Genomic DNA, 143,093 nt, shown 5'->3' with positions numbered 1-143,093 from the left:
AATATCTCAGATCTCGAACCTAAAATTTTGGACAGCAAATTCATGACACTTTATCATCAATTAATATACCTGAATAATGAAATTTCTATTAATAAGTGGCTTAATGTCCCAGATCTCGAGCCTAAAGTTTCAGATGGCAAATTTGGCAAAACTGGAGTTTGCTGCCTTGGACCTTTCCGGGGACAACTTTTTATCATGGGTCCTGGATGCCAAAATTCATCTACGAGCCAATGGCCTCGGACAAACAATTGTAGATGAGAATGATGCTTCGCCTGAAGAGAATGCGAAGGCCATGATCTTTCTTCGCCGCCACATCCATGAAGCGCTGAAAAGCGAATATGTGGTGGTTGATGAACCGTTGGTTCTGTGGAAAGCTCTAGGTGAAAGATACGATCACCAGAAGACGATGACTCTCCCAAGAGCTAGATACGAATGGACCCACTTGAGATTTCAAGATTACAAGTCAGTGTCCGAGTATAACTCTGCTATGCATAGAATTACCTCATTAATGAGGCTATGTGGGGAAAATATATCTGAGGAGGATATGCTCGAAAAAACTCTGAGCACTTTTCATGCTTCAAATGTCCTCCTTCAACAGCAATACAGACATAGCGGTTTCAAGAGATACTCGGAACTTGTATCTTGCCTCTTGTTAGCTGAGCAGAATAATGAGCTCTTATTAAAGAATCACCAATCTCGCCCAACGGGCTCAGCACCACTTCCTGAAATAAATGCTGCATCTCAGGAAGTGAATGCCACTTCATCTCGTGGTAATATCCATAAACGTGGGCGATGGGGCAAGCGTGGCCACTGGCAAGGAAGTAGAAAAAATCATGGTGCTCGTTTAGAGGGTTTAGGACCAAGGAGTGGTCCATCCACGAATGGCAAATATGCATCCCGTAATAAGGGAAAGGCACAGATGAGTCATGTGCCTAGAAATGTTGAAAGCCCTTGCCACAGATGTGGAGCAAAGGGACATTGGGTGCGCACTTGTCGTACGCCCAGGCATTTGGCGGATCTCTATCAAGCTTCACTTAAGAACAGGAAAGTGGAGATAAATTACATTGATCATGCTCCGCCAGCCACAGATGGCTCATCAGAAATATCACGTCAGCAAAACAAGACGCATCTAGATGTTTCTGATTTTGTTACTAAAAGAGGGAATGAAGGTTATGAGTCCGAATTAGATTAAATCCCTTAATGTACTATTTGTATTAGCTGTACTATTTGTATTAGCTGAAGTGTTGTTTAAATTTCAATCCAATAAAAGTTGTAATGTTGTCTTCTTTTTGATCCCAGCTTATTTTACTTATTTGGTGGCATGGATGTAAATTATGGATGCCCTCAAAACAAAGGCTATAGCAGAGATATTTGTCTCGCAGACAGCGCAACTACTCATACGATCCTTCAAGATCGGAAGTATTTCTCAAAATTAATGCTTACAAAAGCAAAGGTAACAACCATATCAGGTCCTGCAAATCTGATTGAAGGTTCAGGAAGAGCCCAAATTATGTTACCAAATGGAACAATACTGTCCATTCCAGATGCTTTGTATTCATCTAACTCCAGAAGGAATCTGTTGAGTTTCAAAGATATACGTTTGAATGGCTACCATGTTGAAACAAAGATAGAGGAAAACATGGAATATCTTTGTATTACCTCCAGTGATACCCAAAAGCGTATACTGGAGAAGCTTTGTGAGCTCTCATCAGGGTTGTATTACACAACCATACGGACAATTGAGGCACATAGTGTCATGGACCAAGAGTCCACTGGCTCAAATGCTTTTAAGCTTTGGCATGACAGGTTGGGTCATCCTGGATCCACCATGATGCGCAGGATCATCACCAACTCTAAAGGACATCCCTTATTAACTAAACACATTATGTTATCAAGTGACATCTTTTGCCAAGCTTGTTCACAAGGGAAGTTGGTGATCAGACCATCACAACCAAAGGTTGATGTTGAGTCTCCATCATTTTTGCAAAGAATTCAAGGGGACATTTGTGGACCTATTCACCCCCCATGTGGACCATTTCGGTACTTTATGGTCTTGGTGGACGCATCTACCCGATGGTCACATGCTTGTCTTTTATCTACTCGGAACATGGCATTTGCTAGGCTTTTGGCTCAGATAATTAAATTACGAGCTCAATTCCCAGATTATCCCATTAAGTCAATCAGACTCGATAATGCTGGTGAATTTACATCTCAGACTTTTGATGACTACTGCATGTCACTAGGCATAGATATTGAACATCCTGTTCCCCATGTGCATACTCAAAATGGCTTGGCAGAAGCTTTAATTAAACGCCTTCAATTGATAGCACGCACTTTGCTAATGAAAACAAAGTTGCCAGTTTCTGCTTGGGGATATGCCATTTTACATGCAGCATCACTTGTGCGATTAAGGCCCGTTGCCAACAATCAATGTTCTCCCATACAACTCGTATTAGGAAATCAACCAAACATTTCACATTTAAGAATTTTTGGGTGTACAGTATATGTGCCCATTGCACCACCACAACGTACTAAGATGGGCCCTCAACGCAGATTGGGAATTTATGTTGGTTTTGATTCACCATCTATCATCAAATACTTAGAACCCCTGACGGGTGATATTTTTACCGCACGATTTGCGGATTGTGATTTTGATGAGACAATCTTCCCACCATTAGGGGGAGAAAAATCTGTGTCTAAAGAACAAGGCAAACTCATTCCTGAAAAACGATGTGAATTATCATGGAATGTATCCACATTGTCTCATCTCGATCCTCATACTGCTCAATGCGAAAACGAAGTAAGAAGGATTGTTCACCTCCAAAGTATTGCAAATCAGATGCCAGATGCATTTAATGATGCAGCAAAGGTGACAAAATCTCATATCCCAGCTGCAAATGCACCCGCACGGATTGATGTCCATAATGGACAAAGCAATGTGCCAGCAAATGGTTCATCTGCTGCACGCCTAAAACGTGGCAGACCACTAGGCTCAAAGGATTCAGTTCCTCGAAAGAGGAAGTTGATGGACAAAATGAATCCAAATGAAATAAATAGAGAGCCCACAATTCATAATTCAAATGCCCCTAAAGAGGGACATGTACTTCTTGACAAGGAAAACGTCATTGGTGAGACAAGTGCCCCTAAAGTGGCAACCGTACCTGAAAGTCAAGAAATCTCCATAAATTATACGTCCACTGATGAATTGTGGAGTAGAAATGAGATGATCATCGATGATATATTTGCATTCTCAGTGGCTGCTGAAATCATAAAAGATGATGATATTGAACCACGCTCTATTAATGAATGTACACAGAGGCAAGATTGGCCCAAGTGGAAGGATGCAATCCAGGCAGAATTAAATTCTTTGGAAAAAAGGAGTGTTTTTGGACATATTAGTCCAACTCCACCCAATGTGAACCCTGTAGGTTACAAGTGGGTATTTACAAGAAAGCGCAATGAGAAAAATGAGATCTCAAGGTATAAAGCGCGACTCGTTGCGCAAGGTTTTTCACAAAGGCCTGGAATTGATTATGTGGAAACGTACTCTCCAGTAATGGACACAATTACATTCCGTTACCTAATAAGTTTGGCGGTTTCAGAAAAACTTGAAATGAGACTCATGGATGTTATTACCGCATATTTGTATGGAGAATTGGATACAGATATATACATGAAAGTTCCAGAAGGATTCAGGTTGCCTGAAGCAGCCAGAAACACACCACGGGGCATGTTCTCAGTTAAATTGAGAAGATCATTATATGGGCTAAAACAATCTGGACGAATGTGGTACAATCGTCTCAGTAAGTATTTACTGAAGGAAGGATACACAAATGATCCTGTTTGCCCATGTGTGTTTATTAAGAAATCAAAGTCTGGATTTGCGATAGTGGCAGTATATGTCGACGACATGAATCTAATTGGAACTTCTGCAGAGCTTCAAAAGACTGTTGATTATCTCAAACGTGAGTTTGAGATGAAGGATCTTGGAAAGACAAAATATTGTCTTGGCTTGCAGATTGAGCACAGTGCTAATGGAATTTTGGTGCATCAATCAACTTATACTGAGAAAGTATTGAAACGGTTTGGCATGGATAAAGCCCATCCACTTAGCACTCCAATGGTCGTTCGATCGCTTGACACTAAGAAAGACCCATATCGTCCAAAAGGGAATGATGAAATGGTCCTTGGTCCAGAAGTACCATATCTTAGTGCAATAGGTGCTTTATTGTACCTCGCACAATGTACCAGACCAGACATATCATTCTCAGTAAATCTGTTAGCAAGGTACAGTTCTGCTCCAACAAGGCGACACTGGACCGGCATCAAACATGTTCTACGATACCTTCGTGGGACAACAGACATGGGGTTATTCTATTCCAGTGAATCGACCAACGCCCAGAGTATTATTGGTTATGCTGATGCAGGATATCTCTCTGATCCACATCAAGGACGATCACAGACTGGGTATGTATTTACATGTGGAGGAACTGCGATCTCATGGCGTTCAACAAAACAAACATTAGTGGCCACATCTTCCAATCACTCGGAAATACTTGCCCTCCATGAAGCCAGTCGTGAATGCGTTTGGTTAAGATCGGTAATCCATCACATCCGAAGCACATGTGCCCTACCCTCAACAACAGACACTCCAACAATTCTGAATGAGGACAATGCCGCTTGTATTGCTCAGATTACAGGAGGATATATCAAGGGTGACAGGACCAAACACATATCACCAAAGTTTTTCTATACACATGAGCTCCAGAAGAGTCAAGAAATCAAAGTCAGACAAATCCGCTCAAGTGATAACCTGGCAGATCTCTTCACTAAATCATTGCCGAAATATACATTCCAAAAGTTAGTACATGGCATCGGATTACGACAACTCTGCAAGCAATCAAGTTGGAGCATGCAAAATCAGGGGGAGCATTCAAGAGTCCTCTAACATAGGACATATGCACGTTGTACTCTTTTTCCTTCGCTTAGATTTTCCCACTGGGTTTTTCCAAGCAAGGTTTTAATGAGGCAACCAATCTAGGGTCATGTGGTCTCCAAGGGGGAGTGTTATAAAAGTCTTGAAATGGAGCCCACACATACTGTTCATTACTGTTCATTACTGTTCATTTGGCGGCTTTGATAGAGTTTGTCTGTCACGGGTGAACAGTGATGAATAGTGATGAATAGTGATTATTTCAGCCTATAAATAAGAAGAGAAACGGAAAGAAGAAGGAGAAGAAAAAAGGAGAAAGAAAGAGAAGGAAGAAAGAGGAAAGAGAGAGCAGAGAGAAATTCTCCTAGAGAGAAAATTCAGTGAGCCACATATATTGTAAACACTAAACTTGTAGCTCTATCCTTTTACATAATGGAAAAGTTACTGCTGCTGCTCTCCGAGGACGTAGGCATAGCCGAACCTCGTTAAATGCTGTGTCTCATCTACTTTACGTGCAGCTCAGAATTATCGCACATATCCCAGGTTATTTTTATAACAGAACATAATATATTGGGATATCTGGCCAAGCTTGGAAAGACTGGTGGAGTCAACATCCAAGGCTGGCCCCTGAAAACAAGGATCCTAAAATTGCTGGAGCACAATGGTGGAGCCCACTAGACCACGTGAAGGCTGGTCATAACTCCAAGGCCGAAAGTAGTAGTTTTGTTTCCCGGGGTTTGTCCCTACTCAGCAAGTCTTTTTCTAATCTTTTTTTTTCTGTTAGACTTGTTAGACACAAAATTGACACAAATAAAAGTTAGGTATCTTTGACCCAAAAAAAAAACAAAACGAAGTTAGGTATTAATTAATGCAAACGTCGAAGTTCAGCATCAAAATTATAAATACAAAAACCCTTTTTTACTATTTATGAAATGGGAGGAATATATAAATCCCAACAAACTCTTGAGATGTCTGAGTCTCTGTTTCCTACCTACAAAAGAAAAGAGTTTTTGTTTCCAGGTGAGGAGTTCGTAGATATCCCGCTCAAGAAGGTATTTTTCTTCCTTATGTTGAAAGAAAACCTCAATTTCAATATTTCTCCTATTCATTGATACTTAAAAATAATAATAGAAATGGTAATATAGAAACAAGTTATACAGGAGAGGTCTAGTACTATTTATGCAAGCACGAAAAAGTTACATAATTAGTTTATTTCATCAACTAAACACAAAAAAAAGTCCTAACTAAATTTACAATTCATATTGGACATAATTTTGTGTTAACCCGATCGAACCACCCAACCTGATCATAGTGGGTTGGGTTAGCCTAAAAATAATTGAGTTTTGGGTTCAAAAAATTATAAATCGCTATGCATAGATTGGGTTACGGGTTGAAACCAAAACTTAAAAATAAGCTTAATTTTGAGTTAACTTGACCGAACCAATCAACCTGAACAAAAAATTTGAGTTGGATTGAGTTTGCTTAATAATAAGCGGGTCTTGAATTTAAGAAATTATAAACCGCTATATATTGAGTTGGGTTGCGAGTTGGAACTAAAACCGACTGAACCCAACCCATGCCCACCCCTAATCCACAAACAACAACATCATTCCAAGTGGTTCCTTCTCTTTTATAATAGTGTAAAGTGCCGAAAACTCCCCTGAACTATAACGTTTGTTGAAATGTTCATCATAAATTATTTTTTCAGCCAATTTGGTCCTTATAATAAATTTTATCGCCAATTTAACACCGACCGTCAAGTTTCTACACTTCCATCCAACTTTCCGTCAATTATAAGGGTAAATTTGTCATTTTACAGAGTACAATATTTAAAATAAAAATAAAAATAAAAGTAAAAATAAAAAAACAAAATTCAAAATAGAAAAAAGAAGAAGAAAAGTAAACCAGCTAAATTTTATTAGCTGCTGTTCGCTTTTTTAAAGCCAAAATGGTCGGCAGAACCCCATCTTACTGCTGACCCAATACTAGCTGCCTCATTTGTAATTTTGGCATTGCAACAACTCATCTCAAGAGAGGTTGATCCCCTCCATAGCCAAGGACTCGAGAAGGCTTGAAAGGGAATTCTGACACATTACAATTTGTTGACAGTAGTTTGGTTCCTTCTGAGAGCCCTTAAGCTTCAAGCGGTTTACAAGCAGGAGATTCTCTTTACTCCGAGAACCAAAAGGCAGGATCAAGATATAAAATCCATATGCCTTCTTCTTTAGTTTACTCTTTCTAGCAATAGCTAAGTAGAGACATATTTTTTTTCTAATCCAGTTACGTTCCCCTTAAGATGCGGTAACAATTTGGGTTTAGGGATTTCTTCTCTTTCCTCTTTCTGGGTTTTGGGTTTAGAAATTTACAAATCATGGCTTGATGGCCTACGACAGCATCAGCTGGGTTGGGTGATTTGAGTTTCAAGAGTTGAGGGCTAAATTGAGTTTTTGGGAGATGAGGTGGGGAAGACGTTGATTGATAGGGTTTTTTTAGTTTTTAAAGATTTAATTATTTTTAATGGAAAATTAGATGGAACTATATGAAAACTAACGGCAGGGGCTAAATTGACCATTTAAAATGGTTTGATAGTTAAATTGGATGAAAAAATAATTCAGAGTAGACATTTTGACGAGCATTATAGTTCAGGGTGGTTTTGACAATTTACCCAATGTAGCTGTTTGCTGTATATTTCTTAGGCGCAAGATGCTTGCATGTTGCTTTTAATACTTCTTCAACCATAGACTGAAGCTTCGGCACCTATACATTAATTTCTTGTGTTTGCGTGTCTCTACTCTTGCAGCGTCTGAAGCCACCAGCCAACCATCCCCAGTGGACGTGTTTTAGGCTCTAAAGCTGGAAGCTCAATCACAGTGTGTCTTAAATGTATGGACTTGGTTGCAGCCCATCAAACCCAAGTGGGTCTCACGAGAATGCGTAGCTTTATTAATTTATTTGGTTGCAAATTCACAACCATTTACATACGATTTTTGAAGCTGATTCCGGCAAGATGGGTGTAGTCGGATATACACTCTTTCACATGCGACCGCTGTGGTTGCTCTAACCATGGTTCTCCAAGAGGCAGTGCCAATGAATCAGCTTGAAAGCAGTTTGATGGCATATATATATATATATATATAAATGCTGGTTTTACATAAACATTAGTGTGACAATTTTCTTGCTTTCAAGTGGAACCCTTTTAATAGTTTGTATTCTAGCTCAAAATTTTAATCTCTCTTAAGATTACGAATTTGGATTTGTGTGGGTAATTGATAATTTATTATTCCGATCCATAAACTTTGTGTGTGATTTATTTATAAGAATTTCTAATGCAATGGTGAAAGACAAGTTCGTAGTTGATCCAATTAGTGAATAATAAATATAGCCATAAATTAGCAGTTTGATTGACATGTAGAGCTAGGGTATTTGTGAACTTCTTCACGATTGTCTCTCAGCCACACTCCCAACGTGTACAAGACATTGGTTTGTTTCTCAAGTGTTATTTCAAATTAAACAGGATTAATATAATACTAAAAGTTAAGAGGCCAAAAGTAAAAGCTCTTGACCTTAAATAAATTATTGAGTAGAGAGTAAAAGGGCCGAAATTTTAATAAAGACTATAGTTATGTGACACCCCGACTCTATTTTTATTGCATATTTAAATTATTTAATTTATAATTTATAATTTTGTCTGGGGGGTAGGGTTATTTTGGTTAATTTTTAATCCAGTAGGATTTTGGGAAATTCAATGGCACCATGACCTAGATTGCGTCGATACGAGTTCGTAGACACATAGTGGGCTCAAATTGGGATTGTAACGAAGAAGTTACAATCAATGAAAGTATAGTGGCACAATCGTAAATATTTCAAAGTCTGTTTTTAAAAGGCTAATAAGATCCATTTCTCTCTCTCAAAGTCTGTTTTTAAAAGGCCAATAAGATCCCTTTCTCTCTCTCTCTCTCTCTCTCTCTCTCTGTCTCTCTGTCTCTCTCTCTCGCCCCAATTTCAGCCTCTCTCTCGTTCTCTACGAACATCCGGTTTTCAGATAGAGATATCTCCGTCGTCCGGCCACCAAAATTGGTGCCACCACTTGCAAACTCTTCATCTCTCTTTCATCTTCACATCCATGCCAATTTCCAGCTTTGATTCCAAGGGATTAAACCAGAAAATCGATCGAAACAAAGTCTAAAAATCGGCTGTTTCGAAGCCTTGACTTGTGGCAGTTTTTTCGGCTACCACCAGCCACCAATTGGGTTCCAAAACACTCCCCTACCTCTCCTATGTAATTTTCCTTAAAGACCCGCCCCAATTCCAAGTGAAAATCGTTGAATCCGAAGCCAAAACTTTCTAGTTTTTTCAAAGAGAAAACCGTTCGTTTGATGGCTTTAACGACTGAATTGATCTTTGTGCAACGGTATAAAGTTACCCCCTTGATGTGTTTGATCTGTTGGTATGATTATTGGCCAGCGGTTTGGAGTTTTCGGATCGCTGAAAAATTTCTCTAGACACTGTCGGTGATTTAGGCACGTCGGCAGAATGTCAAGGTTGGGTTTTTAATCTAGAATGATCCCCATGTAGTCCCAAGCACGACAATATGTTCAGATTTGAATTTGACTATCGTTTGACTGTCGATCGGATTTACGCATATTAGGCGTTATTCGGGTTCGATATGTTCAGATTGTTGGATTGACTCCATTTCCAAATATGTTGATTTAGGCACCTCTAGGATCATGTAGGAATTCGCGGATCGTGAATCGGAGTCCCGGATGCCCCGATTCAAGGACTTAAAGTTTCCTTTAAACGGTAACCATCTGATTGAGCGATCGCAAGCTATTCGACCTTTCGATTCGGACCAAACTTGTAACACATGTTTAATAAACCTTGTTGTACCCATAGAAACTTTTGGATCGAAAATCGGAGGTCGTGGTCCCTGAGGGCCTATTGACCAAATTTGGAAAGTTTGACCACTTGGTTGAATGAGCGTCTTCTGAGACTATTCCACCATCCAGAACACGTAGTTTGACCTTAAGAACTTCTCATTCATCTTTGTAATGACTCGGTCCTAAATAAATATTTAATTATTAATTAAACATGATAAAAGACCATTTTGCCCATAGAATATTTTATTAGGTTTAAAGTTGACTTTTTGACCGGGAGAAAATTTGGGACTTTCGACTGTACCGTTGCCTAGAGCACGGCGAGATGAGTTCATAGACACATGGTGGGTTCGAATCGGAGTTGTAACTAGAGAGATACGATCAAAATACCCTAAATGGCATAACCATAATTTTGGCGAAAGGGGTTTGATAAAATATGATTTCTCTCTCTCTCTCTCTCTCTCTCTCTCTCTCTCTCTCTCTTCAAAACTCCGGCTACCGGCCACTGCTGCGGATGGGAACGGTGCCAAAAGGACTGGCTTAGTCTCGAACTTCGCTGGCTCCGATTTCTCTCCTCCGGCCGCCATTTTTGGCGATCAGGGTATGGAAATTCATCCATTCTTCATAATCTAGCTGATGGTTAGGTATGATTGCATCAATTTTAGGCGTAGGTAGCTTGATTTTCGAATTGGATTTCAGTCAGTTTAGGGATCGCGATTCCAGCCACTTTTGGTAACTTTTTTAGGTAGATTCAAGAACAAAAGTGTCTCCAAATGAGGTTTTGCACCTAGAATAGGAAGCTTGGCGTCTAATTTTGAGATTTTTCGGCGAAGAACTATCGCATTGGGCACCCACGCGCTGCCCGCGAGTGGGCACTATAGAAAAATAGCATTTTGTCCCGATGTGATCCCCTTGATGTCACGAGTGCGTAGGTGTACTCTGATTCCAATTTGGTTATCATTTGATCGTCGATCGGATTTCGCCTATTGTGCGTTATTCGAGTTCGATAGGTTTGAATCGTTGAATAGCCTTGAATTTAGTATATGGTGATCTAGGCTTTCCTAGGATTGTGTAGGAATTCTTGGATCGTGAATCGGAGCCCCAGATGTTCCGATTTAACAACTTAAAGTTTATGTTTTACAGTAACTGTCTGATTGTGCGATCACAAGTGATCCAACCGTTCGATTGGGACCAAACTTGCGGGACATGTATTCTAAAACTTGTAGAACCTATAGGAACTCCCAGATCAGAATTTAGAGGCCGTGGGCCCGTTTGATCAAATTTGGGTAGTTTGACCCTTGGTTGACCGTGAGTCTCCCGATGTAGTTTTACCTTCCTAGGAGGATTATAATAACCCTAGTGATAGGTCTTGAACGTTGTTGAGTTAAGTTGATTATGTGGGATTAGGATATTAATTTATTATTTTAAATTAGGGGTTATCGGATGCTATATTGTGGTTGAGGTTTATGCAATATTGAAAATTATTATATATATATATATATATTATAAAGATGTTTGATTACACTATGTAAGTACGATCTTGTGATAGTTAGGTCCCACGTGGCGTAGGATTTTCCGGCGTGAGGATAGACCCTATACATGGCGTTGGATTTTCCGGCGTATGAGGAGAAATTGTGATGGTTAGGTCACACGTGGAGTAGAATTTTTCGGCATTTTGACAGACCCCATACGTGGCTTTGGATGTTTAGGCGTATGGGGAGATTACGTGATTGTTAGGTCCCACGTGGCGTAGGATTTTCCGGAGTGAGGACAGACCCCATACGTGGCGTTGGATTTTCCGGCTTATGAGGAGATATTGTGATGGTTAGCTTACACGTGGCGTAGGTTTTCCGGTATGTTGACAGACCCCATATGTGGCTTTGGATGCTCTGGCATATGGGGAGATTACGTGATTGTCAGGTCCCACGTGGCGTAGGATTTTCCAAATTGAGGACAGACCCCATACGTGGCGTTGGATTTTTTGGCGTATGAGGAGATATTGTGATAGTTAGGTCGCACGTGGCGTAGGATTTTCCGGCGTGTTGACAGACCCTATACTTGGCTTTGGATGTTCCGGCATATGGGGAGATTACGCGATTGTTAGGTCCCACGTTACGTAGGATTTTTCGGTGTGAGGACAAACCCCATACGTGGCGTTAGATTTTCCGGCATATGGGGAGATATTGTGATAGTTAGGTCACACGTGGCGTAGGATTTTCCGGTGTGTTGACAGACCCCATATGTGGCTTTGGATGTTCCGGAGTATGGGGAGATTTTGTAATTATTAGGTCTCACACGTGTAGTGGGATTCTTCCGGCGTGTGAGATAGGCTCCATACGTGGCGTTGAATTTTCTGGCGCATGAGGAGATTATGTGATTATTAGGGAGATGAATGAAGGATTGTGGTACTGTATTGGAAAGAACTACGTGTGGCGTGATTCCTCAGTAAGGGTACGTAGGCAACCTAGTGTAGTGCCTAGGTGCAGCATAGGATTAAACTTTTATTGAGTGTGGTGCCGACCTTGTCGTTGGTCCTGAAATTTGGGTGAGAACGAGATGTGATTGTGTTAGGAGGTTAAAACCTCGTATGTTGGAATTGGGAAAGTTAGATGATGTAAGTTGCGTTTGACATTCATAATTATTATTTGAGTTTATTATTTGCCTTGCTTAAGGCAATATTTGGCTTAAGGGTTTTGTTGGTAGTTTGGTTTCGCTTTGGTTTATGTGAGGGTCGAAGGCCCAGTTTGTGAATTTGCATGAAATTATATTGTGCGTGCTGCCTGTTGGGATATTAAATGTGTTTTATGCATGTTTAAATTTTTGGGATTGTTCAAATTACAAGGGAGGCTCTGCCAAAATTTTGGTAGAAAGTCTCGGTCTTTAGTAAGTGGGCCTGGCATCAAGGTGATGTCGGAATTTTCACAGGATTCGTCTTAGGTTTCCAGAAATTCGGGGCGGGTCCTGTCAGTCGTTCACACACATTGAATCCTTGGAAATTAGGAATTCATTTTAAAGTTCTCGTTCAAAGCGCTTTATTTTAATCCATTCCTCGAATTCTAAAATAGGAACTCCGACCCACTGCATGTAGCAGGTGGGACCCTTTCAGGGTCAAGTAGCGTGGAACTATCTGTGAGCAGACTTTGTTTTCAATAATAAGCATTATTTTATGAAGGAAAGTTATGCATAATGATTTATTCGCTTATTGAGTTCATTATATAATAAATTGTTGAAACATTATATTTTTATAAATATTTGAAATACATTTGGGTTTTGGCATATTATGGTCATCTTGAGTTGATATATATTATTTTCGAGGATTTCTATCTATGCTTGGTTATATGTGGGGTACATGGGTTTGTTGATAATGAAATTATGGAATATGAGTTGGGTTGTGGTTTATGTCAGTGTTGAGAGCTATAAACACTACCCTTTGTACCTCCTTGGATTTGGAATACTGGAATTGGATACTTGGAATTGTGTGATACTTGGATATGTTGGAACCCAGGCACTCTTGATGGGGTGTTTCATAGACCTTTAGCGGGGTTAGTCTGCGAGTGTAGAACTTGTCATAGGTGTAGGAGTATTGAGGATTCTGCTATGTGTGCTAGTAGGCCCAGTCCCCAGGTTGGACGACTCGTTCCCTAGCCACATGGTCAATTGAGGATTATTTCATGTGGTATAGTCAAACAATTATATATATATACTTACTCATTCATTCTTCTTTATCGGTAAGGATACTTTCTCGCTCGCCGTGCCAATGGGCACGTGTTTCAAGAGAGTAGTTTGGGTATCATAGGGAGAGGTTTTGAATGAGATGAGTGATAAAGTATCTTTATGAGATTACGGATTTCCCTATGGTTTGGACTAAACTATATTTATACATATATATAGCTATGTCGGTTTTGAATGCATGTCATTTTCAACATCGTTTTCTAAACGGTTTTGAAAAACTCTACTTTTAAGTTTTATTTACAAGCACCCACTCAAACTCAAGCCAACAAAAATTCATCAAAACATAACTAGGAACAAGCCAAAGACCAACTATCATCCACCACCATAAGGCTCAATCATTTGGATTTGGTTTTACATGCTGTTTGTCACCCTCTCTACTGATGATTATAATACAACTAGAACCAGCATCATCACTTTCATCTAACATCCACATCCTTTACAATATCACTAGAACCAACATCATCACCTTCATCTCTAACATCCACAACATAAGAGTTTGAAGGTGACTGAAGAAACCAATTATTAGTCTCTTCGGAAGATGGAGAGAAATTAGCCTTTTCTGCTTGACGTGTTTCCATAATTAACCACTCGAGCTCCATGACTACTTCTTTCATAGGCGGCCTTTCCTCCCCTGTCAACGCCAAACATCTTCTTGCTAGATAGCTTACTTTTTCGGCCGTCACATAATTTTCCCCGTTGATTATTTCACCATCAAGAATTTGATCTAAGTGTCCTTGTTCCGCTAAACGAAGAAAGAAGCTTGCTAGGTTTCTCTCTTCCTGAGGCCTTTCAGGAGAAAGTGCCCTTCGACTCGTTAGTAGCTCCAATAGGACAACTCCAAAGCTGTAGACATCGCTCTTTTCTGTTAGCGTGTTTGACGTAAGATATTCAGGATCTAAGTATCCGAGTGTCCCTTGCACTAAAGTTGACAAGGAATCTTGATCTTCATCAACCAATAGTGAACCTCCAAAGTCTGAAACCTTTATTGTGTAATTTTGATCCAATAGTAAATTTGATGTCTTCACATCTCGGTGTATGATTGACACGGAGTGCACGTATGATAGTGCTTCTGCAGTATCTGCTGCTATCTTCAGTCGTAATTCAAATGAGAGTTTCACTCCTTTGCTATCGTTGTGAATGTGCTCAGACAGAGTCCCGTTGTCGATGAACTCATAAACCATTAAATTCGTTTTTGCCTCTAAACAACAACCTAAAAGCCGCACGATGTTTCTGTGGTGGATCTGAGAAAGAATAAACGCCTCATTAACGGAGTTAACGCTCATGGCTGGGGCATGCATTTTGGACTTCTTTATGGCAACAACTGTTTTATCTGGCAGTATTCCTTTGTAAACTATTCCATAACCTCCTTCACCAATCCTTGCACTTGCATTGTAATTTTGTGTGGCCTTCTTAAGTTCTTTTTCAGTAAAGAGTCTGAGTGCTGGTGCTGCTCCAATAGATGTTGGTGTTGCCTCAACAAATTTTTCTTTGAGTTTGCCATACTTGTTGATGAAATGCACCCCGAATTTAAAGACTACACCCTTCATGTCGTCGGCCATTAGAATAAGGGCTTCAACATCACCAATTGCCCTAGCAGACTCTGTTGCGGTGGGTAACTTCTTTGGAAAAGATGTCGAGAATGGCCAAGCTAGAAGCTTTTCTCCATATAATTCTCTGGCACCTTGATTCAAAATAGAACCACCTTTCTTTTCAATGGCTACATGTCCTTCCACAATGAAGAGCATCATTTTAAGTGGTTCACCCTCTCGAAGAATGAGATTGTCTTCAGTATACTTCATGGGCTTTAGACGCTGACAAATTGCTTTCAACACTTGTTCATCCATGTTTTGAAGGACTCGCACCTACCATTAATGAATTAATATTTAAGAGGAATGATTAAATAAGTAACCTAACATCATAGCAGCAAACTGAAGTCATGGGTTTGGACAAACGTACCATTTTCAACCTAGTGAACGGCATATAACTTTTGATCTGGTTTTCAAGGTCTGAGGGAAGAGTAGAGGTGAAATTATCTAAATCAACATCCCTGTTTTCTTCAAATTCTTGTTCTACCTTTTCCATGATCTGCAACTTTATATTCTTATGTGACTTCTCAGGGATGCCATTTTTAGGCAACCATAATTCTAGCTCTTGACCTTTCTCTTCCATCTTCCGTTTAATTTTCCTCTTGTGTCTATGCGCCTCTATTCTTGTAGTGTCCAAGGACAAATATGTCTATTCCACAACAAGTGAGAGTTAATCATTTCATTGATTGATTGGCTGACTTACTAAGCACATTAGAGAAGAAGTAATGAAATATCAGCCAACATAATTTGGTCTCACGATGAGATTAATCAGTTCAGGTGTCTCTAAATCTTCTTCTTTTATTCAATTGTTCATTCTTCTCTCTGTTATCAACTTGGAATGAGGTTTCTACAATTAGATTTCATTTACAATCAAGAACAAACTAAAGCATCTAGGCGCGACCACAAAGAGGAGCTTAAGCATTGGTCATTTTTTATATATATATATATATAAAATATGAGGAGCTTAAGCATGTAGAATTTTATTTATTTATAATTAAATGGGTACAAACCTGCAGATTTCCAATGAGATATATAAACAGTAGCAAGCCAATTATAGAAATAAAAACCACAAAGAGGTTTTCCCAAGTGTTGGTACTGGGCTGGAGGTTAGAACCAAGAGAACTGCATCAATGAATAATGGAGCACGATATAAGATGCAAGTATGAAGTTACGAATTCAATGTGAAGTAAGAAATATACAACAATTTTCCTATGTTCAAAAGCGTTAGTTCTTTTCGCCTCTGCAACAATTTAATGTGATAAAAATGTGTAAATTTTTTAAAAGTTGATTAGGGTAAGAGTTTGTATCGTTTTGGACTTAGAATGTACAAACCTCAAATTTCGTAGGCCCCAACAAAAGCAGTTTGTGAACTTCTGTAGAAAATTTGTTGACGAGGGCACACCAGACTGAAGGAGACTAAGAAATATCCCAAATTCGAAGAGTGTTGTATTTGGTGAACTTACAGGGCATAATTCATTTTTGGATGTACGGTCATGACAACCAAAAGTAGTAGAGTCGCACCCATTTTCATTTCGACATGCATATGCCCAACAAACTGTCATTTGTTGAATAGCAAAAAAGTACCATACGGCTCCAAGTACCTGAATGACCAACAAATTAATTAAATTGAACTTATTAGAAAATCATGAAAGATAAGAAAGTAAATATATATATATATATATGTAACTTTATAGAGTTAAAATACATCATGACAAGATGAACTTACATGACTAGCAAGGATGTACATAAAGAAATTCAGTACACCTTTAACCCATACTGGAGTCTCTCTCCTGTGAGACATTTTGGGTGCCTTACACGATAGGTATATGCGAATGACCCGTGGAAAATATTGCATCAGAACAAAAAAGTTCATAATGAACTTCCTTGTATCCAAGGATCTCGATGCCCTCATTTTTGAAAAGAAAGTGAGAATCAGTACCTGAAAACAATACAATTTAAATGCCAACAATTAAGCCAATTATCGTGAGAGAAAATATTGAAACAACTCTAATGCTAACTAAAGCAGTAAATGTAGTAGAAATAGTATTATAGGTAAAGAGATGATGAAGAAGTTTCCTCCAAAAAGGACTTCAACCTGTGGAAGGGGAATGATAGCTAAAATATCAATTAAGATGTATGACTGCCAAATCGTCTTAGCTACTTTCGGCAAGAAAGTGTTCCCCAAGAATTGTAATTTGGAGCTGTGATGAAATCCATTGGTTAAACTTGAACAGATCCCAGATGTATAAATTTCAATAATGATGTCCATAATATAAAAGAGATCTGTGACAGATCTTAATGCGAGAGCTGTTATCTTCAGATTTTGGTCCAAACTCAGACAGTTCATATCCTGATCGATGATAGGAATGTAGAGGAACAAAGGATCCAGTGAAACAGCAAACACACATGATGTTACAAACATCTTCTTCCACCTTGCAAGGATCCAGTGAAACAGCTCAAGAATTTTCACTATCATCATCATTGGCCTTTTTTTTCTTGACCTTTCTTCCATGGAAGATTCTCCAATTGTAGTGTCTGAACATGAGTATGATTTTGAATCTGAGTCTGAATCTGAATCACTGGACAACACACAACAAACATGTATAAAATTTTGAGCAGCCAACGCAGACATACAAGTCCTATTTTTATATTTATACAGAATTTATTTAAAGGGAAAAGGAAAAAGCACATAAATAGGTTTTTTTTTTTTTTTTTTTTTTTTTTTGGGGGGGGGTTCAAAAAATGCAAATAAATAGTTTGAAGTTAAAGAAACCAAACCGTGCAGCTTTCTCTTCCGACTTCTCCACAACAAAACTTACATCGGGGTTGGCCATAACTCCAACTTCTCCGGATGCAGAAATTATAGGAGGCTTTCTACAAGGTGGAGCAAGAAAGGGGGGAATTTGGAGAAGGCTGAGATTGAGAGTGGCAGAAATTTATATGGCTAGCTAGCACTCAGTTGACATATCCGACAAAATAAAATGAAAAAGAATCTTTCCAAGTTTATATAAAGCAAATTGAGTACCGACGATTAAGGCAACTTGATTTTTGTCAACAATACTTGAGTTGAGCCTATAGGAATCCTACCAAGTCATCTAAACACAAATGAAAGGCAAACAGAAAAAAAAAGATTCCAAACATTATATATTTGCTGGTTGCTACTTGACCAAGACCTTAAAATGAAATAATAATAAACCTCATCTGCAACATGCAGTTTTCTATTTTATGTTAACTTCACGATCGCGACTGCAGTTGACAATATAACCAAACTTCTAGTTCTAGTCGTTTTGATAACAATTTTCCTACATTTTGTAAATTGGTTTAGCAACCACAATTTTGTACCTAGTGATTAGAGGAAAAGGGATAAGCCGATGGGCCTTCGCTTGTATAATATGTCATACTAAGGCCTTTAGATGAGACCTTATTTTTTAACCGTTGGTTGAAATTAATTTGTTCAAAATTTTAATCTCTTTTAAGATTACAAATTTGGATTTTTGTGGGTAATAGTGTGAGAATGTGAAGGTAAAGAGTCATATATTGGAAAGTTGAGATACCTAGCAAGGGCTTAGAAGGAGTTGTGCTACTCACCCCATTGCCCCATTGCCAATTGGTTTTGGGGTGGAACCTCAACTTCCTTCATGGTATCAGAGTGGGTTGCCCACGTGTGAAAGCTCAACGGCCACATGTGCTCCACATCACCCAAAATGTGTTGTCCACGTGTTAGGCTTGAAAATTTGCTATACGTGTGGGGTTGTATGAGAATGTGAAGGTAAAGAGTCCCACATTAGAAATTTGAGAAACCTAGCAAGGGCGTACAAGAAGTTGAGCTACTCACCCCATTGCCAGCAATTATCTGTGTGATTTATTTATAAGAATTCTTGATGCAACGATGAAAGGCAGTTTCGTAGTTGATCGAATTAGTTTATGTAGCCATTTTGAGTTGTTGGTTTTGTGATGGAATATGGGGTGCTGGAAATATGAGTTACTTCAGCAGAGCTTTTAAAAAAAAAAAAATTCTGATTCACTTAGCTTGTGTGTTTTTTTATTTTATTTTTATTTTTTACAATGATAAGCTCAATGGCATGTTAAAGAGAACAAACTATTCTAGAGAATTCTTCCCAGAGAACCTAAAAGACATTGCATAGGAACTCTACCAACTTAATTAAGGACAGGTATAGTTGGTGTGATAAATAGAGATATTCTAGATAATTAAGGAAGTGCAGTAATTCCAACATATATACCGTGGAATATAATAGATCTAGTTCTATCCCCAAGTATGATTAATAATATTCTGAAGTCTTTCTATTATACAAGTCCTGTCTCAAGTCTTTCTCTAATCATAATTAGAGTCTTGTCTCAAGTCTTTCTCTAATAATATTCGAGTCTTTAAAATTTTTTTGCCTGCAATTGGCTGCGCACGCATGTTTTAAAATAAATCTTTTATGGGATATGGCATAAATAAAGATTTGTTGTAAAAGTTTGAAGGTGGAGCCCACAGAGGAAGTTTCCTTGCATCTTCCAGGAACTTTCCCTTCCCTGTATTTATCAATTCAGGAAGTTTCCTTGCATCTTCCAGGAACCTTCCCTTCCCTGTATTTTGCCTAAACATTAGCCTATAAATAGGCATACCAATTGTAAAGGGGAGTGTGACTAACGGAGAAAAGAAGTAAGGAAAAAGAGAAGAGGAAAGAAGTGGAAAGAGAGGAGGAAAGATAGAAGAGGAAAGAGAGAGAAAATTCTGTGAGCCTTACATATTGTAAACTCTAAAGTTGTAGCCCTATTATTTTATATAGTGAAAAAGTTACTGCTGCTGCTCTCCGAGGACGTAGGCATAGCCGAACCTCGTTAAATGCTGTGTCTCATCTACTTTACGTGCAGCTCAATATTCATACATATTCCAGGTTATTTTTATAACACGTTATCAGCACGAGAAGCTCTCAGGTATAATTTTTGTGCTGCACTATTATCTATACTACTAACCACTAACAAAAATGGACCCTTGGTAATACTAAACATATTATCAGTGGGAGACCGTTACTAATACTAACTTTTTCTTATTTTATTCGGTGGTGGTTTTAACCCCACATTTATTTACTGTATGGTGTAGGTTTATTACCCATACATGCATCTTTACTTTATCGCAAATTTATTTTACCGCATATTTATTTTATTTACTGTATGGTGTAGGTTTATTACCCATACAACAGTATTTATTTAAAAGGGTGGTGCGGGTTTATCGTCCACGCCTTTGCTTTTATTTAAATGTATGGAGCAGAATTAGTGCCCATACAAGCACAATTTACTTTACCACACATTTAATTTTATTTAAAGTATGGTGCGGGATTAACGTCCATACAGCAAGCAATTTAATTTATGAATTTAATTTACCGCACATTTATATTTATTTAAAAGGGTGGTGCGGGTTTATCGTCCACGCCTTTACTTTTATTTAAATGTATGGAGCAGAATTAATGCCCATACAAGCACCTTAACTTTATGAATTTAATTTACCGCACATTTACATTTATTTAAAGTGTGGTGCGGGTTTATCGTCCATACTAGTAATTTATTTATCAGCAATTTATTTTATGGATTAATTGTGCTGTATGATAAGTTTTTCCAGTATGCAGATCAGGACCAGAAGTTCCTTGATCCTCATCATACAATTACATCAGGACTTGAAGATCCTTGATGATGATATTAATATGAGAGCTGGCAGTCTCTCCGGTACTGTATTTGTAAACATGTGATCGGACTTAAGGGTCCTTGATCCCTGACATGTAAATAAGGACCTAGAGTTCCTTAATGATGTAACAGTACCGTATTGGTTCATGGTGCCGTACACATTGATGATAACTGTACTGGCAGATGAATAGATACGTATTCATGACTTGATGAATAGTACTATTCACATGAATAGTGACGTATGCATAAATATTAACCATTTTGGGTAAACCGTCACTATATACAAAAGGGAACCTGCAGTTCCTTAAACTCATGGATGAGCAATTAAATGAGATGCTAGAAGTTCCTCAAAATATGGACAATTATGTAAGGGCTTGAAGTCCCGAAATATGTACAGAAAATTGTAAAAATGTCCATACCATGAGAATATGTGGCTTTGGCCTGAAGTTCAAAATTTAACAGTGTTGAGAACCTGAAGTTCCAACAATTAAATGGACAACCCTTGAGGTATTATTGCAAATTGTGGTATGTCACATATTTCTTTGGCATAAGAAGATGATGAATTTAAAGTTCGATTTTGTTATAATCGACACCTCAAGGAAGAAATATATTTTGTGAATTCCAGTTGTTAAGAATACACCGCGAAATGGATAATATCAATATAAACCTCAAATAATGAATTGAGGCTCCCCACATATTTTGTTATATCTGGGCCGGAAGCCCATGGATCCAAATATATGAGAGATCCTAAACTTGAAGTTGTGGGTATATAGTAGTTAATGCTCTTCACTACTATATTGCGATATTATCATGGCTTTTACTCAATTCACATTTCATGTCCATTTGAAAAGGGCAAATAAATTCTGAGTTTGTGCCCATGCCAAACGTTCCAGGCTACCATGCAATTTGGGAGAGACAATGTGGTTATTTGAACCTATAAGGCACAAGGTTCCAAACCGTCATTTTGAAAAGACGTAAAAACCACAGGTGCAAGTTTAAGAATGTGCGCAATTATTATTACAGGAACATACAACAGATAGATTTTTTCCACCTGCAATAAAGGTGCAGCCCCTGTAAAATCTATAAAATTACATTATGTTCTGGAAGCCTCTGAAGGAAGAGGACGGCGCCTCTTAAGCTTGGCCATGAGCTTCTCGTGGTCTCCCAAAATTCTTTCATTGGAGACCTGCAGCATGTCTAGCCTTCTCAGTGTATCAACAGAGTACGAACTCACCAGTTTCAACAAGGAATTATTCTCTCCTTTAAGTTTCTCAACCTCCTGTTGAGATTCATGAAACATTCTTTGAAGAGACGAATTTTCAGTTGTCAGCTTCTCAACCTCGTTTGCTCTAGCACGCAAACGATCAGCCATGTTAGAAACAGAAGCAGCACTCTGAATGCTAAAATCCATTGAGTCATTAATAGCCTCTTCCTCAGACCTCCCTGCCAACAACATTTCATCCATTGGAGTAATGAAATTCCTAGCTACTATGACAGCAGTAGCATCATTCATCATCACAGAATCATTAACTGTGAGATGACGATTTTGGGATACAAAGGATGGACGCCAAACTTGGACATCATTGGTAGTTGTGGGAGCATCATTTAAATTGAAATAATTTGGGCAGGAAGAAGAGGAAGCCATTTTTAAGAAGGTTTCGAAGAAAGCCTTAGGAAAACTAAAGTTTCAGAAAATGAAGGAAGTTAAGTTGAAACGCAATTGCTCCAATCAAGTTTTGCAAAGGCAATATCTATAGACGAAAATATGGCTACTGTTTTTCAGGACCCCAATATCTTCTCGAATCCCCATATTATCTTTTTCTTTCCCAGAGTCCAAAACTTCACGTGGCCTCTAATAATGCCTGTCGGCACTTTCGGCGTTTTCAAGTATTATTTTCAAAGCCGATCTTGCTTTACGGATTTCACGGAGCTACTTTTTCAAAAGCATCCCGAGAATCTCGCAATTTTCCTATGGTTAATTTGAAATTCACCGGTTCTACCTATTCATTGTATTTGTGTATAAATGTGTTACTAACGAAATTTTCTTTGCAGAAGACATCCAGTTTACTCCATACCTAGTGATGCGATATCTACTTGTTTTTCTTATCAGTAAGCACTCAATATGCCCGAGAAGCAAGACTATCTCTGATCATCCATTCAGGAAGCAAGACTATCCCTGATCATGTTTCCGCTACATCAGGGAACTGTGAAGGCAACCTTATGCTCTAATCTCCGGAAGTTCTTCTAGACTAGAAGAAATGAGAGCTTGTTGTTTGCTCGCACCAGCTTCCTTCCTTGATTGCTGAGCTTGTTGTCTGCTCCCACCAGCTTCCTTCCTTGATTGCTTACCTTACCTTGCAATCAATATCACAATTTTTGTATCTTTTCTTTCTTTTTATAACTCTCTGTTCATAAGAGATTTTATTTCTTTAGAATGAACATCTGAAGAATGAATCCATGCAGTGATCCTAACTCTGAGAGTTATTTGTTTTTGACAGAGAAAAGAATTGTGATTTTTGCTCTTGCAGGATATAACAAGATCATCAAGCGATACTTTATATTTACTGGGCCGATACGAGCTAGAATGATACTTGAGAAAAGTTTCTCCCACCTAAGGATGTAAGCAATACTTGTGTTATTTTATGCTTATATACCTATTTGATATTTTATCTTGAAAGGTAACCAAATGGGGAGATAAGTCCGTTCCAAAAGAATGGCTTGTATGTATCCATGAATTATTAACGCAAATTTTACAGATTGCAAGTTGGATACATTGATAATACACTGCACAGATTAAAGTCCCATAAGAACAAAATATGGGTATAGCAGTGATCAATATGATGCACGCCTGTTGCGTAGCAAATGATGTGGATTGAAGTCTCGAAAGGACAATCCTTTGACATGTCAATATTGATATTATGCACGCCTAATGCGTAGCAAATTATATGGGTTAAAGTCCCATAAATTAATTGACATGTATGTATTAATCTGTGGCATGCCTGCAGCATGACAGATATATGGGTTCTCAATGTTCTAACTCCCTAAATGGAGATTATCCACGCCCTACTACTAAATAACGCTCCGATGGAGGTTATAATCCACATTCTCACATAATAAAAGCCCCCTGAAGTGGCTTGGGTACCCAAAAGCAAAGAAATGCTTATAATTGATGCATGCGCATGCACATGAGAATGGTGTGATTATGAATTGATGAATGACAATTTTTGATCATAAATTGATGAATAACAAAATTTTGATTTTGGAGTAGCTACTCAAATCATCAATGGGCTGTGTTGATTGGAACCACGTTCAATTATTAAATGTCGACAATATCATTGGCCAAAATGGAATGAGGTAATTCTATTATAGATAAGAATGAACGTGAAGGAACAACCCACAGTACGAACCCCAAAATTTGTTAATACTGAAAGTTATACTTGGGTGTTCGGAATAAAAGGGAATATACCTACTTTGTATGACACACTGTTTCTGGCAGAAACAAGGAATGTTGGGTTTTCTCCATATTTACAGATTCAATTGTGCCCCCCCTTATTACACAATTACGGAGACCAACATATTATCTTTAAGGGTTATTAAATGCACGGAGCATATCGCCAGAAGCGATTCCCTAAAGATGTATAAATAGCTGGGTTAAAGCTATATAATGTGTCATAAAGTTTAATCCCTTTTAAACAAAATCCGTTAAGAGGATTAACATTGCATAAAGCAAGTCCCTAAAGGACATGTGCTTGAAGCACAAAATTTGTACTCAATATTAATGTGCATAAATTACCTCAGTGAGTACATTGATTATAATGTGATTGCAACACATTAAAGCTTCTGCAGAATTCACGAAATATTTGTCTCGACTTAAAGATCGAGCATTATGCCAACGAGATTCTTGCTTATACTAAGAAAGTATTGAAGTATTTTTATGAGGATTATCCGTTGGACACTTTAATGATTTTCCGGAAGTATATTGGACCGGACATCATATTTTCCAGATAGGGCTCAACTCCATCACCATCATTTTGGGATGATGTGAGGTATATTTGATGCTATCTAAGCATAACACCATATACGGGCATATTTTTTAGTGAACTTATAAATAGCCCAAGTGTTCTAAGATATGTGGACTCATGAAATCTCTATGGTCGCTTACTGGAAAAAGCTAGTCATGAAGTTTTCAGGAGGAGATATTCATCAGGGGGAGCATGGTATTAATAAAGACCTTCATACACTATTGACTCACAGCAGCAGTGTCAACTATGATATTCAGACAGATGATCAATAGTATGGCTTAAAGATATTTTGCCAAGCATCAGGGGGAGCGTGCTGTCAATACAGACCCTTACACACTGTACTCTTTTTCCTTCGTCCAGGTTTTTATCCCACTGGGTTTTTTCTGGCAAGATTTTAACGAGGCAGTGTCGCACGCGCGTCAATATACACAGAATTTTGTGTTACACGTGATTATGTACTCTTTTTCCCTTCGACCAGTTTTTGTCCCACTGGGTTTTTACTGGCAAGGTTTTTAACGAGGCATATTCCATATCATTTGTGGTCTCCAAGGGGGAGTGTTGTAAAAGTTTGAAGGTGGAGCTCACAGAGGAAGTTTCCTTGCATCTTCCAGGAACTTTCCCTTTCCCTGTATTTATCAATTCAGGAAGTTTCCTTGCATCTTCCAGGAACCTACCCTTCCCTGTATTTTGCCTAAACATTAGCCTATAAATAGGCATACCAATTGTAAAGGGGAGTGTGACCAACGGAGAAAAGAAGAAAGGAAAAAGAGAAGAGGAAAGAAGAGGAAAGAGAGGAGGAAAGATAGAAGAGGAAAGAGAGAGAAAATTCAGTGAGCCTCACATATTGTAAACTCTAAAGTTGTAGCCCTATTATTTTATATAGTGAAAAAGTTACTGCTGTTGCTCTCCGAGGACGTAGGCATAGCCGAACCTCGTTAAATGCTGTGTCTCATCTACTTTACGTGCAGCTCAATATTCATACATATTCTAGGTTATTTTTATAACAAGATTAATCTCGATCTGGCAATCTCGCTTGCCATGTGAGCTAATTAGAGCCATTAATTGTCTTTCTGCTTGCGCTTGACTTTGCTTCTCTTTACCAAAAAACAAAAAGACTTTGATCCATCGCTTAGTAATGATATATGTTATTACCAATTTCACCTTATGTTATTGGCAAGTGGGCTTATAGTGGGGAGTGCATTAGTGTAATAATACACCAAGTGGGATATGTTCCCCTGCATATGAAGGAAATAAATGATAGACGAAACATTGGAGCAGACAGTTTAAGTACAGAGAGAAGAAGAAGAAGAAGGCCCAGTGAAGCCATGAGCCAAGCATACCAGTCTTCTCCCCTGCATATGTCTATATCCAGGTTAGCATAGTTTTCTTTCCTCATAACTAATTAAGCAGTATTTAAATTAGTTCCGCTTGCTATTTGGTAGGAATGCTTATCGTGCAGCCCTAACTATTTTTGTGGGATTACTGTAATTTTGCGTCTATTGCCAGATATTGCATGTCGAACCCAAGCAACAAAGAACATGACTCCTCTCAAAATGGGGCAAGTGTAGCATTCTCATTTTAGGAGCTCTTTATAAAAGAGTAATTCTACACTTACCACATTTTTATCCCATATTTCTATACCATATGATGTGACATGTCCATATCATATGTCACATCAATTAAATTAATGAAGTGTATTTTAATAAAGAAAATTTAATTAATAGTTTTTATTTTATTTTTAAAAGTGTTAATAAATCATAAAAGAAAAGAAAATATTAAATAAATTTAATTGATTTGGTTGTCCACCTCATCTGCCACATAAGGTGGTAAGAGTAGCATAATTCCTCTATAAAATCAACTGCAAGCATATAAATGCTTTAATTATCTTTTAATTCAATTTTTAAATAAATTGAATCAAAGCTTGAAAGCATTTTGGTGGCATAGATATGCTAGTTTTACATAAGCATAAGTGTGACAATTTTGTTGCTTTCAAGTGGATTTTTTAATTTTGTTTCCTAGCTCAAAATTTTAGGCCTTGTTTGGTATTTGATTTGAGTCAAATTTTTTGACAGATTTTAAGTTCAAAGCCCCAAAAACTCGTTTGGTAAGCCCATTTTTAAAAATCCAAACCCAAAACAAACTCAAAAAGACCCATATTATTGAAAACAAAACAAATGCATTTTTCTTGAACTTTTTTTTTTTGGCGTCATTCGTTGCAGCTGGTTCACTCAAGCTTCCATGGCAGAAGCTTGAAGCTCTCTTGCTCTGTAATACCCCGAAAAATTAAAGGTGGACTTTTGTATTTCATTGAAAATAGTATTATATTGAAGAATGATTATGAGTATTTTATGAAGTGATTTTGGATTGAGACTATTGGATTAAGTGTGTTTAATTTCAAGTTGGACAAAAATGTCCTTATGTAACATTTTGTAAATTTTTCAGAGGACATTTAAGACATTGAAGTGAGACCATTATGATTGTTAGGTTGGACGATAGTAGTCGACTCAACGAGCACGTAGGGTTTATGAATTTTGGGCCAAAATTACCAAAATACCATTGTAGGAAAAAAATAATAATAATAAAAAAATCTAAAACATGGAGGGCATTAGCCCAACCTCCTCCCATTCTTTCCCCATTGTCTCAAGTTTTTAAATCCATAATCATTTTGGAGGTGAGTTGGTATAGGGAAAACAATCCAATCCAGGGATCGTTTGACTAGACCACATAGAGGAGTCCTCAACAACCATATGACTAGGGAACAAGCCATCTAATCAGGGGACTAACTCTTAGCCAACACGTATAACCGAATCCTCAAGACTCATACGCTTGTGAAAGTCCTACGTGCACAGATTACCCAATCAGGGGTCTACAGTAACACTCCGTTAAGGTATGCCCTGGTTCCGACATACCCATGTATCCAAGTATCCATTTTCACTGTTTTCAAGTATCAATATCGAAGGGAAGGTACATATGATGATGCACATCATGTACTGGGGGAAAAATCCAACTGGGGATCGTTTATCTAGACCACATGGAGGAGTCCTCAACAACCATGTGGCTAGGGAACGAGCCATCCAACTGGGAAACTAACTTTCAACCAGCACGTATAGCTGAATTCTCAAAACTCGTACGCCTGTGACCAGTCCTACGCTCGCAGACTACCCTGTTAAGGGTCCACGAACCCCTGTCAAGGGCGTCCGAGTTCTAACATATTCAAGTATCTTCCATAATAACAAAAATATCCATTTCCATTCTAGAATCCATATCCAAGGAAGCCCACATGCCCGAAACACGCCATGTGTGTGTATAATAAACTAGGGAAAGTTCGTATGATGGTGAGTTCGTAACCCTTATAACAATATTTTAAAATGGAATTTCCTTCCTTAATTCAATTGTTCCAAATATCTATTCATAGTGTAGACAATAAGCTCTCAAGCATATAATCCGTATCCGGTGAGGTACATAAGGTAGTGCTAATAGCACTTCAAACTAACATTCTAAACTCATTTCTTTCCACAACCTCACAACAACAACCCAAGTACCCCACATATAGCCAAACATAGGTAGAAATTCTCAAAATCCATATATACATACTCAAGATACTCAAATATGCAAAAACCCAAAATATAACACAAAAGCTCTATAAAAACATCCAATTCAACAATTGAATATATAACATATCCAATACACCATTAAAACATTATGCATAATTTTTCCATTATCAAACCATTTATCATTTGAAACAAAGTCCACTCACTTCCTAATAATCACAGCCAAGCCCACGACTTACTTTCATAACTCACCGTATCAATTAACCCATACTCATCTATTCCATAATTTCAATTATCAAAATAACATCGAAGAGTTTTCATACGATAATATAAAACACCATCAAAATCCCAACATAGTCAACATAGCTCAAATAACGGTCGAGACTTGTTAATAAGGTCGTTCTAGTACTCCTCGAAGCGGGAAACTACCTCGGAATACTCACGGTCAACCAAGAGGTCAAACTACCCAAACTTGGTCAACCGGGCCTACGGGCCCATGACCTTAGTTTTACGATTCGAAAGTTCCTATGTGTTCCACAAGTTTTAGGATGCACGTCCTGCAAGTTTGGTCCAGATCAGACGGTTGGATCGCTCATTATTAGACGGTCCAGATCGACATTTTGCATTAATAGCCTCCTCCACAAGGCATGCATATCAAGACTAGCCTTCACAAGGCATATATAATGTAGGTCATGTCCTTGTTCTCCATTTTAGCGCGCTTTAAACCTGCATGTTATTAACATATTTCCTACACAATCTTGCACACAAATAATTAGTAGATTTCACCTAAGTATAATTGGAAATTATATACACATTGGTATATATTGAAATATAATGGAAATCCCACTATATATAAATTCATATAATCTGAATACCTCTCAAATATTGATACTCAAATATAGGTTTGCATTAGTCTTTCAAACTTTGAGTGCACCTGATGAAGCTATGAACAAACTGTGCAATGCTTAAATAAATTTAACTATAAACACCGAGTATTTTAGGATACCCTTACTCCCTTTTGTGCACTCCAAATGGCTGAAATCATGATCACATATCCAAATTGAAATTGTATCTTGTCGATTCTCAATATGAACCTATAACACAATAAAAAGTCTCTACCAAAATTTTATGCCAAAATCATCATTAGTTGCAAATACTTTCGTATCAAATTGAAGATAAATTAGTCTCATAATAAACTTGCATAAAGAAACAAATTTCATACAGACACAATATGTTTGCCAATAAAATATAAAAATTATTATTATGTCACTAAATGAATCTTTCCCATGAGAGCATAAAGAAATTGAAAACACACAAAAAATTATGGGAAAGAGAGAAGGACAACCTACATAAATGAATATAATATTTTTCAGCAAAATTGCTTAATGTTAGTAACAAATGAAATTACAGTATTAAAGTTCCCATTTAGGAAAATTCAACTTCCACAAATTGGTCCACACGTTTTAAAATAAAAATATTAATAATTATCAAAACGCAAATAACATAAGCATTGAGCGTTAATTAAAATAGAATAAATCTGAATAAAGGAGATATGAAAACTTATATAATAAATGTACAAAATAACTTCAGTTTTAAAGGGTAATCAAATCACTCAAAAACTGAAAAATTAAATTTTAAAAAAATATAAGTATGGATATTAATTTTGTATTTGAAATACCCACAAAATTCCAACAAATACCCACATAGTTAAGGAAAAACTCAACCCCCACAAATTAGGGAATTCTCAAAATATATGAAGATTGTACCAAAATTTTAAGGACCCGCCCCGAATTTTCTCAAAACCCGAGACGAACCCTTCAGAATTCCTGACATCACCCCGATGCCAGGCCCACTTACTAAAAACCGAGACTTCCTACCGAAATTTTGGCAGAGTCTCCCCTATAAATTGGACATTTCCCAAAATTTATACCTGCATGAAAACGCAATTTTTTTATTCCCAACTGGCAGCATGCACAATATAATTTCATGCAATTCACATAAATGGCCTTCGGCCTTCCAATAATTCTCAAACGACTACCAAACAATTCAATTACAAAATATGACTACTATTTATTCTGCGGCTGCACCTAATAACCTTAGGCTGCCTACGTACCCTCCTTGAGGGATCAAGCCACACGTAGTTCTTCCCTAAAACTCAATTCCCCACTTGGGCGATACCTTATTTCATTTCTCTGGATTTCATATAATCTCCCCATACGCCGGTACAACCAACGCCACGTATGGGGCCTGTCAACACGCCGGATAACCTACGCCACGTGCGACCATGCCATACTATCATAATATCTCCCCATACGCCGGTACAACCAACGCCACGTATGGGGCCTGTCCCAACACCGGATAACCTACGCCACGTGGGACCTCAATATTCATATCATAAATCTCCCCATACGCCGGTACAACCAACGCCACGTATGGGGTCTGTCGACACGCCGGATAACCTACGCCACGTGCGACCTCAACACAATATCACAATAGCTCCCCATACGCCGGTACAACCAACGCCACGTATGGGGCCTGTCCCAACGTCGGATAACCTACGCCACGTGGGACCTAACTTTCACTTGGTGGTGCTTGTAATGAATCCAAAGTCCGAGGAGGTACCTAGAGTAGTGCGTATAGCACTCCAAACTGACCTTCTAGACTCTGTTGTACCCTTGTACAACCATACATAATTATAATCATATAAATTAATTCTAATATTGTGTAACCCTCCACAATAGTCTAGCTCCCGATAATTCCCCCTGGAAGGGTGAGATTACTCCGGGAGACTCACGGTCAACCAAGGGTCAAACTACTCTAACCCTGGTCAACCGGACCTGCAGAACCCACGACCTCCAATTTTCGATCTGAAAGCCTCTATAGGTTCTACCAGGTATAGGACACTTGTCCTGCAAGTTTGGTTCAGATCGGACGGTCGGATTTCTCACGATCGCACGATCCGATGGTTAATATAAAATATAAACTTAAAATTATTATTCGGAACATCTGGGGCTCCGATTCACGATCCGTGAATTCCTACACGATCCTAGAAATACCTAGATTAACATATATTAAATTTGGGACCATCCGACGGTCCCAACCTATCGAACCCGGATAACGCATAATATGCGATTATCCGTTCGATAGTCAAACGACGTCCGAATTGAGATCCGCAAAATCCTACGCACTCGTGACAGCACGAGGATCTCAAAACTGCCCAGAGTCACTCCACCACCCTCGCCCACGCGCTGCCACACGCGCGGGCAGATCGGGTGTCCAAAGCGATTATGGTTCGTCGAAAAATCTCAGAACCAAGACTCCAAACTCCTATCCTAGGTAAAACACCTCATTTGGAGTCACTTTTGTTCTTGGACCTACCCCAAAAAGTGGCCGAAAATGCCCGATCAAGGCGGCCGAAGTTCGGCCGATTTTCAATTCGAAAATCGAATTGCCTACGCTACGAATCGATCTAATCCTACCCAACAGGCAGCTAGAGCATGAAAAATAGGTGAGAAACCATACCTTGCTCGTCGGATTTGGTGGCCGGAGGAGGGAGATCGACGACGGCGAAGATCGGACGACGCCGGCCGCTTCTCCTCCATTTTCCGGCGAAACCACGGCGGCTGGAGGCGGGAGACGGCTGGGGCTGGAAGAGGACGACGCCCCGGTCATTTTGGTACCGGCCCCGTCCACAGCCGTGGCCGGTGGCCGGAGTTGCGAGGAGAGAGAGAGGGAGAGCTGAAGGGAGAGAGGGAGAGGTCGCGGGAGAGAGAGGGAGAGAGAGAGAGAGAAAACCAGATTTTTATAAAAAAATCCCATTTTGAGATATTTACGATTATGCCACTGGGTTTCTTTTGACCATATCTCTCTCGTTACAACTCCGATTCGAGCCCACTACATGTCTATGAACTCGTCTCAGTACGACCTATCCAAAAATATAAGTCACGGTCCCAAACTCTCTCCGGTTAAAAATATGACTAAAATACCCTTAAATAATTAAATAATTAAATAAGGGTGAAATTTGGGAAAATTTGGGGTCGGGGTGTTGCAAAAATATATTTAATTTTAAATTCATAAGATATGTACTCACAGTCATCTTGATAGTCATTGTAAATATAACAAAACCATCAAAAGCCTCAAAAGAAAAAAAATGCCTCAAAAATTTAGGGTTTGAAAGCCTTACACCAAAACTCAAAATTAATGCCACTTACAGTGATATAATTTATTATTTCATTTTAGTTTTCTCAAGAGGATTCCACAATGTACACTTCATGGTAATTAACTCAATGTGGTAGCTGTCAAGACTTTATAATCAAAAGAACATTAGTTCACTCAAGATGTAATTAAATTGCATAAATGATTAGAACATTAAAGGTAATAATCACCTAACAATATCAACAATTTTACTGCCAAAATAAAAGCTCTAAATGTCATGAAATTGACATTAAAGTTTTGAAACTAGAGCTGCATAAATTAAAAAATAAATAAAATCTCGTAATTGAATGTGAAATGCAAAAGCTTCCAAAAGAAGTTAAGAGCAATTAACTAATTCTAGAATCAAAAGGAGCTAACGTCCAAGGTGTTACAGTGATGCATTTATACTACCAAAAAAAAACCGTAGGTTTTTCTCCCAAATTCAAAGTAATGACAGCCATCAAAATAAAGAATAATTAGGCTCCATAAAACTTGCAATAATATCACATAAACTCTCTGCACGTTTTCGCAAAAATAATAGATATAAATGAAAATAAGAATTAATATAAAAAATTGAATACACTGATAGGCCAAATCTAAAACTGACGCAATATTAGATTTTGAATTCAAAATTAAACTACAAAAGAACGGTTTGCACTTTTTCCGTTTTTTCTTTCAAGGATTTGAAATCAAAGTAAATATTATACTACACATATTTGCGAAGATGCAACAATTGAGTATTCAAATCATATTTGTCTTCATAAAAGGAAAACTAAATTGTCTGTTCAATATTAATTCATAATTCATTAAACCACATAAAGATAGTGCAATAGAAACCCAACATTAACAGTAATTTCAAACACTAAACTTTAGTGCTAAGAATATATTATAATTGCTTCTTACGTTGGTATGAAGGACTTCCAAAAGTAAGAACAATAAAATGATATTAAGTCCAACAAAAAAAAGATAAGGGACCGTTATATAAAAGAAGATTGATGGCAACCAAAATGAATGAAGGCAAATGTAAAAGGGCCCAACACAATAAAATCAAATATATACACTTGTTCTAAATATATATATATATATACTTGCTTTGAAATTTCAATTAAAAGGAAAAATAGACCAAAGATTTTGAAACACTTCAACGTTTCGGTTTTAAACACTTCAACCATTCAATATTGGATGTTTCAACGTAAATTGATTAGTGAGTAATAATTAATTAATCGGTAATAAAACAATACAAGCTATTTAAAACAAACAGTAACTTAGAAAACGGACACACATAAAATAATAATACATTGAGCTATAATAATAATACCACATAAATTAGTCTGTAGGTTTTATTGTCAAACACTAGCAGTAATTTCCCAAACGTTAGCAACAAATTATAAACATATAAATGTACCAACAATATTTAAAGTAGTTGAAATTGTATAGACAATATGAAAGCTTCAAACTGCATCTACCCAAAATAAATCATAATTTTCATTTTGAAAATCCAAAACAAATGCAAAAGCTTCAGTCAAAGAGTTAAAAGATATTAAAGCAATAGCAATACGGGAAGGAAACAACTTTAGCTTACAAAGGCTTTAGATTGTTATAAAAAATAATAGTTTTCCTCTTTCCGTAAAGCCAAATACAAAACATTTATAACATATAACATATAAACAAATTGGAAAGCTTTGAAGGTATAATAAAATTGAAGAAAACAAAATAATAGGTAAGTAAAGGAAAATAAATAATAAGTAAGAATGTGAGTTTGGTACGGTGAAGCACGTCAAAGACGCTGTCCTAAAGCCTTTGTAGCCTCCCTACGTGCAGGTACTGACGGTCTACAAGACTCCATGATACGACCCCTTGTACACAAACTCAAGATCCGCTATGAGCACGTTCACAGACAGATATAGGTATCCAAGTCACATAATCATTGCCCAAAATAATAATAATAAAGTAGAGAATATATGTAAAAGTAGAAAAGGAGAGAATTAGAATGTGTATGTGATATTCTGATAGTGTATTGTATATATCGTGTGTTATTGTGTGTATTGTGTGTGTTCAAATGTGAAGGAGGAGTGACCTTTTATAGGCATCCAAAAACATGTAACCTTCACCAACCATAAAAGTTCACCAACCAAAAAATTAAAGCTTTTACCAACCGAAAATAAAACCTGAATATTAAATATTTATAAACCCCACAATAAATAAAATAAAACCGCCAAAATAATTAAATAAATAAAACGGTTAAATTTTTAAAACCTTTTAAAATTCCAACACACACAACTATGATGCCGTGGGAATTTGAACATGAGACCTCTATGCTAACATTATAGAAATTAGAGAGAAGAACAGAAGAATACTTGAGAGAAAAACCAGAGGAGTAAACTCAGAAATGTTATTAAGAGAGAATACAGAGTTGTAGCCACTCAGACTTTTTATACAATAGAGTCTCTAAGTAAGCTCTGTAACTAACTCACATGGATATTACAGCTGTTACAGCTGTGAGCTACACGTGACAGACCCACTTGACTTAGCTAATAACAGATAGCTAACCAATTCTAGAAGCTAATCTAACTAATTCTTATTTTGGTAAACCCTCTAGTTTGCAAGTTAAAGGTTATTTTTTACTGAGTTAGACCTGATTGGCATAAAGTCCAATGCTCTTTTATAATATAGCTGAATGCGTAAAATTGCTTTAGTGAGAGCAGGTCGAACGGAGGCTCAGCAACCATCATGGGGCTGCAACAGTTAGAAACTGAATCCACCAAACCATCCCCCAATGGACCTGTTTTGGGGTCTAAAGCTTGAAGCCCAACGGCAGTGTCTTAAATATATTAGTGTGGTTGGTTGCAGCCCATAAACCCAAGCGGGCCTCGCGAGAAAGCCTAGCGCCCACGTGAAGCAAAGACTTGTCCCATTCACCGGCAGAAGAAGGACGCCTGGGTGTTATTGGTATTGATATCAACGGCTATGATATCACGAGAAAGCCGAGCATACTCTTCGGTTTAGTTTCTGTTTAAACTCAATTATTCATGTTGCTTTTTTAATGTGCAATCGATCCAGATCAGCGGAGAGCGGGGAAAAAGCACAAGACCCTCCCCACAGGATCGCAGATCTGATTACAGTAGGAGTCCTATTGATGATGTTGAAGGGGACAAGAATGGGGATAGGAGGCATAGAAGCCCTGCTGAAGAAAACGGTCGCAGCCAGCAATTTGGATTTCTGTGGGGGCAATAGGTAATTTATGATTCGGATCCAGCGTTGTCAACTTCTTCACCAACGCGTACAAGACACTAGTGGTGAGTTGATTACAAGATTAACAGGAACTAATTAGAGTATAAGCACGAATATAAACAGAGAATTATTCACTAATTAGATTAATAAAGCATCTGCAAACAACACTAATTAGAGTTTGAACCTTGATTGCTTGTTTAATTATTTATATTTTATTATTATTGTTGTTTACGGTTGCAAAGAGGTTGGCCTGTTTGAGAAACTGGGTTCTCCCCTTTGATACTTTGCCATAAATTTGCGCAATCCCTCAAGCTCCACGGCTACTTGCTCCATGGAAGGCCTTTCCTCCCTTTTTGACCTTAAACATTTTTTTGCCAGATCCGCCACCTTTTTGGCCGTCTCAGAAGTTGTTTCATCGACTATTATTTCACCATCCAAAATTTGATTCAAGCGACCCTCTTCCATTGAGGATAGAAGAGAGGTTGCCAGTGGTGGCTCTTCCCCTTTGCTGTTAGGAGAAGCTGGCTTTTGACTTGTTAGTAGCTCCGCTAGGATAACTCCAAAGCTATAGACGTCACTCTTTTCTGCTAGTCTGTCTCCTTGAAAATAAGGATCAAAGTATTCTCTCGAGTTTAGTGAACAATCGAAATTCCAGAATTCATATAGCGACAGTCCAATGGCAGACAACTTTGCGGTGTAATGATGATCCAATAGTATATGTTTTGACGACAAAAATAGGTGTATGTATGGCGGACTGAATGAGTGTAAGTAAGCTAGTGCTCCAGCTGTTTCTGACGCAATCTTGAGTCGTAACTCCAGTGAAAGTAGAGTAGTTGGTGGCGATGATGATCCTACAAAGCTGCCTGCTGCTTCTTCTTTATGAATGTGCTCAAAAAGTGTGCCATTGGGAATGTACTCAAAAACCAGTGCTCGTGTCTCTGGTTCCAGACAACCACCTAAGAACCTCACCACATTTATGTGCTTGGTCTGAGAAGCAACAGCCGCCTCAATAGCTACATCTCCATGATAAATAACTGTGTACTTCTTTATCGCAACCACTGTTTCATCATCTGGTGGCATGAGCAGTACCCCTTTGTAAAAGGTTGCATACCTGTCCTCATGAATGATTGTATTTTCATGGTAGTTTTCTGTTGCCTTCTCAAGTTCTTTTGCACGAAATATTCTACGAATCATCCCAACGAAATGGTGCATTCTGACCACTCCCCCCAAGTCGCTAGCCGTGAGAACAAGGGCTTCAACATGACCTATTGCCTTAGCAGACTCGGTTGCCAAGGGTCTTTCGAACCAAGGATATAAGATCCACGATGGCGAAAGTAGAAGTTCTTCTCCACATACTTCTCCTGCACCTCGAGTTCGTTGCTGCAAATTATTATTAGAAGAAGAACCATCTCTCTTTTCAATGGATACATGTCCGTCCACAATGAATAGCATCATTTCAAGTGGTTCACCCTTTTTAATAATGATAGAATTGTCATCAAACTCCCTGTGCTTAAGATACGAACAAATGCTTCTCAATACATGTTCGTTCATGTTTTGCAACATCGGCACCTAGAAATAGAATGAATTAATAAATACATACATCTTATCTTAGAAGAATACAGAAAGAATAGTAATTAGAATATTGTTAGTCGCGTGTCTCTAGATCTGAGTCTCATGTGATCTTGGTGTTTTGTGAGATTCATATATGGCGTGGATGTTCCTTAATTTTCATGCCTCTCATCTACAATCGTATATATAAACTAAGGATTATACTTATTTAACCTAAGGATGTGTTGTATTATAAACTAAGGATGTGTGTTGGTATTTTGAAAGTTTCACAACTATATCTCTCCCCTTAGAGTTACTTGTATAACACTGCTTGAGTTAACAAGTTATTATTAAATATGGAAAGGGTGCTAGTAATTATTAGAGTCACGGATTTGGAGGAACTTACTTGCTTCAACCTAGCCATAGGCATACAATTTTTAATACGTGTCTGAAGATCCAAGGGAAGAATAGTGAGGATATAGTCCAAATCAGCATCTCTGTTTTCATCACGTTCTTGTCGTGCCTTCCCCATGATCTGCGACTTGAAGCTTTTGGGGATGCCATTTTTAGATAACCACAACTCTATCTCGCTCTCTTCCATCTTCTGTTCCATTTTAATACGTGTCTGAAGATCCAAGGGAAGAATAGTGAAGATATAGTCCAAATCAGCATCCCTGTTTTCTTCAAGTTCTTGTCGTACCTTCCCCATGATCTGCGACTTGAACTTTTTGGGGATGCCATTTTTAGATAACCACAACTCTGTCTCGCGACCTTTCTCTTCCATCTTCTGTTCCATTTTCATCTTGTGTCTATGCGCCTCTATTCTTTGAGTATCCAACTGCATGTATGTCTATATATGCCAACACAAGTAGCTCAGTCATTAACTAGGAATTACTTATTTATCCTTCCCAATCAAAAACCAACCCAAGCTTTAGAAATAAACATAAACATAAAAAAGCCAACACTGTGCATATAGAATATCAGAGCCAAAAAAGAAGAAGAGAGAGAGAGATTAAAAACCTGCACATTTCCAATGAGATATAAGAATAAAAGCAATCCAGTTATAGAGATGAACGCTGCAAAGAGGTTCTCCCATCCATCCACGCTAGGCTCAAGGTTTGAACCAAGAGAACTGGAGAAATGAAATATATTAGAGACAAAATATTGAACTTTTTTTTGGGTTCAACAAATTATATCACGCATGTGTGAGATTGAATTTATATTATTCTCCAACAAATTAAGCAAATCGATTTCCGATTCAACAAAACGACAAAAAATATATACAAACCTCAAATTTCGCAGTCCCCACCAAAAACAATTGGAGAATTTCTGGAAAAAATTTGTTGACCCCGGTATACCAGATTGAAGGACTGTAATATATATACCAACATTCACTGGACTTATAGGGCATATATCATTTAGAAATGTAATATTTCTAAATGCGTGATGGTCACGACAACCAAAACTACTAGTGTTACATTTATTTTCTTTTCGACATGCATCGTGCCAACAAATGGCCATCCGTTGAATAGCAAAAAAGTACCATATGGCACCAAGTACCTGAAGAATAATAAGGTAATTATTAATTAGATTAGACTTAGAGATGATTATGAAATTATGAAGAAACAAAATTGAGCAGACTAAGAATTGTGAGGGTTTCTACCTATCGTGGTGCATAATATATTTACTCTCACGCCCAAACTATCTAGAGTTTGAATCCCCTATTGTAACATCAAGAGAAAAAAAAAATACATACTCCACATATTGAAAGAAGATTTTAAAGTTATAATATATTATATTGTTTTATTTTTTGTCGAATAATATATTGATCGTTTTGCCCGAAATTTTACCAAGAAATCCAACCAAACAATGCTACATAAGCCTTTTATTTGTTGATAGTTTTGTCCGCTTTAGTTTTTTTTTTTTAAATAACATGTTAGTTTGTTGTTCTCTTGTGATTGGTACTCTAAATGTCAAGTTGATGTCTTTGATTGGACTATTGAAGTTTATCTTTGATGTAAAAAAAAAATTTATCTAAAGCAAGCAATTGTACTATGAAAGTAAAATAAATCACGATAAAATATTGAAACTTACATGACTAGCAAGGATATACATAAAGAAATTCAAGACACCTTTAACCCAGATAGCAATCTCTCCAGTCTTTCTCTGTTTAAATTCCTCACATAATAAGTAGATACGAAATACTCGCGGAACATATTGCAATAGAACAAAAAGGTTCATAGTAACCATCCTTATCGTGTTCAAAGATCTCAAGTTCCTCAGTTTTGAAAAGAAAGTGAGAATTGCAACCTGGACAAGATACATTGATAACATGAATAGTTAAAATCTAATTAACAAGAGTAAAACAATGAATCATTAATGAACTTTTTTTCTTTTTTCTATAGCAGATATTGAGTTGTTTAATATACGTGTGTATTCAATTTATGAATATATCAAATAATCTTATATGAGGAAAGATTTGAAAAAATAGTCTTAATATTTTCTTAAAAACAGACGAAATCTCCTTTGCATGAAAACAGGGAGATTGGTAAAACAAACAATTAATTCTAAGAAAGGGCTTCTCTTACCTGTGGAAGCGGAAGAATAGCCAAAATGTCAATTAAGATATTGTATGACCCCAACATTGTCTTAGTTATTGTTGGCACAAAAAATTTCGTCCAATATCTTATTTTCGAGCGATAATAATGTCTACGACGATATTCATGCATGAAATCCGAATAGTTGCGGGATGTATAAATTTGAAAAATAATGTCAAATAAATAGGAAAGATCAGTGAGTGATCTTAAAAGAAGAGCGGCAATCTTCAAGTTTCTGTCAAATTGCAGGCACTTGATATCATCCTTCATCATAGGAACGTAGAGAAACAATGGATCCAGCAGAACAGCAAACAGACATGATGCTACAAATATCTTCTTCCAGTTTTGAAGGAAAGACTCCCTTGGAAGGGAATCATGATGAGTTTCCATTGAGGCCCTGAATCTGTATAATAGCGATTGCTGGAGAAAAAAGAAGAACAAATTAATATAAAATTACTTTAATAAAACATTGAGACAAAAAGTGGTTTAATAATCAATGTAATACTTTTCCGCACAGAAATGTAATTGGATACTTGGTCGATCGTAGTCGGATTGCAAGTGCAACACACTCACCTTATTAGTTGTCCTCAAATCAACAGATTAATGGCTCCATACATAAAGAAAAAAACAAATTACTTGCAACTAAAGCAACACAATTATTCTGCAAGTAAAGTTGCTTCAGCTTCAGCTTCCTCTCCCTGCAATTAAAGAACCACAATTATTCTGCAAGTAAAGTTACTCCAGCTTCCTCTTCAGTGTTCTCCACTAAAACTGAGTTCACAATTCACTGTTCCTAATCTGTAGCTTAGGAATAGTGAAGTGACGCTTTTGCCCCCGCTTAAGTGATGGTCTGCTTTCTTGAGTTGACTTATGAGCAGTGAATTAGCCGTTTGGCCCTCCAGCTCTCTTCTCTTCTCTTCGTTGGAGTCGCTGAGAGAAGGAAAGCCTCCTCTCCTTCATCGCAGCCCTCTCTCTCTCTCTCTCTCTCTCTCTCTTCTCTCTTCCTTTCTCTCCTCCGCTGCGAACGTTTCGTTCGCTCTGAAATTTCTTCATCGTTCTCATCATTTCTTCCTTTTTCATTCCATCGTTCTTTGTTTCAGCCTTTCTCGCACTTCTTTTCCAGTGAAATGACTTGGTTAATTAGCTTCTGCTCTTCCCGTTTGCTCTCCTCTCCTTCGATTGTAACGACTTGGAGCCTTCGTTCTATCAGATGCTGAGTTCGCTTCTAACCAGGTTGGTTGGCCTTGCAATGGTGGGAGAGGTCGGTCTACTGTTTGGAGATTATCTGGAGGCTTCGACTTTATAGGAGTGGCGTGTGTCGGTCTTCTTCTTTAGATCAAACTCCAGCTTTCTCTCTGTTTCAATCTCTTTCTCTCACTGATTTGTAAGTAAATTTTGCTTCATCTTTCCATTCGATTTTTGTTGCTCTTCTTTTTCATTTTTGTTGTTACTAATATCTTGGATCTTATTTGATTAAACTATAAGACCTGTTTTAATTTGCTGCCCTAAAAGTCCAAATCCCTCATTTTTCCTCATAGTGGGTCTGTGTTATTGATATGCAAATTTTATCCAAATACTGAAATTGATTTGATTGTGTTATTATTTTGATTAAATCAGGTTAAACAATTTAGTTATTAAAATACTATATGATTGCTTTTGGTAAGGTTTTCTCTTTGGTATTAAAAATTAGTTGGTAAACCCTGAAATCGGTATTTGGATATGCTGGTTCGTTTGTTACAGGGTTTAGGATAGCTCTGTCTAAAGATATGTTCGTTCTTTTACTACAGGGTTTTAATTCAAATTCGTTCTTATACTGGTTTATGGGACTGAGGATTTGAATTTGATAATTTTTGTTTTGGTAAGGGAAAGAAAATTTGGGAGTGTGATTCTAGGAACTGATTGCAATGTTTTAGCATAGTTGACTTGAAGAAGACTGGTTTAGGAAATATATGTGGGATTTGAAAATTTGACTTCTAAATTGGAATTCTGTTTGCGGACATTAGTGATGACGAGAAAGAATTCAGAAAAGTTAAAATTTATAATTTTTTTCTTTGTGGGTTTGATTTACCAAGCATATTTTTGCTGATTTTTGCGTTGAATGGAGACTTGTTGAAAATTAAAAAAGTTTGTATATCCTAATTTCAGAATGCAGAGTTTGGTTCTATTATTTTTTTCCTTTTCATGGGCTAATAATTTGGCCATGGTTCTACTCTTTGCAGCTGCTAGGGACTGGAATGGATACGCAGGATACATCTCCTTCAGTGTTGCTATTCTTTAACAAGCAAAGATTTATATTTAATGTTGAAGAGGTAATGAACTCAATTACATACATATTCCCTGTGGTTTCTTTCTGTACAGATTTTGCTCAAGCAAATTTTTTGGTTTAATGAAAAGATTGTGCATGCATAAAATACTCAAGCTAATTTCTTCTCCAATTTTTCTGTTTTTTCTTCCTTTTTTTTTTTTAAAAAAAAAACCATGTCATCTTTTGATATTTTGCAGGTGGTCTTTCGTTGCTTTGGATAGAGCAGTTTGGTAGGTGTTTTCAGTTCTATTAAGCAAGGGGTGAGTTTATAGGCTGAAATTTCAATTAATGGTTTTAAGTTTTGCGAATCGAGCATAGGAATTAGCTAATGGCATCAATTGACAATTGGTTGGTGTTAATTTATTGTTGTAATGATAGGTTTAGATGATTACAATATTTGAACATGTTGGTAAATCCATTTGAGTGTTTTGGCAATTGGGTAGTTGAGATGTTCCCTGCCTATTTTCATCGCTTTATACACATTTAACGCAATTTTAAAACCAGCAGCATCGCGCGGACACCTTTTGCTAGTTTTAGCTAAAAGCACTAGAAAGCTATTTTAGGAACTCTCTAAAATTTCTGCGTGATATATGTACAAAAATTTCGGATGCAACCGTGAAAGGCACAAATTCGTAGTTTGATAGACGATCCAACTCTGAGTTGCAATAGCCGTGTGACCAAGTCATGTAGTGGAACTTTTGAGGGCCCAGTGGTCCCATTTTATGAAAGTAGATAGGAGCTCGTTGTCTTCTCCAATTTTCATCTTCTTCACCATGTGGCTCAGAAACTTTGAGATGTATACATACAATATACAACACATTGGTTTCATGTTCTTCTTTGTTGCCATTACTTCAAGGCTAATTTTAACCCTAAACCATTTATTTAAAGACTAATTAACTATGATAATTAACCATCTATATACTAGGAGTTAGGGCCGAATAACCATCTATATAATTAACTATGATAACTGTGAAACCTTTCTGATTATTGTTACAGACTTGTGTACAAGAAGTTAGGGCCGAATGAGCAAAATAAGGTGTAAACCAGGTTTCTATTATTTAGGGAAAGTTGTAAGATGTAACAGAAGCACAAATATAAGCAGAAATTTGAGCATAAGCAAGCACGAATATAAACAGAGGATCTTGACTTGTAAGTTGTAACAGAGAAAGGAAGGTTGGAGCATCAAGAGTAGAGAAGCATCTGCAAACAACACTAATTAGAGTCAATTGTTATTGTTGTTGTTTGTGAGATCAACAGAAACTGGGTTCTCCCCTTTGATTCTCTGCCATAAACTTGAGCAATCTCTGAAGCTCTGCGGCTACTTCTTTCATGGAAGGCCTTTCACCCCCTTTTGGCCTTAAACATCTTTTTGCCAGATCCGCCACTTGCTTGGCCGTGTCAGATGAAGTTGCTTCATTGACTATTATTTCACCATCCAGAATTTGATCCAAGTGACCCTTTTCCAATGAGGATAGAAACCAGGCCAGGTCTCTCTTTTCCATAACCCTCTCAGGAGAAAAATCTCGCATGTTGTACGGGTTCCGACGATACATCCAGCAGAGCGAAACAGCGTTCCATTCTTTTAGACCCGCATTGGCGTCCAGTTGAGTGCCGCAATATTTCCTTTCATTATCATTTTCGAACACTTGACTGGTTAGTAGCTCCGCTAAGACAACTCCAAAGTTATAGACGTCACTCTTTTCTCTTAGCGCCTGCGGTTGATTATACTCAAGGTCCAAGTACCGTAATTTCTCTCGCACATAAGCTGCCACAGCTTCATCTTCATCATCATCGTCATCGTCATCATCAATGAACAATCGTGAAACTCCAAAGCCAGACAACTTCGCCGTGAAATCATCATCCAATAGTATATTTTTTGTGTTCACATGTCCGTGTATGATTGGCTTATTGGGAGTGAATGAGTGCAAGTAAGCCAGTGCTTCTGCGGTCTCTGACGCTATCTTTATCCGTAACTCCCATGAAAGTGGTGATGATGATCCTCTGCCCTCTTCTTCTTTATGAGTGTGTTGGGAAAGAGTGCCTTTGGGAATGTACTCAAAAACCAGTGCTTGTGTCTGTGGTTCCAAACAACAGCCTAAGAACCTCACCACATTTTTGTGGTCTATCTGAGAAGCAACCCCAACCTCTTTAATTACACGTGGACTATAACTGATAGGTCTAGTAGTTTTGGACTTCTTTACCGCAACCCTTGTGCCATCTGGTAGATTTCCTTCGTAAACGGTTGCAGAGATTCCTTGACCAATGATATTATGGTAATTGTTTGTTGCCTCCTCAAGTTGTTTTGCACTAAATATTTTTGTCCCCAAAAAGTATTGCTTTCCGAATTCAAAGACCATATCCTGCACGTCACTAGCCTTGAGAACAAGGGCTTCAACATCACCTATTGTGATAGCAGACTTGGTTTCCGGTGCTTTGCGGGGAAATGAGGTTGACGGTAGCCTCCGTACAAGTTTTTCTCCACATACTTGTCCTGGACCTCGTTGCTGCAAATCACTGGAGCTATCTTTGCTTCTAATGCTTACAAGTCCTTCCACAATGTAGACCATCTTTTTAAGTCGTTTACCCTCTTCAATAATGATATCACCTTCAGTAAACTTCTTGGGCTTAAGACGCCGACAGATTTCTTTCAACACACTTTCATCCATGTTTTGAAACATTGGCACCTAGAATTAGAATTAATAAATAACATAATTATTATTCTATCTCTGCAGGTCTGGATCTTGATGTTTTTGTGATATTCATGTATGGTCCATAGTGTTCCGATTTCAAAATCTTAAAAGAACACAACAAAACCTTTAATTTATCTCATAGTGTTCTGATTTTATACCAACTTTATTGCTTTCTTATGATCTTTTTTTTTTAAAACTGAATTTTTTTTGGTCTAACATGTTACATGCCCCCCCAAGACATAAATTTCTAGCTCCACCACTGTGTATGGAGCATCTGCTTGCATCCATGCATGTCGATTTTTCATACTGATCATCTACAAACATACAACCTTAGTTAAAGTCATGGGTGAAGGAACTTACCTGCTTTAACCTAGTCATAGGCATATACTGTTTAATACGCATTTGAAGAGTCGAGGGAAGAATAGAGAAGATATAGTCCAAATCAGCATCCCTGTCTACTTCAACTTCTTGTCGCACCTTCACCATCATCTGCGACTTGATATCATTAATCAACCTTTTGGGGACGCCATTTTTAGATAACCACAACTCTGTCTCTGGATCTTTCTTTTCCATCTTTCGTTCCACTTTCATCTTGTGTCTATGGTCTTCTCTTCGTGCAGTATTCAACTGCATGTATGTCTATATATACCAACAAGCAGCTCAGTCATTATTAACTAGGAATTAGTTATTTATATATCATTGCCAATCAAAAACGATACAAGAAACTCAAGCCTAACCTGCAAATTCCCAATGAGATATAAGAATAAAAGCAAGCCAATTATAGATATAAAAGCCGCAAACAGGTTTTCCCATCCATCGATACTAGGCTCCAGGTTTGAACCAAGAGAACTGCAAAAATGAAATGGTGAAACATATGATTGGAAGTAAGCAAATTCATCACCCACACCAAACAAAACAACACAAAAAACAATTATGCAAACCTCAAATTTCGCAGGCCCCACCAAAAACAATTGGAGAACTTTTCAAAATAATTTGTTGAACCCGGTATACCAGATTGAAGGATTGTACTATATATACCAAAATCAAAACGCGTTGTATTCACTGGACTTATAGGGCATAAATCATTTAGAAATCTTATATTTCTAAATGTCTGATGCTCATGACAACCAAAAGTACTAGTGTCACATCCATTTTCTTTTCGACATGCATCATGCCAACAAATGGCAATTCGTTGGATAGCGAAAAAATACCATATGGCTCCAAGTACCTAAATAATAACAAGAAAATACCATTAGATTAGACTTAGAGATGATGATGAAAATATGAAGAAAATTTCTTTAACTTCACTCAAGTTTCCAACAACAACAACAACAACAACAAAAAAAAAAACTTCACTCAAGTTTAAAAAGAAAAAAAGAACTTCAAAAAATATTAATTAAATACTGCAAAATTTGCCGTATTTAGGTCACGTCACAACATTAGATTCTCGTTACTAGAACGGTATCCTTATTTCATCAACTTATCTTCACCCTTTAAACATACTTAGCGAGTTTCTACCTATAGCAGTACAAGGGACTAAAGTTTTGAATCCCCCTTATAACAAAAAGAAAAAATAACATACACTAAGGATTCGAAGAAGAAATTAATGTTATGATGATATATTATGGTTTTTCGAAAATGTAACTCAAGAATATTAAGCATATGTACTCTACTGTAATATGGATCATTTTGACCCATGTAATTAATATTGTCATTCATCAAGGTTGGTTGAGTTAAGAACCTAGCCTTTTACCAAAAAAATCCGAACAAATAATGCCTTTCACCAAGATTAAATATTGTTACTTACATGACTAGCGAGGATATACATAAAGAAATTCAAGACACCTTTAACCCATATGGCAGTCTCTCCGGTCCCTCCTTTAGGAGTCCTTTTAAGTTCCTTACATGATAAGTAGATACAAAGAACTCGTGGCACATATTGCAACAAAACAAAAAAGTTCATGATAGCCATCCTTTTTGTGCTCAAAGATCTCAAGTCCCTCATTTTTGAAAAGAAGATGAAGATTGCTACCTGGACAACATACATTAGTAATACAAACAATTAAATCAAATTAACAGGAGTAAAATTGTGAATTATTAATTAAGATATTTGTTGTCAGTTTCATTTGTTATAACCTATTTGGGTTCAAATTTGTTATAACCCATTTCATATATTGCCTAGTGTAGGTAATTCGCAACCACAATATGTGGAGCATACATCTCATAATAATGTGGAGCACACTTCTTATGCTTTTATAAGAGGAAAATGCTAGGAATACCACATTTACCACTTTTTAAACTATATTTCTAATAAAAGTGAGACCTATTATATTGGTGGTCTCCATTTCTATTAGAGAGATGGATTACAAACGCGGTCTCCCTAACATGACCTACAAACGCGGTCTCCCTAACATGACCCTAATAAAGGCAGGAAAAAAAAAATGGAGCAAATTGAATCTTATATGTAAAGACAAAAGCGGAAAATGGGGAAACATTTAAAATACCAAAAAATGCCCTTAATTAATGTAACTATTAAGAATTGAAGGTATTAATTAAATAAGCATAATATGGTAAATTTATACTTTTTCATATTTAAAAAAAAACAAAAAACAAAAAACAAAATCAAAACATGTATCCTACTTTTATGGAAGACAACTAACTGGCACATGCGCGAAGAGGCTAGTATTAGTAATAAATAATGACACAAGCTTTTGGGGGTCTGTGTTTAATTGTTTTGAGAGCATTTTTACTCACCACTTTAACCCAAGGTGTATCGTAACCACTATGTCCATATGCATAATTATGATTCTATAAATACAAAGTAAAAATGGATTCTCTTACCTGTGGAAGCGGAAGAATGGCCATAATGTCAATTAAGATATTGTATGACCCCAAGATTGTCTTAGCAATTGTTGGCACAAAATATTTCCTCCAAAATCTTATTTTCGAGCAGTAAAGCCTAATACGACGATATAGATCCATGACATCAGAATAGTTGGGTGATGCATAAATTTGAAAAATAATGTCCAATATATAGAAAAGATCAGTGACTGATCTTAAAAGAAGAGCGGCAATCTTCAAGTTTCTATCGTACAGCAGGCACTTGATTTCGTCCCTCATCATAGGAACGTAGAGAAACAATGGATCCAATAAAACAGCAAACAGACATGACGCTACAAATATCTTCTTCCACTTTTGAAGGAAGCACCCCTGAGGAGGATCATGAGCTTCCTCCTCTTTTGGTGACCATTTCTTACTTGATCCGTGTTCATCTTTCATGACTGAATTTTCCGCTGTAGCCTCTGGTTTTGAATGACTACTGGACAAAAAGAAGAAAGAAAAATAAAAATAAAAATTGCGCCTATCAGCTCGTTTGAAGAGAATTAAAAATTTGGCTGTGGTTAGATTATTGCAACGCAATGACTTTACAAGAAATTACCTAATCAAATCCAATTAATAAAATAATCAGCCAAACAAGGGACTTTACTAAGCCCTCACTTCAAACTCTCATCACTTTGAAGAAGTGAAGTAGTCCCTCATTCAAACACAACTTTGTTGTCCTCAAAACAACAAAAGGTTCTGTTCTGTACATTGTTTGATATAAGAAAGGAAAAAAAAATGAAAATGGTGCATGCATGTTAAAGTTGTACGTATATTATATGCAAACTAACCTTGCAACTTTCTCTTTCGAGTTGTCTGCAACTGGAGTTGCTTCAGCTTTCTCTTCCATCTTCTCCAAAGCTATAGCTACTTCACCGTTAGCCATAACAAACTCAAACCTTTTGTTTATTTGTTTGTTTTTTTTTCCTATTTACAGAAACTGAATCTGATTTTGGTAGTGGAATTTGCAAATGATGGAGCAAAACACTTTTTAAATCTCAAATTTTCTACTACTGAAGTCAAGTTTAAAATGGTAGATGTCTTCTTGGGGGCCCACGTGACCTATTCGTGTGGACTATTTTCTGCCACGTTTTGAGTCTTCTTGAATGCACCTGGGCTCCTCGATCGTTAAAAGGAGAGATATTTTTTTGGCAGCAGGTGAGTGAGCACTTGTCCTAAATGGTATTAAATAATGCCTGTTAGAAAGACTGGTATGGGTCGGGGTGGGCTCACAAGTCAACATCCGGTCGTCTCTATTATTTGATGGTAAAATTCCATGCACATGGATATGGTAGTAAGTGAAGTGATAGACAAATGCTTTACTTTTTAAAAGCAAATAATAATGTGACGACTACTTTGTTGACACTACGACCCCATTTGATCTGATTTAATTATTTTTTTCTTTCCTTCGTTTTTATTGCGTTCATTTTTTATTTTTTTATTTTTTTATTTTAAATGCCGAAGACTTGTTAATGGAATCTTTCCCAGTTAAAAAGAGTATTGACTTATAAACCAAAGATTTGAAGTTCAAATCTCCACAACATCATAGTTATATGTGTGTGTGAGAAATCTCTCTCTCCTATAATTTAGACTACCGCTTATATTAAAGAAAAAATGTCAAAGATTTAGATTACAACCACAATATCATTATCACCCATGACATGAGCATGGGTTTACTCCAGTGGAATCAAGCTCAACAACCCTAAACACTATCATCCATGGGGCTGCAACAGTTACAAACCGAAGCCACAAAACCATCCCCAATGGAGCTGTTTTGGGCTCTAATGCTTGAAGCTCATAAAACCCAAGCAAGCCTCAAGAGAAAGCCTAGCAAAGACTTCTCCCATTCCAAAATAAAAAATTCAATGGCAGAAGTAGGCACCGCTGTTATTAGGGGTGAGAATAAATTTGGCCGAATTGATGAAATCAGTCGATTCAAATTTCAATTATTAGTTTGGTTTGGTTTTGATTAAAAAAAAAAGGTCAAACGGTTTAAAAATCGAATCAAACCATATATGTTTTAGTTTAGTTTGATTTTGAGTTTTTATAAACTGATTCAAACCAAACTTGACCATTTATGTATATATTTATATTTTGTTTTACATGTATAATACTTTAATTAGGTAATAAATATATATGAATATTTGAAATGAGCTATATTAGTTATTGAAATTTGAAGTTTTATGACATGTTGAGCTTTATGATGGTTTCATACTCTAGAAAATGATTTAAGTACGGAGCGAGTTGTGAATTTGTTAGTTGAAATTAGGATAATAATGTTGAAAAAATGCAACAAGAAGGAGAATTGGGCTTAGGCCCAACCCGACTAAATCAAACTGTCTTAAATTGATTTGATTTGATTTCCTTTATGACTTTTGTCAAAACTGAACTGAACCAGAAAATTATATTGTAATGAATTCGATCAAGATTTTGAATTGAAACCGATTTAATCTAGACTGTGTCCATGCCTAGCTATTATTGTTATTGATATCAACGACCATGAAGAAAGCTCTTTTGTTTGTTTTGCAAATCAACGGCTCCTTTTTTTTTATTTATTTATTAATGTAGACACTTTTTTCCTATAAATACCCAACTTATTTCACTCAAATTTCACACCACCATCAATTCTCTCAAATTTAAACACTTTTTTTTTTCCCATCTTATAACCAGTTTTGCAAATAATCATGAGCTTGCTATTACAGGTTTATGATCATGAGATCCTTCCTTGACTTTTTACTGCTTGGGTTTTGGTCTGCGCCTAATCTATGAAAGTCCTTTGAATTAAATCCTTGGTGGGAGTAGTGAATTTTCAAGTATTATGTGAATTAAATCCTTGGTGGTTATGCAATTCATAAGAATCTGATGCAACCATGAAAAGGCAAATTAGTGTATATAGCTAGTCGTCTTTAACTAACAAATGTACGTACCTTGTTTTTTGTTCTGTTTTTTTTCTGGTTACAAGGTGGTTTGATCAAGAGAAACTAGCTTCTCCACTTTGATACTCTGCCATAAATTTGCTCAACCCCTCAAAGCTCCACAAAAACTACTTCTTTCATGGAAGGCGTTTCCTCCTCTTCACACCTTAAACATCTTGTTGCCAGATGGGTATACCAGATTGAAGGATTGTACTATATATACCAAAATCAAAGAGCGATGTATTCATTGGACTTATAGGGCAAAAATCATTAAGAAATTTGATATTTCTGAATGTGTGCTGCTCATTGCAGCCAAAAGTACTATTTCCACATCCATTTTCTTTTTGACATATGCATCATGACAATATATGGCTATTTGTTGAACAGCGAACAAATACCAAATGGCTCCAAGTACCTAAATAATAACAAGTTAGATAATTAGATTAGACTTAGAGATGATGATGAAAATACAAAGAGTATTTCATTTCTTGTTTTTCAAATACATAACTCAAGAATATTTAGTATATATATGCCTACTCTATTGTGATATGGATAATTTTGCCCCATGTGCCATTGCCATTCATCAAGGCTGATTGAGCTAAGAACCTAGTCTTTTACCAAATAATGTCATTCATCACGATTAAATATTGCTACTTACATGAGTAGCGAGGATGTACATAAAGAAATTCAGGAAACATTTAACCCATATAGCAATCTCTCCAATCTCTCCTTTAGAAGTCCTTTTAAGTTTCTTAAATAATTAGTAGATGCGATGAACTCCTTACTAGAGTCTAGATAAAAAATGATTTGCTATATAAAATAATCTGTGACTTAGTATTGACATATGATCAACCTTATACCCAAGTCTTTTTTCGTCTTCCCTCCTACTATAGTGTAGTGAATCAGGAGCGACTTCACTGTGAACAATAATTGTGGCTAAAATGACCTCCAGAAAAAAAATTCAAAGATTCCGGCCATATATAATCTTTTGGTTGCTGACCCAAATGACCATTAAAAAACAAAAAGAATAAAAGAAAAATTAGGTATTAGACATAACTATCTTTACTAATTAGTATTTGAGACAAACAATATTTCTGTTTATGTTTTAATACCTAGGAATGAAATTTTGTTTTGGATTTGGCCAAAGAGGAGGCCCAGATTAAGGGTGGGCACGGTTTGATTTGGACCGGTTTTTGTTTCAAATTAGAACCGAATCCAGTACTATTCATCCAGTTTGATTCGGTTCGATTTTAACAAAAAAATTTCAAAAACTGTCTGGTTTGGGTTGAACTGGTTTCGGGTCGTTCCAATCCAATTCGATTTTGAACCGGATTATTAAAATTATTTTTTAATACAAATTTCAAATAAAATTTTATTTTATTTGACTTGAAAATTAATAAATTATTTAATTTCATAGAAAAATAATATATTAAAGCTAGAAAAGAGAGATGTTTTGAAATTGAACTTGGATAAATATTAGTTATGAGATTAAAAATATAGCATTGAATATAAATAAATATTGAAATTATATATTTTTTAATTTGATCGGGTCGGTTCGTCTTGGTTCGGTTTTTAAAGACATAGAACCGGATCCAAAACATGTCCAAACCGGTCCGGTTCGGTTTTTGACCGGTGGTTGACTTTTTGGTCAACTCGATTTTTTGTGTGTTTTTTGGGCATGATTCAGCTCGGATTTCTGGTTTGCCGGTTTGAATGCCCACCCCTAGCCTAGATTCGTTGGCCAACCTTATATTAATCACTGAAAAGACAATTATACCCTTTTTGTTTAAAAGCCTGACCCAGATTCTTTAGTTTCCCTGATAAGATTAGATCGATCTCTATCTCTCTCTCGACAAAACGACGACCACAACCTTCACCGATGATGGAATTCTCAAGCTGCTTGACTAGCGGCTCGTCAAAGGGAGAAAACAAAGGAGTTGCATCGAAGACGTCAAGAGGAAGACGAAGAGGAGGAAAGAAAGGTTGAAGAGTATCGCGAAATTGGCATGAGATTGAAGGGTTATCCGGAAGAAGATGTTCAGAAAGCTCGGAATCGGAAATTGATTTCCAGCTTTATCAGAACGGCTGAAGAAGTGGAAGAGCTAATATCAGAAACCGTGAACACTTTCAATTCCTTATGTATGCTTTATTGAAATTTCCTACTTCAGCTCAGACTGTGGGTTAATTGATGTTCATTATGAAATATATGCAGAAAATTGAGGAAGCTGCTGAGAAAGGAGAATTGACTGAAATTGTTTTGATGGTCATATGGAATCGTCTTGATCTCGCTCAACGTGATGTAAGTTAATCGTGGAGTGTCTTTAACATTTTCCTCGTTAATCAGGCTATTGCCTGGCATAGCAACATTTATCTTCAGTACCGTATGTGAGTCTAAGGTTCTAAGCATCATTAGCTCAGATTTCAAAGTTTTGCAATGGAAAACAATATCAAAATTCTGGTAAAGAAAAATGTAATATATTTATTTTCACAAGATTGGTATAGGATAGTTATTAAAAGATTGATTTAGTGCTAGAAATGAAGATGGTATTTTCATAACCTATAAGTTAGTAGTTGGCTTCAATAAACTGGCCAGCCTTGCTGATAGCTTGAGATCAGCAAACTCAAACTAACGAGTAGTTTCAGATCAGTCTATTGTTATAGATAATCTATAATAACATTTTCGTCGTTAATCTCTCGCATTTCCTCATTGTTCTCTTTCCCTCTTTCCAGCTTATTGATTTTAGGTATTTATGACCTTTTTACAGGAAGAAAAGGATGTTATTAGAAGTCTTGATTTGTTATACCGAAGGGTTGAAGCCTAGAATATCAAACCCAAGTGGCCTCACGAGAATGCGTAGCTTTATTTATTTGGTTGCAAATTTACAACCATTTACATACGACTTTTGGAGCTGATTACGACAAGATGGGTGTGATCTGATATACACTCTCTTTCACATGCGATCACTGTGGTTGCTCTAACCATGGTTCTCCAAGAGGCAGTGCCAATGAATCAGCTTGAAAGCAGTTTGATGGCATATTGTTGATGCACAAAAATAGTTCTGCACTTTTAGGCCCAACTTAGTGATGTCTTGGCCTTCGGTCCTTGCTGGGCCTCGGTAGAGCGATCGATATGCAAGATTAGAAACGCTCGGTAAGGCCTAGGCACTGGTGTGATGACAGGACCCGCCCCAGAATTTGCTAGAAATCGGGGTGAATCCCGTCTTTGTTCCGACATCGCCCCGATGCCGGGCCCACTTACTAAAAACCGAGACTCTCTACCAAAATTTTGACAGAGTTTCCCTTGTGAATTGAACAAACACAACAAAATTCAACTTGCATAAGAATACAAAATAATCCCAACCAGCAACATGCTTTGAAGCGAATAAACAGTTTACAACAAAATGGCCTCCGGCCTCACAAATCAAACCCTAACAGGGGCGATAACAGAGCATGTCTAAGAACTTCAATTTCAACAAAACAGAGTTCAAAGGGAATAACATGAAGAAAGAGTCCTACAAAGGCTCAAGGCCCGGAAGCGCACGATCCGGCTCTGCTGCGGAGCTCAGTCAACTATTGGCTGGGGGGTGCAAAACAGAAAATTGTGAGTGGACAAAATCAATTCAGTTCAGTGTAATATAACCCTACCGTTTAGAAAACCATGCAAGAAATCCCATGCATCTCAAAACCATCATACTCAAGTATATATATATATATAATATATATATATATCAAAACAAATCAATACCAGATGCCAAGTCCGAAATCCATAAAGAACACTTTACAAAACCCACTATCCAAAATTTATAAATCCCACAACTAAACTCTCGAAAGCGTACCCATTGGCACGACCGGCAAGGAAGTATCCACACTGAGAAACAAGAATGAATGAACTATATATATATATATATAAATATATAATATAAGAAATATATATATATATAATATAAATATGACCATCACCTAGTTGTACCGGGGAAACAATCCAACCGGGGGATTGTTTGACTAGTCACCCTGACAGAGTCCTCATGGAGAGTCCTCAATCCACCATGTGACTAGGGAACGAGCCGTCCAACTGGGAGACCAACTCTCAGCCAGCACGTACCGTTGATAACCTCAAAACCCGTACGTCTGTGATCAGTCCTACGCACGTAGACTACCTAATTAAGGGTCTACAACAACATCCCGTCAAGGATGCCCCGGGTTTCGACAATTCCAAGTATCTCAAGTCTCCGTATCCAAGTTCCAAATCAGGGGAGGTACATAGGGTAGTACTTATAGCACACCAAACTGACATTCTATACTCACCACTTTCCACAATCTTATCTCAACAACCCAAGTACCTCACACATAGCCAAATATATATAGAAATCCTTAAAATCCATATATTCATACTCAAGATACTCAAATATGTCAAAACCCAAAATATATTTTCAATGCCTCATAAAAATATCACTTTCAACAATTGAATAAATAATATATCCATAATACCATTTAAAACATCATGCATAATATTTCCCAAAATCCATATAAAATATACTTTCAATACTCAACTATGCCAAAGTGCTATACAAATATCAAGTTCAACTCATGAATATAATATATTCAATAAATCATTAAAAACATTATGCATAAATCTTTCATCAATAAAACCATGCATAAGATTTGAAAACAAAGTCCACTCACAAGTAGTCCCACGCTGCTTGACCCTGAGAGGGTCCCGCCTGCTGCGTATGCGTGGTCGGAGTACCTATTTCAGAATACGTATACGAGATTAATATGAAGCGTTTCGAACGAGTACTTTGAATTAAATATCATAATTTCCCAGGTTTCTAATAAGTGTACTAGGAATGAGACGTTCTAAGGTCCAACTACCCAATTTGGACAATGGAACAACTTCAGGAGACACTCGGTCAACCGGCAGTCAAACTTCCCAATTTGGGTCAATCGGGCCCACGGGACCCACGACCTCCGTTTTACAATCCGAAAGTTTCTAAAGGTTCCACAAGGTCTAAGATACCCGTCTCACAAGTTTGGTCCGAAACAGACGATCAGATAACTTACGATCGCACGATCGATCAGTTATTATAAAACATAAACTTTAAGTTATTGAATCGGAACATCCGGGGCTTCGATTCACGATCCGCGAATTCCTATATGATCCTAGGAATACCTAGAACAACATATTTTAATTGGAAAACGATCCAACGATCAGAACCTATCGAACCTAGATAATGCACAATATGCGAAAATCTGTTCGATAGTCACACGATGTCCGAATTGAGATATGCAAAATCCTACGCACTCATGACAACCAGGAGATCGCATTGGGATAATAATGCCCCTTTGCTACAGTGCCCACGCGCCGCCACAAGCGCGGGTGTCCAAAGCGATAGAGCTTCGTCGGAAAATCTCCAAACTACAAGCCACCCTCCCGGCTATAGGTTCTACTCGATGAGTGCACCACTTTATTCAACTACACCCAAGTCCAATTCGGACGGCAAGTGGTCGGAATTGGCGTCGGAAACTCACGGTTTAACCCGAAACTTCACAGCCTCGATCCGGCGACCACCGTCACCATTGTCGTCGCACAACCTAGGAAATAGCTAGGAGGGGAGGAGAACTACCTGTTCCAAGTCGTGATGGCCGGAAACGTTGCCGGTGACTTCGACAGTTTTGGCTGTTTTTCACGTCGTTGCCACCGCCGTTCGCCGAGTTTTCGATCGGAGAAAAGGGGTGGGCTGGGTAGAGGAGGAAGAGAGGAAGCTTTTGCAAGAAACGGCACCTGAAATGAAGGTCGGACTGCGAAGTTCTCGCCGTCTGAAATTCCGGCGAAAAATCGAAAAGGGGGAGGGGGGTTCAGCAGAGAGAGAGAGAGAGAGAGAGAGAGAGAGAGAGATCAGGTGTTTTTAAACCCAAATTTTGAAATATTTACGGTTTTGTCATCGTCAATGTTTTGATCGTAATTTCTTCGTTGGAACTCCGAATTATGCCTACTGCGTCTCTACGAATTCGTCTCAGTACCACCTACCCAAAAATACGAGTCACTGCCCCAAACACTTTTCGGGCAAGAAAATGACCAATTTACCCCTACCCTAAGGGTAAATTCATAAATTCACTTAAATAGTTTAAAATATGTTTTAAATTTGGAGTCGGGGTGTTACATGTGATAACGGCCGAAGGCTCTCTGATTCTTAAGTGAGATTAAGTATGGAGCATATGGTAATCTGAACAGAGTAATGGCTGAATTGCCAAAAGTTCCAATTACCTCCATTTTGGGACTTGTGCCAATTTTTATAAGCTTTGGGAGGTGTGCATGTTGTGTAGAACTTCGATGTGGGACTGTAGATATTTCATGTGGGTGCTCCACGAATAATTTCAATACAAGGGGTCTGGTCTTATGCTCGACAATGAGGGGTGCCAAATGCTACTCTACCGATGGCACTTTTTAGTCCAATTGTGGCCTCCGTATCTATTAAATTAGGTATAGACATACATATATATATGCTGGTTTTACATAAACATTAGTGTGACAATTTTCGTGCTTTCAAGTGGAACCTTTTTATATGTTTGTTTTCTAGCTCAAATTTTTTTTTCTCTCTTAGTTAAGATTACGAATTTGGATTTGTGCGGGTAATTGATAATTTTATTATTCGGATCCATAAATTTTGTGTTTGACTTATTTATAAGAATTTATGATGCAACGATGAAGGGCAAGTTCGTAGTTGATCCAATTAGTGTATATAGCCATAAATTAGCAGTTTGATTGATTTGCGATCTGAGACGTGGAGTTTGTGTATTTGTGAACTTCTTCACGATTGTCTCTCACCCACACTCCCAACGTGTACAAGACATTGGTTTGTTTCTCTAGTGTTATTTCAAACTAAACAGGATTAATATAATACTAAAAGTTAAGGGTTCAAAAATAAAAGCTCTTGACCTTAAATAAATTACTAAGCAGAGAGTAAAAGAGGTGAAATTTTAATAGAGGCTAATTAGACACAAGAATTAATTGAACCACTAGAAGCAACATCATCACCTTCATCTCTAACATCCACAACATAAGAGTTTGAAGGTGGCTGAAGAAACCAATTAGTCTCTTCGGAAGATGAAGAGAAATTAGCCTTTTCTGCAAGATGTGTTGCCGTAATTAGCTGCTCGAGCTCGATGGCTACTTCTTTCATAGAAGGCCTTTCCTTCGCTCTAACCATCAAACATCTTCTTGCTAGATAGCTTACTTTTTCGGCCGTTACATAATTTCCCCGGTTGATTATTTCACCATCAAGAATTTGATCTAAGTGTCCTTGTTCCGCTAAATAAAGAAAGAAGCTTGCTAGGTTTCTCTCTTCCTCAGGCCTTTCAAAAGAAACTGCCCTTCGACTTGTTAGTAGCTCCAATAGGACAACTCCAAAGCTGTAGACATCGCTCTTTTCTGTTAGCGTGTTTGACATAAGATATTCAGGATCTAAGTATCCGAGTGTCCCTTGCACTAAAGTTGACACGGAATCTTGATCTTCATGAAGCAATTTTGAACCTCCAAAGTCTGAAACCTTTGCTGTGTAATTTCGATTCAATAGTATATTTGCTGTCTTTACATCTCGGTGTATGATTGACATGGAGTGCACGTATGATAGTGCTGCTGCAATTTCTGCTGCTATCTTCAGTCGTAATTCAAATGAGAGTTTCTCTCCTTTGCCTTCGTTGTGAATGTGCTCAGACAGAGTCCCGTTGTCGATGAACTCGTAAACCATTAAATTCGTTTTTGCCTCTAAACAACAACCTAAAAGCTGCACGATGTTTCTATGGTTGATCTGAGAAAGAATAAACGCCTCATTAACGGAGTTCACGCTCATGGCTGGGGCATGCATTTTGGACTTCTTTATGGCAACAACTGTTTTATCTGGCAGTATTCCTTTGTAAACTATTCCATAACCTCCTTCACCAATCCTTGCACTTGCATTGTAATTTTGTGTGGCCTTCTTAAGTTCTTTTTCAGTAAAGAGTCTGAGTGGTACCTCCATAGATGCTGGTGCTGCTCCCATAGATGCTGGTGCTAGGTCCATAGATGCTGGTGCTGCTCCCATAGGTCTTAGATGATGATTAGCCAATTTTTCTTTGAGTTTGCCATACTTTTTGATGAAATGCACCCCGAATTTAAAGACTACACCCTTCATGTCGTTGGCCATTAGAATAAGGGCTTCAACATCACCAATTGCCCTAGCAGACTCTGTTGCGGTGGGTAACTTCTTTGGAAAAGATGTCGAGAATGGCCAAGCTAGAAGCTTTTCTCCATATAATTCTCTGGCACCTTGATTCAAAATAGAAACACCTTTCTTTTCAATGGCTACATGTCCTTCCACAATGAAGAGCATCATTTTAAGTGGTTCACCCTCTCGAAGAATGAGCTTGTCTTCAGTATACTTCCTGGGCTTTAGATGCTGACAAATTGCTTTCAACACTTGTTCATCCATGTTTTGAAGGACTCGCACCTACCATTAATGAATTAATTAATATTTAAGAGGAATGATTAAATAAGTAACATAACATCATAGCAGCAAAATGAAGTCATGGGTTTGGACAAACGTACCATTTTCAACCTAGTGAACGGCATATAACTTTTGATCTGGTTTTCAAGATCTGAGGGAAGAGTAGAGATGAAATTATCTAAATCAACATCCCTGTTTTCTTCAAATTCTTGTTCTACCTTTTCCATGATCTGCAACTTTATATTCTTATGTGACTTTTCAGGGATGCCATTTTTAGGCAACCATAATTCTAGCTCTTGACCTTTCTCTTCCATCTTCCGTTTAATTTTCATCTTGTGTCTATGCGCCTCTATTCTTGTAGTGTCCAAGGACAAATATGTCTATTCCACAATAAGTGAGAGTTAATCAGTTCATTGATTGATTGGCTGACTTACTAAAGAAATATCAGCCAACATATAATTTGGTCCCACGACGAGATTAATTAATCAGTTTCAATAATTTGGTCTCTAAATCTTCTTCTTTTATTCAATTGTTCATTCTTCTCTCCCTGTTATCAACTTGGAATGAGGTTTCTACAATTAGATTTCATTTACAATCAAGAACAAACTAAAGCATCTAGGCGAGCGCGACGAATTCTTTCTTTTTCCTTGGGTATTGAAAACAAAACCTATAGGGATATGATTGATAAAGTTAAAACCGCATGGACATATTTGAAAAAAAAAAAAACAAATTCACTGGGATCATATTGGTCATTATATATATATATTAAGCATGTAGACTTTTATTTATTTATAATTAAATGGGTACAAACCTGCAGATTTCCAATGAGATATATAAACAGTAGCAAGCCAATTATAGAAATAAAAACCACAAAGAGGTTTTCCCAAGTGTTGGTACTGGGCTGGAGATTAGAACCAAGAGAACTGCAAAAATAAATAAGATGCGAGCATGAACTTACAAATTTAATGTTAAGTAAGAAATATACAACCACTAATTTTCCTCTGCAACAATTCAATGTGGTTAAAAATGTGTAAATTTTTTTCAAAGTTGATTAGGACTTATTGATTATAGGGTAAGATTTAGTATCGTTTTTGACTTACAAGGTACAAACCTCAAATTTCGTAGGCCCCAACAAAAGCAGTTTGTGAACTTCTGTAGAAAATTTGTTGACGAGGGCACACCAGACTGAAGGAGACTAAGAAATATCCCAAATTCGAAGAATGTTGTATTTGGTGAACTTACAGGGCATAAATCATTTTTGGATGTACGGTCATGACAACCAAAAGTAGTGGAGTCGCACCCATTTTCATTTCGACATGCATATGCCCAACAAACTGTCATTTGTTGAATAGCAAAAAAGTACCATACGGCTCCAAGTACCTGAATGACCAACAAATTAATTAAATTGAACTTATTAGAAAAAAAGATAAGAAAGTAAAAATATATATGTAACTTTATAGAGTTAAAATACATCATGACAAGATGAACTTACATGACTAGCAAGGATGTACATAAAGAAATTCAATACACCTTTAACCCATACTGGAGTCTCGCTCTTGTGAGACATTTTAGGTGCCTTACATGATAGATATATGCGAATAACCCGTGGTAAATATTGCACCATAACAAAAAAGTTCATAATAAACTTCCTTGTACCCAAGGATCTCGTTGCCCTCATTTTTGAAAAGAAAGTGAGAATCAGTACCTGTAAACAATACAATTTAAAAGCCAATTAAGTGGCGAAATATCGTGAGAGAAAATATTGAAACAACACTAATGCTAACTAAAGCAGTAAACGTAGTAGAAATAAAGAGATGATGAAGAAGTTTCCTCCAAAAAGGACTTCAACCTGTGGAAGGGGAATGATAGCTAAAATATCAATTAAGATGTATGACTGCCAAATCGTCTTAGCTACTTTCGGCAAGAAAGTGTTCCCCAAGAATTGTAATTTGGAGCTGTGATGAAATTCATTGGTTAAACTTGAACAGATCCCAGATGTATAAATTTCAATAATGATGTCCATAATATAAAAGAGATCTGTGACAGATCTTAATGCGAGAGCTGTTATCTTCAGATTTTGGTCCAAACTCAGACAGTTCATATCCTGATCGATGATAGGAATGTAGAGGAACAAAGGATCCAGTGAAACAGCAAACACACATGATGTTACAAACATCTTCTTCCACCTTGCAAGGATCCAGTGAAACAGCTCAAGAATTTTCACTATCATCATCATTGGCCTTTTTTTTCTTGATATCTGCCATTCTTCCATGGAAGATTCTCCCGTTGTAGTGTCTGAACTTGAGTATGATTTTGAATCTGAGTCTGAATCACTGGACAACACAAAACAAACATGTATAAAATTTTGAGCAGCCACCGCAGACACACAAGTCCTATTTTTTTTATACAGAATTTATTTAAAGGGAAAAGGAAAATGCACATAAATAGTTTGAAGTTAAAGAAACCAAACCGTCCAGCTTTCTCTTCCGACTTCTCCACAACAGAACTTACATCGGGGTTGGCCATAACTCCAATTTCTCAGGAAATTATAGGAGGCTTTCTACAAGGTGGAGCAAGAAAGGGGGAAATTTGGACAAGGCTGAGAGTGAGAGTGGCAGAAATTGATCCGGCTAGCTAGCACTCAGTTGGGTGGAAATAATCTAAAGTTCAGAAATTGACATATCCAACAAAAAAGAAAATGAAAAACAATCTTTCCAAGTTTATAAAAAGCAAATTGAGTACCAAATCAACTTAATTAGCAAGTCTTTTTACTAGCCGATTAAGGCAACTTGATTTTTGTTGGTTGCTACTTGACCAAGACTTGAGTTTGAAGAGAACAGTACTAATGATGCATCCAATCATGCTAATATTACATCCAATCACGATATTTTGCAAATTTGCAGTAGCATGTACAGAAAGGCATAAATTAGCAGTTTGATTGATCTGCGATCCAACTCGTGCAGTTGCTATATTTGTCAACTTCTTTACGATTGTCTCTCAACCACAAAAGCCTTCAAGACATTAGAGCATTCACAATCATGCTATCTATTTTTTAGTTAAATTTTAACTAAAAATATATAAAAGTTATTTTAGGAGCTCTTTATAAAATTTAAACTCCAATCATGCTCTCTAGTTTAGGGAGTTATAAATGATATAACTCTTTTTTAATTGGTCCATCTCTATTAAAAAATAATATAAAAATAATTAACATTAATTAAAGGTTTGAAATACTCATTAAATAAAGCAGCATTAAATTATAGGGAGCCATTAGAAGTCCTTTCTCTCTCCTTAAATTTAGAAGCTCCTAGAAGTCTCCTTATTTTAGGAGGTGGATAGGGAGTATGGTTGGAATTGTATTTTTCCAAATCCTCTCTAAAATTTGTCTAAGAAGGTAATTTAGGGAGCCCATTGTAGATGCTCTTAGTTTGGTTTGTTTATTAAGTGTTATTTCAAACGAAACAGGATTAATATAATACTAAAAGTTAAGAGGTCAAAAGTAAAAGCTCTTGACCTTAAATAAATTACCGAGCAGAGAGTAAAAGAGCTTAAATTTTAATAGAGACCAGTTAGACACAAAAATTAATTAACGTACTAAATTGACACAAATAAAATTTTTATTACTTAATTGACGCAGTTTTTTTTTAAAAAGTACAATAATATCAAACTAGCCTTAAGTAGATTAATTTTAGCCACATCTTAGAAGCACAAAACTAAGTTATAGGCTTTCATTTTGAAATCAATTAGTCACTTTATTTTGGAGAATTACCCATTAGTAATTTGTATATAAAATAAGGGCTACTGTACACAACAACATTTCTTTATCTTTATGCACTGCAATCTCAAACCAAACATTTCTTTACTAGAAAACCTACTTTTGTTCTATTAGATAAACTTAATATGAAAAAAGTGTAGAACATAATATATTGGGATATCTGGCCAACATAGTGACTAGGAGTATGGTCCAGTCTAGTCTGGTTTCCATCTCAAATTGGAATTGGAAGCAAAACTATTTAATTGGTACGGTTAGATCTGATTTTAGTATAAAAAAAAAAAATTGAAACTAGCCGGTTCTCGATTCCAGTTCAGTTTCCAGTTTTGGACCGGATGTTATGGACCGGATTATTATTATTTTTTCAAACTAATTTTTTTAAATACAAATTCAACTAAAAACAAATGATTCAATTTCATGCAAATAGAGATATTGGGCCTAGAAAATAGAGATGTTTTGAAGTTGAGTTTGGAGAAATATTAGTTATATGATTAAAAATGTAGCATTTGATTTAAATAATTTTGTATAAAATAAAAAATAAAAATATACACAACCGGTCTAGTCCGATTTGATGAGGTCTGAAATCGAAACTAGAACCGATTTGAACTGATCCGGTTTGGTTTGGTGCTAGTTTGTTGACTTTTCTAGTGAATCGATTTTTTTTCTTAGATTTTTTCCATATGATCCTGCTCGATGTTTTGATTTTTTGATCTCGATGTCCACCCCTCATAGTGACATACAACTTGATAATAATGGCCTAGCTTGGAAAGACTGTTAGAGCATTTCCATCGGGAGGCCCCAAGCTAGGCAAGCCCAAAAACAAAACTTGTTTGGATAAACTGACTTAATGTTGACGTCATTATAATGTCATTATTAAAAAATTAAAACAAAAAACAAAAAAATTCAGATTTTTTTATTATTATAAATATCTAACAAAATTCTTTACTTTCTATATCAAAACTTTATACATATTCCTTTCCTCATATGCATTTGAATAGTGACAACTATTTTCTCATCCTACTTTTTGTCATAGCACATGGTGAAAATGCTTAGAGTCAACATCCAAGGCTGGCCCTGAATACACTAGACCACGTGAAGGCTGACCTCTTTTTTATTTTCTTTAAGCAATGCCGGGCCCGCCACTGTACAATTGTCGAGCATTTGCATTGTTTCTCTCATTAGCGAAGGGTCTTGGTCATTGGACTCTTGCAATCGAAGGGAAAATGTGGAAGAAAGGAAAAACTCTTAGAGTCAACATCCGGTCGTCTCTATTATTTGATGGAAAATTCCATGCACGCAGCACGCGGTATCTAGACTTTCATTTTGAAATCAATTTTACCACATTATATTTTGGAGAAATACTCATTAGTAATGTGGACAGTTGCAATATGATAACATTATTGCACTACTACGCGACTTACTGTACGTCGTGTCGTATATCTTGAAATGACTTGCCTTTTTCAGGGTCAAGGAATACCCCAAACTTATAAGGGCCACTCATTCCACAGGTACACAAAAACATTATTGCTTTATCTTTTATTGTGCTGTCAACTCAATTCTGTAGTTTTGTATCGCTGGACTGTGCCTGATTTGCCAAAAAAGAGAAGAAAAAAAGAAAAGGCCAAGTTAGTGCGTTGACAATTGACCTAGTCATTACTGACCAAAGCAAATTAGTTTATTACCAAGTTAAGTTTAAAGACTCTTCCCACTAGTAATTCTTTTTTAAGTATAAGTGATAGTCCAATGGACCTGTTTCGGGGCACCTAAGTTTCAAGCCCATTGAAGAAAAAAATAAAAACAAACCCAAGCGAGCCCCACGAGAAAGCCGAGCACCCACGTGAAGCAAAGACATGTTCCACTCACTCGCTGACGACGCGCGACTTGGTAGGGAGCTACCCGCCAACATTTGCGTCAGTGTGGGGCCCAGCCGTGTAGCAAATACAATTTTTTTCCCTATAAGAGCATGTCCAGCGCATGCCACCAACCCGGGCAAAAGGCCCCCTGCCAGCCCAAAAGACCCTCCAGCGCACGACCTGCAGCCCGGGCAAGCCCAAGGGCAGATTTTGCCTGGGCTTCAGCCCTAGGGCGCTGATATCAGTGGTGATGTCACGCTGATGTCAGCGAGTCAAAAAATTGAAAAAAATAGAAAAAAATCAAATTTTTAAAAAAAAAAATACCAAAAAATTATGGATGTTTTCCCTATAAATACATAATACTTTTATTCACTTTCCCTATAAATACATAACAAATTTATATTTTGTTGCATATTCTTTTTTTTTTTCTTGCCCTTGCCCTAGCCTTTTGGGGTGAAACCAAAAAAGGCAAGGCTGCCACTATCCACATGAATAGTGGCAATCCTTACTTGCCCTTGCCCTTACCTTAGCCCTTATGGATGGAGATGTTCTAAATGTCCAATATATTACTCAAATTTAAACTTATGAAATAAATGTTATTTTCGGAATTCCTTCCAAATTTTAATATTTTTAGTTGGAATGTTCATAGAAAAACTCAATATAATATAATATATACATAAAGATAATGTCTCAAATACTGAAACATTCAAAATTCCAAAAACATAGCCGAAATTAGTTTGATTTACCGACCAATGTTGTTGCAAGTAGGCGACACACATATGTTAGTCATCTATAACTAACAAATGCACATTTACCTTTTTTTTTACTTTTTTGGTTACAAAGTGGTTGTTTCCTTTTGGGAGATCAAGAGAAGCTAGCTTCTCCACCTTGCTCTGCCCTAAGAATGCGCAATATTCCCTCAAGCTCCGCGACTACTTCTTTCATGGAAGGCATTTCCTCCTTTTCATACCTTAAACATCTTGTTGCCAGATGTGCCACTTTTTTGGCTGTCCTAAAATCTCCTTCCTTCAATATTATTTTACGATCGAGAATTTCTTTCAAGCGATCCTCTAGAAATGAGTTTACCAGCTTCGTCAAGTCACGATCCCCTGATGAAGAAATTGCATTTGGATCTGTTAGAAGCTCCGCTAGGACAACTCCAATGCCATAGACGTCCAGCCTTTCTATTAGTGTCTTTGATTCAGGGTCGAAGCATCCTTGCCTTATAGATGACAATGAATACCGGCTATCATTGGGCACAAATCTAAGTCCAAAGCTGCACAACTTTGCCGTGCAATTATCATCCAAAAGTATACTTGTTGTCGACACAAAAGAGGGTAAGATTGGCGTGGTAGTTAATGAGCGTAAGTAAGCTAGGGCTCCTGCGGTTTCAGATGCTATCTTCATTCGTAACTCCAATGAAAGTGGTGATGATGGTTTGCCTTCTTCTCCTTCTTCTCCATGAATGCGTTGAAAAAGAGTACAGGCATTCGGAATGTACTCAGAAACCAGTGCAATTGTTTGTCCTTCCAAACAGCAACCTAAGAGCCTCACCAAATTTTTGTGGTTGGTACGAGAAGCAACAGCCACCAGTTTAACCAAATATGGATAATCATCATAGGAACAATTCACTGTGTACCTCGTTACCTCAACCTCTGTTTTATCTGCTAGCACCCCTTTGTAAACTCTTGTAGAGACTCCTCTAGAGGTAATTGTTTGTTGCCTTCTGATGAATCTACTTACATGGTAAGTGTCTGTTGCCTTCTCCACTTCTTTTACACTGAACATTTTACATGTAATCATCCCAAAGAAATATTGCCTTCCGAATTCAGAGACCACACTGTCTAAGTCTGTGGCCGTGAGAGCAAGGGCTACAACATCACTTCCTGCCGTAGCAGACAACGTTGCCGACGGTAATACGTGGGGAAATGAGTTCGACAATGGCCAACGTAGAAGTTCTTCTCCATATACTTCTCTTGCACCTCGTTGCAAGTTATTAGAACCATCTCTTTCTTCAATGTTTACAAATCCGTTCACAATGTAGAGCATCATTTCAAGTGGTCCACCCTCTTGAGTAATGGTACCGTTTTTAGCATACCTCCTTGGCTTAAGATACCGACAGATTGCTTTCAACACTTTTTCATCCATGTCTTTAAATATTGGCACCTGTGAATAATTAAAAAAATACATTATTAAAGAGAGAAATTAAAAATCTTATACATAATTATTAGTCTCCCTAAAAAAAGAAGAAGAACAGTTCTAGGATGGATGAGAATTCATTAATTCTCGGAAGAATTAAAGTATTGAGATTATATATATATGGAAAGGCTTTGAAAGTGATGGATTTGGAGGAACTTACTTGAGTCAACCTTGTGATAGGGATACCACTTCTAATACTGCTTTGAATGTCCATGGGAAGAGTAGAGAGGATATAGTTCAAATCAGCATCCCTGTCTTCTTCAAGTTCTTGTCGAACCTTCTCCATGATCAGCAATTTCATATCCTCCTTCAACCTTTCGGGGATGCAAAATAACCACAGCTCTATCTTTTGACCTTTCTCTTTCATCTTCTCTTCCACTCTCCTCTTGTGTCTATGGGTCTCTATTCTTGTGGTATCAAACTGCAGGTATGCCTGTATATGCCACAACAAGGCAGCTTTGTCATTAGCTAGGAATTAGTGATCAAAATAAAATTAGCCGCAAAAAAAAAAAAAAAAAAAAAAAATCATTTAATTTTTTTGAAAAAAATATAAGACTCAACCCTAACCTGCAAATTTCCAATGAGATATAAGAATAAAAGCAAGCCAATAATAGATATAAAAGCCGCGAAGAGGTTTTCCCATCCATTGATACTAGGCTCGAGGTTTGAACCAAAAGAACTGCAGAAATGAGATTATTAAATATATTTAATACAAAATTGAAAATTTGCTTTTCATTCAACAAATGCTTCTAAAGAAAATAGGCATTGGCCAAAAGTTTCAAGTTATAAATTCAATGATTCAAAATAAGCAAATCAATCTCCGACCAAACAAACAATAAAAATACACAAACCTCAAATTTTGCAGGCCCCACCAAAAACAATTGGAGAGCTTTTCGAAATAATTTGTTGACCCCGTTATACCAGATTGAAGGACTGTAATATATATACCAAAATCGAAGAGCGTTGTATTCATCGGTCTTACAGGGCACAAATAATTTAGAAATGTCATATTTCTAAATGTGTGATGGTCATGACATCCAAAGGTAGTAGTGTTACATCCATTTACTTTTCGACATGCATTATGCCAACAAATGCCCATTCGCTGAATAGCAAAAAAGTACCATATGGCACCAAGTACCTAGAAAATATCAAGTTAATTAATTAGAATTACGAAAATATAAATAAAAAAAATAACTTCACTCGAGTAAGGAAATTACAAGTTTAAAAAAAATAAATCAAATATACTGAATAAATGTTGTCAAATTTGAGAGGGCTCACGTCCCAACATTAGATTCTCATGATAGCGTGTGATAATATTTACGCCTAAGACTAGAAGTTGATTCCTCCCTTGTAACAAAAAGAAAGGGAAAAAAACGTACACTAACTTGAAAGAAGAACTTAATGTTATGACACATTCTTGTTTCTGCAAATACAAGTCAGGAATATGTAGTATATCTATCGTTTTGCCCTATTGTTCATCATATTCACCCTTCATAAAGATCGATTGATTTAAGACTACTTTTAGCAAGAAATCCAACCAAACAATTAATGCTACATCAAGCAAGTGCGTGCTATGAAATTAAAATAAATTACGATAAAATATTAAAACTTACATGACTAGCAATGATGTACATAAACCAAACAATGCTACATATAAGCCTTTTATTTATCTAAATCAAGCAAGCAAGTGTTACATGAATTTAAAATAAATTATGATAAAATATTGAAACTTACATGACTAGCAATGACGTACATAAGGAGATTCAAGACGCATTTAACCCATTTGGCAGTCTCTCCATTCTGTTTTTTTGGAGTCCTTTTAAGTTCCTTACATGATAAGTAGATGCGAAACACTCGTGGCACATATTGCAACAAAATAAAAAGATTCATGATAACCATCCTTATTGTGTTGAAAGATCTCAAGTCCCTCATTTCTGGAAAGAAAATGAGAATTGCAACCTGGACAACATACATTAATAATACAAACAATTAAAATCTAATTATCATGAGTAAAGTAGTGAATCATTAGCTAAGATATATAGAACACCTGCACATTTCTTATGCTTTTATAATAAATATAAGGGTTAACTCTTTATTTGCCCCCGAACTTGTACCTAACTTTCGATTTACCTCTTATTTTTCTTTTAGAAAATTAAGGATATCAACTTTTTTTTTTCCTCCAATTTCCCCCCCACTGTCTAAATCCGCAACATTTCATCCAATTTGCCGTTAAATATGAGGGCAAAATGGTCATTTCGAATGTTAAAAATAAATAAAAAACTGAAAATTGAATCTCTCTCTCTCTCTCTCTCTCTGTGGAAAAAAGAAGAAGTTCATATTCTTAATTTTCTAAAAATATATATATAAGGAGTAAAACGAAAATTAGGTATAAGTTCAGAAGGTAAATCAACAGCTAAGCCTAAATATAATAAGATCAAATTCGCTTTGCATGATAAACAAAAATAGGGAGATTGGTAAAACAAGAAATTAATTCCGACAAAGGGATTCTATTACCTGAGGAAGCGGAAGAATAGCCAAAATATCAATTAAGATATTACATGACTCCCCGATTATCTTAGCTATTTTTGGCACAATATGTTCCCGACAAAAATTTATTTTTGAGTAGTCGGAATACTGTTTGCCTCGATATTCATTAATTAAACCTGAAAAGTAATCAGATGTATAAATTTGAAAAATGATGTCAAATATATAGAAAAGATCTGTGACTGATCTCAAAAGAAGAGCAGCAATCTTCAAGTTTTTGTCAGACTGCAGGCACTTGATATCATCTTTCATCATAGGAACATAGAGAAACAATGGATCCAGTAAAATAGCAAGCAGACATGATGCTACAAATATCTTCTTCCACTTCTGAAGGATTGGCTCTTCAGGATCATGACTTTCCTCTCTTGAAGGAAAGACCCACCAGTTTCTACTTGATCCATCCTCATCTTTCACGGCTGAATTTTCCACTGTAGCCTCTGAGTTTGAATCACGATTACTGGAGAACAGAAAAAAAAAAAAACAAAACAAATATAGCCATAGATATGAGTCATGCTTTTGATACAAAATATTAATTAATATTAAGGGAAGAAGAAAATGCATATGTAGTTTTAAGTTAAAGAAACCAAACCGTGCAGGTGCAGCAGCAATCTCTTCCGACTTCTCCACAACTTCAGCTACATCGTCTTTGGCCATAACTCCAACTTTTCCGGTTACAGCAAGAAGAAATCCTCTTCAAGAGAATTATTAATAGAAGTGAATTCTTTGTTTTTGTGTTTTTTTTTGGCAACAAATACAAATACTTGTGCAATAATTCTAATGTAGAAACTCAGTTGGTGGGTGAAAAGTTGGTTGTCATAATTCAAAAGCAACTTTTAATACTGGGCTTGGAATTGGCAAAGAAAAGAAGAGGAAAAATGAATTGACCTATGTAGACTTTTTATAGTCTTTGTCCCCACTCCTTTTCTTTTTAAGATCAAATTTAGTTTATTTGCCCACTTTAAATTAAAACTCTTCCTATACATGCATATTAATACCAAGACATCCTAGTAGAAGCACAAAACAAACTTATAGGCTTTCATTTTGAAAGCAATTTTACGGTAAATAATGACATTCCCGTGATACACAAGTTGAAATGACTTGCCTTTTACAGGTCAAGAATACCTCTAAACTCAAGGGCCAATCACTCCAAGCTTTATCTTATCCACATCCACTATACCACTGCTATCACAAACCTGCAATTTTAAGAGTAGTGTGGTGTGGAACATAATATCATATAGCGGGCGAACATAGTGAGAGCATCTCCATCCAATTAATGGTGGGGTGTAAAGGGAGGTGCATGTCAGATTTACACCTGGAGCTGCCGGCAACACCTTCAATGCAGAGGTGTAAATGCTGGTAAATTTAGAAAACTGGCCGGAGATGCAAAAAAATATAAAGAAAATGTGTTTACCGGGTATGTGCAGGAGTTGGCCCCGCTTGTGGAAGTGGAAGGAGAGAGAGGCTGCTAAAGTTTGGGGAATCCCAGCGGAGACGCGCGCCTCACGCGCAGGTAGAATTTAGTCGCCCAAAAATCAGTTGATGGGCCCCGTATGAGTAGTGGTAATCTAGTGCTAAATAATTCGAAAACGAATTTACGGCTGACAATTCATCCTAAAGTCCACAAAATTTCAATTTGGTGTGTTTCTCGTTTATCTATATATATAAAGAAAAAAACAGAGAATGATGAAACATTCAAAATATCAAAAAATACTCTTGGTTAATTCAAATATTAGGAATTAAAATTATTAATTAAATGAGGATAATATGGTAAATTCACATTTTTTTATATTAAAAAAAATAAAATTTAAAGAAAAATCAGATAATGAATCCTATTTTTATAGAACACAACTACCCATGTTATCTTTTCTTAATTCCCAAAAAAAAAAAAATCAATTGACACATGCGTGAAGGGGCAAGTGTCTATGAAATAAAGTGATGTTTTTGGAATCTACCTTGGGATTAATTGTACCTTATGATCCAACGGTTCATATTTAATGAATTCCTTTCTTTTTGGAATTTCCAAACTTTTAGATTCATTTCTTTGGAAAAAAAAATATGCAAACCTAACACAACAAAAATTAATACAAAAACGAAATATGTAGGCTTAAATTATGTAAAGAGGAAGGCTAAACACAACTTGCCATTTGAACATCATCAACATGATTTTCACATGCCATATATATACACGGAAAAGCTACTTGGATTTCTATCAAATAAGTTCAATATCAAACTGTAGAATATATATTTTGGACAATATAATTGTAAAATGTGTACTTCTGCATATATACATCTTTTATTATGAAAGTTCAAATCCTTTATATGATTTGTTTATAACTTCTTTTGACATGCCTAAAAATGCTATTAGACAATTAAAAACAAAATTTGAAAGCTTTTTGCAGAAAATTTAAAAGGAGAAGCACATGCTAACTGCTCTTTCACGAATACGAGCATAAGTGATTTTTACAGAAATGATCCAAAATGTTGTTATTCAGCTACCCTTGAATATGCAATATAGATATGGCAGATTAGCAAGACCTAGGCTGTTAAACCGAACATCAACTGGTGGGGGGCTGAAAGTGCTCTCACTGAAATTCTCACAGTAAAAAGCGGCTACCGCACACAAGTTGATGGCCATGAGAAGGTGGGCTTCCACATCATTGACGGCCAGAAAGGCACTGGTGGAAAGGGCGTAACAAGGAAGGAAACAAAGAAACCTTTACCCAATCCATAAGTTCTTCTCCATAGAAATGCCTTGTTTCAAGCAACCGACTAGAAACTTCATTGCTGCTACTGCTACCTTCAACCTTTACAACTCCGTCCGCGATCAACAACATCATTCAAAGTGGTTCATTCTCTTTTATGATGTAGCTATTTGCAGCATATTTCTTAAGTATCAGATGCTTGGACATTGCTTTTTACACTTCTTCATCCATAGACTAAAGCTTTGGCACCTATACATTAATTAAACACATTTAAATTTAACTATACAATTGTTTACACCATAATCAACCAAGCATATCCAGCCTTAAAGCGACTAGCACCAAGGCAGACATGCCTTCTCCCCCGCCGAAGGAAGACACTCTTCCAAGGTGCCAGACACCTGCCGAAGCTCCCAACTGCCGAACCTAATCTCCAAGACACGTGTCACCACCACAGCGACTTGCATAAAGTCCTACATCGAAACTTTGTGCAAAGCTCCCATTTTCACTTCCCTATAAATAGAGAACAGTACCCAAGTAAAAAAGATAATTACCTTCTCACCTTTACTGTTACTCTCCCAAAGTTATCACTTATAGCTGACTTAAGCATCGGAGAGCTTTCGGTCGACACCACATTGGTGTCCGAAGCTTAACGACTGCGCTTCTCCCACTTTGTCTTCTGCAGGTTCTCCTCTTACCGAAGGTCCTAGCCTTCTTCCCTGCTGAAGACTCCACACACCTCATCACTAAGTTGGACTCTCTCTTCTGGATCCATCTCTGGGCTGGGCTTCTCACTTGTTATATTTATATTTGGGTCTAATCCCCTTGTACAAATGTAAACAAACATTATCATAATGAGAACATCTTTCTCCGTGGACGTAGCCCATCATTCGGGTGAACCACGTATATCTTGTCTTCTATATGTTTATCGCTTGCCTAAATCCTCACACACTTGGTGAATGTCCTCACCTTCATCCATCATCCATCACACCTCATCACTAAGTTGGACTCAATCTTGACCGAACCATTTTGAGCATCAACAACCATGAAAAGGAAAAATAGAAGATAAAATCTGGAGACTTACTGCCTTGAGCTTTTTCCACACCAATTGATATAGGTTTGAAGTCTCAATGGACGAATGGAGAGGATCTTCTCCACGTCGACATCCCTGTCTTGCTCAAGTTCATGCTTGACCTTTTTCATGATCTTCGACTTTAACCTATCCTTGGCACTTCCAGGGATGATGAAATTCTTGGATAACCAGTTTTCTATCTCGGTTTCTTTCTTGTCCAACTTGTTTTCAAATTTAATCTTGCGTGCCGCTACTCTTGCAGCTCTGACTGCATGTATGTCTATTAATCCAAAACAACAGCTAATTAAGGCTCAGTTCATTATCGAGGAGATTAAGCTTAAAGACAAGTTTTTAGCACCAACCTGCAAATTTCCAGTAAGATATAAAAATAGTAGCAAGCCAATTACAGAAATAAAAGCCGCAAAGAGGTTTTCCCATGTATTACTAGGCTGGAGGTTTGAGCCAAGAGAACTGAAAAAATGAAAAGGAGCAAATATAAGAGACAAATTTGGACGTAAGATCAAGGGATTTAGTATGTACAAACCTCAAATTGCGCAGACCCCACCAAAAACTGTTGGAGAACTTTTGTGGATAATTTGTTGACTCCGATATGTTGAGAGTGTTTGTCCCACATTAAAATGTTAAGGGACCTAGCCTGGGTTTATAAGGAGTTGGGCAACTCCCCCCATTGCCAATTGGTTTTGGGGTGGAACCTCAACTTCCTTCATGGTATCAGAGCGGGTTGCCCACGTGTGAAAGCCCAACGGCCACACGTGCTCCACGTCACCCAAAATGTGTTGTCCACGTGTTAGGCTTGAAAATTCGCCACACGTGCGGGGGCGTGTGAGAATGTGAAGGTAAAGAGTCCCACATTGGAAAGTTGAGAAACCTAGCAAGGGCTTATAAGGAGTTGGGTTACTCCCCCCATTGCCAATTGGTTTTGGGGTGGAACCTCAACTTCCTTCACGATATACCAGATTGAAGGACATCAACAAATATACCAAAATCAAAGAGCGGTGCATATTTGGTGAATTTATTGGGCATAAGTCATTTAAGTGTGGTATTTCTGAACTGATTATCCTCGTAGACAAAATTAGTACTAGATTCACATCTATTGCCTGTTTGACATGCAATTTTCCAGCAAGTTGTCATTCGTTGAATAGCAAAAAAGTACCAAAAGGTCTCGATTACCTGAAGAATCAACAAGTCAGTTAATAAAATTGAACTGTAAAGAAAATTCTAAAAAAAGGTGAAAAAAATGGTAATTAAGCTGTCAAATTTCTTAATTGTCGTCATGATGAGTTTTCGTCATTCATCAAGTTGGTTCATTTATATAAGAACATAAGCTACCAATAAATCAAACAAAAAGAATTAATAAAGATTATGATGAGAGTAAAATTTACATGACTAGAAATGATGTACAAAAGGAAATTGAGTACACCTTTAACCCATACCTTAATATTTTCAGATGGATTCCCTGTAAGTTCCTTACATATGAGAAGTAAAGTTGAAGCACCCGTGGCACGTATTGCAACATAGCAAGGGAGTTCATAAGCTCCTTTGCGTTCAAAGATCCCCTCCCTTTAGAAAAGAAAATGAGAATTACTACCTGGGGACGATACCGCCTAGTCGAAAAAGGGCTAGATCCGCCCCATGTGTGGCAGTTATTACAGAAAAAAAAGAAAAAAAAAGAGAGAGAACAAAAAAAAGAGATAATAATGGGAAAAACATGGGTGAATTGTATTATATTAAATTTTGATTATTTAAGAAAGTGTAAACAAAGACTTTAATCCAAAGTTTACTTTAATTCCAAGATATATCTAATTGAAGTCACAAAATCAATACAAGTAGTTTCATACTGGATTTGATTAGTGGAGAAGTCAAATAATGGAGAGATTTTAGTCTCTTTTTTTTACCGTTTAATTTCTTTACTTAAAAACAAAGGGCGGAAAATAAACAGGTCAAGTGTGCTCTTTGAATTTGAATCTGAATTTCTGGAAGACAATACAAAGCAATGTTTCATTGGAACAGCCACTGAACATACAAATTCATTGTTCGATCGATCTATATAGTCGAAGTATTGATAGTATCAATATATATATATATATATCAATGATGTGCATTTACAAAAACAAAACAAAAAATTGTAGACATTTTTTTTTTATATATATGTAGAGGAAAAAAATTAAAATGGTGTTAGAGAAATTAAAGAACTAACCTTGCAATACCTTGCTCTACATCCGGGTTTTCCACAAGTGAAGTTACTTCAGTTTTCTCTTCCTATTTCTCCACAAGTGGAATTAATTCAGCTTTTTTTTTTTCGGATTTCTCCACAAGTGAAGTTACTTCAGCATTCTCTTCTGGGTTCTCCACAACTAAAGTTACTTCAGGTATAGCCATAACTCAAACTTATTTACTAAGAGACCTGAGTTCCTGTTTTTGTTCAAGGATATAACCAAAAATACGACTCAGGAGGGTTTCTACAATAGAGCATGAATTCGGGGGCTTCAGGTTTGAATAAGGCTCGGGAATTTGCAAATGAAGATGCACCAAATCCCCCTTAATTTAAGACCAAATCTGGAAAGAACTCAATTCAAGTTGAAGTATATGGTAAACACATTTGTAGGCCTAGTAGGCGATTAGACTAGATTTTATCATGTACGCTTAAATAATATAAATGAAGATTTCATATTGGAAAGTTATGAATCTTTAAATTGCGGTGATTAATAATATTCTTAAAGTCTTTCTTTAATATTATTTTCTCAAGTCTTTCTCTAATCATAATTAGTCTTGTCTCAAGTCTTCCTCTAATAATATTCAAGTCTTCGAGAAATTTTTGCCAAAATAAAGAAAGACTAATCTCGATCTGGCATTCTCGCTGGCCATGTGAACTAATTAGAGCCATTAATTATCTTTGTGCTTGGGCTTGACTTTGCTTCTCCTTACCAAAAAATAAAGACTTTGATCCTTTGCTTAGTGATATATGTTATTACCAAGTGGGCTTATAGGGCAGAGCATTAGTGTAATTTTACACCAAGTGAGATATGTTCCCCTGCATATGAAGGAAATAATTGATGGACGAAACATTGGAGCAGACAGTTAAGTACAGAGAGAAGAAGAAGGCATTTCCCAGTGAAGCCATGAGCCATGCCAGTGTTCTTCCCTGCGTATGCCTCTATTCAGGTTAGCATGCTTTTCTTTCCTCATAACTAATTAAGCAGTAATTAATAAATTACACGGATACCATTAATTCTTCTTGCTATTTAGGAGGAACTAAGAGGTGCTTATTGTGCAGCTCTAGCTAATTTTGTGGGATTACTGGGTTGTAATTTTGCGTCTGCCAGACATCGCTGATCAGTCCAAGGCTTCAAACCACGGCAACATTGGAACGTGCTTAAATTTACCTGGAAATTACATCAAAGAACATGACTCCTCTGAAAATTTCACTGGGTACGTATATATGTACTGGCTACTTAACGCATAAATAAATTGTAAAAAAAAGCCTCAAATGTTTGTGGCCGGTTTTCAATTACGTGCAGGTTTCAGTATAAGCTTCTTTGTTTTGCTGGTTGGACTGCTTTTGAGACATTGCACAGCCCTGAAAATATCAGGGTATGTAAAAGAAATAAAAGATTACTTTGCAAATGCGCAATTAGAAAAGGAATTGGTTAAATGTAATGGATCTATTAAGTCAGCAATCCGAAAGTTTACTGAAAAAGAACTGGAAGAGGCCACATCCAAGTACGATGACGGCAGAATCATTGCTACACCGGAGAGAATGGAAAAGTGTATAAAGGAATTCTACCAGATGAGAGAGTGGTTGCCGTAAAGAAGTTCAAGTCCGAAGAATCTACCCGTTACAAGTTTGTTAAAGACGTGCGTTTTCTTTCTCGGATGATCGGATCAACCACAGGCATGTGGTGAGGCTCTTAGGTTACTGTATAGATTCGAGACAATAAACCTTAGTTTACGATTTCATCAACAATGACACTCTTTACAAGCACATTCATGAAGAAAACGGAGGATCGTCAACACTCTCATTCGAATTACGAATGAAGATAGCTGCAGAAATTGCAGCTGCGCTAGCATACATGCACTCCTCCTCCACTTCCAATTCAACAATCATACATCTAAACGTGAATTCAAAAAGAATACTCTTGGATGAGAATTACACGGCAAGATTGGCCTACTTTAGAGAGGCAAAATTTGTTATTCAAGGTGAAACTCATGTAGAAGGTACCGTGCGAGGCTCATCCGGATACTTAGACCCTGAAAGTATTCAATCAAACACATTGTCAGAAAAGAATGACGTCTATAGCTTTGGCGTTGTCCAAGTGGAGCTACTAACAAGCCAAAAGGCGTTTTGTGAAGAGAGGCCTGAGTCAGACAAACACCTTGCAAGCTTCTTTCTTCGCTCGGTGGAAGAGAGTCGCTTGGATCAAATTCTTGAAGGTGAAATAATCAAGGGGGAAAATCTTGGGACAGCCAAAAAAGTTGCTGGTCTGGCAAAACGCTGTTTAGGAAAGGCCTTCCATGAAAGAAGTAACCACGAAGCTTGAGGTGTTGCGATTTATGGAATGGCATTATTCAGCTGCTACGGGAATGGCTAAGTTGAATTTTTCTCAATCTCCCCAAAAAACCGACAACTTGCTTGGCTCACCTTCACAAGCTCAAGTTCTTGAGGTTAGACGTGGATTTGATGAATTTTTTGGTTCTTGTGGGATTATAACAGCTGCAGAGTTATACAACAGCAGTGCAGGGCCAAATCAAATCCGAATTAGTGTCGAAGCCTGATGATGATGGCCGATAATTGATTGGCTTGTTCCTAACGAAAACTATGTCAAATTACTATGTTTTGAATGTTTGGTCATAAATCTATGAGTCCGGATTTTTATTTTCTAGTGTTGATATTGTGCAATTATGTCAAAAACCGTATCTTTTTAGACTTCCATTAATGAATGTGGGCGACTAGGAAGCTATTGGTAGACGTCTTACGAATCCTAGGTACACAAAAGAAGACAAAAGGCAAATAAGATTGGAAACGTAATCTGCATTCATCGTCCTAGTTACATCATGTGACTAGAAATATACAAGAAATTTCATGTGCAATGCAATTGTGGATTGACTAAATAATAATAATGGAGAATAGCATCATGTATGTTGATATCCGCATTGGAGGATGGAAGTTTTGCAATAGCATTTAAAAGATCTTGCCAATTAGTTTTAGGTTAGACGCTCAAGTTCTAATAATGTGATCCTTAATTGTAAGTCCTTACAAAGTTTCTTAGAGTATTTATACACTTGTTCTTAAGCTCTTAACGAACTTCCAAAACTGTTGCTTAACAGCCTAACCATCTAACAATATTAGAAACTAACTAACTAACTATACACGTTGGTCAGCAACTGAACTAACCACTGCCGGCACAAAAATTCCAGTTGGCTTCAGCTATCATATATACCCAACAAATATTGTAGTGACTTTAACTTTCTTCAGCGGAGACAAACGATTTTGGGCTTATGCACCCATTGCAAAGAAATTAAATAAACTTAGGTAGACAAGTGTGAGAATGTGAAGGTAAAGAGTCCTACATTAGAAAGTTAAGAAACCTAGTAAGGGTTTATAAGGAGTTGGGTTACTCCCCCAATTGCCAATTGATTTTGGATGGAACCTCAACGTCCTTCATGGTATCAGAGCGGGTTAGCCTACGTATGAAAGCCCAACGGCCACACGTGCTCCACGTCACCCAATATGTGTTGTTCACATGTTATGCTTGAAAATTCGCCACATGTGCGGGGGCGTGTGAGAATGTGAAGGTAAAGAGTAGGAGTTGGGTTACTCCCCCCATTGCCAATTGGTTTTGGGTGGAACCTCAACTTTCTTCAACAAGGCTACTTTAATTTCTGCAAAAAATGTTGCTTTTGTCGACAACTTAGAAAAGAACAGTGAAATACATGTTCCAAGTCCCCAACAGTAGTAGTGGCAGCAGAAGCAGAACTTGAGGTATCCATCGTCTGCTTGTTATACGGTAGAATTTTTGGTGCATTATTAATGCAACAGAAAAAACAGGAAAAGGATTTATTTACATGAGCTGGTTCAATATGTGATTAGTGCAGAGTAGGAGGCAGATTTACCAAGGTCTATAGGCAGTTAGACCTGACACTGTCCGGTGAGGTGGGGGAGGTGCTGATGCGCAGTTAAACCCAGCGAGGTCAGGTGGGGGGCGCTTCCTCTTACGGAAATGGTCCCGGAAAAGACTGACTACATCACACAAGTCGCTGGCCAGGAGAACACGGGCTTTGACATCTTTGGTGGCCTTGGCGCTACTGGTCGACAAGGGTAATAAGTTAGGAAATACAGCAATTGTTGCCCAATCTACAAGTTCTTCTCCAAAGAAATCTCCTGCTTTAAGCTGCGCAGAAGAACGATCCGTAGTCCTACTACTTTCAATCTTTACAACTCCTTCTATGATGAAGAACATCTTATCAATCGGTTCATTCTCCTTAATAATATTGGTCTTTGCAGCATATTTCAAAGTCTTAGAATGCTTCCAGATCGCTTTCAATACTTGTTCGTCCAGTGAGTCAAGCTTTGGAACCTGCGTAAATTAATTCAATAAATATATACATATATGCATGTAAGAAAAGATAATGCAAGGAAAATTAATTTAATTTAGCAACGTAGCATGCATCACATAGGAACTTACTCTCTGTAACTTTTTCCACATCATATGGGAATTGAGATAGCTTTGAAGTTCAGAGGGAAGAATAGAGAGGATCTCCTCCACGTCACCACCCCTGAGTTCCTCAAGTTCGTGTTTCACCGTTCTCATGATCTGTGACTTTACCTTATCCTTCTCATTTTGAGGGATGTTGACATTCTCAGATAACCAGAATGCTATCTCTCTATCTTTCTCTTTCAACCTCCGTTCCGTTTTCATCTCTTGATTAACACGTTCTTTACGTGCCTCTTCTCTTGCAGCGTCGAACTGCATGTACATCTATTAATCCAAAACAACGTAGCTACGTTCAGTTCGTGAGTATTTATTCTAAAATCTATAAGTAACTTTAATTACTACTAGCTAATAATGTATAATGTAAATATAATATTGTTATATGAGGGTAATGAACTGAACCTAGAAGTTAGAGTTTTAGGCTTGTTCAGCTAGGAAAGAAAACATATTAGAGTGGACCTTAGGCTATGATGAACTATAGGAGATGAAATTTTTCGGAAAAAGCGATCTTCACAGCTTGCCTTAGGTGTGGCAGTCGCACCACCATGTAACCTTACTAATTCATTCATATTGTAACATGTCAATTAGTATTACCACATAACAGTGACCATATATATATATATATAACACCAAAACATTTCTCCTGCTTTTGACAAAGTAACTAGCAATAAATGATTCAGACCAAAGTGAAAAATGGCAATGAGTGATTTGTCCCTCCTAATTAAAAAAAGCAGGTATAAAGACTAATTCAAGAAAAGTTTAGATATAAAAACTTGATACCAACCTGCAAATTTCCAATGAGATATATAAATAGTAGCAGGCCAATAATAGAAACAAAAGCCGCAAAGAGGTTCTCCCATGTAGTGATACTGGGCTGGAGGTTCGAACCAAGAGAGCTGAAAATATGAATATGGATCGCAAATATAAGATACAAATCTTTACTTTTAAATTCAATGTGTTCATGATTAAGAACTCAGACCAGATGCTATGTATACATTGGGCACAAGGAAGACAGAGAATTAGAAACTGGGGAAAAACAGAGTTTTGAAATGACAGTAGAAAAGTTGAGTGTATTTTATTAGTGAGTATAAGCCATAGCAAAATATATGCAAGACCAATGAGCTTCAAATTTACAAACCTCAAATTTCGCAAGCCCCACCAGAAACAATTGGAGAATTTTTGTGGATGATTTGTTGACTTGGATATACCAGATTTAAGGACGTCAACAAATATACCAAAATCAAAGAGCGTTTCATTTTGTGGGTTTATTGGACATAAGTCATTTAGAGATGTGGTATTTCTGAACAGGTCATCACAAACAAAACTATGAGGTTCACATCCAATTTCAGTTCGACATGCAAGTTGCCAGCAAGTCTTCATTCTTTGAATAGCAAAAAAGTACCAAAAAGCTCCGAGTACCTAAAGAATTGACAAATTATAGTTCATTAGAACGAATTGTCAAATATGCTTCGGTAGCTGGACCTGTAAGGTTGATTCATTTAAGAACCTAAGCTTTGATCAAGAAAAAAAACGAAGAAAAAAAAGAAAAGAAAAATTATGCATCAACCTTTACATAAATTAAAGATGAAGAGACTGAAACTTACATGACTAGCAAGGATGTACATAAAGAAATTGAGTACACTTTTAATCCATAGTCCAATACGTTCATTAAAACTCTCTTTAAGTTCCTTACATGAGAAGTAAATTCGAAGAATCCGTGGCACATATTGCACCATAGCAAGAGAATTCATAAGCATCGCTATGTTCAAAGATCTCCAGCCCTTTGCTTTAGAAAAGAAAAGGATAATTACCACCTGTGAGTGACAAAATACAATGTTTAATTTATACCAGCATTCAAATCAAATTAATTAATTAGTGTGAGAAGAATATGAAAAGGATGCTCTTAATTACCTGTGGAAGTGGAAGAAGAGCTAAAATGTCAATTAGGATGCATGACTGCCAAATGGTCTTTGCTATTGTTGAGAAACAAGAAGTTTCATGCATCAATAAAAATAAATTTAAAGTTGAATATCAAAAAAGAAGTTTCATGAGAAGTAGTTTCTGAAATGAAATTAATAAATTTGAGGGGAAAAGTTCCTCACATATTTTAAGTCGAACAAGTAAGTCGACAAAGTAAGAGAAATCTGCGACTGCTCTCAAAGCAAAAGCTGTCTTATTCAATGCTTTGTCCATGTCGATGCACTTGAGATCCTGGTTGATGATAGGAATGTAGAGGAACAATGGGTCGACAATAACAGAAATCACACATGATATGACAAATATCTTTCTCCAGTTTATCCGTTGGACCAGAAAATATATGCCTCCAATAGTTATCACTATTGTTGCCTTTATAAGATAACAAATAAGTTTAACAGTTGTCACTATTAGTACCCCTGTAATACGAAAAAAAACTCTAGGAATTTCCACTGCCAAGAAGCATCCCCAACAAAGGATTGCCAACATTGATGACTTGATCGTCGTTGAATTTGAAAATGTAAGAGGTGGGGGGCACCTATCAAATGAAGAAATTAGAAACAAACAGTTAATTAAGGAGCCAGAAATTCGTGGAAGCTATGGCATGACTAATCTTGTAAACTCTGTTCATGCTGTGAACAGAGAAAACAAAAGAAAATGTCTTTAGAAATTAAAGAAGAAACCTGTCAGTAACTTGCTCTTCATCCGAGTCCTGCACAAGTGAAGTTTCTTCATCTTCGTCTTCTTCTTCCTCTATAGCTAAAGTTAGTTCGAGGTTAGCCATAACTCAAACTTAATTAGGATAATATTGTATCCCCTGGACTATTTCCTTCCTAAAAAAATAGACCAGAAGTCCTGTTTTCTGGACATGCTTTACAGCGGATAATTGTTCAAGGACATACTCCTCATGATTCAGAGGTTTTCTACTCTACAATGTGGAGCAAGAGAGGTGGGGGATTGGCTTAGGCTAGGGTTGGCTGAAAATGAGCCTGGGTAGCATTCTGGATATTTGCATTGCAGATGAAGATCCAGCAGAGTAATTACCCTTTGAATTAACTGAAACCAAATCTAGAACTCAACTCAACTCACTCACTCTCTCTCTCTCTCAAAAAATCTTAATTGATTTAAGGAATGGAGTGATCAATCAAGCAGCTAAGAGAAATTAAGGTCAGTAAATTTTTTTGGGGAAAAAAAAAAACGAGGGTTAACTATAGAAAAAAGGGAGATTCATTATTATACTCAATATAGGGGCTCAAATTATAAAAATACCCTACATGAAATGGACTTTAAAAACACACCCAAAACTCATTACAACATAACAAAAAAGATTTTAACTTCTTATAAATTACAAAACTGCCATCAATTTCTTAAAACAAGCCCAATCCCAAAATCTCATAAAAATACTCAAAACACTCAATAGGGCATCAAAGTAATTTAATAATCAATATTAAATTCAATAGGGCCAGCTATTATTTTTTTGGTTTTTTTTGGGTTTGTTTATAGAAATTCAATTGTGTAAGGTTTATTTATAATATTAGCACTAGAAATGGGTATATCACTAAATATCTCTAGAAAGAACCCCAAATTATGAGGTCACTTCCAAGTTCATACTCATCTTGTAAGACATTTTTTATCTGCGTAAGAGTCCATGTCATTAAAAAATAGATCCCACTTTTGACACGCTATCGCCCTAGAATTTCCAATAGACCACGATATGCCCCCAGAATTTCCAACCAAGACAATGCGGGTTCTCATGTTCCCTATATCCATGGGTGCGCTGCAGTGGGAGCAGAGTTAGTGGTGGTTTGGTTGGTTGTTTTTGTACAGCCAGGGTAGTTGTGTGGGTCAGTTGGTATTGGCTGGGTAAGTCGGGGTTTGAGTTTTTGGAAGTTTGAGTATGAAGATGAAATGTCTTACAAAATGGGTATGTATTTAAAAATAACCCCCACAATTTGGGGGGTTTTTAGTAGTTAACCCAAAAAACAAAATCAATACTTAAGTTTTGTCTTAATGTTCTGATCAAATATTGAGTCATCCAAAGTTCGAGGTTTCGCGTGTTGGCATAGGATAATGGAGTCACATGCAGTTATTAAAGATATTGGAGCCCTGCCCAAGAGACATGATATTACTGTTAACAAAAGTATATGGAAAAATAAAAATAAAAAAATCGATTACCTTGCCCAAGAGTCTAGTAATTAATAATAATAATCACATAAAAAGTCACTAATCTTTTGTGCTTGTCTTCGCTCCTATTATTAACCAAAAGATAAACTTTGATCTTCGCTTCAAAGCCCTACAACAATGGAAGGTGGGTTAATTTACTCTGGATCTGGAAAAGGGTACAGAAACAAAAGGCCGGCCGGCTTGACGGGTTTCGTCAAAAGCATGAACACTTCCCTGAAAATTTCATTGGGTATGTACCACTTACTAGTTAGCTACTTAATTGCATATGATTAGCAATTATCTGTGTGTGAGTGTGAGTTCGTGTGTATTCTCCTTTTGCAGGTATCTGTGTAAGCTTCTTTATTATACTGGTTGGAATTCTTTTGATGCTTAGTATGTGCAAGATAATTGAGTTGCTAAAACGCATTGCAACATCACAACACATATTGGCTATACATAATAATAATGCACCTTCCAAGTTAGCACCCAGAAAGTTTTCTGCACGAGAAATTTCTTGGGCGACAGATTATTTCTATGACGGTAGAATCATTGGTAGAGGAGGCAAAGGAATAGTTTACAGAGGAGTTCTACAAGATAAAAGCGTGGTGTCCATAAAGAAGTTCAAGTTAGACGTACCTAGTAGAATTGTCTCTAAAATCTTTGTTAACGAAGTGACTATTCTTTCTCAGATTAAACACAGACATATTGTGAGGCTCTTAGGTTATTGTGCAGATCTGGGAGGAGAAACCTTAGTTTGCGAGTTCATCAACAATGGCACTCTTTACGAGCATATTCATGGAAAAAGCAAAGGATCATCAACACTCTCATTCCAAATGCGAATGAAGATAGCAGTAGAAATCTCAGCAGCACTAGAATACTTGCACTCCTCCTCTTCTACTTCCAAGAATATATCAATCGTACATCTAAATGTGAATTCGAAAAGAATACTATTAGATAAGAATTACAGGGCAAGATTGGCCAACTTTAGAGAGGCAAAAGTGATTCCTCAAGATCAAACTCAAATACAAGGTACCCTGCGAGGTTTAGCCGGATACTTAGACCCTGAAAGTAAAAAATCAAAAAAGTTGTCAACAAAGAATGACGTCTATAGCTTTGGAGTGGTCCTAGTTGAGCTACTGACAAGCCAGAAAGCATTTTGTGGTGAAAAGCCTAAGGGACAGAGAGGCCTAGCAAAGTTATTTGCTCGTTCAGTGGAAGAGGGTCGCTGGGATCAAATTCTTGATGGTAAAATAATCAAGGCGGAAAATTTGGAGACAGCCAAGAAAGTGGTTGATCTCGCAAAAAGCTGTTTAGGGTTGCAAAATGAAAGGCCTTCCATGAGAGAAGTAGCCATGAAGCTCGAGGTTATGGCATGGGATTATTCAGCTGCTAAGGGACTGGCTAAGTTGAATTTTTCTCCTTCTCCCAAAGAGACCGACGAGTTGCTTGGGTCACCTTCAAACGCTCAACTTCTTCATGTCAGACGAGAACATGATGAATATTTTGGCCGTGCAGAGTTATACGACGACAGCAGCTTGCAAAATCAAATCGAAATTAATGTCGAACTCGTGTGATGATGATGGCCGATATAATTGTCTTGTTGCCAGCTTGCTTGTGATGTAATGAAAATTGTACCTTGTTTCAATTTGAGACCTTTTTTTTTTGGGTAGACACTGCAAACCCTTAATTGATCTGCTGCTAGTGATGTATTGTAAAAATTAACAAATATTAGCTTGTTTCAATTTGAGTCAACTTTGTTAACGGTAACGTGGGTCGTAATGTGAGGAGGATGTGTATCTAATTCAAGTTTGCAAACGTACCTAATGTAAGAACTGATCCAATTCAAGTTTACGTACGGTACAACACATTCATATGTATAAGAGAGCATCTCCAAAAAAACTCATTAAATGAGCTTCTTAACTAAAATTTAGAGAAGTTAAAAATTTCAATTTTAACCATGATCTCCTTATCCAACTCTTACTAAAATATAGAGATGTCAAGCAATATGAAGAGAGAAAAGAACTTCTAGTAAGCACTTCTGATTGGAGATACAATTATCTTGCCAAACTTAAAGTTTTCAACAAGGACTATAAGCTCATTTGGGACTGCTTCTTTATAAAGCATTTTTGTTCATAAGCGTTTATATTAAAAGCGCTTTTATTATAAAGAAGTTGAAATTTTCATAAGAAATCAAAGTGCTTCCTAGAAAAGCACTCAAGAGTGCTTTCTAGAGAAGTACATGGCAGGTGCTTATCTAGAAAGCGCTTCTATGGCCTAAAAGCGCTTTTTTGGCAAACATTGTTAGAAGCATTTTTCATTGTCAGAAAACACTTTTAGCCCTTCCAGAAGTACTGCTAAACGGACCATATGTCACCAACCAAAGCAAATTAGTTTATTATCAACTTGCGGTAGACGTTAAAATGATAACCATGTGCAAACGCCCAAATTGCTATTTGATTAAATCTTCATAGTGCTAATTGGATTTCAATCAAATTGCTATTTGATTATACCTTTAAAAATAATAAACCAGAAAATCTATCTACCTTAAACATAATAAATCAAATAAATTAAAGTAGCTTATCTAATCGAAGTAATACCATAAAAATAATAAATCTCGTGTAAACACCCAAATTATATAAATCTTCATGTTGCCATTTGTACATTTCAACATGATTCCAATACACTGTAACGTGGGTCGTCACGTGAAGATCGATTCAGGAGAGCCTTTTGACTCAAATCTGGGAACTGACCTAATTCAACCTTAAAGTATACAACACATCGTTCATACACAGATATGCAGTCCCACATTATATATATATATATATATATAGTTTATATTGATTAAAATTTCAATAGACAAGTGTCTTTTTTCTTAATTATCAACTTCTTGGCAAGTTGTTTGAATTTATGAATTGTAGTACTAATAATAGATCGCTATAGTTGTCATAAACAAACATTTTTAACTCTTGTCATGGAAACACTGATCTATGTCACAGAACTCTGTGAGGTTTTAAATTTTTTGTAAGTAAATTCTTAATTATCAACTTCTAGACTTCTAGTCTGGTCCCCAAGTAAGTATCTTTTTGTAATAAATTCCTTCGTCTTTCCAACCAAAGCAAATAGTTTATTACCATTAGTTAATTTTGCAGAGTTGTTTACACCAATACCTAGTGCTGTTTTCGGTGTGGTAACACTGATCTCTGTCACAGAACTCTGTGAGGTTTTAATTTTTTTTTTTTTCATAAAACTTCCTTTCATTAATTTTTTATTCAAAAATTGATGATTTTATATATATATATATAAAAAATTATTCGACAAACAAAGTTAGCATTTGAGATTATTGCACATACATTCATAGAGGTCAATTTTGTCATTTGCATAAGGTTTCTTCTATGAAATAATCATTTTTAGACGAACAATCAACGAAAAGGAGTTTTGTGAAAACAATTTGAAATTTCAAGGAGTGTTTGTGTAATTTTTGAAATCTCAAGAGGTTTTATGAAAACACCAAAAACCTCAGAGGGTATTAGTGTAAATAACTCTAATTTTACAACTACTCCAATTGGTGCGAGAGGCATCTTGTTGCTAGTTGGTTTGTTCCTAACTATGTAATTAATTGTATTGTGTTTCGATTTAAGTGGGTGCCCATTGTCAGAATACTTTATTGTTGTTATAATGTAAATCTTAGAGCTATGTTTTTTTAACTAATTGGAGACGCGGATTAGAGTTTAAAATGTTTTTGATACAAGCGATACTGAGAGAGGGTGATTAGAATTTAAAATATATTTTAACATTTGAAAGAAATTAATACTTAATTGCATTTGGTCAGTTAAAAAAAACCTATTAATCCGGATTTTAATGCTTTTAATATTTTTATTAAGGTCTTATGCCAACATCCGTATCTATTATATAGATGACCCCGACAGTAACTAGAAGATTGGAACATACAAATTATATAAACGTGTACTAGTTTTTACCGCGCACAAGAAGTTGAGAAGAGAAGGCCGTAAACTATTAAACAAAAGTAAATTTTATTTTGCCAACTAGTTATTATTAGTTTAATAGTATTTATGAAGTTAAAATTGCCCTTCTTAATATAAATAAATAGATTAAACAAAGGACCAACTAGTGTAGTGGTTTGGAGTATTTACTCCCTCAGATAAGGTCCTGGGTTCGAGTCTTAGTATTTGTATTGTGTGTGTGAGTTTAATATACTATCGCTCCTTTCAATAGAAAAGGACCTCAAAAAATAAAAAAAAATTAAATTTCATTTTGGTAGCTTGTTTGGTTGTCACAATAAAAATCTTTTAATTCTAGAATTGGATAAATAAAAAAATGTTATTTTAGCATTGAGAATAGAATCTGGTCATGTCCCCACCAAGTCTTGTTGACTAGATTCGTTCGTCTCCCAAGACAAAGCAAATTTAATTTTGGCAAATTGCAGTGCTTGCTAGTTCTCATGAAAAGCATTTTCAATTCCGGGCTTTAATAAAATATGTTAAACCTAGCAAGCGTCGAGACTAGATCTAGGCTCTGGAAAGTTTTTGGCTTCCAGACTCTGGGATCATCATGGGCCGGGACGGGTCCAGCTTGGCTCAAAGTTTTGGGATTTGGCACAATTGTGAGTTGACCCGCAGCGAGCTTAAGTTTCACTTGATCACACACACACAAAAATATATACACACGCATGTCTTCACCAGATTTGTTTAATTGCAAACCAAACCTGTCCTTGGACAAGTAATCGTGCCATCAGTCTTCCTTGCCACTTCTTCAAGAACCTGGCACCAAGAAATACTAGCAATCAGACAACGAAAGTACGTATGTAAATAAGCATGCATGTAGCCGCGGATGGGAAAATAACATCTTATTACTACACACATGCCTTTATTATATGCACACCTCACAAAAAAAAATAATAATAATTAGTTGCACATACATAATCTTACTAACCAATTCGATCACCAAGCTGAACCCTTGCCAAGTCTTCGGCCTTAAGAATCTGAACTTCAACTTCACCGATGGCCCAAAAACTAAAAGGAGAGGGGGGCAATTCGGCAGGAACGTTAGCATCCGTACTTTTAGATCGCATCCAATGTTGTATAAGCTCATCTCCACTGTGATTTGGATGTTCTCCTTCTCTGCGGTAATGTTTCGAGCTCTCGTTTGTCACTGACACAACTCCGCTGACGATGAAAAACATCATTTCCATTTGTTTATCCTTTAGAATAATGTACTCATCTTTATATGTTTTTTGGGTAAGATGCTTGCATATTTCTTTCAACACTTCCTCATCCATAGTCTCAAGGCTTTCCACCTAGGATATTATTGGAGACCATATTTATTTATGGCAAAGGAGAAATTAGAATCATGATTAAAATATATAGGATATATATATATATATAGGTCTGTTTCTCTTCATCCAGAGGAACTTACATTCTTTAGGATGGTCAACGGGTCCCGAGGCTGATCAGAATCTGTGGGGAGGGCCGTTTCCATGCTGAATTTCGACCTGAATTCAGAGACTACACTCTTCAAGTCGTCCGCTTTGAGAGCAAGGATTTCAACAGGACCACCAAGCACGCCGCATAGCGCAGAACAAGGTGATAAAGGTAGTTTGGGAGGAAGGGACTTGTGTGATACCCAAGTTGTAACCCAGTGTACAAGTTCTTCTCCATAGAAACTTCCTATTTCACATGTTTTTTTAATGTTCACGTCCATAGAACTATCATTTTCAATTAATACAACTCCTCGGATGACGAAGAACATCATTTTAAGTGGTTTTTTCTCTTGAAGAATATGGCGCTTGGCAACATTGAAGTTCATGGGCTTAAGACACTGCAAGATTGCTTCCAACACTTGTTCCTCCATGTTTTGAAAGATTTCCACCTAAAATTAGATAGACGCATGCGACATTGTCAGTCAAGAAAAATATAAAGTAAATCTTCTAAAAGTTAGTACTGGGTAGCTAGGATGATATATAATGGTTTTAATTGGATGTGTTTTCTTCATTAAAAGTTAGTACTGCAGATGGAGCAACTTACTTTTTTTAGCCACGTCAACCGGATATCTGAGGGAGAGGCGAAATCGCTGAAATGCTTCATGAACTTAGAGACTACAATCTTCAACATCCTGGCCTTCAAAACGAGGACTTCAGCATCATTTGAGACTACTCTAACAGTGCAGGTCGACAAGGGTAATATGGTAGGAAAAGACTTATCCAGTACCCACTCAAGAAGTTCTTCTCCAATAAAATTTTCTTCGAAAGGGTTCTCATTTTTTGTTACCTCTCCCCTCGTGACGAAGAACATCATACTAACTGGTTGGTTCTCTCGAACAATATAATCGTCGTGTTTATAGCTAACCAGAGAAAGATGATGAGACATTGCTTTCAATACTTGTTTATCCATAGTTTCAAGTTTTGGCACCTAGGATTTGACACATTATTAATTTCTCAAACATATAGAGAACATGATATAATTCAAATAAGTAACATCATTACATCTTCTAAATAAAAAGGAGCTTACTTTCTGAAGAATAGTTACCACCATGCGCAACTCGTTGATAGACCGCCTGGAACTAAAGCCCAAGGTCGCCATGTCTGTGGCGGAGATTACAAGGGCTTGAACATCATCAATGGCCCGAACAGACTCGTTTATGGGTTTTGCATCACCAGAGGAGGTCCACAATGGCGAAACTAGAAGTTCCTCTCCATAAAGATCTCCTGCGCCTAATTGCAACTGAGAATTTTCCTTTTCAATGGTTACACGTCCGTCCACGATGAAAAGCATCATTTCAAGTGTTTGATCCTTCTTAATAATGATTTGTTCAGGAGTATACTTCTTGGGCTTAAGCTTCTCAGAGATTTCTCTCAAAACTCCTTCGTCCATGTCTTTAAGTAGTGGCACCTAGAAATATATATAATATTTTAGAAAAATAATCAGCAATTAAAAATCTAATATATATATATATATATATAGGATCGGGGACACACATTAAACATACATTTTTAACATTAGTACATATTGGAAATAACAAAAATATATTATAAATAAAAAAACCATTAATACATACTGGAAATATAATGATGATCTATAAATGTAGGCTTAAAATATAGATGGTTCGGATGGTTAAAAACAAATGTGTAGGTATATATATATATTGTATAAACTAGCTTCTGACCTACCTTCTGCAGCCTTCTGAACGGGGTGCAACTTTTGATATATTTGGGGGTAAGAACAGAGAGGATTTCCTGAACCACATCAATATCCCAGTTTTCTTCAAGTTCTTGTCGTACCTTTTCCATGATCACCCGCATATTATGCAGGGGGATGCCATTTTTAGATAACCATGATTCTACTTCTTGGCCTTTTACTTTCATCTTCATTTCAATTTTCATCTTGCGTCTGTGCGACTCTAACCTTTCAGTATCTAACTGCACATAGGTCTATTTCACAACAAGAGTTTCAGTTCATTGATTCTAATTTATATATATAGACACACACATTGACCGGGAAAAAAAAACATAAATAAATAAATATATATATATATATATATATAGATGGGTATTCAAATGAGAAAAATAAATAAACATATATCAGGATCGCTGAAAGCTTAAGGATAACTTTTTATATAAAGATATTCAGTGCACCAACCTGTAAATTTCCAATGAGATATACAAATAGTAGCAAGCCGATTATAGATATAAAAGCCACAAAGAGGATTTCCCATGTATTGAAACTCGGCTGGAGATTTGAAGCAAGAGAACTGCAAAAATGAAATGGATCACAATACATAAGATATACAAATCAAAAGTTATAAAATGACTAACCAATTTAATCTAACGGCTAACCAATTTGCCCTCATTATAAAATGACTATAATGTGTTCAATGTACGGAAATCTAAGACCATTTCTCTAGTTCCAGACCCAGCATTTTGTCCATGTAGGGCATATAAATTACAGCCATCCTAGAAAGAAAGAAAAAAGTTAATTGTATTCATCTTTACATGGAACACATTATGATTATGTACTTATTAATAACTTTCTTTGGGTAATTAATCAAAATACCATGCAAAGAGTACTTCTTTCGACAAAGATACCAACACTTCAAAGGCTAGTTGATTATTATAATTTTTTTATAAAAAAAACAAAAACAAAATCCTCCGGATTGCAAATTTAGATGTTTATTTATTTGTAATTATAACCCAATCTGTAAGATCAAAGGGTCTCACATGTACAAACCTCAAATTTCGCAGGCCCCAACAAAAACTGTTCAAATACTTCAGGGGATAGTTTGTTGACCACAAAACACCTGACTGAAGGATATTTAGATATATGCCAAAATCAAAGAGAGTTGAATTTTGTGGATTTATAGGGCATAAATCATTTAGCACAGTAATATTTCTCAACGTATGGTGATCATGACAGTCAAAAGTACTACTGCCACATCCATTTTCATATCGGCATGCATGTTCCCAACAACTTATTAGTCGCTGCACGGCAAAAAAGTACCAAAAAGCTCCAAGTACCTAAAGAAACCAACAAGCTAGTTAGAATGAACTTTTGTGAAAATTTTATATGATGCTAATAAGTTTTTATGAAAATAAAATTTCAAACACAGTTTGTCTCCTTCCCAACATGAGACATTACTATCAAACATAATTTGACATATATGCAAAAATAATTTATAAAAAAATAAAAAATATATATTTTATTTGCATATGTCAGATTATGATTGGCAAGAAAGTAGAAGTTCTTGCATGAAAAAGAGACAAGTATTTTCCTTATGTAAAGTAAAGTAACGTTTTGAAATTAAAATAAATTATGATAAAAGTGAAACTTACATGACTAGCCAGAATGTAAAGAAAAAAATTGAGTAAACCTTTAACCCATAATGCCATATGTCCTTTGAATGGTTTTTTAGCTTTTTTGCATGATAGATAGATGCGAAGAACTCGCGGTACATATTGCACCATAATCAGAATGTTCATAATATGCTTCCCAAAAGATCCTCCCTTCATTTTCAGAAAGAAAAAGAGAATTACCACCTGGAAACATAGCAAAGTTAATATCGACTATTTGGAGCAAAATCTCTTATATATTGAAATAGCATTGCGTGCAAACAAAAAACAGTGAATTACCAAACAAAAAGAAAAAAAGAAGGAAAAAAAAAACAGAAACAGTGAGCTTGGAAAGCAATTAACTCGATCTAGAGTACTGGCCAGATCGAAGCAAGGGCCTTTGTTCATACCTGTGGAAGAGGAAGAATAGCTAAAATGTCAACTATGATAGACGACTGCCATATCTTCTTAGCTATACTTGACTTTGGCAAGTATTCATTCCTTAATTGATTTAACTCGGAGGAGGAACTTTCCGGAAGAAATAGATTCATAAAAGCTGGGCAGTTTTTAAATCTACAAACTTGCAAAATAATTCTACAAACTTGAAAAATAATTCTGCCTATATAGAATAGATCAGTGAACGATCGTGAGACAAGAGCTGCAATCATTAAGGTGTTGTCCAACTTCATACACTTGATATCTTGGTTGAGCATGGGAATGTAGAGGAACAAAGGATCCAGTAAAACGCCAAGCACACATGATGATATAAATATGTTGTTCAACCTTGCTGCATTTAAATTTGGATCATAGCTACTGCTGGGCAGGACACAAAGAAAATTCCACCGCCTGTCGGATTGAGCAGAACATTTAAGGAAAGGAACCCAAGTAACAAAATTCTTATCCAGATTTAAGAGAGACAGAAGAAAAAGTTTAATACGTACTTCAACCACTTTCTTCACAGTTCACAAGAATGTGAAATTTGCATGCATACGTATATATAGAAACTAACCTTGCAGCTTTCTCTTTCCAGTTGTCTGCAACTACAGTTGCTTCAGCTTTCTCTTCCATCTTCTCTACAGTTGCTTCAGTTGTCTGGAATTTGCAATGATGGAGCAAATCCCCTTTAAATCTTAAATTCTCTACAACTGAAGTCAAGTTATAAATTTATAATAAGACCAATGAAAATATTTAGAAAAAATAGTGAAAGGTATAGTAGAATGGTAGATGCTGTCGGGGCTGTCTTCAGCCACGTTTTGAATCTTCTTGAATGCACCTGGGTTCCACGGGCGCTAAAGGAGAGACTATTTTTTTTTTTTTGGCAGCAAGAGAGTGAGCTATTTTGACAACAACAACAACAACAACAACAAAAATTGCCAGTGAGCAATTGTATTAGTTGTAGAATTAATTATTGCTCGAGGCTATCAATATTATCGTTAGGATTAATTTAGGTTGGTATCTTGAAGTTGTACATATTTATCCTTATGTTTTAAATTTTAATAATAAAGTAATTAGACATTGAAAATTTGTTATAATACGATTCTATCGTTAAGATGGCTGTACAAAAATTTGTTTGGATTGGAAGTCGAGATTTCCGTCAAAAGATGTGTATTTGATCATTTATATTGTCCCTATAATTGTTTGTCATTTATAAAATTTGACATATATAAATTTAAACACTAAAATTATTAATTGTCAGAAATTTAAACAACGGAAATCTAAATTCCATCATTTTAAAATTGTACGTAATTTTCAATTTCTTCATCGAAACGAAAGGTAAACTCTAAATAATAACCACGTGAAAACACCCAAGTTAAAAATATTTGCACATGAACCTTTGAAGCCAAATCTGGAAACTGGTCTAATTTGACCTGAAAGTATGGTTATGGTACAACACATTGTTCATATACAGATTTGCAATATATTGGCTATGAATCTTATTATGAATTTCATCAGGTAAGTTTATAATTTTATAAATAAAATTTATATTGATTTTGAATTTCATGTGATAAGTTTTTTTTATCTTAGTTATCAACATTTTGGCACGTCGTTTCAACTAATTGCAATAGTAACTACTAGTTGTCATAAACAAACATTTTTAACTTTAGCATTCACATTAGATCTAGACTTGTAGTCTTATCTTGTCCCCAACCCAAGTCTTTTTGTAACCATTTCCTTCGTCTTTCCAACCAATAGTTAATTTTGCAACTACTTCGATTAGCGCGAGAGGCATTTTGTTGCTAATTTGGCTTGTTCCTAACGATGTATTTTGTTTCAACTGGAGTGAGTACCTCGTGAAACAAAACCATGTCAGAACACTTTAGCTTTATTGCTTTATTTTTTTTATGCTGCATAACACTTTACTGTTGTCAATGTCTGTCATGTGGTTAGAATGTGAAATTTCTTTCAATATAGTTTCGTTCATCAAGGTGCAGGGAACTTAGTGGTCACGTGGCATTAGATATAATCCAACGGTACATAATGATTCAGGCCTCAATTTAAGAAAAAATAATTTTACATGAAAAAACACTGGCCTGGGTTCAATTATACTAAAAATAAATTAAAGCTGACCCAACTCACAGCATAATGACTAGGGGTTTTCAACTTCCTTGTTTCCTCTCCTTTTTAGTCACGTCCATCAACGAGTTAATATGAATCTGAACTCAATTGGTTTTATCGTTGGGCACGGCTGAACCCTCTTTCTCTCCCTCCTCAAGTTCAAGTTTTGCTTTTCGTATTTCCTTTGAGAATCTGTTCTTCTTCTTGAACTCTATCTGGCAAAGAATCCTTTAATGTGTTGTAACTATTTTTTTATAATGATTTTCCTTTCTTTTTCAACTTCACTACACTACGGTTTTCTGGATAATTTTTCAGAATAACACAAGAATAACTGTTTTAATAAGAGAGAAAACCCTACCCCAAAAAAGAAAGAAGGGAGGCGAAGGAAGGCGTTTCTAGAGATTGAATACGATTAAAGAAGGAGAATCCTTAATTATTTTTCCGTATAATTGAACTTTTAACCAATGTTTTTAGTATAAAATTATTATTATTTCATAAATAGATGTGACGATCCTTAATCACCATTGGATTAGATCTAACAGTTAGTGATCACTAAGTTCCTTCAAATATTGAAAAAAAATATTAAGTTCAAACTGCCTCTCTTAATATAAAAAAATTAAATTAAATTTCATTTTGGTAGGTGGTTTGCTTTTAATTCCAGTGCTAGCTAGTTGCAATAAAAAAAAAACATTTTAATTCTAGACTTGGATTTGAAAAAAATGTTATGTTATAGCATTGAGAATAAAATCTGGTCTTCTCCCCGAGTCTTGTTGAGTAAATTGGTTCGTCTCCCAAATCAAAGCAAATTTCATTTTGGCAAGATGTGTGATTTTATAAATTGCAGTGCTAGCTAGTTCTTATGAAAAACATTTTTAATTCCTGGCTTTAATAAAATATGTTAAAGCTAGCAAGCATCGAGACTAGATCTACTTCTCTTCTCCTTCTCCTCCCCAACCAAAGCAAATTTCATTTTGCAAGTCCTCATGAAAAACATTTTTAATTCAAGACTTGGATTATAAATAAAAGAAATGCGAAAGTTGTTGACTTCCAGACTTCTAGTCTTCTACCGAAATCTTCTTCTCATAAATTTGTTCGTCTCCCAAACGCTTGACCATGGACTATATATATTTGCGCGTTCAGTGGAAGAGGGTCGCTTGGATTAAATTCTTGATGGTAAAATAATCAAGAAGTGGTTGATCTCACAAAAAGCTGTTTAGGGTTGCAGGATGAAAGGCCCTCCATGAGAGAAGTAGCCATTAAGCTCGAGGTTATTGCATGGGATTATTCAGCTGCTAAGGGACTGGTTAAGTTGAATTTCTTTCCATCTCCATCTCCCAAAGAGACCGAGACCACTTTCTTGGGTCATCTTCAAACGCTTAACTTCTTCATGTCAGACGTGGACATGATGAATTGTTTGGTTCTACTATAGTTCTAGTGGGATGCAAAATCAAATCGAAATTAATGCCGAACTCGTATAGTATCATGATGGCCGACATATAATTCATTGTCTTGTTGCTAGCTAGCTAGTGATGTAATGAGAATTTCGATTTTGACAAGGTTCATGAAAAACATATTGATTTCAAGCCTAAGCCTTGGATAATTAAACAAAAAAAATGTTGAAGTTAGCCTCTCAAAAAAATAATTTTTTTTCATAATTTGATGCCAGCTTTTTTTCCTTTTCCAGGGCTCCTTTTAATGATATGATTTTAGACCAAAAATAAAAAATAATAATTCTTTTCTAATAAACAATCCCCAGAAGAAGAAAATTTGGTATAAAAAAAAGAGTACTTACCCCACAACACCTCTTCCAACAAAGGTCACAACTAAGGCGGGGCTGCATACATAAATACACACACATATATAAATACACGCACACATGCCTTCACCAGATTTATTTAATTGCAAACCAAACCTGTCCTTGGACAAGTAATCGTACCATCACTCTTCCTTGCCATTTCTTCAAGAGCCTGCCAAGATCATCAAATACTAGCAATCAGACAACGAAAGTACGTATGTATATAAGCAGGCATGTAGCCGCGGTGGGAAGATAACATCTTATTACTACACACATGCCTTTATTATATGCACAACTCACGACAAAATTAATTAATTAATTAGTTGCACATACATGATAATACTAACCAATTCGATCACCAAGCTGAACACTTGCCAAGTCTTCGTCCTTAAGAATCAGAACTTCAACTTCACCGATGGCCCAAAAGCTAGAAGGAGAGGTGGGCAATTCGGCAGAAACGCCAGCAGATTTAGATCGCACCCAACGTTGTATAAGCTCATCTCCACTGTGATTTGGACGTTCTCCTTCTCTAAGGTAATGTTTTGAGTTCTCGTTTGTTACTGACACAACTCCGCTGACGATGAAGAACATCATTTCCATTTGTTTATCCTTCATAATAATGTACTCATCTTTATACGTTTTTTTGATAAGATGCTTGCATACTTCTTTCAACACTTCCTCATTCATAGTCTTAAGGATTTCCACCTAGGATATTATTGGAGACCATATTTATTTAAGGCAAAGGAGAAATTAGAATAATGATTAAAATATATAGGATATAATATATATATATATATATATATATATATATATAGGTCAGGTTCTCTTCATCCAGAGGAACTTACATTCTTTAGGATGGTCAGTTCTCGAGGTTGATCAGAATCTGTAGGCAGGGTGGTTTCCTTGCTGAATTTCGACCTGAATTCAGAGACTACACTCTTCAAGTCGTCGGCTTTGAGAGCAAGTATTTCGACAGGACCACCACGCACACTACATAGCGCAGAACCAGGTGATAAAGGTAGTTTGGCAGGAAAGGACTTGTGTACCCAAGTTGTAACCCAATGTACAAGTTCTTCTCCATAGAAACTTCCTATTTCCATAGCACTATCGCTTTCAATTAATACAACTCCTCGGATGACGAAGAACATCATTTTAAGTGGTTTTTTCTCTTGAAGAATATGGCGCTTGGGAACATTGAAGTTCATGTGCTTAAGGCACTTGGATATTGCTTCCAACACTTGTTCATCCATTTGTTGAAAGATTTCCACCTAAAATTAGATAGATGTGACATTGTCAGTCAAGAAAAATTATAAAGCAAATTGGTTAAAAGTTAGTACTGCAGATGGAGCAACTTACTTTCTTTAGCCAAGTCAACCGGATATCTGAGGGAGAGGCGAAATTGCTGAAATGCTTCATGAACTTAGAGACTACACTCTTCAACATCCTGGCCTTCAAAATGAGGACTTCGGCATCATTTGAGACTACTCTAACAGTGCAGGTCGACAGGGGTACTATGGTAGGAAAAGACTTATCCAGTACCCACTCAAGAAGTTCTTCTCCAATAAAATTTTCTTCGAGAGGGTTCTCATTTTTTGTTACCTCTCCTCTCGTGACAAAGAACATCCTCCTAACTGGTTGGTTCTCTCGAACAATATAGTCATCGCGTTTGTAGCTAACCAGAGAAAGATGATGAGACATTGCTTTCAATACTTGTTTATCCATAGTTTGAAGTTTTGGCACCTAGGATTTGACACATTATTAATTTCTCAAACATAAAGAGAACATTATATAAAACAAATAAGTAACGTCATTGTATGTTAGTAGCTAGCAAGGATGGAAGGTGAGAATCCAATTATTCATCTTTTATATATCTTCTAAATAGAGAGGAGCTTACTTTCTGAAGAATAGTTACCACCATGCGCAACTCGTTGATATGCCGCCTGGAACTAAAGCTCAAGGTCGCCATGTCTGTGGCAGAGAGAACAAGGGCTTGAACATCATCAATTGCTTGAACAGACTGGTTTATGGGTTTTGCATCACCAGACGAGGTCCACAATGGGGAAACTAGAAGTTCCTCTCCATAAAAATCTCCTGGGCGTAGATGTTCCAACTGAGAATAATCTATCTTATCAATGGTTACACATCCGTCCACGATGAAAAGCATCATTTGAAGTGTTTCATCCTTGTTTATAATGATTTGTCCAGGAGTATACTTCTTGGGATGAAGCTTCTCAGATATTTCTACCAAAACTCCTTCGTCCATGTCTTTAAGTAGTGGCACCTAGAAATAGATACAATATTTGAGAAAAATAATCAGCAATTAAAAATATAATATATATATCATCATTGGATACGAATAATGGTGGAGAAAATTTAAATACGATGCGTTTTCGATGAACCTACCTTCCTCAGCCTACTCAATGGGCTGCAACTTTTGATATATTCGCGGGGAAGAATAGAGAGGATTTCCCTAACCACATCAAAATCCGAGTTTTCAACAAGTTCTCTTTGTATCTCTTCCATGATCTTCTGCTTTTCGCTAAGGGGGATGCCATGGCCGGATAACCATGATTCTACCTTTCGGTCATTTTCTTTAATCTTCCGTTTAAGTTTATTCTCGCGTCTGTGCGACTCTAACCTTTCAGTATCTATAAGCACATAGGTCTACTTCACAACAACAAGGTTCAGTTCATTAAATGAGGGAAAAAAAAAAATCAAATTAGGAGCTTTAAGCTTAAGGAGAACTTTTTATATACACCGCACCAACCTGCAAATTTCCAATGAGATATACAAACAGTATCAAGCCGATTATAGATATAAAAGCTACAAAGGCGATTTCCCATGTATAGAAACTCGGTTGGAGATTTGAAGCAAGAGAACTGCAAACATGAAATGGATCAGAATACATAATATATACAAATCTCAATTGCTCAATGTAAGGAAATCTAAAACCATCTCTCTAGTTTAAAAAACAGCATCAATGTATACGTTGGTTTCACATGTACAAACCTCAAATTTCGCAGGCCCCAACAAAAACTGTTCAAAAACTTCAGGGGATAGTCTGTTGACCACAATGCACCTGACTGAAGGACATTTAGGTATATACCAAAATCAAAGAGAGTTGTATCTGGTGGATCTATAGGGCAGGAATTATTTAGAACTGTAATATTTTTCATCGTTTGGTGATCGTGACAATTAAATGTAGTAGAGCCACATCCATTTCCATATTGACATGCATGTTCCCAACAACTTATCATTTGTTGAGCAGCAAAAAAGTACCAAAACGCTCCAAGCACCTAAAGAAACAACAAACTTGTTAGATTGAACTTTTGAGAAAAATATGATCCTTTATTTAAAGAAAGCGAACTTTTTAAAATTAAATAAATTATGATAAAGTGAAACTTACATGACTAGCGAGAACGTAGAGAAAAAGATTGAGTAAACCTTTAAGCCATAATGGGATATGTCCTTTGAAAGGTTTTCTAGCTTTCTTACATGATAGGTAGATGCGAAGAACTCGTGGTACATATTGCACCATAACAAGAAAATTCATAATACGCTCCCCGAAAGATCTGAGACCCTCATCTTTGGAAGAAAATGAGAATTGCCACCTGGACACGTTGCAATGTTAATATCGACTATTAACAACATATCGTGAGACAAAATATTAAATTAGGGTAATACTAGAAATACTAAATTTGTGTATCAAGTGACTTGACAATTGGATCCCAAGTGACATGGCAATGTCATATCATCGCTTAATGATATGGATTTATTAATTAGTTCAAAAGTCTTAATGATTTTTTAGAGGGAAAAAAGGTCCTAATTGAAAGAACCGACTACAATACAGTACCCTTTTCTTCGCCAGGATGTCTGCCTTTCGTCAACCAAATCAATTTTCCAATACTTTTCTCAGTTTTACAAAATCACTCAAATATGAATGGGCAATTTAGTACCATGAACTTTCACCCTTAAGGCATGTTTGCACTTGCAATTTTAATAGTTATGTACCCTAATCTTATTAATTTTTTGAAATATGGTTCCAACATTAACTTTACATGTCAAAAATTTTGTTAATTACCTACGTGGCAATGGTAGGTCCCACCTATTCACTTCTTTTGAAGTCATTTGAAGGGTATTTTCAGGCAATTGGTGTCTCCTCTCCCAAACCATTTGACACAAATAAAAAAATTCCCACCCAAACCCATTTGACATCAATTGTCTAAAATACCCTTCAACTAGCATTAAAAGAAGTGAATAAGTAGGTCACAAGTCTGCCACGTGGGCAATTAACAGAAATTTCACTAGTGAAGTTAATGCATAAACTAGATTGCAAAAAATTAATAAGATTAGAATTCATAATTGTTAAATTTGAGAGTGCATAGACAAACGTGCCTTAAGGGTGAAAGTTTAGCATTCTAATTGAAATTAACCCTAGTTTTATTTGGTTGAAATCGAAATAGCAGAGACGATGCCCAGTCTTCATGATAAATGTATTCTTATTCCATTCTATCAAACATAGTCAGAATCAGGGGCAAAGCCAGCATGGGACCAGTGTGGTCCCATGTCCCCACTCCATTTTTACCTATTTTATTTGTATATTATATATGATATACAATATTATAATATATTAGATTGATTTTAGGATATTTACTCTAAAATAAAATAAAATATTATGTTCTTTTTGTATACAAATAAACTGTAAAATTTCTTTATCTCCCTTAAATCTTCGAGGCTAGTTTATGATATTTGCACAAAAAACTCCTAAAGTTTTAACATTTTATTTAAACTTTTGTTAATTTTTTATTTTCCTAATTTTTTTTTCGTATGAGTTGGGTACCTTAATATTGCACTTTATGAACTCTTTTTTCTTCCCCATTTCTTTTTATCTGTTGGAATATAAATGATTAATTTTTAAGTCTTTAATAGTTTAGATGATAAAATTAATATTTAACCAATTTAAAATATGAAATTCATGATAATTATGAAGAGAAGACAAATTTTATGAAAGACCCCCTCTAATGTGAAATACTGGCCCCGCTACTGGTCAAAATGTTATCTAATATGGTTGAAATGATACTTATAGCCACCGAGGTATTGATCACTTGGTCTTCAGATCATTATAACAGTATATAAAGTCCTTGAATCTTTATGGTGACACCATTTACATTTGGGGTCCCATACGGAATTTTTTTCAACGATCCAAACTATCTATTTTTTTAAGTCTACATCCATAGATCATCTTTGCAAAAAATTAGACAAATCGAAAATCGTTTCGACATCTAATTGTGTCTTACAAATTAATGAATACGGTGCTTCAAAAAAGTACAAAATTTTCAATATGATGGTCAAATGATATTGGATTCAAGTGATTTTTTTTGTAAAGATGATCTTTGAATGAATATCTACAAAACAGACGATTTGAATTAGTGAAATACAATACAAAGTGGGTCCTACAAGGGTGTCTCTTAAATAAACTTATTTGAGGGATCCCTAATATATATATATATATAATCCCTTTCTATTGAGGGATCCCACACCATTTAGGGTATACTATGAATTTTGTTCTAACGATCCAAACCATCTATTTTGTAAGTCTAAATTCATAGATCATCCTTGCAAAAAATTAGACAATTCGGAAAACATTTCGACATCCAATTGTATCCTACAAAATCAATGAACATGGTGCTTCAAGAAAGTACTAAGATTTCAATAACACAATTGAGTGCTCAAACGATATCATATTCTTGTGATTTTTGTAAAGATAATCTTTGAATGATTATCTAAAATATAGACGGTTTGGATTAGTGAAATATGATGCGAAGTAGACCCTACAAAGGTGTCCATCGAATAAGCTAATTTGAGGAATCCCTTAATAAAAGCTCTATATATATATATATATATATATATATATATATATATAGAGGACTATTCTCTAGTGCGGACGTCCGGAATTGCTTAATGTCCAGACTCGTTTTGTTTTTTTCACATGATCAGAATGAATTCATTCATTCAATGGGAAGAAAACCATTTCCATTTTGTTTTCTACATCTCTCTTCTTTATCATTAAAAAAAAGGCACTAAAGCACACATAACAGCCTCCAAATTCTCTCTACAGGCCACCAATGAAGGAAAAGCCAATCTAGAGGTGATGTTTGACTTTTAAGTATTGGTAGAGCATGGTTTCTATTCTACCTTTACCAAGAAAAGTGATAAGGTTAATTTATTATCACAAGGAAGGCAAAAGAACATGTAGGACGATGTTAGAAAAAATATGGACGTCCGTAGTAGAGAACAACTCATAAAGGACCAACTCATATATATATATATATATATATATATATATATATATATATCATTGCATGCAAACAAAAACAGTGAGATTTATGACCAAAATAAAAAATAAAAACAGTGAGATTGGAAAAGCAATTAACTACTGGATCTAGAGTCTAGATATCAAAGAGCTTTTCTTCATACCTGTGGAAGAGGAAGAATAGCTAAAATGTCAACTATGATGGACGACTCCAGTATCTCCTTTGTTATACTTGGTATTAGATATTCCTTCTCATGAACTTCAGTTACTTCAGGTAATAACTCACGAAAGCATTTGATGAATGATGTTATTAACTTGGAGGAGCAACTTTCGGGAAGAATTCGATTCATGAAAGGCGAACAATTTTCAAATCTACAAACTTGCAAAATTATTCTGCCTACATAAAATAGATCAGTGAACAATCGCGAGACGAGAGCGATAATCTTTATGGTGTTGTCCAACCTCAGACACTTCAAATCGTGGTTGAGGAGAGGAATGTAGAGGAACAAAGGATCCAGGAAAACGCCAAGCACACATGATGTTATAAATATTTTAGTCAACCGTGCTGCATTTTTTGAATTTTTCACCTCTACATCTCTCGTGGAAGAATTTTCCGTTGTCTGGTTTGAATTTGGATAATCTGTTCTGCTGGCCAAGACACAAAGAACATAAAATTACGTATATAGGATATAATTAAAGATTTGGCTGTGATTATACTATTATTAATGTTATAGCAATGCAATGACTTTAGCATGTCCTTAAAACAACAAAAGGTTAAACTGTTCTAGATCAATAACAATATAATTAAAAACATTTATTTTTGTAAGAAAGGAAAAAAGTTGAATTTGGGGCATGCATATGAAACTCGTACGTATATAGAGAAACCAACCTTGCTTCAGCGTTCTCTAAATCACCGTGAGCGGAAGCCATATAAAACTCAAAGCTTTTTTGTTTTCTTGTCTTTTTTTCTTTTTCCAGAAACTGAATCTGATCTTGCTAGTGGAATTTGCAAATGATGGGAGCAAACTGAAGTCAAGTTAATTATAAGAATGGTAGATGCTCTCGTTTTGAAGCTTCTAAGAGTTTAGATCAACAATAATTGCTATATAAAATAAGATATGTGAGAGACTTAGTGTAGTAGACATTTGATAAACCTTGTCCCCTACTACTCTTCCACTAAGTGTAGCGAATCAGAGGCAACTGGCTGTGAACAATAATTGTGGTTGACAGAGGAGGAAGGACAAACACAACGACAAAGACATAGACGTTTTAAAATCATATCAGTTAGACTATCAAAGTCACCACAAATGAAGGTGAAGATGAAGATGGCGACTCGCAATTTTAAAAAAAAACAAAATTTCCACATTTTTAGGAAGTTGGTGCAAATCATCATCATCATTATTTAAAAAACAATTTTACCACATTATTTGAATCACGTGAAGGACAAAGTCAAATTAGATAATTCAATATATGTAAATGGATCTATACGTACGTGACTTTCACGAGATTCAATATAATTTAGTTTCACAGCTTTGTGCAATTATCCTTCTGATTAGTATCCAAATTAAAGCGATGAGTGCTCAGCAGAATATGAACTTTGGAGCACAAAATAGCCCATAATTATTGATTTAGAAGGGTAAATTTGCATCAATATCACGGGCACTCGTATTGTGTGTTAATAATTTATTTCTTTTATTACTCGAACTTTACTTTTAAATGGGCGAGACTTTTAAAAACTGACTTATATTCAACTCCAATAAAACTCGTATTGTATCTTAATCTCAAATTTTTTGATGAACTTGTATGGAATTAATTTTTGTTTACATTTAAAAAAAATTAGTTTTATGAACATTTTCACTAGAAAGTTATAAATTATAAAAATATAATTGTATTTGATTATAAAAGAAAGAGGCACGAATTATGAACAAATGGGTGGGTATATAGACCTAGGAATCATTTTCGAGGTTGAATATGATATAAATTAACTAATATCAACCTTTTGGCCTTGGATATTTTTTTTACCGTTAAATTTCATTAGATTCAATCAAGGTTGTCTGATTGGAAATAGACACTTAGTTTTTTTAATTAAAAAAATTGGAAAAATTGAATTTGTACCATTGGATTGCAACAGTCCAATGGCCTGAACAGACTCGTTTATGGGTTTTGCATCACTAGAGGAGGTCCACAAAACAGATAACGGAAGTTTCTCTCCATAAAAATCTTGTGCGCCTAATTGCAACTGAGAATTTTCCTTTTCAATGGTTACATGTCCGTCCACGATGAAAAGCATCATTTCAAGTGTTTCATCCTTGTTTATAATGATTTCTCCACGGGTATACTTCTCGGGCTTAAGCTTCTCAGAGATTTCTCTCAAAACTCCTTCGTCCATGCCTTTAAGTAGTGGCACCTATAAATAGATACAATATTTGAGAAAAATATGAAGCAAATCTTCTAAAAGTTAGTACCGTGTAGCTAGGATGATATGTAATGGTTGTAATTGGATGCGTTTTCTTCATTTAAGTTCTAAATACTTGCTTCATATATATATATATATATATATACAGTCCCCTTCTATTGAGGGACGCCCTTTAGGGTACCCTACAATTTTTTTTCCAATGATCCAAACCATCTATTTTTTAGGTCTTCATTCATAGATCATCCTAACAAAAAATTAGACAAATCGGAAACCGTTTCGACATCCAATTGTGTCTTACAAAATCAATGAACACGGTACTTCAAGAAAATACTAAAATTTCAATAACTTAATTGAGTGGTCAAATGATATCGGATTCAAGAGATTTTTTGTAGGGATGATCTTTGAATGAGTATCTACAAAATAGACGGTTTGGATTATTGAAATACAAACCGGAGTGGGGCCTACAGGGGTGTCCCTCAAATAAGCTTATTTGCAGTTGCAACCTCTGTGAGTATAATAAAAAGTTGCTATTTTCAAAATTATCCTATTTTGATTAATTTCATATATGCATTATTTTCTGCATATGCATTAGTCTGAAGTTTGAGTTAAGTTATATATATATATATATATATATATATATACAGAGAGCTTCCATTGAGGGACACCCCTTTTAGGCCCCTCTTTATATTGTATTTCACTAATTCAAACCGTCTATTTTGTAGATACTCATTCAAAGATCATATATATATATATATATACAGAGAGCTTCCATTGAGGGATCCCTCAAATTAGCTTATTTGAGGGATACCATTGTAGGGCCCACTCTGTATTGTATTTCACTAATCCAAACCATCTCTTTTGTAGATACTCATTCAAAGATATCTCTACAAAAAATCACTTGAATCCGATATCATTTGACCACTCAATTGAATTATTGAAATTTTAGTACTTTCTTGAAGCATTGTGTTCATTGATTTTGTAGGACACAATTGGATATCAAAACAGTTTCCGATTTGTCTAATTTTCTTCAAGGATTATCTATGAATATAGACTTAAAAAATAGATGGTTTCGATCGTTGAAAAAAAATTCGTAGAGGACCCTAAAGGGTGTCCCTCAAATGAAATTATTTGAGAAATCCCTCAATAAAAAGGGACTGTATATATATATATATATATATCAAAATATTTTTAGGTTAAGCCATCAAACTCTAGTATCTCTCCACTTCTTTTTTGGTGGTCCTAATAAAACATGAAAACTCACTTCCAATTATTCCTTCTTTTTTTTATGAAATGCATATTCTAGTAAGCTCTAATGACTGCTCTACCCTCAAACTAAAGTAGCAGCATGATGTGGTCTTTGATAGAACAAAAACTAAACACGTATAATGCACACGGAGATCTTAAAACATATTAAAAAGAAAAATAGACCGCACTTGCTGCTTTGTTGCTCTTTATTCCGGCTTTCCCACAAACAGGTTGTGGGCATTCTTGCCCAGCCGCCCAAGGGGTCAAAATGACTGACTTCTATGGTATCCGGCGAGGGGAGGTGCAACTGCGCCTCTTTGCGCTTCTTTGAGTCCCCCGATTGTTGTTGAGAGAAGGATTTGACAAACCAGCTGTAACACCCCGACCCCGAATTTAACCCTTATTTAATTAATTAATTATTTAAGAGTATTTTAGTCATATTTTTAACCGAAGAGAGTTTGGGGCAGTAACTAGTATTTTTGAAAAGGTCGTACTGAGACGAGTTCATAAACACGTAGTGGGCTCGAATCGGAGTTGTAACGAGAGAGATATGGTCAAAAGAAGCCCAGTGGCACAATCGTAAATATTTCGAAATGGAATTTTTTATAAAACTCAGATTTTTCTCTCTCTCTCTCTCTCTCTCCCCCGCGGGTCTCTCTCTCTCCTCTCTCTCGCGCGCGACAGCCGGTCACGTTTTGGCCGGCCATGCTCTCCTCCGGCCACCGATGACGACGGGATCGGTACCAAAATGACCTGGCCGTCGTCCTCTTTCTACCCCAGCCAGCCCCCGCCTCCAGCATCCGCGGTTTCGCCGGAATTTGGAGAAGAAGCGGCCGACGTCGCCGGATCTTCACAGCCGCCGATCTCCCTCCTCCGGCCACCAATTCCGTCGACCCAGGTATGGATTTTGAACCTCTCGAGCTGCTCTAGCTGATGGTTGGAAAGGATTAGATCGATTCTTAGCGTAGACAACTCGATTTTCAAATTGAAAATCGGCCGAACTTCGGCCGCCGTGATCGGCCATTTCCGGCCACTTTTTGGGGTAGGTCCAAGAACAAAAGTGGCTCCAAATAGTGTGTTATACCTAGGGTAGGAGTTTGGAGCCGTGGTTTTGAGCTTTTCCGGCAAAGCGTTATCGCTTTGGGCACCCACACGCTGCCGGAGCGTGCGGCGGCGCGTGGACACTGTAGAAAAGTAGCACTGTGTTCCGATGAGATCCTTAGGTTGTCACGAGTGCGTAGGATTTCGCGGATCTCAATTCGGACATCGTTTGACTATCGAACGGATAATCGCATATTGTGCGTTATCCGGGTTCGATAGGTTGGGACCGTCGGATGGTCCCAAATTTAATATATGTTAATCTACGTATTTCTAGGATCGTGTAGGAATTCACAGATCGTGAATCGGAGCCCCGGATGTTGGATTCACTACAAGTACCGCCAAGTGAAAGTTAGGTCCCGCGTGGCGTAGGTTATCCGGCGTTGGGACAGGCCCCATACGTGGCGTTGGTTGTACCGGCGTATGGGGAGCTATGTAATATGATGTTCAGGTCTCACGTGGCGTAGGTTATCCGGCGTTGAGACAGGCTCCATACGTGGCGTTGGTTGTACCGGCGTATGGGGAGATTATGTGATATTGTGTTGAGGTCGCACGTGGCGTAGGTTATCCGGCGTGTCGACAGACCCCATACGTGGCGTTGGTTGTACCGGCGTATGGGGAGATTTGTGATATGATATTGAGGTCCCGCGTGGCGTAGGTTATCCGGCGTTGGGACAGGCCCCATACTTGGCGTTGGTTGTACCGGCGTATGAGGAGATATTATGATAGTATGGCATGGTCGCACGTGGCGTAGGTTATCCGGCGTGTTGACAGGCCTCATACGTGGCGTTGGTTGTACCGGCGTATGGGGAGAATATGTGAAATACAGAGAAATGAAATAAGGCATCGCCCAAGTGTGGAATTGGATTTTTAGGGAAGAACTACGTGTGGCTTGATCCTTCAAGGAGGGTACGTAGGCAGCCTAAGGTTATTAGGTGCAGCCGCAGACTAAATATTAGTCATAATTTGTATTTGAATTGCTTGGTAGTTGGTTAAGAATTATTGGAAGGCCGAAGGCCATCTGTGTGAATTGCATGAAATTATATTGTGCATGCTGCCAGTTGGGAATATTAAATGCGTTTTCATGCAGGTATAAATTTTGGAAAATGTCCAATTTATAGGGGAGACTCTGCCGAAATTTCCTGCAGGAAGTCTCGGTCTTTAGTAATTGGGTCTGGCATCAAAGTGATGTCAGGAATTCCAAAGGGTTCGTCTCGAGTTTTGAGAAAATTCGGGGCGGGTCCTTTCACCAGCTAACTATTACCCGCCATTGGGAAGATGATTGGGGTTTCTTAGATAAGTTTGGGTGGGAATGTCTTCACCTTCATTGACATATGGTTTCTTAAAAAGGAGAGGGAGAGTTAGGTCGTTGGTTTGTAGGAGACAAAGGGAGCGGGTGGGGATGGATGGGTTAGGTTGACGGTGAAGGGGTGGGAGCTGGGGGCTGGGAGGAACGGAGGATGGAGATCGGGGAGAGGAGGTGGGGCTGGTTGATCATTGTGTTTTTTATTATTTTATAACTTTTTTGAATAATGCTACTCTTATCATATTTGTATACCACCTTATGTGGCAAATGAGGTAGACAACCACATCAATTAAATTTATTTAATTTTTTTCTTTTATGATTTATTAACACTTTAAAAAACACAATTAATTAAAATTTCTTTATTAAAACTAGCCCCTTGGCACATGAACTAGCCCGAGCATGTGCCAATTGGTTTTATTTTTTATTTTTTATTTTATTTTTAGAATTAAGAAAAGATAACATGAGTAGTTATGTTCCATAAAAGTAGGGCCTATTATCTTATTTTGTTTTTAATTTTAATTTTTTTAAATAGAAAAATGTGAATTTATGATATTATCCTCATTTAATTAATAAGTTCAATTCTTAATGTTTGAATTAACCAAGGGCATTTCCCAGTATTTTGAATGTTTCACCATTCTTTGCCTTTTGCTTTAAATATAGAGATATACTTCATTAAATTAATTGACATGGCATATGATATAGGCATACCACATCATGTGGTATAGAAATGTGGGATAAAAATGTGGTAAATGAATTTAAAATATATATAATTTTTTAATTTTTTTCACCCACCTGGAATTCTTATCAGAGTAAAAAGTGGGACTCGTTATTGTCACGTAAGCAATTAAAATGGTTTTGGTCCATTTAGGTCTTTCATGAGTTTGGTTATGAATTTGCAAGTTTTCAAAGATGTACTTGTTTACTGTTTTTTACTAAATGAGATTAGGATGGGTGTTTTCAGCCTGGAGTATATGTAGATGGAAAGGCCACTACTACTTAATTAAAGTCATGGGTTTAGAGGAACTTACCTGCATATATTTTTTAATACGGATTTGAAGAATAGAGAAGATATAGTCCAAATCAGCATCCCCGTCTTCTTCAACTTTTTGGGGATGCCATTTTCAGATAACCACAACTGTCTCTTTATCTTTCTTTTCCATCTTTCGTTTCACTTTCACCTTGTGTCTATGGTCTTCTCTTCGTGCAGTAATCAACTGCATGTATGTCTATATATATATATATATATGCATGCCACAACAAGCAGCTCAGTCATTCTTAACTAGGTATTAGTTATTTATGAATCCTTCAAATCAAAAACGATACATTCAACTTTCTTTAAATTAAACTCAAGCCTAACCTGCAAATTTCCAATGAGATATAAGAATAAAAGCAATCCAATTATAGAGATGAACGCAGCAAAGAGGTTCTCCCATCCATCCACGCTAGGCTCAAGATTTTAACCAAGAGAACTGCAAAAATGAAATGGTAAAACATATATATGATTGGAAGTAAGCAAATTCATCATTACCCATCAAAGTTCAAACAAACAACACCAAAAAAAAAAAAAATTACAAACCTCAAATTTCGCAGTCCCCACCAAAAACAATTGGAGATCTTTTGAAAATATTTTGTTGACCCTGGTATACCAGATTGAAGGATTGTACTATATATACCAAAATCAAAGAGCGTTGTATTCGCTGGACTTATAGGGCATAAATCATTTAAAAATTTAATATTTCTAAATGTGTTATGCTCATGACAGCCAAAAGAACTAGTATCACCTCCCTTTTTTTTCCGACATGCATCACACCAACAAATGGTCATTCGTTGAATAGCGAAAAAATACCATATAGCTCCAAGTACCTAAATAATAACAAGTTTGTTAATTAGATTAGACTTAGAGGTGATGATGAAAATATGAATAAAATTATATTTTAATTTTTGACTTCACTCAAGTTAAACAAAAATACATCAAAATATATTTATCAAATACTGTCAAATTTGGCGTATTTGGAAGGAGTCGCCTCCTTGCGTCACAACATTAGATTCTCGTGATTAGGACAGTTTCCTTATTTCAACAACTTATCTTCACCCTTTAAACATAGACTGAAAATTATGAGAGTTTCTACCTATAGCAGTACGAGGTATTTACCCTTACGCCCAAGAGACTAGAGTTTGAATGCCTTTGGTTATAACAAAAAGGAAAAAAGAACATACACGAATAAGGATTGGAAGAAGGACTTAATGTTATGAAACATTATTGTTTTGTGAAAATGTAACTCAAGAATATTAAGTATATGCCTACTCTATTGTAATATGGATCATTTTGCCCCATGTACATTTTCCATTCATCAAGGTTGATTGAGTTAAGAACCTAGCCTTTTACGGAAAAAAAAATCCAACCAAATCATTTATCAAGATTAAATATTGTTACTTACATGACTAACCAGGATATACATAAAGAAATTCAAGACACCTTTAACTCATATAGCAGTTTCTTTGATCTCTTCTTTAGGAGTTTTTTTAAGTTCCTTACATGATAAGTAGATCCGAAGAACTCGTGGCACATATTGCAACAAAACAAAAAGATTCATAATAGCCATCCTTTTTGTGCTCAAAGATCTCAAGTCCCTCATTTTTGAAAGGAAGATGAAAATTGCTACCTGGACAACATAATACAAACATTTAAAATCAAATTATCACGAGCAAAGATCACTAATATTGGCCACTGTCGGCCCACTGTGGCTAGGTAAATTGTGGCTTTTGCCTCTTTTGCTACTAGTCAGTAAATTCCAATAAAGGTCTAACCTGTGGAAGCGGAAGAATAGCCAAAATGTCAATGAAGATATTATTGTAGAAGCGGAAGAATACCCACATCTTAGCTATTGTTGATTTCCACGAAAACCTTATTTTCGAGTCGTTTTGTGTGACACTGACACGATATTTAGCAGATGTATAAATTTACAAAATAATGTCAAATATATAGAAAAGATCAGTGAGTGATCTTAAAAGAAGAGCTGTTGTCTTCAAGTTTCTGTCGGCCAGCAGGCACTTGATATCATCCTTCATCATAGGAACGTAGAGAAACAATGGATCCAGTGCAACAGTAAACAGACATGATACTACAAATATCTTCTTCCACATTTGAAGGAAAGCCCCCCAACGAGTATCATGATTTTCGTCCTCTTTTTTATTTGATCCATCTTCATCTTTCATGGCTGAGTTTTTCACTGTTGCCTCTGAATTTGAATAACGATCACTGGAGAAAAACAAAAACGAAAAAAAAAAAAAAATGTAAATTTGCGCATATCAGCTCGTTTGACAAGAAAAAGCAGTCCATTAATTTAATTTTACTATGTATTATTTTATTATATGTACCACCATATGTGTTTAAATATTTGGCTTATTACAACGCAATGACTTTAGTTGTTCTCAAAACAACAAAAGGTTCTGTTCTTTTTTTTTCTTTTTTCTTTTTTGAACGAAAAGGTTATGTTCTGTAGTGGGGACTTTGCATTGTTTGATATAAGAATATTTATTTAAGAAAGGAAAAATGAAAATGGTGCATGCATGTTAAAGTTGTACGTATATATACAAACTAACCTTGCAACTTTCTCTTTCGAGTTGTCTGTTGCTTCAGTTTTCCCTTCCATGTTCCCTTCTATGTTCTCCACTACTACAGTTACTTCACCGGTAGCCATGCAAACCTTTCTTCTTCTTCCTTTTTTTTTTTTTTGGCAGAAACTGAATCTGATCTTTGCTAGAATTCTGGAATGCAAATGATGGAGCAAATCCCCTTTAAATCTCAAATTTTCTACAACTTAAAGTCAAGTTTATAAGAATGGTAGATGTATGTACTGTGTACATGCTGTTTGGTCCAAGGTACGTGGCCACGTGAAGCGTTTGTGTGGACTGTTTTCTGCCACGTTTTGAATCTTATTGAATGCACGTTGCGGAATTAAAAGGAGAGACTTTTTTTTGGCACTTGTTAGTTGTGGAACTAATGCAGGTATGAATGGGAAAATGACTTTACATGGATAAAGTCTTCACGGTTCATGAGCAGTATACAGGGAGCAAGTAATGTAATGATATGACCTTCTTAATGGCACCTTGTGGTTTCATTGCAACTTTTATTTCAATGATATCAATAAGGGGGAAAGGACAGACAAAATTGTAAAGTGTTCGGTGGTTTTGTGTTTTTCCTTCTGCTCCAAAAAGTACGAAACACACAGTGACAAAGACATAGGCACTTTAAAATCATAACACTTCAAGACCATATTGTTGATTGACTACGCAACAATCACACACAAGTCACGAAAAGATAAAGCACACACACAAACTGAAAAATAAACACAAACAAAGAACACAAGAATTTATAGAGGTTTGCCGTTGTGTCAACGTCCTCTTGGTGATCCCTAAGAAATTCACTAGTACGAAAGAACCTCTTTGGTTACAATGAAGAAGCCCATTTGCTCTCTCACAAATCCTAACTCTCTTTTCTTTCACCCTTGGCTCAACCCAATTTGATGTCTTAATTTTCTCACGTTATCAAAATCTAGTGCTAAAGTGCCTATTTATACTTCATGGGATTTTAGTACTATTATACAAGGAATAGGAAACCTAAAACATCTCAAAACTAAGAGAAAATCTGTCCAGATAAGTCAGGGATACACGCTGGATTCACGTGTCTTGCTAGAGCGCCACTCGCGCCGCTCGAGCGCCTGTTTCATCTCGAGTCAGAGTTCTGCCACTTGAGGGCCAGAGCCCAGTCAACACGTCTGTTGCTCGTTTGACTGCCCGTTTCCTTCAATCCTTCCATATCTTGAGGTGAGCCAACATCAACAATATCCACATTGGCAAGCCTTAAATACCTTGTGAAAATCATCGACCCCTAGATCCTTTTCAACCCTCTTGGAAAACCGTTCTAGTAATTCCCAAGAGCTCCACCTCAATCTTTAGCATGCAACAAGATTGAGCAAGCTCAAAAATGTCTGAACTTCTTAGCTGTGACTGGCTTGATCAAGCAATCTGAAGCGTTCTCATCTGTATGAACCTTCTCTATTACAATATCCTTATTGTTCACCCAATCTCTTATCCGGTAATATCGTCTATCAATATGCTTAGACCTTCTATGAAACACTTGGTTCTTGACTAAGTATATAACACTTTGACTGTCATAACAAAACGAAGACAAATAGGGAAAACCTTTTGTCTATGAAAATGAGGAAAGAAGAGAGGAGAGGGGAGAGGGGAGAGGGGAGATGGGAGGAAGAACAATGGCTTCCTCCTTTTTCAAAGTAAAAACGGCTTTAGGAGTGTTTTTTGGGAGAGAATGTGCTAGGAATTTTTGCAGTGAGAAGAGTTTTGCCTAAACACCTTTGTTTAGGCTTTATTAAGGGTATGTACATTAAACACCTAATAATTTATTTCTTTTAGTAATTTATTACTCAAACTTTACTTTTAAAGGGATCGGGACTCATAAAGACTAAAGTCATGTTATAATAAAAGGGGAATGTTAGCAACCTTCTCTCTAACTTTCTCTTTTGAACCTTCTCTCTTCCCCTCATGACATGTGTCACTTTTTATACTTAAAAAATGCCATTAATACATTAGACAATGTATCTTTTGTTTCTCAAATTTACCTTATTAAATGCATTGAACAAACTAACTTTTGTTTGCATCTTGTTAAAAACATTAAGGGAGAATTAACATATTCCACAAAATTAACGTCAATGATTTAAAATATAAAATATAAAAAATTGTTCACTTTTTTCTTGGTGAGGGAAGGGGGATGAGTTTTTTGGTATGGAATCGGAGGAGAGAGCGAGAGGTACAATGGATGGTGGGGTTTTGGATTGGAAAGCGATGATGATGATTGGGTACGGATGAGGACTGTTGTTTTGGCCAAGGGAGGGGGCTGGGTTTTGGGTCAGAGAGAGAGACAGATGGTGTAATGGGTTTGGATTTTCATCTTCTTTTTTTTCTATTTCTTTTTATTTTTTAACTTTTTTAATCCATTAGAATGTTCATTAAATTTAAAAAAAAATTTAAATTTATTTTCAAATGTTTATTTAATTGAACTTTAAGTTGTAAATTGAAGAAAATATAAAATTAATGCATTTAATATGGGTAAATTTGTGTCACGCCCCGGACCGAGGTACGTAAAAATCCCGCGCCCAGTGCGTGAGAAAATAAAAACTAAAATAAAATAAATAGATAAAAGCCAAAACATGGTTTAAAATAAACTTCTTTTATAAAAATAGATCCAAAATCTTACAACTTTACAATAAATAAATAAAGCTCTATCACTATCATCTAATTCAGCCCCAACCGATTTACTCCTTGTCTTGCCCACTAATTCATCTGAAAAAGTAAACAGGGTGAGGGATGAGCAACCACAGCTTAGTAGGGATATGAGACCTTACCATAGTAGATTGATATAACTAAATTAAGTGACATGCAATCACACAGCCAAATATCACATTAATGTTAATAATAATAATGATGCATGAATGCTCTTCAATTCTACCCAACCCGTTAATCTATATAGTAGGGCAAGCAAATTTGCATGTCCCATACCATGCATTTTACCACTGTGATTCCGAATGCCCCATTATATAAACTAACACCCATCACAGTTATCTCATAATTCCCCTTTTGCTAGTCATCTTGTCTATACCATTGATCTCCAAGCCCAAATCACCCAATCGACAATTATACCGCCGATTTCCTAATCTACTGTGCACACGAGCTTGCCTGAACTTGGTCCCTACAATGGTCAGACTCAACTACACAAAAGAACCTTCTTATTACCCTCTTTTCCACAATTATCTTCTCCACCCAACAACTCCGACCAATTACCATGACATGATATAATTATGCTAACATTATTCAAATAGTTCACAATACGTAAATATAGTATATCAAGAACATTATACAATATCACACATAATATAGAGCTCACGAAATTTAATTAGATCAATCTTTGTAAAAGGTCACCAAGAAACCCCTACCTTGATACCAAAGCTTTTGCTAGAAATGTAAAGTGTTTCCCAATTTTCCATCGAATTCACAAACTCAGTTTCTCACTCTTTTCCTTACTCCTCTCTACCAATATTTCTCTCTTGTTGTATTTTTTTCCGTTTGCTATGCAACTCACGTCCTATATATATATATATATATATATATAAGGAATATATCGGCAGTGACTCCCTTCCTATTGGATGGTGTTTGGCGGTTTACAAACACTTACCATCCAAGTTATTTTTATGTGGTCTAGCTTTGTAGATGGGGTAGTTCCCAATTCCTCCAATCCTATACAACTTTTCTTGGTGAATTGACAAGGCTAGTATATAGCTATGCTTGCTAAGCATTTGTTTTTCTTTGACACGTACTACACTAACAATGACTAAGCATATCCATATATAATGTATTAGGATATTTATGTAATACACACATATATAATATAATATAATATAATATATAAATTAAATGGCAAAATATCAAATCTTCAAACTATACAATTTTATAAATACGGGGTTTCACAATTTGGGAAAAAAAAGATAAATTGTCTAATGCATTAATGACATTGTTTTAAGTGTAGAGAAAGTAACACATGTACAAGAGAGAAAGTCCAAAAAAGAAAGTTAGAAAAAAGATTGCTAGCATTCTCCATAATAAAAATGGTAAATATATAATGTCGATGTTGTTTGGTCCAGAATAGGTGGCCACGTGGCCCATTTCTGTGGCCTGTTTTCTGGGAGTATTAGTTGTGGAATTATTGCAGGTGTGAAATAAGGGAAAATGAATTTCCATGGATAAGGTCTTGACGGTGGACGTTTTAAGCAGTAACGATATGTGTGTCCAAATTGTACTCAACGCAAAACAATGAGATTGGAAAGAAAGAAAACACTGTAGTTATCAACTATGACGTATGATTGCCATGTGAACAATATTTGGCGTATAAGTAGATAGGGTTGACATTTGATGAACCTTGTTTTTTGATACTCTTCCTTCCATCCTTCCCACACAAAAACAGTATATATCTGAATCAGGTCAAGGCAAAGCAGCATCTCTGAATATAATTAGCAGCTAGCTACAATGCATGCACTCAATATACACTCCCAACTCATCTCTCTTAAAGCGACTGGAAGTGATTTCGGGCCACAGAACTATATATTTGGAATTGAGACTTTCTCGTTGAAAGAGTCTTATACAACTTGCCGTCTGAACCTTTCAAGTGATTGCACAACTATGTGATGTACACGTAGATGATAAGCTACTTGGATTTCTTTCAAATTAATTCAATATAAAAATACAGAATACGTTTCGGTAAGGTAATTTGTAGATACTATTAATTTCAATTTGGTTTTCCGACCCACAAAAGAAAGATATTTTGAAGGAGATATGCGGTTGCGTTTGGACAGGGAATGATTTATGTACATAGAGCACATGACATTCCAACAGTTACAGAACAAAATTGCTAATAAACTTGAATAATTGAACAATCAATTTACAGTTGCACTTGGACGAGGCTGAACCTCAGCCAAGTCGTTGGCCATTAGAACGAAAACTTCAACTTCACCGATGGCCCAAAAATTAAAAGGAGATAAGGGCAACTTGGTAGAAAAGACAATATATTTAGATTGCATCCAATATTCTATAAGGTCATCTCCGCTGTGATTTGAACATTCTACTTCATTGCAGTTGTTTGTGCTCAAAACTAGATGATCAGTAGTGGGCCCAAATTTAAGGATGATGTGTGATCTGATATGCCTTCAGTAAGCATGTCCGTCGGCATTTCTCAGAGAAAGGAAAAAAGCAGTAGGTAAGACCTAAGACATTGGTGTGATACCGACCGAAGGCCCTCCAATACTAAAGTTAGCCGAAGAAAATATAAGTTAGCTGATGACAAAGTAAGGGCATAAGTGTAAAGTCGCTATTACCTTTTGCCCGCAAAAGGCCTTATTTATAGAAGTTTTGGTGTTTCATTGGTATAAACTTTCGATGTGGGACTTGTGGGAATAGCTTGGGGAACTACCATGTATCCTAGAAAGTATACCAGTAAAGAACACAACACATCCCTATGAGATATCTTTTGGGAGCCTGAATTGACAACGGGTGCTGAGCACACATGCCGATTGTCAATTGTGAGCCTACGTGAAGAGCCGGTCAGTGTAGAATCAATAGTGGGTGCTCAGGGCATCTACCACTCGTAAGGCTGGCCAACTTGGGCTTCTAGGCCCTGCTTGGTGTCAGGTCATTTCCATGTGTCGTGGCGTGAGAGACCTAGTCAAATATGGTACCAACATGACTCCCCCAAGTTCTCGATTGAGAAAGGACTTCTTGGTTGGGTACTCGTACATGTCTTCGACATTCTGATCCGGGCCTCGCTACAGGAATTTTAGCAAGTTCCTAGTGGTTTGCCGATGATACTTATATAGTCCCCCCAGTCTCCAACCAATGGGGTTGTTGGGAAAAAGGGTACTTGGGGGAAAGTCTATCATATGCCCTTGTCGTTCGGTATGAAAAGATGAAAGACTATGAGGGTGAGGAGAACTCGACCCTGAGCACCTGCCGTTTGACATGCTAGGAAGAACGGCTAGGCGGGTGAGGTGAACTCAACCTTGTGAGCCTGCCGTTCGGCATGCTTTGTCGATCGGAACAGGTTTCCGAATCGTGATGCACTTATTAGATTTGCTGGGGTTGGCTTGCTGGGATAAAAATCTTCGCTTAGCATGAGGCCTAGGCTTCCGTGCAAGCATGTGTTTGTAATGAATGCTAGGAGTGGACACGTTGGATGAGTGCTGTCATAATTGTTACGCCCTTTCGCTTCCTGATGCTAGGGCTTCAGTATAAAAGGTGAAGGGTTATGCTTGAGGGAACACTTGGTATTTGAGAGCGAAAGTTGAGCTTGAGAGAGGTGATTTCCGGTGAATAGAAGATTTTCGGCAGTCGGAACAACTGTGTAAAACAAGGTTTGTGATCTTTGCTCATTTACTTATGAATTGAAGTGCATGATTTGTTCACAGTTTTGCATGAACATATGTAGTCGTATATGAACTTTGGGTATTGCATGAGAGCATAGTCTTTGATGCATTAGGATTGGTTTAGTTTTAGGTTAGACGCTGAAGTTCTAATAATGTGAGATCCTTATAAATCCTTACAAGGTTTCTTAGAGTATTTATACACTTGTTCTTAAGCTCTTAACGAACTTCTAAAACTGTTGCGTAACAGCCTAACCATCTAACACTGAACTAACCACTGCCAGCTCAACAATTCCAGTTGGCTTCAGCTATCATATATACCCAACAATATTGTAGTGACTTTAACTTTCTGTTCATCCTCTTGAACTCTATCTGGCAAAGAATCCTTTAATGTGTTGTAACTATTTTTTTTATAATGATTTTCCTTTCTTTTTCAGCTTCACTGCACTATGGTTTTCTGGATAATTTTTAATGTTGGACATGAGAAGTAATAGAATAATTATATGGATGACCCCCCGGTAGTAACTACAAGATTGGAACGTACAATTTACAAGACCATAATTTCCAATAACCCCACGTACCAGTTTTCACCGCACACGAGAAGTTGAGAAGAGAATGCCACAAATTGTTAAAGAAAAGCAAATTTTACTTCAATCTCCCCCTAAACTTTTAATTATCCATAAAAATAAACGCAAATTTTATTTAGCGAACTAGATATTATTCATGGAGTAAAATAAAAACCAGTTATTATGTTAATATGAAAAAGTGTGAATTTATCATATTCTCTTCATTTAATTAATAATTTTAATTTTTAAGATTTGCATTAACCAATGAAATTAGCTGATATTTTAAATATTTCACTATTCTCTACCTTTTGGTTTGCTTTTAATTCCAGTATGAGTTAATCGCAATAAAAAAAAATTTAAAAAAAAAGCATTTTAATTCTAGACTTGGATTTTTTTTTTTTTAAAAAAAAGTTATGTTAGCATTGAGAATAAAATCTGGTCTTCTCTGCAAGTCTTGTTGACTAAATTGGTTCATCTCCCAAATCAAAGCAAATTTCATTTTGGTAAGATTTGTGATTTTATAAATTGCAGTGCAAGCTAGTTCTTATGAAAAACATTTTTAATTCCAGGCTTTAATAAAATATGTTAAAGCTAGCAAGCATCGAGACTAGATCTACTTCTAAGTCTTCTCGTTCCCAACCAAAGCAAATTTCATTTTGCAAGTCCTCATGAAAAACATTTTTAATTCAAGGCTTGGATTATAAATAAAAGAAATGCGAAAGTTGTTGGCTTCCAGACTTCTAGTCTTCTACCCAAGTCTTCTTCTCATAAATTTGTTCGTCTCCTAAACGCTTTACCATGGACTAAATATATATATATATATATATATATATATATTTGCTGGGTCGCTTGGATCAAATTCTTGATGATAAAATAATCACGGAGGAAAATTTGGAGATAGCCAAGAAGTGGTTGATCTCTTAAAAAGCTGTCTAGGGTTGCAGGATGAAAGGCCCTCCATGAGAGAAGTGGCCATTAAGCTCGAGGTTATGGCATGGGATTATTCAGCTGCTAAGGGACTGGCTAAGTTGAATTTCTTTCCATCTCCACCTCCCAAAGAGACCGCGGGGACCACTTTCTCGGGTCATCTTCAAACGCTCAACTTCTTCATGTCAGACGTGAACATGATGAATTGTTTGGTTCTACTATAGTTCTAGTGGGATGCAAAATCAAATCGAAATTAACGCCGAACTCGTATTGTATGATGATGGCCGACATATAATTCATTGTCTTGTTGCTAGCTAGCTAGTGATGTAATGAGAATTTCAATTTTGGCAAGTTTCATGAAAAACATATTGAATTCAAGCCTAAGCCTTGGATAATTAAACAAAAAAATGTTGAAGTTAGCTTCTAAAGTTCTGGTCTTCCTCCCTAATAAGTAATTTGATACCAGCTTTTGTTCCTTTTCCAGGGCTTCTTTTAATGATATGATTTTCGACCAAAAATAAAAAATAATAATTCTTTTCTAATAAACAATCCCCAGAAGAGGAAAATTTGGTATTTGAAAAAAAAGAGTGCTTACCTTGGCACCTCCACACAATAATGTACAACCAATTACCCCACCTCCTTATCTTTTCCAACAAAGGTCACAACTAAGGCGGGGTTGCATACATAAATACACACACATGCCTTCACCAGATTTGTTTAATTGCAAACCAAACCTGTCCTTGGACAAGTAATCGTACCATCACTCTTCCTTGCCATTTCCTCAAGAGCCTGCCAAGATCATCAAATACTAGAAATCAGACAACGAAAGCACGTATGTATATAAGCAGGCATGTAGCCGCGGTGGGAAGATAACATCTTATTACTACACACATGCCGTTATTATATGCACAACTCACGACAAAATTAATTAATTAGTTGCACATACATGATAATACTAACCAATTCGATCACCAAGCTGAACACTTGCCAAGTCTTCGGCCTTAAGAATCAGAACTTCAACTTCACCGATGGCCCAAAAACTAGAAGGAGAGGTGGGCAATTCGGCAGAAACGCTGGTAGATTTAGATCGCACCCAACGTTGTATAAGCTCATCTCCACTGTGATTTGGACATTCTCCTTCTCTAAGGTAATGTTTCGAGCTCTCGTTTGTTACTGACACAACTCCGCTGACGATGAAGAACATCATTTCCATTTGTTTATCCTTCATAATAATGTACTCATCTTTATACGTTTTTTCAGTAAGATGCTTGCATACTTCTTTCAACACTTCCTCATTCATAGTCTTAAGGATTTCCACCTAGGATATTATTGGAGACCATATTTATTTAAGGCAAAGGAGAAATTAGAATAATGATTAAAATATATAGGATATAATATATATATATAGGTCAGGTTCTCTTCATCCAGAGGAACTTACATTCTTTAGGATGGTCAGTTCTCGAGGCTGATCAGAATCTGTAGGCAGGGTGGTTTCCGTGATGAATTTCGACCTCAATTCATAGACTACACTCTTCAAGTCGTCGGCTTTGAGAGCAAGTATTTCGACAGGACCACCACGCACACTACATAGCGCAGAACCAGGTGATAAAGGTAGTTTGGCAGGAAAGGACTTGTGTACCCAAGTTGTAACCCAATGTACAAGTTCTTCTCCATAGAAACTTCCTATTTCACAGGTGTTTTTAACGTTCACTTCCAAAGCACTATCGCTTTCAATTAATACAACTCCTCGGATGACGAAGAACATCATTTTAAGTGGTTTTTTCTCTTGAAGAATATGGCGTTTGGCAACATTGAAGTTCATGTGCTTAAGGCACTTGCATATTGCTTCCAACACTTGTTCATCCATTTGTTGAAAGATTTCCACCTAAAATTAGATAGATGTGACATTGTCAGTTAAGAAAAATATAAAGCAAATTGGTTAAAAGTTAGTACTGCAGATGGAGCAACTTACTTTCTTTAGCCAAGTTAACCGGATATCTGAGAGAGAGGAGAAATTGCTGAAATGCTTCATGAACTTAGAGACTACATTCTTCAACATCCTGGCCTTCAAAATGAGGACTTCGGCATCATTTGAGACTACTCTAACAGTGCAGGTCGACAAGGGTAATATGGTAGGAAAAGACTTATCCAATACCCACTCAAGAAGTTCTTCTCCAATAAAATTTGCTTCCAGAGGGTTCTCATTTTTTGTTACCTCTCCCCTCGTGACGAAGAACATCCTACTAACTGGTTGGTTCTCTCGAACAATATAGTCGTCGCGTTTATAGCTAACCGGAGAAAGATGATGAGACATTGCTTTCAATACTTGTTTATCCATAGTTTGAAGTTTTGGCACCTAGGATTTGACACATTATTAATTTCTCAAACATAAAGAGAACATTATATAAATTAAATAAGTAACATCATTGTATATTAGTAGCTAGTTAGGATGGAAGGTGCGAATCCAGTTATTCATCTTTTATATATCTTCTAAATAGAGAGGAGCTTACTTTCTGAAGAATAGTTACCACCATGCGCAACTCGTTGATATACCGCCTGGAACTAAAGCTCAAGGTCGCCATGTCTGTGACAAAGAGAACAAGGGCTTGAACATCATCAATGGCCTGAACAGACTGGTTTATGGGTTTTGCATCACTAGAGGAGGTCCACAATGGGGAAACTAGAAGTTCCTCTCCATAAAAATCTCCTGGGCCTAGATGTTCCAACTGAGAACCATCTGTCTTTTCAATGATTACGCGTCCGTCCACAATGAAAAGCATCATTTGAAGTGTTTCATCCTTGTTTATAATGATTTTTCCAGGAGTATACTTCTCAGGATGAAGCTTCTCAGAGATTTCTACCAAAACTCCTTCGTCCATGTCTTTAAGTAGTGGCACCTAGAAATATTTGAGAAAAATAATCAGCAATTAAAAATATAATATATATCATCATTGGGTACGAATAATGGTGGTGAAAATTTAAATATGATGCGTTGGGATGAACCTACCTTCCTCAGCCTACTCAACGGGCTGCAACTTTTGATTTCTTCGAGGGGAAGAATAGAGAGGATTTCCCTAACCACATCAAAATCCGAGTTTTCTTCAAGCTCTCTTTTTATCTCTTCCATGATCTTTTGCTTTCTACTAAGGGGGATGCCATGGCCAGATAACCATGATTCTACTTTTCGGTCATTTTCTGTAAGCTTCCGTTTAAGTTTATTCTCGCGTCTGTGCGACTCTAACCTTTCAGTATCTATAAGCACGTAGGTCTATTTCACAACAACAAGGTTCAGTTCATTAGTTCTAATTATAATTGTTATAGAAAATTAAATATATATATATATATATATAAAGCAAAAGACACACACATGAGTGTGTGATAAGGGGTTAGTATATATATATATATATAATGCGAATGGATCCCATAAGATTTTCCCTCAATTGAAGCTTTTTGTCTCCAGAGAGAGAGAGAGAGAGAGAGAATATCAAATCAGGAGCTTTAAGCTTACGGAAAACTTTTTATACACCGTACGAACCTGCAAATTTCCAATGAGATATACGAACAGTATCAAGCCGATTATAGATATAAAAGCTACAAAGGTGATTTCCCATGTATAGAAACTCGGTTGGAGATTTGAAGCTAGAGAACTGCAAACATGAAATGGATCAGAATACATAATATATACAAATCTCAAATGCTCAATGTAAGGAAATCTAAAACCATTTCTCTCTAGTTAAAAAACAGCATCAATGTATACGTTGGTTTCACATGTACAAACCTCAAATTTCGCAGGCCCCAACAAAAACTGTTCAAAAACTTCAGGGGATAGTCTGTTGACCACAATGCACCTGACTGAAGGACATTTAGGTATATGCCAAAATTAAATGGTGGAGTTGTATCTCGAGGATTAATTGGGCAGAAATCATTTAGAACCGTAATATTTTTCAATGTTTGGTGATCATGACAATTAAATGTAATAGCACCACATCCATTTCCATATCGACATGCATGTTCCCAGCAACTTATCATTTGTTGAGCAGCAAAAAAGTACCAAAAAGCTCCAAGCACCTAAAGAAACAACAAGCTTGTTAGATTGAACTTTTGAGAAAAATATGATCCTTCATTTAAAGAAAGCGAATTTTTTAAAATTAAATAAATTACGATAAAAGTGAAACTTACATGACTAGCGAGAATGTAGAGGAAAAGATTGAGTAAACCTTTAAGCCATAATGGGATTTGTCCTTTGAAAGGTTTTCTAGCTTTCTTGCATGATAGGTAGATGCGAAGAACTCGTGGTACATATTGCACCATAACAAGAAAATTCATAATACGCTTCCCGAAAGATCCTGAGACCCTCATCTTTGGAAAGAAAATGAGAATTGCCACCTGGACACATTGCAATGTTAATATCAACTATTAACAACATATCATGAGACAAAATATTAAATTAGAGTAATGCTAGAGATACTAAATTTGTTTATCCAGTGACCTGACAATTGGATCCCAAGTGACATGGCAGCGTCATATCATCACTAATGATCTGGATTTATTAATTAGTTCAAAAGTCATAATGATTTTTTAGAGGAAAAAAAATTCCTAACTGACAAGAACCTACTGCAATACAGTATCCTTTTCTTCGCCAGGATGTCTGCCTTTCGTCAACCAAATCAATTATTTTCTAATACTTTTCTCAATTATTTTCTAATACTTTTCTCAGTTTTACAAAATCACACAAATATGAATGGGAAAAATAGACAGATTTATGGGTTAATTTCAATTTAGTATCTTGAACTTTCACCCTTAAGGCATGTTTGCCCTTGCAATTTTAACAATTATGTACCCTAATCTTATTAAGTTTTTGAAATATTGTTCCAACATTAACTTTACTGTCAAAAAATTTTTTAATTGCCTACGTGGCAAGGGTAAGTCCCACCTATTCGTTTCTTTTGATGCCATTTGAAAAGTATTTTCGGGCAATTATTGGTGTCTTCTCTCCCAAACCCATTTGACACAAAAAATCCCACCCAAACCCATTTGACATCAATTGTCTGAAATACCCTTCAACTAGCATTGAAAGAAGTGAATAAGTAGGTCACAAGTCTGTCACGTGGGCAATTAACGGAAATTTCGCTAGTGAAGTTAATGCATAAACTAGATTGCAAAAAATTAATAAGATTATGATACATAATTGTTAAATTTGAGAGTGCGTAGACAAATATGCCTTAAGGGTGAAAGTTTAGCATTCTAATTAAAATTAACCCTAGTTTTCTTTTGTTGAAATCGAAATAGCAGAGATGACGCCCAGTCTTCATAATAAAGGTATTCTTCTTCGATTCAATCAAACATAGTCAAAATTAGGGGCGGACCCAACATGGCACTAGTGTGGTCCCAGACCCCCATTCCATTTTTACCTCTTTTATTTGTATATTATATATGATATATAATATAATAATATATATTAGATTAATTTTAGGATATTTACCCTAAAATAAAATAATATATTATGTTCTTTTTGTATACATATAAACCAGAAAATGTCTTGATCTCCCTTCAACACATCTCTCTTAAATCTTCTAGGTTAGTTTATGATATTTGCACTAAAAACTCCTAAAGTTTTAATATTTTATTTAAAATTTTGTGATTTTTTTTCCCCATTTTTTTTTTTCATGTATGAGTTGGGTACCTTAATATTGTGCTTTATGAACTTTTTTTTCTCCATTTCTTTTATCTGTTGGAATATAAAATGATTAATTTTTTAAGTCTTTAATAGTGCAAATGATAAAATTAGTATTTAACCAAATTTAAAATATGAAATTCCTAATAATTATGAAGAGGAGACAAATTTTATAAAAGACCCCCTCTAATGTGAAATCCTAACTTGGCCACTATTCAGAATGTCATCTAATTTGGTTGAAATGGGTACTTACAGCCACCAAAGTGTTGATTACTTGGTCTTTCTATCATTATAATAATCGATAAAGTCTTTCAATCTTTATGGTGACATAATTTAGGGTCTCATACGAATTTTTTTTCAACGATCCAAACTATCTATTTTTTAAGTCTACATCCATAGATCATCCTTACAAAAAATTAGACAAATCGGAAACCGTTTCGACATCCAATTGTGTCCTACAAAATTAATTAATACGGTGCTTCAAGAAAGTACAAAAATTTCAACATTTCAATTGAGTGATCAAATGATATCGAATTCAAGTGATTTTTGAAAAGATGATGATCTTTAAATGAATATCTACAAAATATAATGTTTGAATTAGTGAAATACAATACAAAATGAGTCTTACAAGGATGTCCTTAAATAAACTTATTTGAGAAATTTCATATACATATATATGGCATTCCATGCAAACAAAAACAGTGAGATTTGAAAAGCAAAAACAAAAACAGTGAGATTGGAAAAGCAGTTAACTACTGGATCTAGAGTCGAGATATCAAAGGGCTTTTGTTCGTACCTGTGGAAAAGGAAGAATAGCTAAAATGTCAACTATGATGGACGACTCCCATATCTCTTTAGTTATACTTGGTATTAGATATTCCTTCTTATGAACTTCAGTTACTTCAGGTAATAACTCACGAAAGCATTTGATGAGTGATGTTATTACGTTGGAGGAGCAACTTTCGGGAAGAATACGATTGACGAAAGGCGAACAATTTTCAAATCTACAAACTTGCAAAATAATTCTGCCTACATAAAATATATCAGTGAACAATCGCGAGACGAGAGCGATAATCTTTATGGTGTTGTCCAACCTCAGACACTTCAAATCGTAGTTGAGGAGAGGAATGTAGAGGAACAAAGGATCCAGCAAAACGCCAAGCACACATGATGTTATAAATATTTTAGTCAACCGTGCTGCATTTTTTGAATTTTTCACATCTCCGTCTCTCGTGTCAGAATTTTCCGTTGTCTGGTTTGAATTTGGATAATCTGTTCTGCTGGCCAAGACACAAAGAACATAAAATTACGCATACAGGATAGAATTAAAGTTTATTGCAATGCAATGACTTTAGCATGTCATCAAAACACCAAAAGAATTTTATTAGATCAATAAGAATATAATTAAAAACATTTATTTTTGTAAGAAAGGAAAAAAGTTGAATTTGAGGCATGCATTTGAAACTCGTAAGTATATAGAGAAACTAACCTTGCTTCAGCTTTCTCTAAATCACCTGGAGCCGAAGCCATATAAACTCAAACCTTTTTTATTTTTTTTGGTCTTTTTTTCTTTTTCCAGAAACTGAATCTGATCTTGCTAGTGGAATTTGCAACTGATGGGAGCAAACTGAAGTCAAGTTATGAGAATGGTAGATGCTCTCGTTTTGAATCTTCTTTAAAGCACCTGGGCTCCATGGGCAAGAAAAGGAGAGCCTTTTTTTTTTATGGCAGAAAGTGAGTGAGCCAGCAGAACATAAATAAGGAAAAATGAATTTCCATGGATAAAGTTTTCATGGTTGGGGGAGCAAGTAATGATATGTCCTTCCTAACGACACATTGTGGGGTCGATTACAAATTTTATTTATGAATCTTTTATTTTTTTAAGTATCTAATTATAGATTATTTCTGTGAACGATAAATATTTGATTGAGTGTTCAATTAGATAAATGTGGTGCTTGAAGAAAATACTAAAATAACAACTATTTAATTGGGTGTTCAATTGATTTTCGAATTCAAGTGATTTTTTGCTAGAATTAAATTTGAATGAATACCTAAACATTTTACAATTCTTATCTTAGAAAAATAATATGAGTTGTTCTACAAAAATATCCCTCAAATAATCGTACTTGAAAAAATCTCTCAATTGAAACTCCAACATATTATATACATACACTAACGCAAAACAATGAGATTGGGAAAAATAATTAACACTAGAGTTTAGATCAACAATAATTGCTCTATAAAATAGAAATGTGAGAGACTCAGTGTAGCAGACATTTGATAAACCTTGTCACCTACTACTCTTCCTCCGAGTGCAATGAATCAGAGGCGGCTGACTGTGGCTAATAATTGTGTCTAATAATTGTGTCTAAAGTGAACGAAAAATCAAAGATTCCGAACATCTTCTGAAAATAATAGTAATAATTAACCTCATTCGGAAAACATGTACGTTTTTCTGCTCGACCAAACTTTCCTACAAAGTGCAGTGCACCTTATCTCTTCAATATATTATTTAACCATTGAGCCCACCAACCTAGTTGAGGAGGAAGGAAACACACCGCGACAAAGACATAGACGTTTTAAAATCACATCAGTAGACAACATCAAAATCACCACAAATGAAGTTGAAGATGACGATGGCGACTCGCAATTTTAAAAAACAATTTTACCACATTATTTGGCAAGTTGGTGCAATTCATCATCATCATTACAGAGTCATATTAGATAATTCAATATACAAATGGATCTATACGTAGCTTTAAGAAGATTCAATATAATTTAGTTTCACAGCTTTGTGCAATTATCCTTCCGATTAGGATCCAAATTAAAGCGACGAGTGCTCAACAGAGTATGAACTTTGGAGCACAAATAGCCCATAACCATTGATTTAGAAGGGTAAATTTGCATCAATATCACGTACACTCGTATTGTGTCTTAATATATATATTTTTTTTAGTAACTTATTTTTCAAACTTTACTTTTAAAGGGGGCGAGCCTCGTAAGATTGACTTGTACTCAACTCCAATAAACTCGTATTTTGTCTTAAACTCAAATTTTTTTATGAACTTTTATGGAATTAATCTTTGTTTACATTTTTTAAAATTTAGTTTTATGAACATTTTCATTTTAAAAGTTATCAATTATAAAAATATAATTGAATTTGATTATAAAAGATAGAGGCACGAATTATGAACAAATGGGTGGGTATATAGACCTAGGAATGATTTTTGGGGTTGAATATGATATAAATTAACTAAGGCTTTTTATCACAAAACGTCTCTGACGTTTACAAAATTATCAGATTGCATCCAGTAATTACTGTAGCTCCCCAAAAGCTCATCTGACCCCAAGTTTTTTTGTATCACTCATAGTCCCTAACGTTAATATAGATGCTCTTAAATAGTTCCTCATTCTCAACTTATTATCAAATAAAAGACTGACTATGAGTGAAAAAAAAAAAAAACTTATTTAAAGATGCAATCTGCTAATTTCGTAAACGTCATGGACGTTTTGTGATAAAAAAAAATCATTAACTAATATCAACCTTTTGGCCTTGGATATTCTTTTTACCGTTAAATATCATTAGATTCAATTAAGGTCGTCGATTGAAAATAGACACAAAGTTTTTTTATTAAAAAAATGGGAAAAATTGAATTTGTACCCTTAGATTGCAACAGTCCAATAACAATGACCGTTCAAGTGTGCGACAATTGTATAGTGGCGGGCCCCGCATTGCATCAAAGAAAACAAAATAAGGGGCCAGCTATCACGTGGACTAGTGGGCTTCACCACTGTGCTCCATCAAATGTGGGCCCATTGTATACAAGCGTTGGGAGTAATTTCGGGCCATAGAACTCTAATTTTGGATTTGTGACTCTCCCGCTGAAAAGCGCCTTACACAACCAGTGGGCCCAATTATCTAACATATTTGCTCCACTTGAGGACCATTTTCTGATTTCGAATCTACAAGAACAAGTTTCCCGCTTGAACCTTTCAACATGAGATGTACATGTAGAAAACCTACTTGTATTTCTTTCAAATTAATTCAATATAAAAGTTTAGTTCCTCAAATAAGAAAAGAGTTTAGAATACGTTTTGGTCAACAACTTGACTATAAATTTTGGAAGGTAATTTATAAATAGGGTTAATTTTAACTTGGTATCCTGCAATTTTATGCCTTTTCGACTGAAAAGAAAAAAGAATTTTTGCTATTTCAAGTCAGATGTCCTATTTTTTTTTGTTAGAAAGTCAGGTGTCCTTGGGTATACATCCAGTGCAAGGTGTGTAAATTAGAGATTAAAAAGGTCCAAGTAACTTTTTGGTTTAATAGTATTTCTTATGTTAAAGATATAACTCTAATTTCTCTCTCTCTCTCTCTCTCTCTCTCTCTTGTTGATAATTTTTTTTTATAAAAAAAAATCATAAAAATGGTAATATAAAAAAATTGAACGGGAGAGGTCTAGTACTATTTATGTAAACAAAAAAAAGTTGCAGAAATTTATTTCATCAATTAAAAACAAAAAAAATCCTAACTTAACCCTCAAAATATTGTTGCTAACGATCCAACTAATCACATACCTCACATCCATCCTCATAGGGCTAGCTTGAGCATTGGCAATTGTTTTCATTGGATTTGATTTTGATCCAAACAAGTAAGTCATTGTTATAAGAGCAGTTATTCATGCACTTGAATCTTGTATTCAAATTCCTCTTTTTTTAAATATCATTTGTATAAAAATAAATAAATAAATGAGTGACACATGTCGAGAAAAGAGCCAGGGGCAAAGTTCTTAAAACGGAAGGAGATATGCGGTGCGTTTGGACAGGGAAGAATTTCATGTACAGAGAGCACATGGCATTCTAACAGTTACAAAGCCCAGAACAAAATTGCTAATAAACTTGAATAATTGAACAATCGATTATAGGTGCACTTCGACGAGGCTGAACCTTAGCCAGGTCATTAGCCATAAGAACCAGAACTTCAACTTCACCAATGGCCCGAAAACTAAAAGGAGATAAGGGCAACTCGGCAAAAAAGACGGTATATTTAGATCGCGCCCAATATTCTATAAGGTCGTCTCCACTGTGATTTGAACGTTCTGCTTCATTGCGGTAATGTTTCCAGTATTCGTTTGTCACCGCAACAACTCCCTTCACGATGAAGAACATCATTTCCATTGGTTTATTCAGTTGAATAATGTCCTCATCTTCATACTTTCTGGGCCTAAGATGCTCACATATTTCTTTCAACACTTTCTCATCCATAGTTTTAAGTCTTTCCACCTAGGATTGGTTACCATGTTTGTTGAAGCAAAGAGAGAGAATTAGAAATATAATAAGTAACATATCATATAATCTATTAAAATAGAATAAGTGGATATATGTAAGGAGATATTCTACTTTCCTACAAATCATAGTTTGTTGCACGCATGTCGACAAACTTACATTCTTAACTATAGTCAATGGGTCCCGAGTCAAAGACTCCGACTGAGAATATGTAAGGAGGGTGCTCTCACTGGTGAAATTCGATCTGAATTTTGAGAGTACACTCTTCAAGTCGTCGGCACTGAGAGCAAGGATTTCAACAGTACCATGGGGCCCGCTTACCGCAGAACCAGTTGGCAAAGGTAGTTTGGCAGGAAAGGAGCTATGTGATACCCAAGTTGTGACCCAATGTGCAAGTTCTTCTCCATAGAAACCTCCCATTTGACAGGTTTTTGGCCCTTCAATAGTGCTATCGCTTTTAATGTTTACAACTCCGCGCACAACGAAGAACATCATTTTAAGTTGTTTTTTCTCTGGAATGATAGGGGTGTTTGCAAAAGGGTAGGTCATGGTGTATAGACGCTCAGAGATTGCTTCTAACACTTGTTTGTCCATTTCTCGAAATATTTCCACCTAGAATTAGACATAAATTGTTAATTAAAAAGAATATATGAAGGAATTCTAAAAGACAGGATGATCATGGGTTTAGAGTGATGTGTTCTTCATTAAGTTCCAAACAGAGAGATGGAGCAACTTACTTTCTTTAGCCTAGTCAACCGAACAAAAGTAAAAAGATCTAACGGAGAGGCGATCTTGCTGAAATGTGACACGAAGTTATCAGAGGCTAAACTCTTCAAGACTTCTGCCGTTAGAACGAGGAATTCAGCATCGTTTGAGTCTACTTTAGCAGTACAGGTCGACAAGGGTAGTATCTCAGGAAAAGACTTATCCAGTACCCACTCAACAAGTTCTTCTCCAAAAATATTTCCTGCACGACCGGTCTCATCATTTATTACCTTTCCCCTCGTGACGAAGAACATCATGTTAAGTGGTCGGTACTCTTGAACAATGTTGACGTTGTGTCCATAGACGTTCGATTGAAGATGTTCAGACATTGCTTTCAACACTTGTTTATCCATGTCTCGAAGCTTCGGCACCTAGAGGTAGATATTTTAACAAATATAAAGACAAAATAATATATAAATCGAATAAGTAACATCATTATTACTGTATCTGTATAGGTTTATGTCTTCCTAAGGAGAGAGGAACTTACTTGTTGTAGCATTGTCACCTTGTCACAAGTCAAAAGCTCCCAATGCGAATCCGTTTGTTGACTTTGACTGAGACTCATCTTCAACTTATCGAAATCTGACCTGAATCTAGAGCGTATACTGACCATGTCGCTGGCCAAGAGAACAAGGGCTTCAACATCATCAATGGCCTGAACAGACTCGGTTGCTAAAGGTCTTGTCCCCTCATGGAAGGACGTCCATGATGGCCAAACTAGAAGTTTCTCTCCATACAGATGTCCGGCACGTCGTTGGAACTTACTGGAACAATCTTTCTTTTTAATGATTACACGTCCGTCCACGACAAAAAGCATCATTTCAAGTGGTTGATCCTCTTTAATAATGATTTGATTATTAGTATAACTCCTGGGCTTAAGATGCTTTGAGATTTCTATCAAAACTTGTTCATCCATGTTTCGAAATGGTGGCACCTAGGTTTAGATGCAGTGTTTAATAAAAGTAACCACCAATTAGAAATCTAATAAGTAATTAAGCTAGGATGGATAATTGTTGTGAAAAAATATATACTAAAGCGATGAGTTTGTACGAACCTCTACATTCTTCAGCCTACTCAAGGGCTTGCAAGTTTCGATATAGTCTTGAAGTTCCCGGGGAAGAATAGAGAGGATTTCCTGATCCACATCAATATCCCAGTTTTCTTCAAGTTCTAGTCGTACCTTTTCCATGATATCCGGCTTTCTACGCAGGGGAGTGCCATTTTTAGATAACCATAATTCTACATCTCGGCCTTTTGCTTTCATCTTCCGTTCAAGTCTCATCTTGCGTCTGTGCGACTCTAATCTTTCAGTATCTAACAGCACATATGTCTATTTCACAACAACAAGGTTAAGCCTCATTAATTCTGCATTTTTATATATCCCAAAAGCCAGCCATACTCAAATGAGAAAAGAAAAGATCATGAGGAGCTTTAAACTTAAAGAAAACTTTATATATAAAAATATTCACCGCACCAAACCTGCAAATTCCCAATGAGATATACAAATAGTAGCAAGCCGATTATAGAAATACAAGCCACAAAGAGGATTTCCCATGTATTGGAGCTCGGCTCAAGATTTGAAGCAAGAGAACTGGAAAAAGAAATGGATCACAAATTTGGACTTTTATTTATTTGTAATAGTATAGCTCAATCTGCCAAGATCAAAAGGGTTTCACATGTACAAACCTCAAATTCCGCAAGCCCCAACAAAAACTGTTCGAAAACTTCAGTGGATAGTTTGTTGACCACAATATTCCCGACTGAAGGACACTTAGATATATACCAAAATCAAAGAGAGTTGTATTTGATGAATTTATAGGGCATAAATTATCTAGAACCGTAATATTTCTCAATGTATGGTGATCATGACAGTTAAAAGTACTAGGGCCACATCCATTTTCATATTGACATACATGTTGCCAGCAACTTGTCATTCGTTGAACAGCAAAAAAGTACCAAAAAGCTCCAAGTACCTAAAGAACTCAACAAGTTAGCTATGAGAAAATGTTAAATAACGCTAATAAGTTCTCATAAAAAGAAGTTTTTAAATAATTTATGATGTTGAAACTTACATGACTAGCAAGGATGTATAGGAAAAAATTGAGTAAACCTTTAACCCATAATGCGGTATGTCCTTTGAAAGGTTTTTTGGATTTCTTGCATGACAAGTAGATGCGAAGAACTCGTGGTACATATTGCACCATAACAAGAAAGTTCATAAGCTTCCTTAAAGATCTTGAGGCCCTCATTTTTGAAAAGAAAATGAGAATTATCACCTGGGGTACACATTGCAATAATATTAACAACATATCGTGAGATAAAATATTGACTGTCCTAAATTCAAATACAACATTGCATTTCAGATTTTATACTTGTTGGGGTCAATATCACATTTCATTTGGTCAATTGCATTTCATATTTTATACTTTTTGGGGTCAATATCACATTTCATTGGTCAGTAGCATCGCAGGTGGTCCTAATCTCTTATGCTTTTATACTGAAATTAATATATATATATATATATATATACATAAATTCTCCTATATGAGATATTATTACCGTGCGTACACCATGTATTTTATACTACCCATTCTTGCTTTGTCTATATTTACATTGACATTCACACAATAATAATGAGCGAACATTCAAATGAGAGAATAACTATTTATATATATAATTTCACGCAGACAAAACAGTGAGATTGGAAAAATAATTAACTCTAGTCTAGATTAAAGGGCTTCTCATACCTGTGGAAGAGGAAGAATAGCTAAAATGTCAACTATGATGTATGACTGCCATATCTTCCTTAGTTCAGCTAACTTGGACGACCAACTTCCGGGAAGAAATAGTTTGATTAAGTTTGAACAAATCTTATATCTGTAAACTTGAAAGACAATATTTGCTATATAAAACAGATCTGTGACCGATCGTGAGACAAGAGCTGTAATCTTCAAGTTGTTGTCCAACCTCAGACACTTCATATCGTAGTTAAGGATAGGAACGTAGAGGAACAAAGGATCCAGTGAAACGGCAAACACACATGATGTTATAAACATGAAATTCCACTTTTGTACATATTTCGGGGCAGAATTTTCCGTTATCGTCTTTGAATTCGGGTCATCTGCAATGCTGAGCAAGACAAAAAGAAGAAAACAGTTAAGGTTCCCAAGTAACAAAATCTTTATTAAGAGAGAGACGGAAGAAATCTGATAAGTAAAGAACTTCTTTCTTTATAAGCATGTGAAATTTGCATATATATATATATATAAGAACTTTTGTTTAAGAAAGGAAAAAAATGAAAATGGTGCATGTTAAAGTCGGAGAAACTAACCTTGCAACGTTCACTTCCGTAGCCGCCATGCACAACTCAAACTCTTATTTCCTTTTCTTTTTCTTTTTGGGCAGAAACACTTGAAAGAATTCTGGAATTTGCAAATGACGGAGCAGCTCCCTTATGGAACCAAATTTGAGATCTCAAATTTTCTACAACTGATGAAGTCAAGTTATAAGAATGGTAGATAGAAGTAGATGCAATAACCGCTGTTAATAGAATTGACTTCAACCCATGCAGTAGTTGAAAATATAATAATATTTCATCCTGGCAAGTTGTTTGAATTCATTGATTGCAGTACTAGTTGTTATACTAAAAAATGTATTGTTTAAAAAAAAAAAAAAACATTTTCAAATGCTTGGCCACAAAAAATAATTGTGATTGCTGTACTAGTTGTCATGTTTTGTTGTGATTAGGGGAAAATCCCTCATTAATCGTGGTTTGAACATCTCAACATGATTGCATGACTTTGAAATGACATATTTTATAGGTCATCGAGTACCGCCAACTTAAGGCTATCATCTCAGGTAGACAAAATATACATCAACTTGATTCATCTTCATCCACAGATAAATCAAACTGTAAAACGTATCATTCTTGCTTTTGTTGAAACTTGAAACTGAACCCTAAGCGCCCTACTTCCCCGACTCGCACACATAAAGTGTTGACGTGAGTCTCCTAATTAATCAAGGAGATTTACTTCCTTGATTAATTAAGGGATTTACTTTCCTATTTTTATATAGTTGATAAATCATTGTATAATTATGAGATACTTTTCTAATTCTTTGCTGTATCTAATTCCTTGTATAGCACATGTAAACTCTTATATATACCTCCTTATGGAGAAGAATAAAGATAACCTAATACATTCAAACCATATTCATATTTTAGCAAGAAGAAAAGCTACTTGGATTTTTATTATATAAATTCAATAGAAACAAATGTTGAATAGGTATTAATTGGTCAAGAACTTGATAATAAACTGTAAAACATATAATTTTGCATATACACATGTTCAAATTCCCAAGAGTAAGGTTGGGGAATGACCATAATTTGCCCAAAGCAAGTTCTTACACTGGAGTTTGTGACAAATCCAGCAGTAAGGAATTTATGTACAAAGAGCACAGGACATTCTAAAGTTACAAAGAGACTTAACAAGAGACTTAGCATGAGCTTATAAGGAGCTGGACTACTTTCCCTCGATAAGGCAAAACAACTAGCATATAGGAATACAATTGGCAGCCACAATGCATGCACTCACGTCACGTGCGAAAGGTGTATGAGAAGTATCCAAATGCCAATAAAGGGAGCAACATTGTTTGGTTTGACAGAGAAAAAAACAGAGGACAAACAGAGGGGGGAAAAAAACAGAGGACAAACAGAGGAGGGAAAGGTTGGTGTATGTTCACCAACAAAAAAAAAAAAAAAGGTTGCTATTGGTAGGTATAGACCTTCGTTAATTAATATATGAGAATGAGAATATTCGAATGATATCTCAAGTGTTCCAAATTAACCGTTTGGATTAAATTGAACCAAATTAACCATTGAATTAAATTTGACTAAATTAATGATTAAGAGAATGAGGCTATTTGAATGATATCTAATTGGTTATTCTGAGTTGGTACCACGTGAGATCATAAAAAGTGTGCCAAATTACTCTCACTGTTGTAATGTTTTGAATGTTTGATGACACAATGAGTCTGGATTTTGATTTTTCTATATTGATATTGTGCAATTATGTCAAAAACCATATTTTATGGAGTTCCATTAATTAATGTGGGACTAGGAAAACATTGATAGGCATCCTAGGAACACCAAAGAAGACAAAAGGCAAATAATTAAGATTTCAAACGTTTGCAGGTTGCTAATTGACTAAGACCTTAAACATGACAGTTGGAACTTGGAAGGGAAAACAGTAATCTATAATAAATTTCATATTAAAACAATAATCTATAATAAACTTCTCCGAGTCTTTTTATAATAAATTCGTCCTTTCAAACCAAAGCAAAAGTTTTAGTTAATTACCAATGATCCTACTTACATGGTAATTGTTTGTTGCCTCCTCAACTTCTTTCGCACTAAATGTTCTACATGTGGTTGTTCCCACAACTCCTAATTGCAGATAACCTAAAATTTTCTTCAAGTGGTTATCCTCAAACATATATTGCCTTTCGAATTTAAAGACCACACTCGCGACGTCGCTAACCATGAGAGCAAGGGCTTCAACATCACCTGTTGCCTCAGCGGACTCGGTTGCCAAGAGTAATAACCGAGCAACTCTTTTTTTTTTTTTGGTTGACTTTTTCTTAATATATAGTTAACCGAGCAACTCTTCCTACTAGTGTGAATGAGGAAGCAACTTCATATTGGGAACTTTTGTTGTTGTTTTTTATAGGAACTCATTGCGAACATGTTAATTGTGCCAGTGACCAAACAAATCAAAGGTCGGAGCATATAATTGGGAACTTTTGTTGTTGTTTTTTGTTGCTGTTTTTGTTGTTTTTGTTAGGAACTTTTTTGTTTTTTTGTTAATTGTGCAAAAAAAAAAAAAAAAACAAAGTAAATAAACCTCGTATTATCTGGTTCCAAACAAACTTCTAGTATCTCATTTTAAAAACTCTTTTATTTTACATTATCTGGGAAATTGGTTTCACACATGCGCAAATATTACATATGGATTTGGTTTATGGACCATTATTTTGTTGTAATTAGAGGAAAATCCCTCACTAATTGCCCCTTGAACATCTCGACATACCTACCCAAACCCAATGAGAGGCAATTGGCAGCAGCAAGACTTGTGCCCACAGCAACCGTCATCATGTCATACTATAAACACAAATGAAAGACCAAGAAAACAGAGATTCTCTCAACATACATAATTTTCTTGTTGCTTATTGACTAACACTTAAAAAAATAATAATAAATATAAATCACGTGTAAACAAGCACCCAAATAGTTGTATCAATTATTTATTCTCTCAAAGCAGAGCAAACTTAGCAACTCTTCCCAAGAAGCGGAGCGGATCAGTGCGTATATGCATCTAGCATCATTTGATCAATCGTTCATTAACTGGAAATCCAAACAACTTACAAACAAACAAGCTTCAGACAAGGAAACTACGTATGTACATAAGCAGGAATATAATATAAAGACAATTCATTATTTGCACATAATACTAACGAATATGATCACCAGGCTGAACCTTTGCCATGTCCTCGGCCTTAAGAACCAGAACTTCAACTTCACCAATGGCCCAAAAACTAAAAGGAGAGGTGGGCAATTTGGCAGGAACGCTGGTAGATTTAGATTGTAGCCAATGTTCTATGAGGTCATCTCCACTGTGATTTGGACGTCCTCCTTCATTGCGGTAATGTTTCGAGCTCCCGTCTGTCACTGACACAACTCCTCTCATGATGAAGAACATCATTTCGATTAGTTTATCCTTTTGAATAATGTACGCATCTTCATAAGTTCTGAGCTCAAGATACCCACATATTTCTGTCAAAACTTCCTCATCCATAGTCTCAAGCCTTTCCACCTACAAATTAGAAATATTATGATTAATATATATATATATATAGAGAGAGAGAGAGAGAGAGAGAAAGGTCTGGTTCTCTTCATCCAGAGGAACTTACATTCTTTAGGATGGTCAACCAGTCCCGAGGCTGATCGGAATCTGTAGGGAGGGTGAAATCAGAGAGTACACTCTTCAAGTCGTCGCTTTGAGAGCAAGTATTTTCACAGAACCACCATGGTAGGGGCATAGCGCAGAATCAGGTGACAAAGGTAGTTTGGTAGGAAAGGTCTGGTGTGATACCCAAGTTATAACCCAATGTGCAAGTTCTTCTCCATAGAAACATCCCAATTCACAGGTTTTTTCCACGTTCACGTCCATAGCACTTTCGCTTTTAATTTCTACGACTCCTCTCACGACGAAGAACATCATATGAAGTGGTTTTTTCTCTTTAAGAATACACTGATTGGCATTGAAGTTCATGGGCTTAAGACGCTTGGAGATTGCTTTCAACACTTGTTCGTCCATTTGTTGAAAGCTTTCCACCTAAAATTAGATAGATGTGACATTGTCAGTTAAGAAAAATATAAAGCATATCTTCTAAAAGTTAGTACTGGCTAGCTAGGATGATATATAATGATTTTAATTGGTTTTGTCTTCTTCATTAAGTTCTAAACACTTGCTTGAATACATACGTACTGCAGGTGGAGCTTACTTTGACGCATTAATTTGACAAACATAAAGAGAACATTATATAAATCAAATAAGTAATATCATGCACAACTTCTTGTAAATCGACTTGGAGCTTACTTTCTTAAGTATAGTCACCATGCACAACTTCTTATAAATCGACTTGGATTTAGAGCTGATGCTCTCCATATCTGTGGCATAGAGAACAAGGGCTTGAACGTCATCAATGGCCTCAACAGACTCATTTATTATGGGTTTTGCGTCACTAGAGGAGGTCCCCAATGGCCCTAACTCTCCTTTGAACCTTTCAATACATCTAGTGCAAGGTGTGTAAATTAGAGATTAAAAAGGTTAGTTGCGGAATTAATGCAGGTATGAATGAGAAAATAAATTTCCATGGATAAAGTCTTCACGGTTGGCCCTTCTTAATAATGACACCTTGTGGGTAGATTGCAAATTGTTTATTATTCAAACTTTTAATCAGATATCATTTTTATAAATAAATAAAAAGGGAGATTTACTATTATACCCAATATAGGAGCTCAAATTATTAAAAAAAACCCTATATGAAATGGACTTTAGAAACACACTCAAAACTCATTTACAACATAATAAAAATGCTCTTAACTTCTTTTAAATTACAAAACTGCCATTAATTTCTTAAAACAAACCTAACCAAAAAACTCATAAAAATGCTCAAAACACTCAATAGGGCATTAAAGTAATTTAATAATCAAAATTAAATTTAATAGGGCCAGCTATCTCTTTTTGGGTTTTTTTTTGGGTATGTTTATAGAAATTAAATGGTGTATAGTTTATTTACAGTTTTAATTCTAAGAATGGGTATACGACTAAATATCTCTATAAAAAAATAGATAAATTAAAAATCATTAAGATATTTAGTTGTAAACAACACAATAGACGAATATTGTACTTTAAGAAAACAACACTAAAATGATAACCATATAATGAAGTGGTCAAATAATTTGAATGTTGCTAAATGAACCATAAAATTAACTGAGTACACTCTACTACCAAACTATTTATTGAATTACTAATTTACCCTAATATAATATCAAAAAAGAGATATTGAATTGTGAAACAAATATAATTTTAATAAGTACACTCTACTCACTATATTCAACCATAATCAAACATAGAGAAATTTTTATATTGCTTTCTATCTACGGCAAACAACACAGCAAGCAAGATAAACGCCTTATGGAGAAAGGGTGTATTTTGGTTTTTGCATTTATTACTGTGAATAGCTTTGGCAGTTGTTTTTGGATAAATCTGCATATGCTTGTAATTACACACAAAATTTGAGTGATCCTTCGTTTTAAGTAACCAGAATAGACGGCTTTCATTTTCATATTAAATGCTTTATATTCGTTAATATTTTCTCTTCTCGTCCATGTTACTTTTGTTTTTGTTTTTGTTTTTTTTTGTTTTGAGTGGCTATTATTTATCTCAGAGTTTGGTGAACATCATTGTTCTTACTGTTATTGTGCCCCACATTTCGAAGTAGACTGTAGTGTGTGGTAAATATTAACACTTGCAGCATTCAATAATTCCTAACTCAAGTGATTTTTTGTTAGGATAATGTTTGAAGGAATAGCTAAAAAATAGACGTTTCGATCATTGAAAAACAATGTGTATGAGTCCTACAAGTGTGTCCCTCAAATAAACGTATTTAAAATATCAATTAAAACTCTCTATATATTATACTACGCAAAACAATGAGATTGGAAATGACAATTAATGTGAGACCCCAGAAAATTTTGAAAATAATTGTTAAGCTTACTACAAAAATTGCACGTCCAATTTGTGGTCATTTGGATTTTCATGAATTAAATATTGGTATATTCATGGAAGAATTTAATTCCTGGAAATTTAACGTTGGAATTTTGGTATTTTTAATGCCATTGAAAAATAGTAGATGTCTCCATGACATAGAAAATATTGTTGTGTGCGAAAGATGAACTGTTTTTGGATACCATATTATTTGGTTTTATGGATGCTTGACTTTGGATTTCCAAAGTTTTGGAGGGTATACGCATGCGGGCATTATCCTCAACGACCTAAGGGTGAAGCGGGCATAGTTACTTCCCTAGGTTTTGATTCCCTAAACCTATGGAGGGGCTACATAGACCGGCTTTTTCATGTAGATTATAATCCTCAAGCGTCATCTAGTGTTGTTCCTAAATCTGTCAGTACTTCTTGTTTATTTCCTTCCTCTATATAAACTTTGGATGGTTGGTGTGTATTTAATCTTTATGGGTTGTAAAATAACTTTCTAAGGTTATTAGTACTCTTCCTTGACCTCTGGGGTTGGTTTCTCATCAATAAAGTTTATATAATGTTTTATTCATTTTTTCGTTGTTATTAACAATTCTGATCCAACCCGTTTTAATTAAATAAAAGATTTAGGGCCAGTTTGGGATTGTTGTGTTGTGAAAATAATCGTTGTCAGATTTGCTGTGAGAGAAATCAACTGTGAGATAAAGCAGTTTGGCGTTTGCTAAACTTTTTGTTAAAAGTGTTGTTGGTACAATA

General features: G+C 36.2%; 12 protein-coding genes and 1 long non-coding RNA gene across 20 annotated transcripts; 2 read left to right on the top strand and 11 right to left on the bottom strand.

Annotated features, from left to right (window-relative positions):
* On the bottom strand, positions 13,767-18,171 carry LOC18786656 (cyclic nucleotide-gated ion channel 1). Its single transcript, XM_020556469.1, has 7 exons — positions 17,904-18,171; positions 17,221-17,704; positions 16,852-17,064; positions 16,458-16,726; positions 16,136-16,247; positions 15,496-15,774; positions 13,767-15,401 (listed from the first exon to the last, which is right to left on the bottom strand). The coding sequence occupies exons 1-7, from the start codon at positions 17,957-17,959 to the stop codon at positions 13,956-13,958; spliced, it is 2,859 nt and encodes a 952-aa protein (XP_020412058.1). The 5' UTR covers positions 17,960-18,171; the 3' UTR covers positions 13,767-13,955.
* On the bottom strand, positions 36,037-40,512 carry LOC18787272 (protein CNGC15b). The gene is made up of 7 exons (XM_020557424.1): positions 40,459-40,512; positions 39,945-40,373; positions 39,451-39,666; positions 38,645-38,916; positions 38,377-38,488; positions 37,763-38,206; positions 36,037-37,377 (listed from the first exon to the last, which is right to left on the bottom strand). Exons 2-7 carry the CDS (start codon positions 40,341-40,343, stop codon positions 36,037-36,039), a joined length of 2,784 nt encoding a protein of 927 aa, XP_020413013.1. The 5' UTR covers positions 40,344-40,373; positions 40,459-40,512.
* Positions 40,846-42,700, top strand: LOC109947510. The gene is made up of 3 exons (XR_002270283.1): positions 40,846-41,337; positions 42,173-42,262; positions 42,456-42,700. It is a non-coding gene; the product is annotated as an uncharacterized LOC109947510 (long non-coding RNA).
* Positions 43,282-48,810, bottom strand: LOC18786733 (cyclic nucleotide-gated ion channel 1). 2 transcript variants are annotated; one of them, XM_007220671.2, is made up of 7 exons: positions 48,620-48,810; positions 47,790-48,267; positions 46,756-46,980; positions 45,890-46,176; positions 45,686-45,797; positions 45,309-45,587; positions 43,282-44,942 (listed from the first exon to the last, which is right to left on the bottom strand). In XM_007220671.2, the coding sequence occupies exons 1-7, from the start codon at positions 48,712-48,714 to the stop codon at positions 43,509-43,511; spliced, it is 2,910 nt and encodes a 969-aa protein (XP_007220733.2). In that variant the 5' UTR covers positions 48,715-48,810; the 3' UTR covers positions 43,282-43,508. The 2 variants fall into 2 exon arrangements, with proteins under 2 accessions (XP_007220733.2, XP_020413360.1); XM_020557771.1 differs by having other exon boundaries at positions 47,790-48,264.
* Positions 57,640-62,188, bottom strand: LOC18785394 (cyclic nucleotide-gated ion channel 1). Its single transcript, XM_007220122.2, has 7 exons — positions 61,697-62,188; positions 61,076-61,559; positions 60,719-60,931; positions 60,338-60,606; positions 60,038-60,149; positions 59,328-59,606; positions 57,640-59,229 (listed from the first exon to the last, which is right to left on the bottom strand). Exons 1-7 carry the CDS (start codon positions 61,750-61,752, stop codon positions 57,736-57,738), a joined length of 2,907 nt encoding a protein of 968 aa, XP_007220184.2. The 5' UTR covers positions 61,753-62,188; the 3' UTR covers positions 57,640-57,735.
* On the bottom strand, positions 65,495-70,512 carry LOC18787605 (cyclic nucleotide-gated ion channel 1). Its single transcript, XM_020557938.1, has 7 exons — positions 70,181-70,512; positions 69,562-70,048; positions 68,782-69,006; positions 67,899-68,185; positions 67,615-67,726; positions 67,208-67,480; positions 65,495-67,014 (listed from the first exon to the last, which is right to left on the bottom strand). The coding sequence occupies exons 1-7, from the start codon at positions 70,243-70,245 to the stop codon at positions 65,713-65,715; spliced, it is 2,751 nt and encodes a 916-aa protein (XP_020413527.1). The 5' UTR covers positions 70,246-70,512; the 3' UTR covers positions 65,495-65,712.
* Positions 79,278-83,032, bottom strand: LOC18785755 (cyclic nucleotide-gated ion channel 1). Its single transcript, XM_020558068.1, has 8 exons — positions 82,751-83,032; positions 82,196-82,605; positions 82,005-82,066; positions 81,698-81,907; positions 81,232-81,512; positions 80,878-80,989; positions 80,067-80,360; positions 79,278-79,958 (listed from the first exon to the last, which is right to left on the bottom strand). Exons 1-8 carry the CDS (start codon positions 82,849-82,851, stop codon positions 79,491-79,493), a joined length of 1,938 nt encoding a protein of 645 aa, XP_020413657.1. The 5' UTR covers positions 82,852-83,032; the 3' UTR covers positions 79,278-79,490.
* Positions 84,107-85,982, top strand: LOC18787709 (wall-associated receptor kinase 2). Its single transcript, XM_020558138.1, has 2 exons — positions 84,107-84,480; positions 84,573-85,982. The coding sequence occupies exons 1-2, from the start codon at positions 84,369-84,371 to the stop codon at positions 85,802-85,804; spliced, it is 1,344 nt and encodes a 447-aa protein (XP_020413727.1). The 5' UTR covers positions 84,107-84,368; the 3' UTR covers positions 85,805-85,982.
* On the bottom strand, positions 88,550-94,137 carry LOC18785193 (cyclic nucleotide-gated ion channel 1). Its single transcript, XM_020557423.1, has 12 exons — positions 94,079-94,137; positions 93,480-93,915; positions 93,032-93,276; positions 92,874-92,877; positions 92,471-92,757; positions 91,883-91,994; positions 91,414-91,674; positions 90,755-91,135; positions 90,272-90,655; positions 89,664-90,116; positions 89,181-89,544; positions 88,550-89,008 (listed from the first exon to the last, which is right to left on the bottom strand). Exons 1-12 carry the CDS (start codon positions 94,135-94,137, stop codon positions 89,001-89,003), a joined length of 2,994 nt encoding a protein of 997 aa, XP_020413012.1. The 3' UTR covers positions 88,550-89,000.
* Positions 97,344-128,722, bottom strand: LOC18786576 (cyclic nucleotide-gated ion channel 1). Of its 5 annotated transcripts, none has more exons than XM_020558639.1 (12): positions 128,441-128,722; positions 127,748-128,231; positions 125,457-125,663; positions 125,056-125,345; positions 124,813-124,924; positions 124,285-124,545; positions 123,788-124,174; positions 123,250-123,633; positions 122,929-123,162; positions 98,266-98,478; positions 97,754-98,125; positions 97,344-97,592 (listed from the first exon to the last, which is right to left on the bottom strand). In XM_020558639.1, the coding sequence occupies exons 1-11, from the start codon at positions 128,479-128,481 to the stop codon at positions 97,763-97,765; spliced, it is 2,976 nt and encodes a 991-aa protein (XP_020414228.1). In that variant the 5' UTR covers positions 128,482-128,722; the 3' UTR covers positions 97,344-97,592; positions 97,754-97,762. The 5 variants fall into 5 exon arrangements, with proteins under 5 accessions (XP_020414228.1, XP_020414225.1, XP_020414227.1 ...); XM_020558636.1 differs by having other exon boundaries at positions 97,768-98,125; XM_020558638.1 differs by lacking the exons at positions 97,344-97,592; positions 97,754-98,125; positions 98,266-98,478 and adding exons at positions 121,772-122,066; positions 122,224-122,595 and having other exon boundaries at positions 122,716-123,162; positions 128,441-128,714.
* Positions 112,369-113,716, bottom strand: LOC109947726 (putative cyclic nucleotide-gated ion channel 13). Its single transcript, XM_020558641.1, has 2 exons — positions 113,402-113,716; positions 112,369-113,057 (listed from the first exon to the last, which is right to left on the bottom strand). Exons 1-2 carry the CDS (start codon positions 113,497-113,499, stop codon positions 112,760-112,762), a joined length of 396 nt encoding a protein of 131 aa, XP_020414230.1. The 5' UTR covers positions 113,500-113,716; the 3' UTR covers positions 112,369-112,759.
* Positions 131,713-136,544, bottom strand: LOC18787509 (cyclic nucleotide-gated ion channel 1). Of its 3 annotated transcripts, none has more exons than XM_020558635.1 (11): positions 136,334-136,544; positions 135,750-136,131; positions 135,075-135,278; positions 134,916-134,975; positions 134,689-134,762; positions 134,482-134,593; positions 134,057-134,332; positions 133,490-133,936; positions 132,975-133,373; positions 132,397-132,849; positions 131,713-132,234 (listed from the first exon to the last, which is right to left on the bottom strand). In XM_020558635.1, exons 1-11 carry the CDS (start codon positions 136,360-136,362, stop codon positions 131,842-131,844), a joined length of 2,829 nt encoding a protein of 942 aa, XP_020414224.1. In that variant the 5' UTR covers positions 136,363-136,544; the 3' UTR covers positions 131,713-131,841. The 3 variants fall into 3 exon arrangements, with proteins under 3 accessions (XP_020414224.1, XP_020414223.1, XP_020414222.1); XM_020558634.1 differs by having other exon boundaries at positions 134,689-134,975; positions 135,750-135,879; positions 135,970-136,131; positions 136,334-136,543; XM_020558633.1 differs by having other exon boundaries at positions 134,689-134,975.
* Positions 139,360-140,382, bottom strand: LOC109947725. The gene is made up of 2 exons (XM_020558640.1): positions 139,969-140,382; positions 139,360-139,871 (listed from the first exon to the last, which is right to left on the bottom strand). The coding sequence occupies exons 1-2, from the start codon at positions 140,095-140,097 to the stop codon at positions 139,509-139,511; spliced, it is 492 nt and encodes a 163-aa protein (XP_020414229.1). The 5' UTR covers positions 140,098-140,382; the 3' UTR covers positions 139,360-139,508.

This window comes from Prunus persica, chromosome G2, assembly GCF_000346465.2.
Source record: "Prunus persica cultivar Lovell chromosome G2, Prunus_persica_NCBIv2, whole genome shotgun sequence".
In the NCBI taxonomy this organism is placed as follows: Eukaryota; Viridiplantae; Streptophyta; class Magnoliopsida; order Rosales; family Rosaceae; genus Prunus; species Prunus persica.
The sequence above is the reverse complement of the archived record's forward strand: the minus strand, read 5'-3'. Positions and strand labels throughout refer to the sequence as shown.

Excerpts from the sequence above, each read along its gene's own strand:
- LOC18785193 (XM_020557423.1), bottom strand. The coding sequence starts at position 94,137 with ATGGAAGAGAAAGCTGAAGCAACTGTAGTTGCAGACAACTGGAAAGAG. Across the intron at positions 91,675-91,882 it reads ATCTCATTGGAAATTTACAG|ACCTATGTGCAGTTAGATAC; the intron begins GTTGGTGCACTG and ends GTTGTGAAATAG. Across the intron at positions 89,545-89,663 it reads CGTTGACCATCCTAAAGAAT|GTGGAAAGCCTTGAGACTAT; the intron begins GTAAGTTCCTCT and ends ATAATATCCTAG.
- LOC18785394 (XM_007220122.2), bottom strand. The coding sequence starts at position 61,752 with ATGGCCAACCCCGATGTAAGTTCTGTTGTGGAGAAGTCGGAAGAGAAA. Across the intron at positions 60,932-61,075 it reads CTATCATTCCCCTTCCACAG|GTACTGATTCTCACTTTCTT; the intron begins GTTGAAGTCCTT and ends TATTGTTTACAG. Across the intron at positions 59,230-59,327 it reads CGTTCACTAGGTTGAAAATG|GTGCGAGTCCTTCAAAACAT; the intron begins GTACGTTTGTCC and ends CATTAATGGTAG.
- LOC109947726 (XM_020558641.1), bottom strand. The coding sequence starts at position 113,499 with ATGGCTACCGGTGAAGTAACTGTAGTAGTGGAGAACATAGAAGGGAAC. Across the intron at positions 113,058-113,401 it reads TCGAAAGAGAAAGTTGCAAG|TGATCGTTATTCAAATTCAG; the intron begins GTTAGTTTGTAT and ends GTTTTTCTCCAG.
- LOC18787272 (XM_020557424.1), bottom strand. The coding sequence starts at position 40,343 with ATGGAAACTCATCATGATTCCCTTCCAAGGGAGTCTTTCCTTCAAAAC. Across the intron at positions 39,667-39,944 it reads CTATTCTTCCGCTTCCACAG|GTTGCAATTCTCACTTTCTT; the intron begins GTAAGAGAAGCC and ends TATCTTGTCCAG. Across the intron at positions 38,207-38,376 it reads ATCTCATTGGAAATGTGCAG|ACATACATGCAGTTGGATAC; the intron begins GTTTTTAATCTC and ends TGGCATATATAG.
- LOC18785755 (XM_020558068.1), bottom strand. The coding sequence starts at position 82,851 with ATGGCTAACCTCGAACTAACTTTAGCTATAGAGGAAGAAGAAGACGAA. Across the intron at positions 82,606-82,750 it reads GAAGAGCAAGTTACTGACAG|GTGCCCCCCACCTCTTACAT; the intron begins GTTTCTTCTTTA and ends TTCATTTGATAG. Across the intron at positions 81,908-82,004 it reads CTCTTCTTCCACTTCCACAG|GTGGTAATTATCCTTTTCTT; the intron begins GTAATTAAGAGC and ends TGTCACTCACAG.
- LOC109947725 (XM_020558640.1), bottom strand. The coding sequence starts at position 140,097 with ATGCCCCTACCATGGTGGTTCTGTGAAAATACTTGCTCTCAAAGCGAC. Across the intron at positions 139,872-139,968 it reads GGTTGACCATCCTAAAGAAT|GTGGAAAGGCTTGAGACTAT; the intron begins GTAAGTTCCTCT and ends TCTAATTTGTAG.
- LOC18786656 (XM_020556469.1), bottom strand. The coding sequence starts at position 17,959 with ATGGCCAACCCCGATGTAAGTTTTGTTGTGGAGAAGTCGGAAGAGAAA. Across the intron at positions 16,727-16,851 it reads TGTACATCCTTGCTAGTCAT|GTACTTGGAGCCGTATGGTA; the intron begins GTAAGTTCATCT and ends TTGGTCATTCAG. Across the intron at positions 16,248-16,457 it reads TGGGGCCTACGAAATTTGAG|TTCTCTTGGTTCTAACCTCC; the intron begins GTTTGTACATTC and ends TCATTGATGCAG.
- LOC18787605 (XM_020557938.1), bottom strand. The coding sequence starts at position 70,245 with ATGGCCAAAGACGATGTAGCTGAAGTTGTGGAGAAGTCGGAAGAGATT. Across the intron at positions 68,186-68,781 it reads TGTACGTCATTGCTAGTCAT|GTACTTGGTGCCATATGGTA; the intron begins GTAAGTTTCAAT and ends GATATTTTCTAG. Across the intron at positions 67,015-67,207 it reads CTATCACAAGGTTGACTCAA|GTGCCAATATTTAAAGACAT; the intron begins GTAAGTTCCTCC and ends AATTATTCACAG.
- LOC18786576 (XM_020558636.1), bottom strand. The coding sequence starts at position 128,481 with ATGGCTTCGGCTCCAGGTGATTTAGAGAAAGCTGAAGCAAG. Across the intron at positions 125,664-127,747 it reads CTATTCTTCCTTTTCCACAG|GTGGCAATTCTCATTTTCTT; the intron begins GTACGAACAAAA and ends CAATGTGTCCAG. Across the intron at positions 123,163-123,249 it reads GGTTAACTTGGCTAAAGAAA|GTGGAAATCTTTCAACAAAT; the intron begins GTAAGTTGCTCC and ends ATCTAATTTTAG.
- LOC18787709 (XM_020558138.1), top strand. The coding sequence starts at position 84,369 with ATGGAAGGTGGGTTAATTTACTCTGGATCTGGAAAAGGGTACAGAAAC. Across the intron at positions 84,481-84,572 it reads TTCCCTGAAAATTTCATTGG|GTATCTGTGTAAGCTTCTTT; the intron begins GTATGTACCACT and ends CTCCTTTTGCAG.
- LOC18786733 (XM_007220671.2), bottom strand. The coding sequence starts at position 48,714 with ATGGCTAACGGTGAAGTAGCTATAGCTTTGGAGAAGATGGAAGAGAAA. Across the intron at positions 45,798-45,889 it reads TGGGGCCTGCGAAATTTGAG|TTCTCTTGGTTCAAACCTGG; the intron begins GTTTGCATAATT and ends TCATTTTTGCAG. Across the intron at positions 44,943-45,308 it reads CTATGACTAGGTTAAAGCAG|GTGCCAATGTTTCAAAACAT; the intron begins GTAAGTTCCTTC and ends TTCTAATTCTAG.
- LOC18787509 (XM_020558633.1), bottom strand. The coding sequence starts at position 136,362 with ATGGCGGCTACGGAAGTGAACGTTGCAAG. Across the intron at positions 133,374-133,489 it reads AGGTGACAATGCTACAACAA|GTGCCGAAGCTTCGAGACAT; the intron begins GTAAGTTCCTCT and ends ATCTACCTCTAG. Across the intron at positions 132,235-132,396 it reads CATTGACTATAGTTAAGAAT|GTGGAAAGACTTAAAACTAT; the intron begins GTAAGTTTGTCG and ends AACCAATCCTAG.